Here is a 142,411-nt window from a genome sequence, read left to right as displayed (position 1 = left end):
TCTATCTAGACCTAAACTTGTATATTTAATTTATGAAGGTCATGAGGGTGAGACTCTTAAGAGAGGTGAAGGCAGGGTTAGGGGCTCTGGAAGGTTCAAATAACATTCCTCAAGATTTGGAGTTTAGACCAGAGCTACTTATTTATTATTATCATTCTAACCTCTACTAGTGATTGCTACTAATTAGATACCTAGTAGCTAATTGAGGCAATATATTCCTTTTCCTTTTCCTAGAGATTTATCCTGCAATAAAATACAGTCTATTGAAAGACGTACATTTGAACCGCTACCTTTTTTGCAGTTTATGTAAGTAACAAATGTAACTTCATTATATTTGGAAGTTTTATACCACAAGTTTTTATAAAATTAGTTACTCATTTTGAAATACGATTACAATTACTACTAAAATTATGTAGCAAATCCTTTTTGTCCCTAGCAAAGATTAGTGTGAGAAGTATTACACAGATCAGAGTGAATCGTTGTAGAGCAGTGGTTCTCAAGCAGGGTGATTTTGCATGCAGGTGACATTTGGCAATGTCTGGAGGTGGTTTTGCCTGTCAGGCCTCTATATGCTGCTGCCACCTAGTGGACAGAGGCCAGAGATGCTGCGAAACATCCAACAGTGTACAGGAGAGCCCCCCACAACAAAGAATTATCCAGCCCAAGACGTCAATAGTGCTGCTTTTCTAGAGAAATAAAGATCACATCACGCAGTATTTACTGAGCATTTACTGTTTTGTATCTAGTGCACCACATATATAATCATGAAAGGATAAAGCATGATATCTTCCACAGTGAGATTTCTTTAAGTGTATGGAGGGAGTAGTGATGTTATGTTTCCTCACATAGAAATTAGAATTATTACCAAAGGATAAATTCTGAAAGAATGTATATTTTTCTTCTTCTGCTGCTTGTCTTTTCTTTGTAGAAATCTAGGTTGCAATCTACTCACAGAACTGAGCTTTGGAACGTTTCAGGCCTGGCATGGAATGCAGTTTTTACATAAGTTGTAAGTAAAGTAGAAGATGAATACATATAAAAATTTCTGTGTGAGAACATCATACACTTATTGGTTAGCTGGGTGTAAGCCCAGTAGGAATTCTGGAAAGTATGTCTTCAGATCCATTTGGTTTTTTTCGAATGAGGAAACGAAGGTACAAAGAGGGCAAGAGACTTGTCTAACTCATATGTATGAAATGCTCTGCTTTCCATAGTACTGATCTTTCGCACAGGCAATCAAAAGCACCAAGCGAAAACACTCAAATTAGCATTGTCACGGAATCCCAGTGCTGCTGCTCCAATATGCGAATGGTCCGTGAAATGCCACGTTTGAATTTACACTGATTTCCTGGTCATGTGCAGAGTTCCACACTGCTTGAAGTGTATGCAACACAGAGCTGCAAAGAACTAAGTTTAGCACAGAATTCTTCAGGGAGCAAAAGGTGTGGCTGCTTCCTCAACCATTATTAGCTTCTTTTAAATGGTGAAGCAGAAAGAATTCCTGAACACCCACCACAGGGCTCTCCCCAGCCTCCCAGAACATTATTTTTCAAAAAGCATGTACCTCTGAAGTGAATCATCTGTAGCCAATAGGAAGCTTTGAGGTATGGAATAAGTTGTTGTTTGTGTTCAGCTGTAGTGTGAAAAGTATACAGAAAATACATTGCTGTAGCCTGATTCTATATGCAGTACTTTCTTTCCTGACTAGTCTTCAATAAGAAATGTGGGTTTTAGACCCCTTCAGCTGAAAAATTCTGTGATTTCTCTGTGACACAAGCAAATCATAGTGGGTACGTTCAATGGCCAGAAGAGGTAAAGAGCCTCCTCTCCACCTGGCTTTGGAAAAGACTCTTACCTGTCTTGTGGTTCAGAAACCCACTGTCACACAGTTCATTTTAGGTTAATGGAGGTGCTGAGGGTGTCTCTGGAGCTGGAGTAACAGTTCCTGCAGATGCCAATCTGTGGCGGCCTCCTTCTTCCCCTCATTAGTTTGCTGATGCCTACCTTGGGGAGAGAGCACCCAGCGCACCAGAGAGCAGGCTCCTGAGGTCCCTCCACCAGGAGGTTTCAGTAGCGTCAGTACAATGTCTTACACTCACCGCCTTTTCTGAACATTTTATGAGACCAGGCATCTCTTATAAGAATCGGAGTTTCACTATGGTTATGTAGGCAACACAGGAAAATAAACAGTGGGAAATAAATAAGTAAATAAATAAATAAAGGCATCACAGTTGATAAAAATGAATGAATTCATTCAAAAACATTCACCAAGTGCCATGCCCACTGTGTATCAGCACTGTACTAAGTGCTGGGCACACAAACAAGACTAGGACAGGGACTTTGTCCCCAGGAAACTGGAAGGAGGAAGATGGACGTTGATGGGAAAACATATGAGAGCCATTCTAGCACCTGTGCAGCAGGGTAACAAGACCGACAACAAAGTAGAAAATGGGTGGTGGGTTAGAAGAGATTCCTAATGGAAGAGGCAGCAATGTCTTCCTTTGGAATGTCTGTGTTCATCTTAAAAGACAGAAAAAGGTAACGCAAGAAGCAGAGCTATCTGGTGTTGGAAAGAAATTAACACTATACTCCTAAAACTCACTCACTGTTACTTTCAAAAGATTGTCACAATATAGTAAGTGTGTATTGGGGGTAGACCTCTTTCTTTGTTTTGGGTCAGGTCTTTCTAATAGACAAACTAATTTGCTTCAGGAAACATTTGCCATGCTGAGATATGAACGTTATCGCATCTCTTCCAAAGGCAAGCTGCCAAGGGAAGATGCCACCCTCGCGTTGTCATTTTATTACCTATAATGACACATTACTGGGATGTTTATAAGTTGAAGCAGTGTTTTCCTCTGCTTAAATAAGATTGGAAAAGGGCCCCAGCTGAGATGGATTTATCATGAATTGAATGAAGCTTCCACTTCAGGGCTCCTCACTGTCCTGGGAGGGGGTCCTAGCGATTTTCATATTCATCACTTTGCATGTCTTTCTTTATTAGATAGGATTTCCCAAAGTAGATGAGGTGTAGGCCTCACAAAACCTTGATTCCTCGCCAGGTTTCCAGTGATTATAACGCAGTAGGTTTCTTGAATGAAGCCTCTAGGTTATTGACAAACACCGGGGGAACTAGTTAGCAGTGTGGCAGTCCTGTTTGAATCTGAAATCTACCTCACAGATGAGCCAAGAGCTTATTAATTAATAAGGTACCACTCTTTGAATGGTGGTAATAATCACATCTCTTTCAGATGAAATCAGGAATGAAATGTATTTTGGAGAACCAGCAGTGGTTGGTAATCCTAAATGTTAAGTATACTTTCTTTTCTGAGATTAAAGTGCTTCTCCTTCATTCACCTACACAGGTCCAGACTGATGGCTTATTTTTAAACATTTTTTTAGTCACATCATTGGTTCTAACAACACAAACTCCATGAGTTTTAGAAACTGAAGGACTCTACAGTGTCAAAAGGCAATATAGGGATCGTTGCCCGCATCCTCCACCAAAAAAAAATTAATTAATTAAAAAAAAAGAAAAAAAGAAAAAAAAAAAGGCAATATAACTCATCCAGACAGAGCACATTCACATGCTGGCTTGTCTGTGGTACATCGATATTGTACCAAGGACATGAGCACTGAGAGAGATTAAGAGGAAACTCCAAGCCTTATCCCTATTATTTACCCCTCGGTTGAGAATATCAATGAGATAGGTGTGGCCACACTGTGAAGGCAAATTGAGCTGGGGTCCCAGAGCCGCCCTCATGCTCCCCCAGTCAGCCAGCATTGGTTTCCTTTAGAAGCTGTGTGCACACAAAAGTTTACACTGTTCAGGGTGTTGTTATCACTGTTTAGTATGTACTGGCATCCTGGCAGCTTCTCAGATTCAAAAAGGCATACACATTAAAAATGAAAATAACTTGGGTCTGGCCTTTGGGGTGATTTAAGGTGGCTGTTTTATTTGTAAGAGTTCCAAATGTTGAGACTGTCACACCCAGCAACTACTATACTTTTCTTCTCCCAACTACATCTTGTTCTTCCCACCTGTATAACAAGGTATCTTCTTTTTCTCAGAAGCATGGTAATTCTCCCGTGCCCTGTAACGTTTCTTTAATACCTACACTTCTTAGGTGCTTATTATGTTCCAGGCAGTATACTAAGTACTCGTACTTATTACACAGGTAAGATAGTGTGCCTAAGGCTTTTAGCATAGTGCTTGGTACGTGGTAAGTGCTGAATACATATGACCTCACAATTCTATTTTCCCAGCAGCGCTTATTATCCCCATTTTGGGGATGAGGAAACTGAAACTCAGAGATGTTGGATAACTTGCTAGATTCACACTGTTGATAAGTGGCAGAACCACTTCTGAGCTTTGCAAGCAATTGTCTACGCGGCTCTTCATTTCCTTGTAATAGGAGCTAAATAATGACCACTTGGCTTTTTCTGCATTGTATCTTGCAGTTGGCTTCTAACTTGAATAGGCCCTTTAGAGCAGAGAGCTTTTTCCCTGTGAGAATTTAACGGCTCTGGAGCTCCTGGCTGTGTGACCTCTGGGCATCCCCAGAATTTCTGCCAGTGGCCAGTGGAGATATGACATCATTACTTCTGTTTGGTTTTTTTCATAAATTTATTTATTTATTTATGTATTGGCTGTGTTGTGTCTTTGTTGCTGCGCGAGGGCTTTCTCTAGTTGTGGTGGGCAGGGGCTATTCTTTGTTGTGGTGCACGGGCTCTAGGTGCACGGGCTTCATTAGTTGTGGGACATGGGCTTAGTAGTTCTGGCTTGCGAGCTCTAGGTGCAGGCTCAGTAGTTCTCGTGGATGGGCTTAGTTGCTCTGCATCATGTGGGATATTCCGGGACCAGAGATCAAACTGGTTTCCCCTGCACTGGCAGGCAGATTCTCAACCCCTGCACCACCTGGGGAGTCCCAACATCATTACTTCTGAGCACCTACTCTGTGCCCAGCCTATGCTAGGTGCTTTGCATACACTCTTTTCATTTCATCCTCAAATTGCCTTATGAGGTAAATGGTACTAAGTAAGACTCAGAGATGTTCATTGCTCAAGTCACTGTACCAGACAGTGACAGCCAGAATTCAAACCCAGGTCTGCCTGATTCCACAGCCCTTGCATCTTCCTCTGTTCCTCACTGCCAGGGACTCTACGTCAAGGCTATTCTCAGAACTTGACTTAAGATACAGATTCACCATTTCAGATTCTTTCGGAATTTCCTCCTGAGAAAGGGTTTACATGATGCAGTTGGACATCCTGTATTGCAGAGCCTCTCATGGGGAGTCGTGTTCTCATGGACCTATGTAGATGAATAACAGAAGAGGGTTACTCCATCCCAAAATACTTCACACATATTGGAACAGGGTCTAGGTCACTCTGCTTATTTCTTTGACTACCTGCCCCCTGCCTTGGGATTCTAGCATAGAGATTTTAGAGTTGTCTTATTTTAAATTTATTTTCACGGCCTGCTTTGGACATTTTTTTCAGTTAAAGCTCTTAGGATTTCCGTACATTCAGGACAGTGATGACATGCTTCAGTCCTCAGTTCTTCTGTGTCTCCTCAGTTAATAAAAAGGAAATGTAGTCCATCTGTCTGGACCTGTATAGAAGAATGTGGAGAAAAAAAAATAGCAGGGAAGAAGTGTTCCCTTATTTTGTGAGCTTCCTTTAATCTGTCCCATTGTTCTACAGCAAAAGGCTCATGCAGAAACATCTGAATTTTCTTCTTCAAATAAGATATATTTTTAAGAACCATTGAGAAGAACATTTTTTAAACTTTGACTCTGAGATGGTCTTTTGAGGCTGATAAACACTGTTGCCACGTTTTACTTCTGTAAAGATAAGCTCATGAATATCAAAAAGGCAATGGACTAGGAGTCAGCATACCTGTTATCTGTAAAATGAGGAAGTTGAACCAAAATGGAAATAAGCTCTAGTGCAGTGTCCACTGTGAATCTAAAGCCATCTGTGCTGTGGTTTGTGGGAAATCAGTTGCTGTAGGGTCCCCAAATTGAGCTGTTGACTCCGTTCTCACTCATTCTCCCCGTTGCCCAGGCACAAACTTAGTGAATAAAAGATGGCACTAAAGACAGGAGGAAATAGGATAATTTGGCCCCATAGTTTGATTTCATTAGGGATAAACACAAGGATATTACTCTGTTAGAGAAGGGCTGCTTGGTTGAGAAGAAACACTGAGCTTATGGGACCATGGCCGTGGACCTCTAAAGAAAAGTGAAGGGTTAGAGGACTGCGATAATTTTGGAGGAAGGAGAACACACTGCTAAATTGTTTTGACTCATATTGCTTTATAGTCATTCTTGATGACTGGGGAAAAGTGGGCAAAGGAAGATGCAGAGGTGAAGGAATTTACTTGCACAGGAGCGCACCAGTGATCTGGCAGGATTTAATGCCAATTTTTTTTCTCATAGCCTCAAAGTTTGAGGAACTGTGCTTAACCAGACATGTGACACTCACATTCTTTCTAACGTTATCATACTGGCTGTTAACTGAGTGTTACAAATCAAACAAGTTTAATTGTACTAAGAAAATCTAGAAGAATGGGCTACAGTAGGAAGCATAGGGGACTTGCCAAGGCAAGAACAAGCTGCATGGCTCCCAGCCTCACCACTGACCGCCTCTGACCTTGGTCATGGAGCAGTCTGAACCTTCACTCCTGCTTTCTCCATCTGCCAACATGTTTGGTCTGCAGCCAACTGGTGTCCTGTATTTTACAAGATACTTTCTTTTTCTTGAGATACAATCCACATAATGTGAAATGGGACATTTTAAAGTCAATGATTCAATAGACAGACAGTTTCATCAGTTCCACAAAGAGATACTGCACCCATGAGCTATCACTCTCCATTTCTCCCTCCTCCCAGGCCCTGGCAACTACGAATTTGCTTTCTGTTTCTACAGATTTGCCAATCCTGCACACTTCATACAAACAAAATATGTGGCTTTTTTGTGTATCTGGCTTCTTTGACGTAGCGTTATTTCCAAGGTTCATCCATGTTGTAGCATATAGCAGTACTTCACTCCTTTTTAAGGCTGAATAATATTCCATTGTGTAGATATGCCACGGTTATTCTTCCATCCATCAGTTCATAGACATTTGTGTTGTTTCCACTTTTTGGCTGTTATGAAGAATGCTGCTTTGAACATTCACAAGTGTTTGTTTGGACATAGTTTTTAAAATCTTTCTTGGGTGTATAGCTAGGAGTGGAATTACTGGGTCACAGGATAAGTGTTAGCTGAACTTTCTCAAGGACCTGCCAGACTGTTTCTTGCAGTGGCTGCACTATTCCCACCAGCAAGGTATGAGGTTTCCAGTTTCTCCATATACTCGCCAGCATTTGTTATTGTCTGTTTGATTATAGCCATGTTAGTATTAAGTATCAATAGTATCTCATTGTGGCTTTGATTTGTACTTCCGTAATGATTTAAGACATTGAGCATCTTTTCATATGCTTATTGGCCATCTGTATATCTTCTCTGGAGCAATTTAAAAATTACTTATCTTTTTATTGAGTTGTAAGAGTTCTTTATATTTTCTGGTTGTTCTGAATACTAGACCTTTATCAGATATATGAGTGGCAAATATTTTCTCCCATTCTATGTGTTTTTTCACTTTCTTGATAGTGTCCTTGGAAGCAGAAGCATTTTTAATTTTTATAAAGTCCATTTCATCTATGTTTCCTTTGGTTGTTTGTGCTTTGGTATCATATCTAAGAAACTGCTGCCTAATGCAAGGTCATAAAGATTTATTCTTGTGTTTTCTTCTAAGAGTTTTACAGCTTTAGCTCTTACATTTGGATATTTGATCCATTTGGAGTTAATTTTCATATATGGTGGGACGTGGAGGAGTCCAGCTTGCTTATTTTGTGTGTGGATGTACACTTGTCCCAGCATCATTTGAAAAGACTGTTGTTTCCACATTGAGTTGTTTTGGCCCCCTTGTTGAAAATCAATAGACTATAAATGTGAGGGTTGACTTCTGTACCGTCAATTCTGTTCCATCGATTTACATGTCTATTCTTATGCCAGTACCACACTCTGACTGCAGTAGCTTTGAACTGAGTTTTGAAAGCAGGATGTGTGAGTCCTCCCACTTTGTTCTTTACCAACATTGTTTGGGTTATGCGGTTTCCTTGAACGGCCATATGAATTTTAGAATTCGCTTGGCAATTTCTGGAAAGAAGTCAGCTGGGATTTTGATAGGAATTGCACTGAAACCATACGCCAATGGGAAGTAGTGAAATTTTAATAATATTCTCTTCCGATCCGTGAACACAGTGTGTCTTTACATTGATTTAGATCTTCTTCAATTCTTTCAACAGCTTTGTACTTTTCAGTGTGACTCTTGCACTTATTTGGTTAAATGTTTTCCTGAGTACTTTATTTTTTTGATGCTGTTACACATGGAATTGTTTTCTTAATTTCATTTTTGGATTCCTCATTGCTGGTGTATAAAAATACAGCTCGTTTTTGCATATTGATCTTCTATCCTGCAACCTTGCTGAACTCCTTTATTAATGCTAGCAGTTATTTCCGTAGATTCCCAGGAATCTGTCTTGTGGTCGTCCAGCTTCCCAGCAATATGTGGGGACATTTCAAAGTCTCTGGGGACATCTCATTCCTCAGCTCTTCTTTTTAAGCGTTTTGGTTAGGCTGTTTTTTGCCCCAAAGTGTCATCCATTGCCTCATGCAACTGCCATGTTAAAGTATTTACTTGAAAATGTGTTCCAAAACTGCCACCTGAGGAGAGGCTTTTCGTTCTAGGCAGCTCTCAGTCAGGTCAAAGGCAAGGCTTTCAAGTGAGGTCTTCCAGGGAACCACCAGACATGTAAAACAATGGCAGTTCTTTGGGAATGAGGCTTTGAAGGGCCTCCCAGTCCATTCTGCCCCCTCTGGTACCAGGGATGTGGGCTATTTTTCAAGGTTACCGCTGGCATGGAGAGCAAAGGTCAAGGACAAATTAAAGCAACACAGATCTCATTGTTCTTATAGAAATTCATTCATTTTCCTTGAATAAGTTGTCCCCCTTGCCGTTTGCTGCAAGCCCATTGGTTAAATTGCCCGAGTTCAGAAAAAGTTGATTCTGACCTATTTTTGCCAGTTTTGTTGTTGTCGTTGCTTTTAGGGAGGGATGAATTTTCAGATGTCCTTACTCCATCATTTTTACTGATTTGCCTGCAACATTTTAAAAAATCTCTAAAGTCTCAGTGAGCATAGGCTAATTAATATTTATCATGGGAGATGATTCAGGAAAAGAAATAAAAAGAGAAAATAGAATTCTCATAGATGCTCTCCCACATGGGCAGATGAAGTTTGAAAATGTATTTCTGTATTTATTGCTCTCAAAATTAAGGTTAAAATAACAGATATTTTATCCCCCTGCCTTTTTTTTTTTTCGCCCCTTTTTTTAAATACAGGTTAAACACAGGCTTTAGAGTCAGAACTGAGTTCAAATTCCAGCTCTGCTTCTTAGCTTGATGACTTAGGACAAGTTATATAATTTCTCAGTCCCTCAGTTTCCTTAACTGTTAAATGGGGTAATATATCTATCACATAAGGTTACTGTGAAGATTAAATGTGAAATGCTGATCACACATGCCTGGCAACCCAAAAGATATTAGTTGTGATAATTATCTTTATAATAGTCTACCAAAATATGCTAATATTTCTTGAGTAGAATTAGCCTAAAGGCAGATTTTGTTTTCTTTCTTCCTGTTTCTTTTGGTTCTTTTTTTTTCCCCCTATGTGTCTTAGAAAATCGATTGCAGCATTTTGGAATAAAAATTTGTTCCCCAAAATGAATTTGTTCATTTATTGATGTATAAACAAAATGTTATTTATTTATTCAACAACCATTTATTAAATACCTAGTAAAGAATAGGCACTATGTCAGGCACAGGGATAACAATGAAAATGAAGTGTGGTCCCTGCTCTCAAGATGCTGATAACCTAGGAGACTGACAAGTAAGCAGGTGATTACATACACAGGAACAAAGGCTCTGATACAAGGATACACATGGGACTCCATGATGGCAGTATGGCTTTCACCAGTTCCTTTTGGATTTATGTCTTCTTTGGCTTCAGAATGAAGGAATTGGTCCTCTTTTTGTCTTTAACTGGGTAGTTTAAACCATGAAATTTAAAAAAATTTCTAGATATGAAAAAAAAAACCACCTTGAATTATAAAAGACACTAGAAATAGTATTTCTTACAGAGCAAGGGCTTCCTAGCAGCATAGTCACTTCTAGGATTTTTGACCTGAAAAGTTCCTTGGCATATTTGTTCTTTGCTATCCACTTTTTTCCTATTGTGTTTTTCTGTTTCTCTTCTCCACTTTATCATCTAGAGACCTGGGTAGTTCCCAAAGCAAGGATGCTTTACGGATTCTAAGGGTGATTCATAGGTAAAGACAGAAAATGATTTTTTTTTTTACCTTCAAGTTCCATACCAAAAAAAAAAAAAAAAAGAATGCAAACTTTCATGGAAGTAATTGAAAATGCCAATAATTTTAATTCCATCCCATTTTCCAGAATTCTCAATCGTAATCCTTTGACAACAGTTGAAGATTCTTACCTTTTTAAATTGCCAGCGTTAAAATATTTGTAAGTATTGCAGTTTCATGGCTCATGAGGTAATTTCTGTTCTTTTTTACTTTCGTCAGATTGAGTATTTTGGCTAAAAAGCCATAATTTAAATTTTAACTGGGTTATTGAAAGAAGAGTTATTGGCAAAGAAAAGGATTAAGAAAGAATATATATGCGTCAGACAGCCAGCAGAGGAAGCGAACAGTGTTGAAGAGCACATATAGATATGGAACATGTAGATGCATGCAGGACTATTGTTTATCCCAGAAAGCAAAAAAAAAGAGTGATCAAAAGAGGTAGATGCAATTGAAAACAAAAAATTAGGATAATAAAACAAAATTGTACTATTCAGCACCAAGGTCATTAATATGATGATGCAAACTTAAATTTCTTCCCTAAGAGCTGTTTGGAATTATCAGCTATGGCAAATAAGAAGCCAGAATTGAAGGAATCACATGTTAAGTATCTTTTTGAGTTTAGAATTTTTGTCTTTCGGTTTATATCATTGCATGTTTGGGCTTCTCCTTCAGAGACATGGGAAGAACACACGTGTCACTTACAACAGTTGAAAGCATCCTGATGATGAACCTTGAATTGGAGAAACTGTAAGTTGGTTTTCTTACATTTATTTTCATTCAATTGTTTTTATAGGCTTTTTTTCATTATTTTCTTAAGTCAGATTTCTTTACGTACGAGGGTGAGTCAAAAATTATCTGTACTCTGGCTGTAGAATTTATAGAAGTTTTAACATAACTGGAGGAGTGTGGATAAATTTTGACTCACCCTCGTATAATTTTCATTGAATGAAATTCACTGTTTCTAAATATACAGTTTGATGTGTTTTGACAAACGTATAGTTCTGTAGCCACCACCACATCTGAGATATAGAAAACTTGTGCACTCCCAAAGACCCCTCATGTCCCTTTGCAGTCAAGCCAACCTCCTCCCACTACCAGCCCCTGGCAACCACCCGTCTGATTTCTGTCCATGTAGCTTTGTCTTTTCCAGAATATCTTATTAATGAAATCATTTGGTATGTGGCCTTTTCTTTTTGGCTCCTTTCACGTAGCCAGTCTCTTTGGAGAGTCATCTATGTTGTTGCAGCTGTCAGTAGTTCATTCCTTTCTACTGCTGAGTAGTAGTCTAGTTGTGTGGATATACAGGTTGTTTACACATTCATCATTTCATGAACATTTGAGTTTTTCTCGTTTTTTTGGCTGTTATGAACAAAGCCTCTAAAAACACTCATGTGTGTGAACATGTTTTCATTTCTTTGGTGTAAAATCCCTAAGGGTGGGTTGCTTCATCACATGCTAAGTGCATATTTAACTTCTTTAGAAACGGCTACACTGTTTTCTCAAGTGGCTGTGCCATTTTGCTTTCCCACCAGCCCTCTGTGAGAGTTGCAGCTGCTCCATGTCTTCATCTGATCCTTGTATTTGTTTTTTTTTTTTTTTATTTTATTTATTTATTTTTATTTTTTAATTTTTTTTGGGGGGATACACCAGGTTCAATCAACTGTTTTTATACACATATCCCCATATTCCCTCCCTTCCTTGACACCCCCCCTCGAGTCCCCCCCACCCTCCCTGCCCCAGTCCTCTAAGGCATCTTCCATCCTCGAGTTGGACTCCCTTTGTTATACAACAACTTCCCACTGACTATTTTACAGTTGGTAGTATATATATATATATATATATATCTTGTATTTGTTTTTAAACAAAGTTTAGCCTTTCTCGGAGGTGTGTAGTTGCATCTCATTGTGGTTTTCACTTGCTTTTCTCTAATAGCTGATGATGTTGAATGTCTATTCATGTGCAAATATCTTTTTAAGTGAAGTGTCTATTCAACTCCATTTTTAATTGGCTATTTATATTGTTTTAAGTGTGCTTTATATATAAAGCAATGGAAAAAGTCCTTTAAGATACGTGTTTAATAAATTTCTTCTCCCAGATTGTAACTTACCTTCATTGTATTAATGTGTCTCAGAAGACCAGAAGTTTTACAATTTTGATGAATTCTAAGTTAGCAATTTTTCTTTTTTTTTTTAATATTTATTTATTTATTTGGTTTTACTGGGTCTTAGTGGTGGCAGGTGGACTCCTTAGTCGCAGCTCGGGGGATCCTAGTTGTGGGTCACGGGCTTCTTAGTTGGGGCCTGTGAACTCTTAGTTGCTACATGTATGTGGGATCTAGTTCCATGATCAGGGATCAAATCCGGGCCCCCTGCATTGGGAGGTTAGAGTCTTAACCACTGCACCACCAGGGAAGTCCCTTAGCAATTTTTCTTATACGGTTTGTGCTTTTTTGTGTCTTATCTAAGAAACCTTTGTCTGAGACCCATTGTCTAATCCAGAATCACAAAGATTTTCTCCTGTTTTCTTCCAGAAGTTGTATAGTTACATTTAGGCCTATGATTCATTTGGAGTTAATTTTCATATATGGTGTGTGGGAAGGGTCAAATTTCATTTTTTTACATTTTAAAAAACTATTTTTGTAGGGCCCTGTCGTGACAATTTATTACACAACTGACAGCACCTTAAATTGTGCCATGCCCCCTCCAATATGGCAAGCTAATAGAAACCTCCTGTTATGACAAGACTAGTTGAGGGGATTGCATGAGATTAGTATGGGGAAAGGGCCCTACGTTTAGCAGTCTGTTCCAACCATCTTTGTCAGGTCAGTGGACAAGTGACTGTCGTCACCACACTGTCAAATCTGTTGGTCACTGCTCTAGCCTCATCTTCCTCAGCGTCCCACAGCACCTGCCACAATCTCGATCCCTCTCTTGTCAGCTCGATGCCTTCCTCTCTGGGTGTTCAAAATTATTTCCCTATATAGCTACACTACTGTTAATACACAGTAGTGAAGAAATTAAATTCCTACACAATAATATGACCTCATAAAGAGTTGCTATGCAGATTTCCCCAATTGTCTCTATTATATAATATTTTAACAGCTCTTTGAGGTGTAATTGACATACAGTAATCTGTGTTGACACACACACAGACACACACACACACACACACACAGACACACACACACACACACCATGAAGGCATCACCAAAGTCAAAATGTTCATCACCTCAAAATGTTGCTTGATATCTCTTTGGAATTCTTCTTTCCCATCATTCCTTGCCCTTCCCAACCCCCATGCAACCATTGATCTGCTTTCTGTTTGCATTTTCTAGAATTCTATATAAATGGAATCATACAGTGTATACTCTTTCTAACTGGCTTCTAACTCAGCATGATTATTTTAAGGTTCATCCCTATTGTTGCATATGTCAATATTCATTTCTTTTTCTTGCTGAATAGTATTCCATTATAGGGATATACCACTGTTTATCTATTCACCATGGATGGACATTTGAGTTGTTTCAGTTTTTGTCTGTTACAGATAAAGTTGCTATGAATGTTTGTGTACAAGTCTTTGTATGGATGTACACTTCCATTTCTCTAGGGTAAATACCTGCCAGTAGAATGGCTGGATCATTGGTAGGAGTATGCTTAAGTCTTTTTGTTTGTTTGTTTTGTTCTTTAATTTATGTTTTGTTTTTTTTTTGGCTGTGTTGGGTCTTTGTTCCTGTGCATGGGCTTTCCCTAGTTGCGGTGAATGGGGGTTACTCGTCTTTGCAGTGCGAGGACTTCTCAGTGCGGTGGCTTCTCTTGTTGTGCAGCCCAGGCTGTAGGTGCGTGGGCTTCAGTAGTTGTGGCATGCAGGCTCAGTCGTTGTAGTGCATGGGCTTAGTTGCTGTGCGGCATGTGGGATCTTCCTGGCCCAGGGATGTATCCTGTGTCCCCTGCACAGGATTCTTAACCATTGTGGCACTGGGAAGCCCTATGCTTAAGCTTTTAAAGAAACTTTTAAAGGAACCTATTTTCCACAGTGGTTTGATCATTTTACACCTCTACCAGCAGTATATGAGAGTGTATGCATTTTCTTTACATTTTGGCCAGTTCTTGCTATGCTCAGTATTTTTGATTTTAGGCAGTTTAATAGGTGTGTAGTGGTATCTCACTGTTGCATCCCTGATGATTCATCATGTCAGACATTTTCCCATATGCTTATTTTCCATCTGTATATCTTTAAATCTTTTGTCTATATTTTTTCTGGAGTTTTGAGGGGTCTTTATATATTCTTGAAACTAGTTCTTTATCCAGTATGTCAGTTGGTATTTTCTCCCATTCTGGGACTCATCTTTTCTTTGTCTCAGGAGAGTCTTTTGCAGGGCAGAAATTCTCTATTTTGATGATGTCTAATTTATCCATTTTTTTCATTTATTGATTATGCATTTGGCCTTATATCTAAGAAATCTTGCCTAACTCAAAGTCATAAAATTTTTCTCCTGTTTTCTTCTAGAAATTTTATAGTTTTAGGCTTTACATTTAGATCTTGAGTTCATTTCTGTACATGGTGTGGATTGAAGTTCATTTTTTTCCCCCTTGTGGATATTCAGTTGTTCCACCATCATGTGTTGAAAAGACTGTCGTTTCTATACTTAAATGCCTTTGAACCTGAAAGTTAGTTGTCCACATTGCTCTACTTCGGATCTTTCTATGTGTCCCTTTCATCTTTTTGTCTATCTTTACACTAATATCACAGTGTCTTCAAAGTGTAGCTTCATAAGCCTTGAAATCAGGTAGTATTAGTTCTTCAAGTTTGTTCTGTTTCAAAGTTGTTTTCATTATTCTAAATTTTATTTCCATATGAATTTTAGAATTAGCTTTTCAATTTCTGTAGAAAAGCCTACTGGAATTTTGGTCTATAAATCAATTTGGGGAGAACTGACGTTTTAACAATATTGAATCTTCAGATCCATAAATACATCATATCTCCATTTAATTAGGCCTTCCTTAATTGCCCCCAGCACTATTTTCCAGTTTCCAGTGTGCAAGTCTTTTACATCTTTTGTCAGATTTATCCTAAATATTATGTATGTTTGGTGCTATTATAAGTGGTATTTTAAAACTTTAATCTCTGATTGTTTGTTGAGACAAATTAATCTTTTTGTATGTTGATCTTGTACCCTGCAGACTTGATAAAGTTCCAGTAGCATTTTTGTAGATTCTGTCAGGTTTTCTACATAATCATGTTATCTGCAAATAAAGATAGTTTTACTTCTTCCTTTCCATTCTGAATATCTCTTTTCTTTTTGTTGCCCTGTTGCAGTGGCTAGAACCTTCAGTGCAATATCAAATCGAAGTAATGAGAGCAGTCATCCTTGCCTTTGTCCTGGTCTTGGAGAGAAAGCACTTTGCCTTTCACCATTAAATATGATGTTAGGTTTTCTGTAGAAGTCATTTATCAAGTTGAGGTAGTCTCCTTCCATTGCCAGTCTACTGAGGGCTGTTTTTTGCTTTAATCAGGAATGGATGTTAGATTTTGTCATATTTTCCCTATACCTGTTGCAACGATTATGTGATTTTTCTTGTTTAGTGTATTAACTTGGGTAAATTGATTTTCAAATATTAAACCAACCTTACATTCTTGAGATAAACCCCACTTGGTCATGATATATTATCTTTGTGTATATTATGGGATTTGATATGCTAAAATTTTGTTAAGAATGTTCACCTCTGTGTTCATGAGAGATATTGGTGTATACTTTTGTGTTCTTATAATGTCATTGTCTAATTTTGATATGGTGAAAGTTGGCCTTATAAATGAGTTGGGAAGTATTCTCTTCTCTTCAACTTTCTGGTAGAGGTTGTGTAGAATTGGCATTATTTTATTCCTTAAATGTCTGGTAGAATTCATCAGTTAAGCCACATGGACTTGAAGCTTTCTTTGTCCGAAGGTTTTAAACTGCACATCCAATTTCATTAACAGTGCTGTTTAAGTCACATCTTTATTTTTGAGGAAACTTCAGCAGTGCATGTCTTTCAAAGAATTTGTCCATTTCATCTTGAATTTATTGGTATAAGGAATCCTGTGATATTCTCTTATTATCCTCTTAATATCTGTAGTATTTTTTTCTTTGCCATTTTACTCATTTCTACTTTGATGTTTATTGTGTTCTTTCTTCTCTTACTCTGTGATTAATTCGCTCTCCTTTTTCTAGTTGAAGGTGGAAGGTGAGGAAGCTGAGGTTGGCATTAGCAACATCCCACATGTTGACATATTATGTTTTCAGTTTCAATCAGTTCAAAATAGTTTCTGATTTCCATCTTGATTTCTTCTTTGACCATAAAGTTACTTAGAAGTGTGTTGTTTAGTTTCCAAATATTTGGAGATTTTTTGGATTTGTTAATTTCTAATTTTATTCCTTTGTGGTCAGGGACATATACTGAATGACTAAAATCCTTTTAAATTCATTGAGACTTGTTTTATAGCCAATAAATTCTGGGAATAGACAAGAATATGATCTATTTTGGTAAATGTTATGTGTTCACTTAATACAAAATATGTATACTGCTGATTTGGGTGGAGTGTTCTATAAATGTCAATTAGGTCAAGTGGGTTGATAGTGTTGTTCAAGTCTTCTCATCCTTACTGATATTTTACCTACTTGTTCTATCAGTTGTGAGAGAGGAACATTGAACTCCCTAACTATAATTGTAGATTTTTTTTGTTTCTCCATGCCACTCTCACTTTTCCTTCATAAATTTTGAAGCTGCATTATCAGGTGGACAATTTTTTAGATTATGTCTTCTTCATTAATTGACCTTTCTATCATCATGAAATAACACTCGCTATCCTTGGTAATATTCTTTGCTTTGACATTGATTTCTCTTAAACTAATATATCCCACTCCAGCTTTCTTTTGATTAGTATTAGCATAGAATAGTTTTTTCTATCCTGTTAACCTGTTATTTTCCTATTGAAGATATATATTTGGCTTTTGCTTTTTTATCTAGTGTGACAGCTCTTCTAATTAGGGTGATTAGATCATTTACATTTACTGCAATTTTTGATATGATTACATTTAAATCTACTGTCTTGCCATTTGTTTTCTATTTGTCTCATCTATGCCTTATTCCTTTTTCCCTTTTCTTCCTGCTTTTGGATTGAGTACATTTTATTATTTTATTTTATTTCCTTTGCTAATTGGTTATAACTCAGATTTTGTTATTTTAGTGGCTGCTTTATGGTTTATAGTGTCCATCTTTAACTTATCACAGTCTATCCTCAAATGATATACAGTTTCTGAGTAATATAGGAGCCTTACAATAGTGTACTTCCATTTCTCCCCTCCGGGACTTTGTGCTATTTTTTTCATATCTTTTGCTTTTACTTATGTCATAAACAGCACACTATATTATGGTTTTTTGTTTAAATGATGAATTATCTTTTAAAGAGATTTAAATAATAAGAAAAAACTTATAGGGACTTCCCTGGTGATGCAATGGTTAAGAATTTGGCTGCCAATGCAGGGCACACAGGTTCCATCCCTGGTCCAGGAGGATCCCTGTGGAGCATAGATGCTGTGGAGGAACTATGCCCATGTGCCACAACTACTGAGTCTGTGCTCTAGAGCCCGTGGGCCGCAACTACTGAGGCCCACGCCCTAGAGCCTGTGCTCTGCAACAAGAGAAGGCACCACACTGAGAAGGCCTCGCACTGCCAACAAAGATCCAATACAGCCAAAAAATAATAAAGTTCTCTTTAAGAAAAAGAAAAGACAATGGGTTCAAGTCTCAAAAGAAAAAAAAAGATAAAAGAAAAGACATATATTTACCTATGTCATTACCAATTCCAGGGTTCTTTTTTAAAATTTTTTATTTAGTTAGTTTATTTTTTATTTTTATTTGCTGCAGTGGGTCTTCATTGCTGCACATGGACTTTCTCTAGTTGTGGCCAGTGGAGAATGCTCTTCATTGCAGTGGGCAGGTTTCTAACTGCAGTGGTTTCTCTTGTTGTGCAGCACAGGCTCCAGGTGCACAGGCTTCAGTAGTTGTGGTATGCAGGCTCATTAATTGTGCCCTGCAGGCTTTAGAGAGCAGGCTTAGTAGTTATGGCACATGGGCTTAGTTGCTCCACAGCATGTGGCATCTTCCTGGACCATGGATCAAACTCGTGTCCTCTGCATTGGCAGGTGGATTCTTAAGGACTGTGCCACCAGGGAAATCCCAATTCCAGTGCTTTTATTCTTTTGTACATCCATATTTCAATGTTATTATTTTTCCTTCTGCTTAAAAGTACTTCTTTGAGCATTTCTTAGAGTGGAAGTCTACCAGTGATTAATTCTTTCAGCTTTTGTATGTCTGAGATAGTCTTTATTTCGCTTTTGTTTTGAAAGATCTGGGTATAGCATTCCAGCTTGATAGAATTCAATTCACTGCTTTAAAGATGTTATCCCACTGAGTTCTCGTTTACATTGTTTCCAACAAGAAGTCTGCTGTCATTGTTATCTTTGTTCCTCTGTATGTAGTGTATAGTTTTTTCCTCTGTCTGCTTTTAAATTTGTTTGTTTCTTGCTGGTTTTCAGTAATTTGAGTATTATTTGTACCTTGGTGTAGTTTTGTCCATGTTTCTTATGCTTAAAGTCCATTGATCTTCTTGACTTTGTGGGTTTATACTGTTTACCAATATGGGAAATTTTTGCCTATTATTTCTTCAAATTTTTGTATTTCTCCTCTCCTTCATGGACTCTAAGTACACATATATTAGACCACTTGAAATCGTTGCACAACTCACTGATGCTCTATTCATTTTTGTTGGTGTTCTGTTTCATTACTCTCTGTGCATCATTTTGGATACTTCCTATTGCTATGCCTTAATGTTCACTAACCCTGTCTTCTGCACTGTCTAATCTGTCATTAACCTCATCCAGTGTCTTTTGCATTTAGACATTGTTTTCAATCTCTAGAAGCTCAATTTCGGTCTGCTTTACATCTTCCATGTCTCTTTAGTCTGGGTTTTTTAACATATGAAGTACAGTTATAGTAACTGTTTTTCATAGATAATAACTTTTTAAATGTTCTGTTTTGTGAAATGTAACATCTGTAGAGATTATGGGTTCGTTTTGATTGATTGCCTTTTCTCCTCAATAGGGGTCATATTTTCCTGCTTCTTTGCGTGCTTGGTAATTTTTCATATGATCCCAGATATTGTGAATTTTAGTTGATTGTGTGCTATATATTTTTATATCCCTATAAAATGCTTGGGCTTTGTTTCGGGTGAAATTAGGTTATTCAAAACAATTTTATTCTTTGAGGTCTAGCTTTTAAGATCTGTTGGGCAGGACTCCAAGTAGCCTTTAGTGTAGCGCTCATTATTTGCAGCTACTGAGGCAAGTGCTTTCTGAGTATCATGAGGTTTTCCAGTCTGACTTGTAGGAACAGGTACTATTCCCAACCTGGTGTGAGATCCAGTTATTCTTATTATTAATCCTTTCATATGGTTCTTCTCCTGGCATCAAGGAATTCCTCACATGGATGCACTGACCAATACTTTGTTGAGTACTCAAGAGATCCCTCTGCATATCTCGAGAGTTCTTTGTCCACTTCTTTTGTCTCCAGTACTTTGCTTTGTGAACTCTAGTCACCTTGGTTCTCCCAGACTCTCAGCTCCATTTCCTCGGTCAGGGAGTCCGTCAGTCTTTGCCTGGGCTTCTTTCCCCTGTACCATGACCTGGAAACTCTCCTAAAGAAGGAAGCTAAGCTGGACTTCCCCGATGGCACAGTGGTTAAGAATCCGCCTGCCAGTGCAGGGGACACAGGTTTGAGCCCTGATCAGGGAAGATCCTACTTGCCGCGGAGCAACTGAACCTGTGCTCCACAACTACTGAAGCCCGTGCACCTAGAACCCATGTTCCACAACAAGAAAAGCCACCATAATGAGAAGCCCCGCACTTCAACAACGAGTAGCCCGTCCTTGCCACAACTAGAGAATAGCCCGCACAGCGACAAAGACCTAAACGCAGCCCCAAATAAAAAGTAAATAAAAATAAATAAAAGTATAAGAAGTAAGCCAGGGCAGTCTTAGGGATCGCTTTATTTCCCATCTCTTGGAGATCATGGAACTTTATTGCCTGAGGTCCAGGTTCTTGAAAACTTGTTTCCTATATTTTGTGCCATATTTTCACACTTTCAGGCGGGAGGTTAAACTGGTGCTTGTTACTTCATCTTGGCCAGAAGCCAATAACATTCTTTAAGTCTGTTTTGTTTTGATACAGGGTCCAATCAAAGATTAGGCATTGCAGGTCATGTCTCTGATTCCATTAATCTAGATATTTCCCTGCTATTTCTTCTTTTTGGTCTTTTATGACATTGGCATTTTTGAAGAGCCTAAGCCACTTGTCTTATAAATTGCCCCACAGTCTGGATTTGTGTTTCCTCAATAGATCCAAAGGAAACATTGTGGGAAAGAATACTACATAGGCGATGTGTCCTTCCTACTTCAACACTTCAGGTGGCCCACTGCTAAGTTTGATCACTTGGTTCAGGTGGTATCTTCCATATCTCTCCATTGTAAAGTTATTTTTCCTCTTGGTAATTGATAAATAATATGTGGGGTGATACTTTGGGATCAGTGAAGATCCTACTTTCAAACAACTTCACCCAGCTGGGCATCAGTGATAATCCTTCTCTGAATCAATTATTACACTGGTAGTTGCAAAATGACACTTTCTTAATTCTGTCATTCCTTCTGCATTTATTAGCTGACATTCTTCTATAAAGAAGAGCTCCCCTTCTTTTCCTTTTGAGTGTTATTATGGACTCGTGCTCTTCTTTAAATTAATTGCATTATACCTTATTGTAATGATAATGTTATTCTTTAGAATGTTCCAGTTGTCCAGATTTGGCCAGTGTGATCTCTGTTATTGTTTCACCACACAATGATTTTTTGTTCCTAGAATACTTTCTGATATATTTACTACTCACAAATAGGAATTGAGAAAGGGACTCCAGAAGGTGGGGACTCATTCAGACTCTTCTTAGAAGTCTGCCTTCTTCCTGTGTACTCTCAACCCAAAGTGAGGCTTTCAGGATGGAAGGAGATACTTCTGAATTAAACTACGGATCAATGTCACCCAATTCTAATCCCTGTTCCCTTTTTTCTAGGCATACCATACCTACTGCCATCCTAATCCTTCTGTTGGGCACCTCTCTCCTCCTCTATATTTCTTTGCACTAGTCAAGAGCAGCAATTGGACAACCGGTCCCTCTCCAATTCTCCAGTCCAGATGCCCCAAGAACTCCTTTTGGCACTGGTCTGTGGTGGCCTTGGCCTGCCTCTCCTACCTACTCAAGTAACTGCTTTACCACAAATTTAATTATCTGTGTTTCCATGTATAGGATCTTACCCAGCCGCATGGCCTGCTGCCTCTGCCAATTTAAAAATACAGTTGAAGTTGTCTGTAAGACAGTCAAGCTGCGTTGCGATGGTGAATGCCTGACAAATGCCGCACCTTGTGGTGAGCCTCAATTGCCTGATGATAATTTTTCTATGTTTAATTTAATTTAATTTTTAAAATTTTATTTTTACTAAATGAGGATACATTTTAAAATTAATGATGTAATTACATTATTTTTCTTCAGTAATTCAGAGTTCCAGCTCCCTAAGATTCTAAGAACTACTCCCTTGCTAAAAATCGTATTCTTGGTTACATTATTAAGCTAATAATAGCTCAGTTACGGTGTTAGTTTAAGAATGTAAGTGATTTGTGTACATACAGGAACAAGAAAAAGGAATGGAAGGGGGAAGGGAATTAACATTAATGGCCACATATCCTAAACTGTGCTCTCTGCAAATGAGAACTCATTCATATATAGTGCATCACAGTTTGTAAACTGATTTTATATACATTAGGTCTCGAGTACCCTTTGTCTTATAAGCCAGGTGTAAATATATTTTTGTTTATTTGGTTTGTTTTTGCAATTTCATGAAAGAGTATAAGTGATGCTGTTTTATGTCCTATTTGGGGCCTGAGAGTTTCTGGTTCCATAAGCAGAAGCAGCTACCTAGCCCTCCTAATGGATGGGAGAGCTGTCCAGCTCTGAACTTATGCTTACACTGTCCAGCTCTCGACTAGCTCTGAATCTCAAGCTTTTCTATCCACAAAACACTCAGGTGCTTTCAGCTATTTTTCTATGTATTAGATTTATTGGCACTAACTTGATGACTTCCAAAATGTGCTTTCATGCCCAGATACCTTGAATACAGCTCTCTTTCAATGATCTAGAGCACATCATAAGTAACAACACTTTGCTACTTAGTAAAGACTATATTGCAGATTTTTCAAGACAGGTGTTTTGGGGGCGGCCACACTACACAGCTTGCAGGATGTTAGTTCCCCTACCAGGGATTGAACCCGGGCCACAGCAGTGAAAGTGCCAGGTCCTAACCATTAGACAGCCATGGAATTCCCCCAAACAACTTTTTTTTTTACCAATTATATTACTCCTTTCTCGCCCAAAGTGGGCAGAAAAGGCATTTTTAATCTCCTTTTACAGGTGAGGAACAACGAGAGCAGAGGTGTTAAGTGCTATGACCCGTGTTCCCAGATCTCCTGTCCCCAGTGTGGGGCTCTCTGCAAGCCCATGTTCCTCCTTTCTCATGACTCTCCACTGCTTCTTTGACCCTCACCATCACCACCAAATATATTTTTAATCCTTTTGGATGAGAAGCCCAGCTACACAATGGTACACATTACCTTCACACAGTCAGAAGCTTTGCATGGTTCCCAAGTAAAGCTGGCAATATTAGAAGTGAAATGAAATGAAAGCAAAGTAGGCATCTGACTGAAGTTGCTTTTTCCCTTCTGCATTTTAGGATCTCAAGTTTTACTGCATTGATTTGTTGACCATTCCACATTGGCATAGACTCTGGGAAATCTCTTAAGTTATACCTCAGGTCCCTGCCCACATTTTAGCAAAGAGCCAGGGTAGACATAGTGTGTTTTTCTATATAGAGCCTTCTGTTATGGGGGCTGGGACATACAGAAGCAGGGACTGAGCAAAGGCTTCAGTGGGTGGGTGGAAAAGGGCTTGTCATGATGAAGACCTGTTAGCAGCAGCTGTTGTCACAGTCATCTGTGAAAGCAGCAGGAACACAAGCACACTGAAGAGGTGGAGAGAGGAACCTCACACTCCTCTGCATCTGAGGCAGGACAGGATGGGGTATGTGAACGTGGAGAGTCACAGCAGATCTGCAGAGCACCCAGCTGAGTAGGGGAATATTTGTCTTCCAGTCTTGGCTTTTCTTGAGTCCTGGGCAGTTGGCCTCTGTCCACCAGTGGAGTAATCCTAAATACAGTTACTATATTTCATGCTTTGGAATTTTCCCAGTAGATAGCCACTTCTTCAAAAGATACTTTTTTCACCTTTTGTGGTTGCCAATCATAGTCTTAAGTTTGGGTTTCCTTTTCTCCTAAGTGGCCCTCAGATGTTGACTGATTCCTAATCTATTGGATGGGATACATGTCTGTGAACTGACAAAAAGCTGTCCCAACCGTCTTCAGTTATCAAAACCAGTCTCTTCTTTTTTGACAGATGAAGAAGCATCTCTAGGGAATGCAGAAGGATCGTTCATGAAGGTGTTACAAGCCCGGAAGAAGAACAACAGCACCGAGCTGACTATTGAGCCAGAGAGGGCATCCTCAGACCAAAGTGCTGTCAGCTTGTCAACCTTCATGAATGAGCAGCTGGACTCAAATGCTGAAAGTGATGTTATCGGTGCACTAAACTACATACTGCCTTATTTCTCAGAGGGAAATCTACGAGATGTGGAATCAACATTATTACCAGTCATTCAGCTTCTTTTTCCAAATGTACAAGATGCAGATACGCTGCTGGGCCATTTGAAAAACAATATAAGGAACCCTTCCATCAACCCTATACCCAACAATTCACCTGATAAAAATAAATTGAGGAAACTCTATTTTCTGGAAAATTTGTTAGATGCAGAAATTCAAGAACAAAGTGATGAGATTAAAAAGAAAGAAAAAACTGCCATGCTCATACATTCCAAACTTTTAGGTCCCAAATTGAAGCACCAAATCTTTCAAAAGAAATTGGAAACTGCCGAACCACAGGAAAACAGCCTAGCAAAGACTGAGAGTGTAGGGGAAAGGCTGCTGAGAGGGAACAGCATCCTCAAGGACCCAAGGGGCATAAAGAAAAGGCACTTCAAAGCAGTGGGAGATGAGAGCGTCAGGAGGAAACAGAATGCCCAGCCATTTGTGGAGAACACTGCCAGAGAAAGAAGTCTCACGAGCCCATCCCCAGTAGAGCTGGAACAGCTTCACATGGTGCAGAGGCCCCAGGAGTTAGTGGGAAACTCCTTCACCACAGAGCCTGCATTCATAAAGGAAGATAAGGCAGCAGCCTCTTCTTTCCTGAAACAGTATTCAAGGGGCAGGCTTTCTGGCTCCATCCCTCCAAACTCCCCATCTCAGGTTAAAAAGAAATCAAAAGACTTACCCTCCACTATTGCTGTTTTAGAAGATGCATATGCTAGAGTTATAAATCTGAAGACTTCTCAACTAATCTCACATTCCGGGAAAAAATACATCTTCCATAAAATTCAGTCTGGTCTGGTCCAGAGAAGACCCAAAGCCGAATTGCGTGGAAAGTTCACAGAGAAAGGTTCTCCCAGTAGAATGATGCTTGTGAGGCGTCCTTTCTCCGCAGTGAGAAGCCTCATAAATTCCCCTCCAAGAGAGGCTTTTTCATCTTCAGGAGAACTGACTTCTCAAGAAAATCCTTTTCCAGAATTATTTTCTCTTGCAGACCCTTCTACAGAGAAGCCTACTCCAGAAAGCAATACTGCACAAAATGTCTTTGAAGAAATTACAAACTCTATTCTGCCAGGAGGAACCGGCCCTGGAATCACTGCCCATAAGAGTGTCCCCACGGCACATTCTGCTGTTGCTGCAGACAACTTTATCCCAACTGTTCAACACACCAACGAAGCACAGTGGGAGGACCACAGCGTGGGCACTGAATTATCCTCTAAGCCCCCAGGCTCCACGTTCCCAGCACTCACATCCCCGGGTGATCAATTTGAAGCTCAGCTAAACCAGCAGCTATCATCCCTCATCCCCAACAATAATGTGAGAGGGCTCATTTCTCATGTTACCCGGACTTTGAAAATGGACTGCTCGGAGACCCACGTGCAGCTGGCCTGTGCCAAGCTCATCTCCAGCACAGGCCTCCTGATGAAGCTCCTCAGTGAGCAGCAACAAGTAAAGGCATCGAAGGCAGAATGGGATACGGACCCGTGGAAAACCGAGAACTATATCAGTGAGAGCGCAGGAGCCCAGGGTGAACAGAAGGAGCAGGAGCCCAGTGAGGTGAGGATGAGCCCTGAAACACGGGAGCTGCACGTGTACTCAGTGTAGGACGTGCCATTAAAGTGCCCAAGCAGGAATCCCAGGGGCTCCTAGTCTGTATCTTGTTTCAGCCATGAACCTGGCTAAGACAGTGATCTCCCCCTTGGCTCATGTAGAGAATGTGCCACTACTCCTAGGGTAGACGAGAAGAGGACATAACACACAGATAAATAAATGGTAGAAGAAAATGCTAATGAGAAGATGAATACCATTAAATTTGGCTTGTTCTTCTAGAAGCGTCTGGCCTGAAAGGATTGAGTTTTATAGTAATTTAAGGATAGTTCGCTTTCATCTTTTCAATCTTCTTGTTTTAAAAAAATGTTATTTATTATTTTAGCTCACAAAAGAAGTCCCAGGATACAACTATAACAAGAAACTCATCCTGGCAATATGTGTAACTGGAGCAGTGATGACTTTCATTATCATTTTCTGTCTCATTCAGGTAAGGACAATAATTAATTCAGATTCAGATTCCTGCATATCCTTTGCGCAGACTCACCAATTTTTTCATTTATTTATTTATATTTATTTATTTATTATTTATTTATTGCCTGTGTTAGGTATTCGTTGCTGCACACAGGCTTTCTCTAGTTGTGGCGAGTGTGGACTACTCTTCATTGTGGTACGCAGGCTGCTCGTTGCTGTCGTTTCTCTTGTTACATAGCACAGGCTCTAGGCATGTGGGCTTCAGCAGTTGTGGCACATGGGCTCAATCATTGTGGAGCATGGGCTTAGTTGCTCCATAGCACATGGTATCTTCCTGGGGTAGGCATCAAACCCGTGTCTCCTGCATTGGCAGGTGGATTCTTAACCATTGCGCCACCTAGGAAGTCCCCAATTTTTAATATTTTGTCCATGTTCTTTATATCCTCTCTGTTTCCCTCTATATCTCTATGTAGGTATGTAGAAGCAGTAAATCGTTTTCCTAAACCATTTCAGAAAGTTACAAAAAAAAAATTTCATATTCAGAACCCACAAACTGAAAATCAAAGCCGCCTTTCCACCTGATTCTCACTTGATCGTTCTCTTCAGTCGCTAGGACTGAGATACAGTTTGTTGTTTTACTTAAAAGTATATTCCCAGGATTTATTTTTTCTTGCAGGGGGTGGGGCATCTGCGTTGCATCTTCACTGCGGTGCGCAGGCTTCTCGTTGCACAGGCTTCTCTTGTTGCAGAGCACGGGCTCTAGGCGCACCGGCTCATTAGTTGTGGCACACGTGCATAGTTGCTCCGCAGCATGTGGGATCTTCCTGGAGCAGGGAACGAGGGATTGAACCCGTGTCCCCTGCAGTATCAGGCGGGTTCTTCTTCACTGGGCCACCAGGGAAGCTCCCCCAGGATCTTTAAAGGAACTCCTCTCCCGGGAGATCTTTCTGGAATTGGATCCTAATACCAAGCCATTAGACTATTTTGACAAGTTGAGTTGATAAGAAGGCCAGAGTTGACATGATAGTAAAATTCCTTCAACTCAAAAAGCTATGTTGATTTGATGTCCTCCCCAGTCACTCTCATTCTACCATTGCTTTCTTTCCTTGTTGGCTAAAGTGATGAGAGGTATATAATCTCCACCCTCAGGGAGCTATCGGTCCCCCTGGCAGGGCTGAAAGCACATGGTTAAAAGATAAAAGTGTGGTCTTGTCAACTCTTTAGATTTACTTAGCAGCTTTCTTCTCTGGTGTGTTAGGCTTGTGTAGCTGGGTTCCATTACAACATTGCAAGGAACATCCAGCAGCAGGCTCCCCAAAGTATGTCCTATTTACGGTAGCCTGTCCCTGGAGCCAGCCTGCTTACCTTCTGTTCACTTACATAATGAGTTATTACTTTTCCCAACAGGCACTTGCTAACCGCATCAAAAGAGTGATTTTCAACAGCTGCCAATCTTGATTCTGCCCTACCAATCCAACCTACTTTATTTGCCTTTTCTACTGTCGTGGCTGCCCTCCATTCCAGCCTAAGCAGCTCACTATATGCTAGTTACACCATACCCATTCCTACGTTTGTCTGTGCCTCTGCCCATCGAAAATCCTTTATTTTGCTTTGCCTGTGGAAGTCCTATGAACCTCTCAAAAGCCAACTCAAGTTCATCTTTCTTTGTACAGCCTTCCCTGAATACTCCAGCTCTCCTGACCCTAGTCCTGTGAGGTTTGTCACCATTTCTTAGGGGCCATAGCAAAGCAGTCCCCTCCCCTCAGAACTCACAAAAGTGGTAAACAGGTTTTTAAGAGGTGGTTCCCCAAGAGAGAAACACCAGGGTCAGCACAGCATGGACAGAGCAGAGATGTGTGAGGACCAATGGCTCCCTGGCCTATCAGACTTGAATAAAACCTGACATGACGTATGAACTGCTAAAGAGAAACGTGTCTGTCTGCAGGAGGGCTGGTCAGCAGTGAAAGCATAGAAAAGGTGAGGCGAGCCCAACACGGGTGGTGCCCATCCTCACATTGCCCGAGAGTAGAGATGGCACCTTAGGCAGCGTAACTGGAGGGTCCGGCCCAGTCGCCAGGCTGTGCCAGTTGAGGAGATGGACGGATCCAGCTACCCCAGGCCTTTCCAGTATACGCAGGATTCAGCTGATTCCTTTCATTCTAATCCTGTTCTCACCAAGTAGCCTTCCGATTGTGTGATTGTGCTTTCGTATGCCACGGAGGCCTTGTCTGTCTCTAGAGAAGGTAATTCTCTGATTGTGTAGACACACATGCCCTGTCTGTAGAACATGTACTTCTCATTATGAAGTGAGAATTCGGCATTCTGATTTTTGATCAGTCCTGTGATATTGATAAGGGGAGACTGCCACACTAGGAAGAGGTGGGTTCTCTCTTGGTGAGAAGAGCATGATTCCTGAGCCCAGGAGGCTGGGGACTAGCATGGGGTCAGCTTGCTAGTCATTGGCCATGGCCCAGACTACCCTCTACATCTCCAGGTGGCATATGGACTTTTGCTTTTTTAGAATTTGTATAAAGTCCCCTTTTTATTCTTTTTAGCTTCTGTGTAGTTTAACCTTGCATTTGTTTTGGGTTTTTTTTGGCTTGTGGAATCTCAGTTCCCCAACTAAGGATTGAACCTGCACTCTCAGCAGTGAAAGCAAGGAGTCCTAACCATGATTTCCTCTCCCCACATACACAATAAACTTTTTGAGGACAGGGGCCATGCAGTGTTTTTCCTATGGAAGTTCCATGGAAGAGATTTGAGGCGTTATGTCAGTTCCACAGTGAGGAACAATGCAACCAAATATTTATTTGAAGTAGCACAGAGAGTCCAGCAATAGACCCATGTGTTGTGAAGACTTCTGAAATGTCATGTTTCAATACTCAAATGAGTGGAAGAAAACGAACAAATGGTAATAGAGTAGCTGCCTACCTCGTTGGGGGGTGGGGGGGTGGGAAATAATAGCAGATCCCTATTTCTCACCTAAAATTAACCTATTTCCATAAATGTGAGAGAAGACCACATAACAGTATTAGAAGAGTGCCACAGGGTTCATGGCAGCACTATTTACAATAGCCCAGGACATGGAAGCAACATAAATGCCCTTCAACAAGATGAATGGATAAAGAAGATGTGGCACATATATGCAATAGAATACGACTCAGCCATAAAAAGGAATGAGATTGAGTTATTTGTAGTGAGGTGGATGGACCTAGACTCTGTCATACAGAGTGAAGTAAGCCAGAAAGAAAAATAAATACCGTATGCTAACTCATATATATGGAATCTTAAAAAATGGTACTGGTGAACCCAGTGGCAGGGCAGGAATAAAGATGCAGATGTAGGAAAAACAAAAGTATTAAAAGAGGGACTTCCCTGGTGCCGCAGTGGATAGGAATCCACCTGCCAATGCAGGGGACATGGGTTGGATCCCTGGGCCAGGAAGATTCCGCATGCCGCAGAGCAGGTAACCCCGTGTGCCACAACTACTGAGCCTGCGCTCTAGAGCCTGTGAGCCACAACTACTGAGCCCACACAATGCAACAACTGAAGCCTGAAAGGTCTAAGGCCCGCATTCCGCAACTACTGAGCCCATGTGCTGCAGCTACTGAAGCTGACATGCCTAGAGCCTGTGCTCCACAAAAAGAGAGAAGCCTCCACAATGAGAAGCCAGCGCAAAGTAGCAAAGAGTAGCCCCTGCTCGCTGCAACTAGAGAAAGTCTGCTCACATCAGTGAAGACCCAAAGTAGCAAAAAAAAAAAGTATTAGAAGAAAATAAACACAATATTTTTATAATATTATGGTGGGGAAAAGCCTTCAGAGCCTGATGGCAGGAGCAGAACCTTTGATAGATTGACCACCTTGTCTGTGACACCAACTTAGCACTGATTCATGTCAAGAGTAAGATGGAGAATTTTGCATATACTGTCTGATTTAATCCCCACAGTCCTGTGAGGATGGTGTTACTTTCCCTCTTTCATAGATGAAGGAGATCAATGTAAGGCCCCAGTGGCCAAACCAAGAGCAGAAGCCAGTTTCACCTGACTGCAAAGCCTGTGCTCCCTACTCTGCTCTTCTGTCTCCTTAGAGACAAAAGCACTGGAAGGATTTGAAACATTGAAATTCAGTGAAAGCCAATATTTATTTACTATAAAGAGATTTTTTGGGTTTTGTTGCTTTGTTCATGAGGGGATTTGGGGCCACACTGAACAGATTGTGGGATCTTAGTTCCCTGATCAGGGACTGAACCCGGGCCACAGCAGTGAAAACGCTGAGTTCTAGCCACTGGACCGCCAGGGAACTCCTACGAGTTTCAAAAATCAACAGGAAGAGGACACACAGTCCAGGGGAGACGGGGGCAAGGGCTGTGAAGAAGAGGAGGAGCTGTGTTGAGTCTGCCACCATAGCTGCCCGTCCTCTCCTCATGGCTCACGTGGCGCAGGTTTTGTCAGCCAGGCCGGTGACACCTCATGACATAAACATAATCTCTATTATATTCTTCAAGATCTTTTGTAATCTGTCTAGCATTCATTGTATTTGATTTTTAGTGTGGTTGAGAGAGGGGATCTCTCTTCCTCTACAGGAAGATCCAGTTGTTTTCAAATCTTTCACTGAATGGTTCATTCCTTCTTCCCTGGTCTAAACTACTGTCTTTATCTGGACTCTATTCTGTTGATGCAGTTATCTTTTCCTGGACCAGTACCAATATCGCACTGCTTAACTCCAGTTGCTTTGTAACATATTTTGTATCCGGTGGGGAAAGGTCCTGCTCTTTGGTCTTCTCTCTCATCCGTATCATAACTGGGCTTGCATATATACTCTACCAAATGTCAGCTGGCCAGGTTTTGTTTTAAAATTATCCTGGATATAAATGGATTGCATTGAATTTGTAGGTTAATTGGAGGAGAACTGACCTCTTTATAACATTCTAGGAAGATGGTGTCTCATGCCATGTATGTATTTCTTCTTAATGTCCTTCAGAAAGGTTTGAATGTTTCATCACATAGGCCTTACACATTAAAACAGAAAAGTTTTAATGTTGTCATCACATAGTGCTTAACATAGGTTAAGTTTCTTCCTCGGCACTTTATGCATTTTTATTCATATAGTAAATGGGATCGTCCTTCTACTTTTTAGTTACTTATCTGTGTTATATGGGAAAGCTGTTGAGGCTTATATGTTGATCTCTTGATTTTGTATGCAGCCATCTTACTGAACTCTCATATTACTCCCCATAAAACTTCACTTGATTCTTTTGGTCTTTTCAGATCCATCATTTCATATGCAAATCTGTTTGTCTCTTCCTTTCCAATACTTCAATTTTCTTATGCTACTGATTAGGGCCTCCTCCACAGTGATGAGTAAGAGCAGGAATGATAGGCATCCTACTCTTGTTCTTGACTTTAAAACAAAGCTTGGGTTTCTGGTACATACTTTTCTTTTCTTTTCCTGCTTCTAAGAGTTTTTCTTAGGAATTATCTGTTGAACATTATCTAAAACAGTCCATAAAATGTATTGGCATCTGCATGCAAGACCCGGAGTAAAGTACTGTGGGAGAGTCAAAGGATTACTAAACAGGATAGAATTCCTGTGCTTACAGAAGTTATCTCACTGGGTCGACAGGACTTAAAATAAAAAGGAGTGAATGAGGCTGTGGAAATAGTGGTAATGGACAATCATGGTCATGTTTTCTTTCACAACAGATTCATGCTCACAGGGCAGCAGCAGCAGCAGCAGCACAGGGAGAGGAAGAAACAGGGCAACTGCCCAAGGGCCACAAAAGGTGAGTGGGGCTGAACATCCTGCCTGTCCTCCACGCTAAGCCACATGCAAAGGTCCCCCGAGACCCTGGGGGCCAGACACTGAGAACGTCTGTGAGGCCAGCACGCAGGGGATGCTTTTCAAGCTCCCAGGTCTGTGGTGATTCTGCTCGTTGTGATTCTGGACTCAGGCGCCCATTTAGTCCTGAGAAGCCCAGAGGTAACACAGGTGAGAGAGGTGGGAAATGTAACACTGACTGTGTGTGTTTTCCTCCAAGGGGCTTTTTTCCCTTTCTTCTGCGAAAGAGAAGCTCAAGGGAAGGCGAGAGTCAGGTAACTTTGAGGAGGGTAACGTACTGTGGCCGGAGAAAGCAGGGGGATGCAGAGTTAATATTTCCCTTTCTGTGTTCTAGGAGGGCTTTCACTGGAGAAGGCGGCCACTTTGGCTTAGGGATACGTATAGACCGCTCAATGCCACACGCAAGAAAAACATGGCACAGAAGCTACACGACCAGGAGTCTTCTGATGAGGATGAGATTTTCCAGAAGGATGCGGGGTAGATGAGAGGGGACAAGTTAAAATTCTCGTCTAAAATGGGGAAATAATGAAAAGTGTAATTGTTCCTTTTGAGAGTAAAAGCCTTGGCATTATTCTTCTTATCTCAGGGAAGGCAGCAGAACCCCAGCAGAGGACGTTTAGGCTGCAGATTCGGCTGCTGGGGAGACGGGTGTGGAAAGTGAGGCCGCACACGAGACCGCGGCAGTGTGAGCCCCGTCCTGCCTCAGGCCACCTGCACATTTCATTTTCCAGGATTGGCTTCTCAGCATCACTTGTCAAATGCTTCTTTTTCTCATTTAAAAAAAAATACATTTATTTATTTATTGGCTGTGTTGGGTCTTCATTGCTGCACGCGGGCTTTCTCTAGTTGTATTGAGCAGGGGCTAGTCTTCATTTCAGTGCACGGGCTTCTCATCGCGGTGGCTTCTCTTGTTGTGGAGCATGAGCTCTAGGCAGGTCGGCTTCAGTAGTTGTGACACATGGGCTCAGTAGTTGTGGCTCATGGACTCTAGAGCACAGGCTCAGTAGTTGTCGCGCACAGGTTTAGCTGCTTCACGGCATGTAGGAAGCTCCATGACCAGGGCTCAAACATGTGTCCCCTGCATTGGCAGGTGGATTCTTAACCACTGCTCCACCAGGGAAGTCCCTTCACTGAATTTTAGATTCTTTTCCTGTATAGGTCATTACAGAGTATTGAGTACAGTTCCCTGTGCCTACACTAGGTCCTTATTAGTTACCTATTTTTTTGTTTCTTCATCTTTACAATGGAAATTCCCTTGTAGGGCTATTTGAGAATCAAATGAGATGCCCATGAGTGAGTTGCACACATAAGCTTTTCCAGTAGGCCCCAGAAACGGCTTCTGAACATCGAGCACATCAGGTAGAATTTTCACGTGTCAAATGGAAGGATTAGATATAACGTGCTGGGAAGGAGCAGCCCCTCCCCAGAGATGGCTGGGCCCGTGGCGTGACTGAGGCTCAGTCACCTGTCTCAGCCCATTGACCAAGGGCCCCGGGCACTGCTTTGAAATTCATCCCTGTTTTTGTGCTAAGGCAATGCCTCCCACAGGCTTCTCCTGACCAGTGATTGAGTGCAATGGAAATACTGCACTCAGGGGGGCCTGTTCCTAGGGGATAGGGGTTGGCTGACTTTGACCACAGGATTCCTGGAAGGCCTTGCTAGACCTTCTTTAGATTGCATGGCAGTATAGGATGCTTCCACCCAACCTTTTCTTCCTCTCTCCTTCACTTGGTGTCGGATTTGCATTGCAGCCTGACAGCCTCTCGGGTTTCCTCCCTATTTCTCTTACACAGGCATTTCTCCTAACAGTGTCTATGCATGTTTCATCCTGCTTCAGCTTCTGCTTTCTTGGAGGGCCTGGACTAACACATTCAGAGTGACAATGACAAGAAATGGGTATTATATCCCTCTTGCCAATTAGCAAACTGTATATGGCTTATCCTAATAATTCTATCAACATGTATAACCTATCATCTTTCCTTTGGAAAATTCCCAGGGCCTTTTCCAAAGATTAACTTCACCTTTTACTGTAGATTGTGGCTGCCTCAAAGTAAGAGAAATGAAATATATTAGTGGAAAACACATATCAGAAAATATTCCGGGATATAAGAACATTAAATAGGAGGTCAAATGATAGAATTATCATACAATTAAGGCATGAAGAAAAATACAATTACTATAAAAAGTAGGCTCCTAGGCTTATACTAACTTCTCACTCACCTGTAACAGCTTTCACTCCATCCATCACCTTATTCAGATCAACTTTTCCATTAGCGCTGAGGAAAAGCGCCAGTTCAGACGTGTAATCAATGTCAAGAGCTCAAACATACAAAGGATGTATACTGATGGGAAATTCCAGGGAAATTCCATTGATGTCATAATTTTACCCAGACTTATATTAAACCTCTGGATTTCAAGGATTTAGCTGATCTCTATATTTTAAAAAAGATGTCTTGTATATTAGAGTTTGCACAGGGGAAAAGTACTTTTTCCAGTGTTTTTCGATCATTGGTGTTGGTCAGCTGTCTGGTAACACTTACTTCAGGTACTGCTGTCAGCTATTTGTGCCCTAGCTCGAACAGGAGCCACTGGTTCAGACTAGGTTGTTAAATGAATGCATCCTGGAGCGTGTAGTGCCTGAGAGAGTTAAAATATCAGAATTCAACTAAGGGAAAGGGAGATAGAAAGAGTCTTCTACACCGAAGAGAGGCTGAGAAATGTGAAGAAAAAAATCTAGGTACAATGTATGCAGAACTAGAGGCAGTTTAGCACCAAAGAAGAATGAAGTACAGATTAGGGAGAGGAGTTCAAGAGAGGCAGGCTGAGCTCAGATCATTGAGGAATTTGCAAGCTACTGTAGGAAGCTTAGATTTATCTAAATACTAGGTTATGTGACGTCTTTGACAGGTTATAAGTTCAGGAATGATATGGACCAATTTGTATTTTATTTCATTTTTCTTTAACTTGAATTTATAACTACTTTACTATGAATTGCATTTATATTAGAATAGATAAGTGATGGCATCAAAATGGTGACCAAGATAGGTCAGCCCCAACTTCCGTTCCCCTCACAAGTCCCACTTGCAAGTATACACAGACAAGACACCTTTGTGAAAATCCCAGAATACGGTGGTGAGGCTGAAGCACCTCGCTGGACCACAGACACCAAGAAGGACTGCATTAGAAGGGTAAGAGTATCAGCTGCATTCTGACCACACTGCTCCTCTTCCAGACCGGCACAGTACTGCACCGAGAGGGCCTCCAGGCTTGTGGTTTCTCCAGGGGGAAAAAGAGTGCCCGAGGTAGAAATCTAGCTCCCCGATAGTTGTGGGTTGCTTCCTGGGAGGCCCACTGGGTCTTGTCTCATGGGTATTGTGGGGAGAATCCGTGGTGCTTGACCACTGGAGATCAGCTCAAGATGGGGAAGGGGAGCAGGGCTTACAGCAACCAGAACTCAGATTTTGGCAGACTGTGTTTCCCCTAGCAGCGGTGCCTGAGGAGATATCCCAGCCAGAGGCTTTGCGCATCTGCGGAGCAGGCTGCTTGGACCGTCTGGCCGGGGAACTCAGTGTAAAATCCTGGCAAGCTGGGCTGGCCTTGGAGCCTGTTCTGCCATTCTGCCCAGGCGGGGGAGCTAATTAGAAGCCTACCTACTGCTGAATATAGCCCCCGGCTTGGCCCAACCAAGATGCCTAATCAGAGCACACAGGAAGCTGTGTACCCATCCTAAACTCCCACGTAAAGCAGCTCTTGAGCAGAGAACCCAGCCAGCGCCTCTACCCATTTTCAGAGCCCGGTTAGTAGCCCCATGTAGCCAGGGAGCTCAGGGCAAATTCTGCCTTTTATTGTTCCCCAGCCAATAAGCCATGCGGACCTTGGAGTCTCTTCTGCAACCCCACCCAGGCAGGGAAGCAAATTAATGGCCCCTGCCTACTGCTGAGTACATCCCTCAGTCCTGCCCAATCAAAAAGCCGACTGAGAGCTCCTGGGAAACTGTGTAGACCACCTTGCAGCCCCACTTGTAGAAGCACCCAAGCAGAGAGCCCAACAGTGGCTCTGCCATCTGCAGAGCTGAGCTGGTGGCACTGTCTGCCCAGGGAGACTGGTGGACAGCCTTGCCTGATTTGAGTACCCCAATGAGTTGTACCAGTGATGGAGTCTGTCCTACAGCCCCACCCAGGCTGGGAAGCAAATTCAAAGCCCTGACTAGGGATGTATATAGCTTCTGGACACATCTGACCAAGAAGCATAACAAGAACACCTGGGAAATTGCACAGCCCATCTAATAGACTGGTTTAAAATGATGCCTGAGTGTAGCCAAAAAAAAAATTGACAACCTAAGAGAAATGGATAAGTTCCTAGAAGCATACAACCTACCAAGACAGAATCATAAAAAAATAGAAAAATCTGAACAGACGAAAACAAGTAAGGATATTGAGTCAGTAATTAAAATCCTCGCAAGAAAAGCCCTGGACCAGTGGTTTCCCTGGTGAACCTTACCAAACACTTAAAAAAGAATTAACACCAATCCTTCTCAAAATCTTCTAAAAAAATGGAGAATTGAACACTTCAAAGCTCATTTTATGTGGTTAACATTACCCCGATACCAAAGCTAGATAAGGACACCGCAAGAAGAGAAAACGATAAGCCAATATACTTGATGAACACAGATGCAAAAAATTTCAACCAAATTCTAGCAAACCAAATTCAACATTAAAAGAATCATACACCATGATCAAGGGGGATTCAGCCCTCATATGCAATGACGGTTCAACATACGCAAATCAATAAATGTGGTACACCACAGTAACAGAATGAAAGATACAAATCATACAATCATCTCAATGGATGCAGAAAAAGTATTTCACAAAACTCAGCACCCATTCATGATAAAAACTATCAATAAACTGGGTAGAGAAGGAATGTACCTCAATATAATAAAGGTTATACATATGACAAGCGCACAGTTAATATCATACTCAATGGTGAAAGACTGAAACCTTTTCCTCTAAGAGCAGGAATAAGACAAGGGTGCCCACTCTTATCAGTTCTATTCAATATAGTACTGAAAGTCTTAGAGCAATTAGGCAAGAAAAAGAAAAGGCATCAGAATCAGAAAGGAAGATGTAAAATTGTCTCTATTTGCATATTTTATATATAGAAAATCCTGAAGACTCCACTAAAAAAAAAGTTAGATTTTATTAACAAATTCAGTAAAGATGCAGGAATACAAAATCAACATACAAAAAGCAGCAGTGTCTCCAGACACAGAGAACAAACATATGGCTACCAAGGGGGAAGGGGGTGTGTGTGTAGGATAAATTGGGAGATTGGGAATGACATATGCATACTATTGATATTATGTCTAAAATATATAACTAGTGAGAACATACTGTATAGCACAGGGAACTCTACTTAATGCTCTTTGGTGACCTAAATGGGAAGAAAATCCAAACAAGAGGAGATATATGTATATGTATAGCTGATTCACTTCGCTGTACAGCAGAAACTAACATAACATTGTAAGGCAACTATACTCCAATAAAAATTAATAGAAAAAAAAGCAGTAGTGTTTTTATACACTAACAATGAATTACTGGAAAAAGAAATAAAACAATCCCATTGATAACAGTATCACAAACAGTAAAATACTTAGGAATAAATTTGCAAGAGACAGAAATAAATGAAGAGATTGCCTGCCTTCACTGACTGGAAGAATTAAGGATGTTAAAATTTCCATACTACCCAAAGCCATCTAGAGATTCAATGTAATCTCTACCAAAGTTCCAATGGCATTTTACCAAATAGAAAACACAATTCTAAAATTCATTAGGAACCACGAAAGATCCTTAATAGCCAAAGCATCCTTAGAAAGAAGAACAAAGCTGGAGGCATCACACGTCCTGATTTCAAACTATATTACAAAGCTATAGTAATCAAACAGTATGGTACTGGCATAGAAACACACACACTTAGGCCAATCAAAGAGCCCAGATATAAATCCATGCATATATGGACAACTAATATTTGACAAGGGAACCAAGAGTACTCAAGGGAGAGAAAACAATCCCTTTATTAAATGGTGCTGGGAAAACTGGATATTCACGAGGAAAAGAACAAAACTAGACGTCGTCTTATACCACTCATAAAAATTAGCTCAAAATGGAATACAGACATAAATGTAAGACCTGAAACCATAAAACTCCCAAGGAAAACATAGAGAAAAAGCTCTCTGACATTGGTCTTGGCAATAATTTTTCAGATATGACACAAAGCATGAGAAACAACATAAAAAATAAGCAAGTGGGACTATATCAAACTAAAGAGCTTCTGTACCACAAAAGAAGCAATCAACAAAATGAAAAGGCAACCTACAAAATGGAAGAAAATATTTACAAACCATATATACGATAAAAGCTTAATAACCAAAATATATAAGAAACACATAAGCCTCAAGAGCAAAGAAACCAAATAATACAAATTAAAAATGGGTGAAGGGACCAAACAGACATTTTTTCCAAAGAAGATATTCAGAAGGCTAACAGGTACATGAAAAGGTGCTCAAGATCACTGATCATCAGGGAAATGCATATCAAAACCATAATGAAGTGTCACCTCACACCTGTTAGAGTGGCTATCATCAAAAGGAGATAATAAATAGTGATGAGGATGTGAAGAAAAGGGAACATTTGTACATCATTGGTGAAAGTGTAAATTGGTGCAGCCACTATGGAAAAGAATATGGATGTTCCTCCAAAAAATGAAAAATAGAGCTATATGATCCAGCAATTACACTTCTGGGTATATATCTGAAGGAAACAAAATCACTATCTTAAAGAGATATCTGTATCCCCATGTTCTCTGTAGCATAATTTACAATAGCAAGGTATGGAAACAATCGAAGCATCCATTGAGAAATGAATGGATAAAGAAAAAGTAATGGACTATTATTCAGCCATAAAAAAGAAAAAAATTTTCCATTTGCAACAACTTGGATGGACTTTGAGGGCATCATGTTAACTGAAGTAGGTCAGACATAGAAAGGTAAATACTTATGATCTCACTTGTATGTGGAGTCTAAAAAAACATTTCATGGGAACAGAGAATAGATTGGTGGTTACCTGAGGTAGGGGTTGGGGAAATGGGTGAAGGTGGTCAAAAGGTACAAACTTCAAGTTATATGATAAACAATTTCTGGGGACACAATGTACAGCATGATGATTATACTTAACAGTACTGTGTCGTATACTTGAAAGTTCATAAGTAAGTAGATCTTAAGAGTTGCTATTGTAACAAAGAAAAATTTGTAACCGTGTGAAGTGATGTATGTTAACTAAGCTTGTTGTGGCAATCATTTTGTAATATATATGTACATAAAATCATTTCACAAACTTATAGAATATTATATGTCAACTATATCTCAATAGAACTGGAAATAAGAAATACAGATAAAAATCAATACACAGATACAAAACACACAGAACATCTACATTCCATCCTTCCCCAATCTCTTACCCTTGGGTTCTACTTCTCAACAGTAATTTCTTTTTGCTCTTTTGTTTTTAGTTTTGGCTTGCTCCATAATTCTAAATGATATGCTTGTTCCTAGATTTCTTGAATAATCAATGTGATAGAATGTCTATTAGTTGTTATAAAAGATAAACATTGTTTTTCATTTCCAATACTATGTAATCCCCTTTTCATATTTTGGGGGACTATTTTAATTTAAAATTTTATACATTGCTTTTCGGGTTTCCTAGGTGGCGCAGTGGTTGAGAATCTGCCTGCCAATGCAGGGGACATGGGTTCGATCCCTGCTCCAGGAATATCCCACATGCTGTGGAGCAACTAAGCCCATGCGCCACAACTACTGAGCCTGTGCTTTAGAGCCCAGGAGCCACAACTACTGAGCCCATGTGCTGCAACTACTGAAGCCCATGTGCCTAGAGCCCGTGCTCTGCAACAAGAGAAGCCATGGCAATGAGGAGCTCACGCACCACAATGAAGAGTAGCCCCCACTCACCGCAACTAAAAAGAAAGCCCGTGCACAGCCAAAAAGACCCAACACGGCCAATAAAATAAATAAATAAATAAATTTATTTTAAAAATTTTTATACATTGCTTTTATAGCTCTACAATATACTTATTCCTTTAATTCTTTGGTCCATTACATTTATTTTTTAGGATTTACTATTTCTTTTTCTTTTTCTTGGTATTCTGAAATTCTGCAATAGTATAGCTTTGTCTAAGTCTTTATTCATTTCTGCTGGTCACAAAATAGGTTATTCTATCTGGACACTCCTGTTCTTCATTTTTTCAGAAACATTGTTCCATTTATTTTTGTTTGATAATTTGCTCTGCCTTTTCCATAGCTGGAAATTTTAGTATGTGGAAATTTTCTCCATCTAATACTAGACTACCTTCACTTAATACTTTATTTTTATTGCTTCATTCCTTTAAAAATAAATTCTACTTTCTAAGAGAAAGACAAATATCATATGATATCACTTATATGTGGAATCTAAACTATGACACAAATGAATTTATCTACGAAAAAGAAACAGACTTACAGACATAGAAAACAGACTTGTGGTTGTCAAGGGGGAGTAGGGGAGGGGAGGGATGGACTGGGAATTTGGGATTAGCAGATGCATACTATTACGTATAGAATAGATAAGCAACAAGGTCCTACTGTAAAGCACAGGGAACTATATTTAGTATCCTGTGATAAGCCATAACAGAAAAGAATATGAAAAGAATGCATATGTATGTATAACTGAATCACTTTGCTATACAGCAGAAATGAACACATTGTAAATCAACTATATTTCAATATTTTTCAAAAAATTCTACTTTCTTGAAGATTTGCTCAACTTGCTCTCTCATGCCTTACACTGAATATTTTTTATTAATATTCTTGATTTCCAAGCTATTTTTTTAAATCGACCTTTCTACCTTAACTGATGGGTATCCAAAGGTATAAATTTAAGATCTCTTTGTTGAGTCTTTTAAAATTAATTAATTAATTAATTGGCTGCATTGGGTCTTCGTTGCTGTGCATAGGCTTTCTCCAGTTGTGGCGAGGGGGGCTACTCTTCCTTCTGGTGTGTGGGCTTCTCATTGTGGTGGCTTCTCTTGTGGAGCACGGGCTCCAGGCACACGGGCTTCAGTACTTGTGGCATTCGGGTGTAGTAGCTGTGGCTCACGGGCTCTAGTGCACAGGCTCAGTTGTGACGCACAGGGTTAGTTGCTCCATGGCATGTGGGAATCTTCCTGGCCCAGGGATCGAAATCATGTCCCCTGCATTGGCAGGCAGATTCTTAACCATTGTGCCCCCAGGGAAGTCCTCTCTGTTGAGTTTTGATACCAATAATATGACAGTTTTCTCTAAAATACTGGAAAATTCACTCTTTTCCTCCTCACTTGAAGTGTTTAAATAGCACTGGGCTTGTATTTATCAATAGATTTCCAAATACTGACATCCCCAGCCTTAACAATAACCTAAATGTTTTTTGTTTTTTTTTTAAATTTTTTTGGGGATACACCAAGTTCAATCATCTGTTTTTATACACATATCCCCGTATTCCCTCCCTTCCTTGACTCCTAAATGTTTTTTGAAAGAGATGAAAGTTGACCCATAAGGAGGATAACTTTTGAAGCAGTATTGGCTTTGGAAGACCCTTACCACAAGGAAGGGGTTAGGGTGAATAAGACTCAATGTGGGGCAAGCTGTGGGTCAGGGAAACATGACCTGTTTCTGTAATTTTTTCCCCATCATTTCATGACTATCTTTGATTCAGAAATTTGGATGAAGAGGCACTCAAAGGGAAGACAGAAACTATGGAAAATAAGGAAAGGTGAGGAGACTTTGTTTTCCTTGCAGAATGTAATAGTTGGGAATGCAATAGTTCAATCAGCTGGGTCTCCCCTGAGTCACTCTGTAGTGCTTCAATTTAAGTCTGGTACATCAACTTTTGATAGTATCTCATGGTAAATTAAACAAAGAGAGTTTGTGTCTCCTTGATATAAGACACAGAGCAATAATCTTCATGGAACTTACCAGCTTCCACAACTCTGTAAACTTTCTTCCCTATACTGAACCCCTGATCCTGTATTACTCTGCTTTCTTGGTCAAATCCTAATCAAAAGGCACCTTTCTTGGTGCCTTTTTCCACACCACATATTAAACTTTTACTTCAGCAAATACATCTATTTTTTCCTTTTCCTGCTTCTGGGTAACCCGTCTTGTTTAATAAAGTCTTCCTCAACCCAATATTTTAAAATATTTCCCTAATTTTTCCAATATTTTTATTTATTTATATTGTACATTTAGACTTTCAATTCATACAAAGTGGTTTTGTTTCTGCTTATATTATTTTTTAAGATATCTAGTATGATTTAAAAATCATTCTTTAATATATACCAAGTTATCCATATACTGGATCTATTTTAAAACTATTTTATCGAGTCTACTTGTTTATCACTTGCCAATGAAATTTTTGGTTATAGTAGTTTTATAGTAACTGCTAATATATGGTAAGGCAAATCTCATTGTAGTTTTCTTTTTCATGGTTTCTTGGATATAGTTGGGCACTTATTCTTCCATTTATTCTTTAAAATCATTTTACAAGTTTTTTTAACAAAACCCTATTGGATCATATGGTAGTTCTATTTTTTAGTTTTCTGAGGAAACTCCATATTGTTTTCCATAGTGGCTATACCAATTTACATTCCCACCAGCAGTGCACTAGGGCTCTCTTGTCTCCATACCCTCGCCAATACTTATTTGTTGTCTTTTTGATGATAGCCATTCTGATAGGTGTGAGGTGATATCTCACTGTGGTCTTGATTTGCATTTCACTGACGCTTAGCAAGGCTGAGCAGCTTTTCATGTGCCTTTTGGCCATCCGCATGTCTTCTTTGGAAAAATTTCTATTCAGGTCTTTTACCCATTTTTAATTGAGTTTTTTTATATTGAGTTGTATGCACTCTTTACATATTTTGGATATTAACCCCTTATCGGACATATCATTTGCAAATACCTTCTCTCATTCAGTAGACTGCCTTTTCATTTTGTTAATGTTTTCCGTTGCTGTGTAAAAGCTTTTAACTTTGATTAGGTCCCATTTGATTATTTTTGCTTTTGTTTCCCTTGCCTGAGGAAACTGATCCAAAAAATATTGCTAAGACTTAGGTCAAAGAGTGTACTACCTATGTTTTCTTCCAGGACTTTTATGGTTTTTCAGTCTCACATTTAGGTCTTAATTCATTTTGAGTTTATTTTTGTATATGGTATGAGAAAATGTTCTAATTTAATCCTTTAACATGTACCTATCCAGTTTTCCCAACACCATTTATTGGAGAGGCTGTCTTTCCCCCATTGTATATTTTTGCCCCCTTTGTTGGAGATTAATTAACCATATGTGTGTGGGTTTATTTCTGGCTCCCTATTCTGTTCTATTGATTTATATGTCTGTTTTTGTGGCAGTACCATACTGTTTTGATTACTCTAGCTTTGTAGAATAGTCTGAAGTCAGGGAGTGTGGTAGCTCCAGCTCTGTTCTTTTTCCTTAAGATTGCTTTGGCTATTTGGGGTCTTTTGTGGTTCCATACGAATTTTAGGATTATTTGCTCTAGTTCTGTGAAAAATGTCATGGGTATTTTGATAAAGATTGCATTAAATTTGTAGATTACTTTGAGTAGTATGGACATTTTAACAACATGAGCTATTATGAGATCCAGCAATTCCACTCCTAGGTATATATCTAAAGAAAACAAAAACACTAATTAGAAAAGGTATATGCACCTCAATGTTCATAGCAGCATTATTTACAATAGCCAAATATGGAAGCAATCTAAGTGTCCATCAACAGATGAACGGATAAAGAAGATGTGGTGTGCAGTGATAAGTCATTTTGATATCATGCACCTTAATATTATGCTATAAGAAGAACACGTCATCTTTGTGGTATTATTTCCTCAAACTGATATTCCCTGGTCTAATTATGAGAAAACATCAACTTCAAAATGAGGGATTTTTCTACAAAATATATGACCAGTACTCTTCAGAAGTGTCAAAGTCATAAAAAACAAAGATTAAGAAATTGTAGATTGAAGGAGATGAAGACACGATGACTAAATGCAATGTGGGATCCTGGGCAGATGAAAGACATCAATGGAAAAGCTGGGGATCCCTGAATAAAAGTCAGTAGTTTTAAAAAACAGAACATATGGTGTGTATGTGTATATACATATATACACACACATATCACAAATACAAAGGAATATTGCTCAGCCATTAAAAACAAGAATGAAATTTTTCTACTTGCAGCAATACGGATGGACTGGGACAGTACTATGCTTAGTGAAGTAAGTCACAGAGAGAAAGACAAATACTGTATGTTTTTACTTACATGAAGAATCTAAAAAATTAAACAAATAAATACAACAAAAGAGAAACAGATGCACAGATACAGAGAACAAACCAGTTGTTACCAGTGGGGAGGGGTGGAGGGAGGGACAAGAGAGGGGAAGGGGATTAAGAGATACATACTACTAGGTATAAAATCAATAAGATACAAGGATGTAATGCACAGCACAGGGATTATAGCCAGTATTTTATAATTGCCGGGGTCCAGCCCAGGCAGGATCCAGGGAGTCCCTTGGGAGGGGTAGAGTCGGCGAGAAAAAAAGAGACAGAGACAGGAGAGAGAGAGAGTGAGAGTGAGAGAGTGAGAGTAACTTTTATTTTTGCTCGGGTCTTATATATCTTACATCTTGCTTTGTGGATTTTTCCATTAGGGGCCCCATATCCCTCCCCCAAATGTCCCAATGACTCTGCCGGGGGCCTGTCCTTAGTCAGGTGACGAGTCTTCTATGTAATCATTAGTTCTTATCAGTTCTTCACGTTCTTGCCCATAAACAATCGAACAGTTTTTTCCCCATGCTTAACATTACCATTCTTGTTTTAACCCTCCAGTGGTTACAAGGGGGAGGGGAACACAGGATAACAATCTCTAAGGGCAGGCCTCTCAGGCGCCCAGGCTTGAAGTGACAAACATTGTTAGCAGGTTAAGCTTAATTAGTGAGCTACATTCTCTATGCTACATGACAGCAGACATACAGGACATGGACATAACATAGATACCCGTAATATTCCGTTCTTATAAGGGAAGAGTGCATGGGATATTTTATAGGCAACTTTAGTTTGACTGACCCTCACTTCAGAGGTTTGGGATAATTGTGATTGGGTGAGGCAGCATTCCTGATCACAATGCATGGCCCATTACGGCCGAATTGCCAGCATGGCCCAAGGGTGGGGACAATAAGTTTAAACATTCCTCCATTACCCGGGCTCCCTAAGGGTCTACATGTGATTTGTTTGTGGCCCATAGAATTTCCACAACACCAAGAAAGCGGGGGGTAGCCACCATTCTTGAAGGTGGCGTTGGTGCCCCTCACCCAGAGAGCTCATCATTCCTAGAAAGAAAAGTACACAAAGGAAACTCATAGTGAAACTAAATCTCGGAGAACTCCGGTACTTCCAAGATGCCTGCTTTGCAGCTCTCCCGAACCGAAGGTGCCTTCATCGGAATTCCCGCCTTGCAGGCTATTCCCGAAGTGCTCGGCCTTGCCTGAGCCTTTAGGCAATCACCGGACGGCTCCCGGCATCTCCCCCTTTTTTATTTTTTAAGATGACTGTCTGTAACTCCAGAGACACGTCCTTGATACTCCGAGTCAGAATCCTGACAATGCAGGGAAGGAGAAGAATTAAGACAAACATTAGAATTCCAAACACTACGAATCCCATAATAGATGACAGAAGTCCCTTATGCCAGACAAAGTCAGAAAGGTTAGAAAAGAAATTATGAGCTCCCTGAGCTGTGGAGAAGTCCAACTTAGAATCGCTAATATCGTGAATTTCTTGGTGCAATTGACTAAGATCCAGGCTCAGATCAGAATGATTCCATACCCCCTCTATATGATTTTTAATTTTTTCCCATGTATGAATCGAATTATTAACTTTCAAGGGCGTTACGCAAATCCATCTATATTCTATATGGCATCTTAAAGCCAGGAGAACCTTAAGGGCTGTCAACTCAGTGCCTAAATGTAGAACTGCTTCTTCCAATGCATCTACCTTGGCTTCTAATTTTCTATCAATGATTTTCTGGGTTGCTAAGGCTAGGGATACATTTTTTGATAATTGATTAACATGTTCAGCTGTATGTACTTGTTGAGTGAGTCGAATAATTTTGTTAAGCATGGAAATTGGGGTTCGGAGCCCCAGGACCCATCTTTTGCCCAAGCTGATGTCACCAAGTAGGGATTTAGTGCTTTTCTAGATATGGGGAGATGCAAGGGTTGGGCTCATAAAATCAGCTCCTGAAAACATCGAACTATCTAAAGACCTGTTCCACCCATCCTCCAGAGCACAGAGTGCCTCATTTCTGGTCTCCACCCTGAATTTCCTTCAGGGGATGTGGAAGGTCAGTAGCTGCAGCAGCACAAGGTGATTTAGTCCTTGTACAGGCAGATGGCAAGTTCCAATTTGTAGTTGACAGGGGCCCCTCATGGCCATAAATTCGACCACGCTTTGGGAGGCATTTCATGACCATTTTGTCCCACGGTGCTAGGAAGGCTCATTCCTAGGTCTGATGAAGAGCTTGCCGATAGGCCACTCAATGTGCCAGTACTGGGCTTGGTCTTTGTAACAAAAGCCAAAGCTCTCTGGACCACCTGTATTCCTAATCTGTTATGGTCCAGGAAAAATTCCCTCTTGTTGCATCTTCCCATATCCAGAGTTGCATTATTACAATCATTGATCACATACAGAACTATATATTTGATCAACTGCTTCAAGTAGCCTAGTCATCATCATTTTTGTTGGCGGTCAGTCACACATTTGGTAATACGAGAAGCAATAATATTGAAAAGCAGGCAAAATACAAATAATATAGCTAGTAGCATCAATAGAGTTACAAGTAAATACTTAAGCCACAAGTTTCCCACGCCAAACCAGTTTTGAAGAGGTCAAGGCTTCACAGTGGGTCGCAGAAATCTGAACAGGTATTATTAATTGGCCAGGCAAGGGGATCCCCGAACCGGACTATAATGAAAAACATTTGAAAGGTCCAAGAAGTCAAGAAAATATTATAAGTGTTCATACGAGTCAGGTCCAGCATCTTGGGCTAGCTGTCTACTTCTGATGTCGGCTTCTTCTCGTCCTAGTGTGAGTGTAGTTTCTCCTTTGATAAGTGTCCTTCCATCTGGGTTGCAGGTTGTCTTTTAAATTACGTTCTTTTAGTATCCATAATCATCCAAAGAGAGATTACTGAGATAAGCTTCAGAAACAAACTTAGAGTGTCCTTTAAAAACTTTGTTGGATTTTACATTACTATAGCGCAACAGCAAGGAACTTTCCAGGGAGTGAATCTCAGTAAATACAGACCTCCATCAGCAAAACTGGCATTTAATATTTATTGAAACATAATCTTCTTCTCTCTAAAATTACCCTCATTTTTACCTAATATAATCAGATTAAGGCTAACTTGTTTGCAAAATAAGTCTGGTCTCAAAAGAAATTTGGCCTGATCATTTAATTTATGGAACTAGAATTGATCATATAGGCTTTTGGCTTTGTTGAAACTTTTATAAGGAGCCTCATGCTGGACTTTTAAAAGACCTTTAAGGGCTAAGAAAGCCATGCCAGGGGCTTCGGCTTATCACAGATTTTTGCCTAACAAATGTAGGTAAATTCCTCCCTTTTCAAGGTTCCCAAAATACCTTGAGTTTTCTATACCTGTTAGTGAGGTAGCCTTTCTAATTTATCTGATAAAGCTGCTGGGAACCTAAGAGTTTTCAATATCTGGAGGGAACAGAGAGAGAAAAGATAAATGTTTCAATCCTACTTACAAATGTACAATCTATCAAATTATTGTAAATCATAATTAGTTTGAAGGGAAGGTTTTCCTTACACCTGGAAAACAGGTTTAAATCAGTAATTTTTAGATAGAAACCATAAAATTTATAACCATATTTACCAGTTTATTCAGTCCTATGTAACATCCTTTTGTTAACAGCTTATGAAGCCATCACGTTCCTCATTAGGATTCTTCGATTTTTTTTTTTTTTTTTTTTAAATCCTGTTCAGCATTATGGTCTGAAAGTCAGAAACTTGTATTTATCCAAAATTCCTTTTTATAAATCTTCTTGAAGAGGAAGCATTTTGCAAAGGCATCAGAATAAAACCAGAAGCGTCTTAAGACATAAGGCTTAAGAAGGCAGGTTTAAAATCTGATTGCAAGGTCGATCAGTTTGGTTATTGTTGTGTCATACAACATTTTAGGATAATAACTAGAATATGACTGATAACATTTTACCAGGACATATCAGAATTTTAGGAACTCCATACAATTTCTAGAGTATTCTACATTAATAACAGTTACCATGCACCAAAATCTAACATTTTTTCATTTGACAATACTTCCTATGTAACTTAATGTACCAAATGAACCTAGTTTATATCTCTCTTTGGGATGTTTCAGGGGCCCTTTGAAGCATCCCAAAGTTAGCTAGAGGTCAAAAGGACTTCATCAGAATTTATTTTAGGAAGTTTTGTCCAAAATACCCAAAAAAAGGGTTTAGAACACTCTGTCAGATAGGATCACAGGTAACTGTGAAACAATAGTTAGTCACTTAGCCAAAGTAACAAGAACAGATCACTTAAAAGGTAAGGAAACATAAAATCTTTTATCAAAGGGCAGTTCAACATTTTAAGAAAACTTGTCCTCTTAACAGAGAGAAAAACCAAATTCAAGTTTTGCACCAGCTTACTTTCCAAATTAATTTACTCAACTAAATCTATCTAAACTTAGTCAGTCCTGATCATGCACAAAACCCTTTTCTCGGAGTCCACTTTCCACAAACCATCTTATCACTTTCTGTATCACTATTTTATTTCCCATTCAGTCACCTGTAAATCAGACCTACTTTCTTTTCCCTCAATAAAAGGTAATTCCATTCCTCAGCCTTCTTTACTGAAAACACACATCCTACTTTCTTCAAGCCACCATGAACTGTTTCCCTTGTGCCAGCATTCTGCAGATTGGTGAATACAAACACCAGTGATATTTTCTAAAAACATTTGCTTTCTTTACAGAACGTGACACCAAGCATATTTATCAATAGTCCTAAATATCTTTTTGTCTCTCTGTAAAAGGAAGTTGATGTTCAGTAATTTATGTTTCAGTATCTTATTTTATTTGGGAATGATCCAGCTGGTCAATAAGCTTTTATCACTCAATTTAGGGCAACTCCAGAATTTCAAGTTACCAGGATCTGGAGAGACTATTTTAGGTAGATATTCCTAAAGCATAACTCTTCTTGACAGAGTTTATGTAAAAGCTCTTAACTCATTTACATTTTCTTTCCTCAGAAGTTTCTTTACATCAGGTTACTTTCCACACTGACAAATTTGTAACAGACACAACAAGACCTTATTTAGCTTCTATTACATCTAGGCACAATAAAAATTTATATAAAAAATACTTAATTTGATGACTCTAAAACATGTCTATATTAATCAAACCAATTAGCTTAAGCCATCTTCAATACCAGATATCAGTTTAATACTAAATTTTTCAGATATCATGAACCTGAAATTCATTCTGGCCAGACTATTTTCTATTTCTGAGTATTTATAAGCGCTTAATAATTTTTTTTAAAGCCAATTTAGAGCTCTTTTATTAATTCTTTTGGCAATACCATACACCTACAACAAACATATAGATACACACGAACACACACACAAACACAGAGGCCTCATAATTCTCATTCTAAAATTTCAGTACTGAGTCAGGTACAACATGAAAGCCATCAGTCACAAAGGTTTGGATTTAAATTGGCTTCTAGCAGATGGAACAAATCGAGGTCACCTATCTAGATGGCTAAACCCTTTTACTATTTGCAGAAAAGACACTTAGCATTTCTATTTATCTTTGACAAGTCAAGTTTTAAATTATTTTAATTTTAATTTTTTTAAATTAGCATTTAAAAGGATAGCAGAGATAAGTGTTCCTTAGATGACCAGATAAGACATTTACCTCTCAAAGGTACAAGCAAGTTCCTCCTAAGGTGTCTTTGTCTCCCCTTTGTTGACAAGTGTAATTTATTTCTTTGACCAGGAAGGAGAGGGGCGCACACGTAAAGGGCCTTGTCTTAGGGCCTAATAACCTAGGTAGCGCTGATGTCGCCACTCCTGGAAAGGCCAGTATTCCCAGACAGCACGATTACGTGCCTCCCTGAAGATGGCCCTGATCATTAAATGTCTCAGGGAGACGGGGCTGAAAGGAGGCGGCCCCTTGTAATGGGGTTCGCAGAGGAATAACTTCAGGCGGGGCTCCAGGGGGGTCTGGGGTGGTTGACCCTCTCGAGGGCACTGAGCAGGCGGAGGAGCAGTACGCGTACTCCTCGCCTAAGGGAAGAGCCTGAAATCCTTGGAGAATCAGGGGATTATGAAGGAAAGCTGACAGAGGAAGGCAGCCTTGTAATGAGAATCCAAAAGTATACAAGAACATGTCAGAGTGTACCGCTCCACACGGACCGGCCCAGGGGACCTAGATAGAGAGGTGCAGATCTGTCTGGCAAAAGGGGCAAGTCTTTTTGGGGAAAACCTAATTTCTCAATAAGTCGGCTCAAAGAGTCAGCTGACGGAAGGGGAGAGTGAGCCGTAAAATTTTAAGAAAACTTTGGCGAAGGGCCCTAGGGCAAAAGGGCCGTTTGGACATGCACAATTGCTAAATCAAATCAGTAACCAATTCCCCCGTGTGTCGATGATGCAAAGACAAACAAGGATGGGTGCCCCCTCCGAGGAGAAGGCCACTCAGGTGCCCACCTGGCCGTGTCCCCGTGGGGAGCTTAGGTGCCTCTTAGCTTTGGCGGGTGGTGTAGAGTCCCACTTGAATCTGACTCGTAGAGAGGGACTGGGACCCCCAGAGACAGATACCGCCCTGAGCCATATGAGGTCACCACGGAACCCCAGGTTAGGGCCCACTCGGACTCCGTAGCCACGAAGGCCGTGGAGCCACACAATCGCCCTGGAACGAGGACGAACCAGGGTGCTCACTCACACACACATTCACACCAGAGTTTATCACAGTGTTTCGAGGAGGATCTAGTCCTGCGATCACAGAGGGAGGTTGCTCAGAAGAATGTTGCTTACTTAAATCATCAATAATTGTCTTAGGTATTCTCTGACTTATTTTCTGCAGTAAGTCTCGTATTTGTTGTAAATTAAAACCTAATTTTTCCAAATTAGTTCTTTGAGGGGACTGAGGAGGTGAGGGTTCTCTGTCTCCCAATTTCAAAGCAATCTTTGAGTTCACTCGTTCCACCTCAGGAATCGGGTCTAAGGAGTCTCTAATTAGGCTCCACAAAGAGAAAGTTTCTGCAGGGACCTTTTCCGGTCCATGATATTTATAATAAGTTATCAATTGTTCCCCTACCTTAGCCCACGTTTCAGAATTAACAGTCCCGTCCTCTGGGAACCAGGGACATTGTTCTTGTGCAAAGGAAAAGAAAGAAAGTAAGGTAGCTTTAGATACTTTAACACCTCGTTTAGAGAGCATATGCTTAATAATATCTACAAAAAGCTGTCTTTCTTTTGACTCATGTGCTCCCATAATAACTAATTACCTTTCCACCCTTCACTTACCCTGTATTCCTTCACAGGGGGGCCTGCAGCACCCTAGGTGGAGTCCTATCTACCCCGAAATGAATATATGCTTACCCTTCAGGTCCCTGTTCCGGGCGCCACTTGCCGGGGTCCAGCCCAGGCAGGATCCAGGGAGTCCCTTGGGAGGGGTAGAGTCGGCGAGAAAAAAAGAGACAGAGACAGGAGAGAGAGAGAGTGAGAGTGAGAGAGTGAGAGTAACTTTTATTTTTGCTCGGGTCTTATATATCTTACATCTTGCTTTGTGGATTTTTCCATTAGGGGCCCCATATCCCTCCCCCAAATGTCCCAATGACTCTGCCGGGGGCCTGTCCTTAGTCAGGTGACGAGTCTTCTATGTAATCATTAGTTCTTATCAGTTCTTCACGTTCTTGCCCATAAACAATCGAACAGTTTTTTCCCCATGCTTAACATTACCATTCTTGTTTTAACCCTCCAGTGGTTACAAGGGGGAGGGGAACACAGGATAACAATCTCTAAGGGCAGGCCTCTCAGGCGCCCAGGCTTGAAGTGACAAACATTGTTAGCAGGTTAAGCTTAATTAGTGAGCTACATTCTCTATGCTACGTGACAGCAGACATACAGGACATGGACATAACATAGATACCCGTAATATTCCGTTCTTATAAGGGAAGAGTGCATGGGATATTTTATAGGCAACTTTAGTTTGACTGACCCTCACTTCAGAGGTTTGGGATAATTGTGATTGGGTGAGGCAGCATTCCTGATCACAATGCATGGCCCATTACGGCCGAATTGCCAGCATGGCCCAAGGGTGGGGACAATAAGTTTAAACATTCCTCCATTACCCGGGCTCCCTAAGGGTCTACATGTGATTTGTTTGTGGCCCATAGAATTTCCACAACACCAAGAAAGCGGGGGGTAGCCACCATTCTTGAAGGTGGCGTTGGCGCCCCTCACCCAGAGAGCTCATCATTCCTAGAAAGAAAAGTACACAAAGGAAACTCATAGTGAAACTAAATCTCGGAGAACTCCGGTACTTCCAAGATGCCTGCTTTGCAGCTCTCCCGAACCGAAGGTGCCTTCATCGGAATTCCCGCCTTGCAGGCTATTCCCGAAGTGCTCGGCCTTGCCTGAGCCTTTAGGCAATCACCGGACGGCTCCCGGCATATAATAAATTTAAATAGAGTATAATCTATAAAAATGTTGAATCACTAGGTTGTACACCTGAAACGAATATACTGTTGTGAATCAACTATTCTTTGATTTAAAAATCCCATTGGGATTCTGAAAATTTTATAGTTTATACAAAATATATACGTATATATATATATAAAAATACACATACACACAAACGATATATGTGTATATACTCATATTATTTTAGGATAATTGATATCTTTATTTCAGTAAATCTAGAGAAATTTTTCCATCTGAGAGGAAAGAGTTAAAGCAAGTGGTCTATAATCCATTAACTCCCTTCACTGAGGAGTTGCCCTCAGTGAAAAGAAAAGAAGGAAGGTGACCCAGTTTAATATCCTTGTCAATTGGTCCTCCAGGTAAATAGACTAATGATATATGCTACGAGGAAGAGTCTTTATGTTTGAAATGCCCTTAGCAGTATGTCTGTGGCTAGGGATTATTGGTAGCAAATAGAACCCATGATCTATGAGGCATGGCTCCCTGGATAATGTCACAAAGGCTATACAACTTTCTGGAATGTTTCATAATTTAAATGCTCCTGCTGTGTGAGGTGACTGATAGAGACTTCATCTATTCTGGACCAGAGTGGCATGTTCAACATGGGAAGGAAGAAACTATGGCGCTCTTGACATCTCAGACCTCTATTTATTTGCTAATGGCTTTTATCCTTGACATTATTTAGCGAAGCTTGATGCTGGATAAGATCTCCGATTCATGTCAGTCTGATTTAACAATCTGATCCTGTATGTTAGTTTACCATTCAACAATACTAATGTTTTATTTTACGTTCCTTAATAAGATTTTACAGTTTTCTTTATACAGATCCTATTTCTTGTAAAATGTATTCCCAGATAATTCATGGGTTTTGTTGATGTTACAAATCAAATACTTTTCCTATTTTATTTCTATTTGGTCATTGCTAGCTTAGGGAAAGCCACTGAGATTTGCATATTTATCTTGTATTAAGCCACCTGAACCAAAATGGCTTATCGAAGGCTCAATAATTCTCACAGATTTCTTTTAGTTTGTGTGCTTGTGTTTCCTAGATACACAATCATATCATCTGAAACTAAAGTTTCCCTTTCCCAATATTATTTCATCCCATTTCCTCACTAAAGTAGCTACACCCCTTAAGACAATGTTGAATGACAGCAGCAATAGTTGGCATCTGTAGCTTTTTTTCTAATTTTACCGTACCTTCATATTTTAAACTTTTATCTTATCACTAACGAAATCCAGTTTTAGAAATTCTCAGCTGTAAGACTTGGACAAAACTTCCTTTGGGGACTGACAAGGGTATCTACTATGCAAACCATCAACAGATTTTCTTTTAGCTCTTCAAATTCTTTTTCAGTGAGTTTGATGTCCATTTTTTCTAGAATTGATTTCAGGTTGCTGCTGTCAACTTTTCCTCCTTAAGAAAGACAGAAAAGGAACAGGAAAGCAACTAAATGATCTAAAACATGAAACACACATTTATGTCTTCAAATGTCTTTCATGAGTATGTATAAATATTATAACAAAAGAGACAACAACAAAAAATTTGCATCTTTGTATTGTTATTGCCCTTCCTGATAAGAAGACTATAATTCCCATTTGGCTTTTCCAAGAGCACAGAGAAAGTCAACAGGTACAGTGGAAGTGGAACACAGTCCCTTAAAACCTATATTGGTGATGACAAGTCTACATAGAGACGTTCTAAGGAAGGTTATTGGTAACTGGACCTGGAGACACCTCATCTGTTACTCCCAGTAGTGCTAATTCACAGTAAAAAGTATTTTTTTTTTGCATAGTTTCCAAAATTGGCTGTGTTTGTTGCTGAACAACTTTTCTAAATGTGGTGAAGTGAAGCTAACCCTCTACTTCAATTTTTCTCTGCCAATTCCATACCAATTATTTACTTGGGAGCAATACTAGAAAAATTCCAAGTATGATATTTCTTATGAAGATAAAAGTATACACCCTGTTTCTGTGTAAGCTGAAAATATACTGAAAGAAGCAAAAATAAGAAATAAAAATATAAAGAGGGAGACAAGACTCAAAATCTTATGCAAAGACTGATGATTTCAGACAAAAATATTAATACATTACAATTCTTACTTACTTTTGAAAGACTTCACACCCTTTAGTATCCTATTTTTATGCACCTTTCCATCACCTGTTTAAAAAAAGGGGGTTGGATTATGATACAGGGAAATTTTAATAAGGAATTCATAAGAATAGAATTTATTTCCTATAATCAAAAAGAATCATAATTTGTGCTAGAATATTTTTTTCTGTTTTACCTTGAAGTAGCAAAGAGAGAGAGAGAGAGAGACAGGTTGAGATAGAGAGAGAGAGAGAGAGAAAGTATGAATAAATGATAAAGCAAATGGGCAAACTGTAAACAAATTGTGAATCTGGGTAAAGGGTAGGAGGGAGGTCTCTGTATTATTCTTAAAACATTTCTATAAATTTGAAATTATGTTAAAATGAAGTTAAAATACTAGGAGCCAAAAAATCCAACCATCTAAAAATATTAAAATTCTTCTGGAAGCAACATTTGGGTCAAAGAGAACAAACAAAGATGAAATTTGTAAGCTAATTAATAATGATGGTAATGAGAACTATATATCTGAACCCATGAAATAAGGCTGAAGCAACAAAGAATGAAAACAGAGTCAACCACTCAACTGAAGAACAATAAAGAACAAAAAAGTCCTAAAGACAGAAAAAGGAACTGACAAAAAAATAAAGCAGAAATTAATACATTAAACAAACAGTAAACAACGAATAAGTCTAAGAACTGAATTGTTTGTGGGGTAGGAAATAAACAATAACACAGTTCAACTGCTAGGAAGTATAACTGAGAAAAAGATAAAGTATAAATACAGCAAATCAGGAATGAGAATAGGGAAATAACTACCTATACCTGGGAAATTTTTTAAAAATTATATGAGAATATTTTGCCATATTCTGTGTTTGAATTGGTTGATATTAGAGGAAAATATAAAATACCAAAATTGGCTAGAAAAAATTAGAAAACAGAAGCAATTCAATTATAATGTTACGTAATTTGATACACAAGGATTGGTGATTCATGATACTTTGATCTTCACTGGAGAGTACATCTTTACTATAGTCAAATTATTGCTTGGGTGGGTGGGATCAAGATGGCAGAGTAGGAGGACCACGAGCTCACCTCCTCTCACGAACACATCAAAACGACAACTACAGATATAAAACTCTCACTGAAATCAACCCAAAGATTAGCAGGATGACTCTTCTACAACCAAGGCTGGAAAGAAAGATACACACAGAGTCGGGGGGGGGGAGGAGAAGTGATCTTGTCAGGATTTGCACCCCTAACATGGGACCCAGAAGAGGAGGGGGATATCACAGGCTCCGGGAGCAAGGGGTTCAAGCCACATATTAGGCACCCCAGTGCCTGGGTCTGACACGGGGAAGATGAGTCCCCTTAGCTGGTTTGAAAACCAGTGGGACTTAACAAACAGCTGTAAGAAACTGAGACTCTACTATTGAAAAATATGCACACAGACTTGCTTACTCCCAGTCCCTGTGCAGAGGCAGCAGATTGCAAACTGCCTGATGCCCTGGCTGGCTTGCCAAGACTACACCCAGCATGCCCTCAGCCTGCACTGGGCTCCTACTCCAACACCTCTTGCTCCAGTGCTGCTCCCCACTACAGCAGAGACTGTCATTGCCAGCAAGAGTTCACAAACTTACAGGGAACATAGCTAGTCCTGACCCTGGCCTTGCCTCTGATCAGGGCAGAGGCAGCCATTGCCAGCGTGAGTGTCCATGCATACATATGAAAGGGATTGAAATCAGCTTATTAGTGTGGCTCCAACCCCTCCAGTCCCGACTCAGCCTCTAACCAACACATGCACACCGGGGAAAAAATGAAACCAGCACAGAAGTGCAGGCCCAAACCCTCAGGCCCCAGCAATGTCCCCACTGCAGAGACTGCAATCACACCTGCGAGAAACCCATGTACCTCAGGGCTCCTGCTCCAGCCCCTCAGACTCAGCTCCCACATCCTATAGGATAGTAAATGCCACGGAGCACAGGAGAAGCCCTGCCTCGCATCTGGCTCTGGCTCTAGTCTCTATAACTCCAACCCTACCTCTTACAAGGTGGTGGCTGCCAGCACACCCCAGAGAAGATGCAGTCCTTGCTCACTTCAGATTCAGCTCTTCCACCAAAGCCACTAGGCACATGTAGACTGCATAGGGACACTCTCCACACATGGATGCTCTTTTAAGACTGCGATAGGTAACTGTTTTACCTAATTTCATAGAGACCCAGAGAGTTAAATCAAATGAGAAGACACAAGAATATGTTTCAAATGAAGAACAAGGGGAAAAACCCTGAAAAACACTAATGAACCAGAATAAATAATTTATACGATAAAAAATTCAAAGTAATAAGAATGCTAACTGAACTTGGGAAAAGAAGAGATGAACATAGTGAAAATTTTAACAAAGAACTAGAAAATATGAAAAGAACAAGTCAGAGCTGAAGAATATAATAACTGAAATGAAAAGTACACTAGTGGGAATTAACAACTGATTAGGTGATACAGAAGAACACACAAGTTATCTGGAAGATAGAATAATGCAACTCACCCAATCAGAACAGCAAAAAGAAAAACAAATTTAAAAAAATGAGCATAGTTTAAGGGACATCTGAAACAATATCAAGTGTATTACCATTCAAGCTACTGGGGTCCCAGAAGAAGAGAGAGAAGGGGGAGAAAATGTATTTGATTAAATTATGGCTGAAAACTAGGAAATTCTACCCAGCATGGCTATCATTCAGAATTGAAGGGGAGACAAAGAGTTTCTCAGACAAGCAAGAACCAAAAGAGTTCATCAGTACTAAACTGACCTTACAGGAAATGTTAAAAGGTCTTCCATAAGTGAAAAGGAAAAGGTTATAACAAGAAATGAGAAACTATATGAAGGGAAAAATCCAGTGGTAAATGCAAATACATCATAAAGGCTGTAGATGAACCACTTAAATAAGCTAGTATGAAGGTTAAAAGACAAAAATTGTAAAATCAACTATAATTACAATAAGCAGATAAGGGAAAGGCAAGAAGATGTAAAATATGACATCAAAAATACATGTGGCAGGGGAAGTAAAAAAATGTAGATTTTTTAGAATGTGTTTGAACTTAAATGACTATCAGTTTAAAACAAGTAGATATAGGTCAACATATATGAACTTCATGGTAACCACAAATCCAAAACCTATGATAGATATACAAAAGCTAGAGAAAAGGGAACACAATCACAATGCTAATGGAAATCATAAAATCAGAGAGGAAAAGATTAAAAGAAGAAGAAAAGAAGAGAGAGGAACTTTAAAAACAACCAGAAAACAAGTAACAAAATAACAATAAGTACATACCTATAAATAATCACTTAAATATCAATGGACTAAATGTTCCAATCAAAAGGCATAGGTTGGCTGATTGGATTAAAAAAAATCCCATCTATATGCTGCCTAAAAGAGACTCACTTCAGAGCTAAAGATGCAAAAAGACTGAAAGGGGGGATGGTGGGAAAAAAGTATTCTATGCAAATGGAAACAGAAAGAAAGAAGAGTAGAACACTCATATCAGACAATGTAGACTTTGAACCAAAATCTATAACAAAAGACCAAGAAAGGGGTTATATAATGATAAAGGGATCAATACAAAAAGAGGATATAACATTCATAAACATATGTGAACCTAGCATAGGAGCACCTAAATATATAAAGGAAATATTAACAGACATAAAGAGAGAAATTGACAATAATACAATAAAAGCAGGGGACTTTAACAATCCACTTGCACTGATGAACAGATTACCCAGACAGAAAAGCAATGAGAAAACAGTAGCCTTAAATGACACATTAGACCAGTTAGATTTAATAGATGTGTGCAGGACATTCATCCAAAAGCAGCAGAATATACATTTTTTTCAAGTGTACATGGAACGTTCTCTAGGACAGGCCACAAAACATGTTAGAACAAATTTAAGAGGATAGAAATTATAGCAAGCACCTTTCTGCTACAATGGTATAAAACCAGAATCAATTACAGAAGAAAAATGGAAAGAAATATAGACACATGGAGACTAAACAACATGTTACTAAAAATACCAATGGGTCAACAAAGAAATCAAAGGGAAAATCATATATTTACAATAGCCAGGACATAGAAGCAACCTAAATGCCCATCAACAGATGAATAGATAAAGAAAATGTGGCATATATATACAATGGAATATTACTCAGCCATAAAAGGTAATGAAATTGAGTTATTTGGAGTGAGGTGGATGGACCTAGAGTCTGTTATACAGAGCAAAGTAAGCCAGAAAGAGAAAAACAAATACTGTATGCTAATGCATATGTATGGAATCTAAAAAATAGTACTTATGAACCCAGTGGCAGGGCAAGAATAAAGATGCAGATGCAGAGAACGGACTTGAGGACATGGAGAGGGTGGGGCGAAGGGGAAGCTGGGACATGAAGTGAGAGAGTAGCACTGACATATATACACTACCATATGTAAAGTAGATAGCTAGTGGGAAGCTGCTGCATTACACAGGGAGATCAACTCGATAATGGGTGATGACTTAGAGGGGTGAGATAGGGACGGTGCGAAGGAGTGGCAGGAGGGAGGGGATATGGGGATATATGTATAAATACAGCTGATTCACTTTGTTGGACAGCAGAAACTGGCACAACAGTATAAAGCAATTATACTCCAAGATAGAGCTTAAAAAAAAAAGAGACAAAATCGTAAAATACCTGAGACAAGTGAAAACAGAAACACAACTTTCCAAAATCTATGGGACACAGTACAAAGCAGTTCTAAGAGGGAAGTTTAGAGTGATACAGGCTTACCTCAAGAAAAAAGAAACATCTCAAATAAACGATCTAACCCATCATCTAAAGGAATTAGAAAAAGAAGAACAAACCTTAAAGTCAGCAGAAGAAAGGAAATAATAAAAATCAGAGCAGAAATAAATAAAACAGAGACAAAGAAGCAATAGAAAACAGGAGCTGGGGTTTTTGGAAAAGATAAGCAAAATTGATAAGCATGTATCCAGGCTCATTAAGAAAGAGAGAGGACCCAAACTAACAAAATAAGAAACGAAAGAGGAGAAATTACAATTGATGTCACATGGATACAATCATAAAAGAACACTACAAACAGTTATATGCCAGAAAATTGGACAACCTAGAAGAAATAGAAAAATTCCTAGAAACATACACTCTTCCAATACTGATTCAGAAAGAAATAATCTGAACAGACTGATCACTAGTAGTGAAATTGCATCAATAATCAAAAAACTCACAAGAAACAAAAGTCCAGGACCAGATGGCTTCACAAGGAAATTCTACCAAACATATAATGAAGAGTTAATCCCTTTCCTTCCCAAACTATCCCCCAAAATTGAAGAGGAGCAAACACTGTCAAACTCATTTCACAAGGCCACAGTTACCGATACCAAAACCAGACAAAGACACTGCAAAAAAAAAAAAAAAAAAAAAAAAAAAAAAAAAAAGAAAGAAAAAGAAAAAGAAAGAAAGAAAGAAAATTGTAGGTCAATATCTCTGGTGAATATAGATGTAAAAATCCTCAACAAAATATTAGCAACCCAAATTCAACAATATATAAAACCGATCATACAACACAATGAAGTGGGATTTATCCTAGGGATGCAAGGATGGTTCAATATCTGCAAATCAATCAATATGATACACCATATTAACAAAATGAAGGATAAAAACCACATGGTACTCTCAACAGATGCAGCAGGTGGATGGCTCTAGAGTCTGTCATACAGAGTGAAGTAACTTAGAGAAAAACAAATACTGTATGCTAATTCATATATATGGAATCTAAAAAAAAAATGGTACTGATGAACCAAGTGACAGGGCAAGAATAAAGATGCAGATGTAGAGAATGGACTTGAGGACATGGGGTAGGGGGTGAAGGGGAAGCTGGGACTAAGTGAGAGAGTAGCATTGACATAATATACTACCAAATGTAAATTAGATAGTTAGTGGGAAGCTGCTGCATAACACAGGGACATCAACTCGATGACTGGTGATGACTTAGAGGAGTGGGATAGGGAGGGTGGGAAGGAGACATGGGAGGGAGGGGATATGGGGATATATATATAAATACAGCTGATTCACTTTGTTGTACAGCAGAAACTGGCACAACAGGGAAAGCAGCTATACTCCAATAAAGAGCTTAAAAAAAATAGATGCAGAAAAAGCATTTGACAAAATTCAATACCCATTCATCAGGAAGTTGGTATATAGGGAACATATCTCAACTATAATAAGGGCCAAGTACAGCCCACAGCTAACATCATACTCAATGGTGAAAAGCTGAAAGCTTTTCCTCTAAATTCAGGAACAAAATAAGAATGCCCACTCTCACCACTTCTATTTGACATACTGTTGGAAGCCCTAGCTACAGCAATCAGAGAAGAAAAAGAAATAGAAACCATCCAAATTAGGAATGAAGAAGTAAAACTGTTACTATTTGCAGATGACATAATACTTTATATAGAAAACCCTAAAGTCTCTATCAAAAAACTATTAAAACTAATAAATGAATTGAATAAAGTTGCAAGATAAAGATTAAGATACAGAAATCTGTTGCTTTCCTATATAATCATAATGAACTATCAAAAAGAGAAAGCAAGAAAACAATCCAATTTATAATCACATAAAGATAACAAAGTGCTTTGATATAAACTTAACCAGAGAGGTGAAAGACCCTGACTCTGAAATCTATAAAACATTGAAGAAGGAAACTGAAGATGATACAAAGAAATGGAAATATATCCCTTGTTTATGGATTGGAAGAATTAATATTGCTAAAATGAATGCAGTACCCAAAGCAATCTACAGAGTTAATTAAATCCCTATCAAAATACCCATGCTATTTTTCACAGAACTAGAGCAAATAACCCTAAAATTCATATGGAACCACAAAAGACCCCAAAAAACCAAAGCAACCTTGAGGAAAAAGAACAAAGCTGGAGCTATCACACTCCCTGACTTCAGACTATACTACAAAGCTAGAGTAATCAAAATAGTATGGTACCGCCACAGAAACAGACATATAGATCAATGGAATGGAATAGAGAGCTAGAAATAAGCCCACACACATATGGTTAATTCATCTCCAACAAAGGAGGCAAAAATATACAATGGGGGAAAGACAGCCTCTTCAATAAGTGGTATTGAGAAAACTGGACAGATACATGTAAAAGAATTAAAGTAGAACATTTTCTCACACCATTTACAAAAATAAACTCAAAATGGATTAAAGGGCTAAATGTAAGACTGGAAACCATAAAACTCCTGGAAGAAAACACCAGCAGAGTGTAAGTCTTAGCAATATTTTTTGGATCAGTCTCCTCAAGCAAGGGGAACAAAAGCAAAAATAAACACATTCGACCTAATGAAACTTAAAAACTTTTGCACAGTGAAGGAAACCATCGACAAAATGAAAAGACAACCTATTGAATGGGAGAAGATATCTGCAAATGATATGTCTGGTAAGGGGTTAATATCCAAAACATAAAGAGTTCATACAACTCAATATCAAAAATCAAAAAGCGGACAAATGACCTGACTAGGTGTTTTGTTTTCTTTTTTAGAGGAAAGACATGTTTTAGTTATGTATTTATTGGCTGCATTGGGTCTTCGTTGCTGTACAAGGACTTTCTCTAGCTGCCGCTAGCAGCGGCTACTCTTTGCTGCGGTGCATGGGTTTCTCATTGCAGTGGCTTCTCCTGATGCGGAGTACGGGCTCTAGGCATGTGGGCTTCAGTAGTTGTGGCACATGGGCTCAATAGCTGTGGCTCATGGGCTCTAGAGCACAGGCTCAGTAGTTGTGGCACACGGGCTTAGTTGCTCCGTGACACGTGGGATCTTCCTGCAGCAGGGCTTGAACCTGTGTCGCCTCCCTTGGCAGATGGATTCTTAACCACTGCACCATCTAGGAAGTCCCTGACTGGGTATGTTTATCCAAAGAAGATATATTATAGGCCAACAGCCACACTGAAATACTCAACATCACTAATCATCAGGGAAATGCAAATTAAGATCACAATGAATTATCACTTCACACCTGTCAGAATGGCTATTATTAAAAAACAACAAATAAAAAATGTTGGTGAGGATGTGGAGAAAAGGGAACCCTGGTACACTGTTGATGGGAATGTAAATTGGTATATCCACTATGGAAAATAGTACAGAGATTCCTTAAAAAATTAAAAAGAAAACTACCATATGATCCAGCAATCCACTCCTGCATACATATCTGAAGAAAATAAAAACATTAATTCAAAAAGATAGATGCACCAGAATGTTCATATTTCTATTACTTATAATAGGCAAGATATGGAATCAACCTGTGTCCTTCAATAGGTGAATGGATAAAGATGTGGTATACACAGTGGAATATTACTCAGCCATAAAAAAGAATAAAATTTTGCCATTTGCAACAACATAAATGAACCTGGAGAGTATTATGCTTCATGAAGTAAGTCAGACAGAAAGACAAATACTGTGTTTTTACTTATTATGGAATCTAAAAAACAAGACAAGTGAAAGACCAAAATCATTGCTTACCTTACCACGGCAGCTTTTCACTGGAGATTTCAGTGATTCTCAAACTTATATCTATATGACACTGACAGAATCTTTTTATTTTAGCTTTTTGATATGATTTTAGAAAGTGGCAAAAATAGTACAAAGAATTCTCACATAGTCTTCACCTGGATTTTCCAAATGTTAACATTTTACCATACTTGTTTTATCGTCCTCTCTGTAGGTGCATGTTATTATTTTTTTTTTTCTGAATGTTTGTGAGTGACTTGCAGGCACGATGCCCTTAACCACTAAATACGTTAGTGTGCATTATCTTAAATATATATGCATATACATACATACATATATACACACACACACATATATGTATACACACATACATACATCATTCTCTTACATAGCCACAGTACAATTACCCAAATTAGAAGATTATCATTGATATAGCACATCTAACTAATCTACACAATTTACTCAAATGTTACTAGTTGTTCCATTAATGTCATCTTTAGCAATTAAGCATCAATTTGTCATGTCTCTTTATTCTTTAATCTGGGAAAATTCCTCATTCTTTTTCCATCATGATTTTCACATTTTTGATGCATACAAGCCATGTATTTTTTAGAATATCCTTCAATTTGGGCGGCACACTTTTAAAAATAACCCAGAGTTTAAATTTTCCAACAATCCTTAGGCATTAAATTCTAAAACTTTAGACTTTCCCTCCCAGGCTTACAAGCTCTAGTTGTTAGGAAGGTTGCAGCAGCATTTTTTAGGCTTACCACTAACTGGCAGTGTTTTCACCAGCTCTGTATATTCTGTGTCTGGAAGTTCAGTTCCCTTATTACTCAGCACATTTGCCAGGTTGTTGATATCGATCTTTTCACCTTTAGAAAGTTAGAAATAGTTATATATATTAGTGATGATTCCAAATTTTAGGTTGACTAGCAAAAGCATAATGCAGTCTGCATCTACTACACAGTCTTGGGGGAAATTAGAACTTTGTTTCTTCAATACTAATAGACAAAAGTTCTTTTTAAATTCTGAGAAAAAAAATTCATTTCTATACTGTTCAATTAATCCACCTAGATAGCTAATATAATCTCATAAGAAAGTGTTACATGATTTTGTTAATAATGTAATCGTTGACAATGTTACCTCAATTATTCAAAAATTCACAGTGCCATTTATTGTGCCTGCCTCGAGTTTCATGCAGGGAAACATTTTATTAGGAAGGAAAGCTCTACAGAATGTAGGATTTCTAACTTACATTTAGTCCTGTAGGTATATTTTGTATTGTTTTATTTTTCCTTTTTTTACCAAATTTAAATTTGTGTAACCCAAGATAAAACTTTCCATTAGATCTAGCAGTAGGATATTGGGAAAACATGATAGAAAAATAAAAATTATTGTCGAGCCCTGGGGCCCTCAGTTTATTAGTAAATTTATCACTAACCTGTGAAAGCTTTCACATCATCCATTACATTTTTCCTATCAACTTTCCCATCAACTGCAAGAAAACATACAGATGACACCTACACATATAACATCAAAGAGAAAACGAGCAAAAAAAATGGTACTTATCACTTTCTCTAGAATTTTATCCTATTTCTCCCCTTCATCAGTGTGAAACAAGAAAAAGGTTTTACATTTCACATATATAGCTATATTAACAATGTGACATTGACTTTTTTGTTTTAAGATATTAAAACTTTCAGTCACAGAAGAATGATATGTAAAGGAAGCTCCATTTATTTTAGCTGCTTTTTAGCATTTAGATATTGGAAAACTCTCCATTATTTAGTTAGGCTCCTGGGCAAAATTAAAAAGGTGGTGTATACCATATTTCACTGTTTTAAGTTCAGTAATTTTCCATTCATATAAAGTTGACCCTTACTCACTACTTATCCGTTATTACAATTAAACTGAAAATAATTCATTGACTCTTTAAATTATATGTGCAAGTTAGAAATAATTCAAGACTTGTAGTTAATTGCAGGCTTTGTATATAATAGATATACAATGATTTATTTCATCAGTTTTGGGGGGCGGAATCTTTATTTTTATTTTATTATTTATTTATTTTTTTGGCTACCCATGTGGCTTGTGGGATCTTAGTTTCTGGGCTGGGGATCGAACTTGGGCCCTCGGCAGTGAGAGTGCAAAGCCCTAACCACTGGATCACCAGGGAATTCCCCTATTTCATCAGTTTGTAAAGGGACGTTAAAATAGAAGTATTACAGAGACAGAATAAGCTCACTAAATCAGAATCTCAATTGTATTAAGTATCGAGAAAGAGGAAAGCAGTGACACATTTTTGTGCTTTTATTTTCAGAACGTTTACCTGTTATTTGGCTAATTGCCGAAGACAAAACTTGAATTACATACTACCTTATTGAGAAAATATACCTAATAAGCACAATACAAAATCCACTATAATTTCAGCTAAATTTTAGCACTTTGAGCTAAAAGAAGGTCTTACAAGCAAAGCTGGTTGTCCCACATCTAGAGGCAAGTTTCACTATTTAGCGTAAATTCAAGCAACAAAGAAAATAAGGAAACAAAACACACATGTTGCATTAGTGAATCAAAAAATGTTGGAAAATGAAAGGGTAACTTAACACAATGTCTTCTATAAAAGAGCTTATCTTTGAAAAATGGAAAGTAAGAAGTGACAAAAATGCCACTAAATGGCATCTGATTAAGATGGGAAAAAGTGGATTTGCCCAGTAGTGAGACATTTCTTGGCCTTACTGGAATCTTCTAAAGTTAACATATCCTAATTCTCGTCCTTCTGGGAGGGAATCGCTCTGTGAACAGTTACACTTCAACCTTATTTAACATTTCTTAAAAATCAGAGCTTGTTTCCAGCTTTTCAAAAGGGAATTTAAGTCTAGTATCGGCTCTTGGATAACAAGTTCCGGCAACATCATACAGGAATCCTTAGAGCCTTCTAAAGGAGGGAGGACATGTCCACTGTGCTGGCCCGAATTATAGGTAACTTTGCTCAGTGATGAGGGTCTCTGAGAGGACAAAAAAGGTGGCACGATACCTCTTTCTCTCTATCTTAAATAGCTGGGGGAACATGATCTCTGCAAATCTGATACAACTTGGGGTGAAATTGTAATCATTCTGCTCATTAGGCTTTCTTTGTTTCTCCCTCATGGTTTTCAAATTTACTCTTTTTAAATTCTTTTTCATCCCACTGTCACAAGTCCTGCCCTCTGCAACCTCTCCCCACTTTTTTTCTTTTTCCCTTATCTCCCCCCGGTCCTTCAGTAATCTTGTTGACATTTTCAGCAATGTGTAGACTTCATAGTGCAAAAGCCATTAACGTAAGTTAATGGAAATGTCCAGAGAAAGAGTTTGTGCTCTAGGTTCTCAAAGTTTTTCTCAACAGCTTGATGTCCAGTAAGTACTTTGAAGAGGTCTATAACTATAAGCTCCCACGCGTGCAGAGGTGCCTGGTAGTAACAGTGATGACTGGAACAATATGGCAAAGATGACAACAACGAGCAACTTCAGTGGACGCGTTATGTACCTGACACTGGTCTAGATTAATCCTCACAAAATCTCCATCAAGTACGTGCTAATAATGTACTCCTTTCATCTATGAAGAAACTGAGGCAGAGAAACATTAAGATGACACAACTTTTAAGCAGAAGAGTTTGAATTCAAACCCAGTCAGTCTCGCTCCAGAGTCTGTACCTTTAACCACTACACTATTTGAACTTTGAATGGTCACCATCCGCTGCTCACCATCAACTGGCAGGCTCTGTGTCAGATCTTCAAGTTCCTTTTCGGTGAGGTTCATCCCCATGCTTCCCAGAACTGTGTCCAGTTTACTGACATCAATTTCCCCTCCTTAAAAAGAGACAGGGATAAGAGCAAAAGATAGTAACTCTAAAATGTGACATAAATAGGCAATCCAATTCTCCTGTTCAGTTAATGGGTGGTGTTGTTGATTACATTTTTAGACTGGTTGACTTCACTGTTGATTAAATTTCCTGAATAAAAGAAGGCCTTTCTTTTATTTTTTTTATACTACAGATTTAGATTTTGATTATTTCAAGCCCTGCCAAAGTCTGGGAAGTTCCAAAGGAATGTGGATTGTTCTCTAAAAACACAACATAACAAAAGTAAATGATACCCACTTACATAAGGTACATAAATAGGCAAATTCATAGAGACAGGAAGTAGAGTAGTAGTCACCAGGGGCTGGGGGAGGGGAAATGGGGAGTTACTTTTTAATGGGTTTCTTGTTAGAGTTTCTGTTTGGGATGATGAAAAGGTTCTGGAAATGGACGGTGGTATAGTTGCGCAAGACTGTGTGCTTAATGTTACTGAATTGTTCACTAAAAAATGGCTAAAATAGTAAATTTTATCTTATGTGTATTTTACCACAATAAAGAAATGGTAAATTACAGAGCACTCTATAGAAGCATCTTTTTTTAATGAAAAATTTAAAAAATGGAAGCATAGTTAATTTACAATGCTGTTTTAGCTTCAAGTGTACAGCAAAGTGATTCAGTTACACACATATATATATTCTTTTCCAGATTCTTTTCCATTATAGCTTATTATAAGATACTGAGTATAGTTCCCTGTGCTATGCAATAAGTCCTTGTTGTTCTATTTTATATATATTAGTGTGTATATGTTAGTCCCAAACTTCTAATTTATCTATCTCACAATTAAAAAATGGTCCATTACAGAGCACTCTTTAGATGAATCTTAAGGATAGAGTCAACATATATGACACGAAGGCAGGGTTCATATTTAAATATCAAGGAAATAAGTTAAATGTGAATCACAAAAACCTCGAATTCATCTGCTTTTTTCATTATGACTCTCTCCTACCTCTAAGAGTCTTTATACCTTCCAGCAATCTGTTCTGATAGATTTTTCCATCAGCTGTAAGAAAACACATAATTCAGGTACTAAGATGATTTAAAAATCATTTCAGAAATAAGGCTTTAGAAATTTTTCCATATCTATCAACTTATAAAAACATTATGAAATAAAAAACTTTAAAAATGTGATCATTTTACTTTCTCTTGGGCAAGTAAAGCCGGTATTAGTATTATTATTATTCAACCTTGCTGAAATATGCAGTATTTTAATTTTCTCATTCGCATTTCTAGTAAACTACCACACTTCCTTTTTCTTAAATTTCCTCGCTTAACATTAAGTATTCCAGTAGAATTAAGAGTAATGGCAGGCATTTCTCAGTGCCGCATGTTTCTTGATTTCCAAATGAAGAACTAAATTATGCAATAAAGATTTCTTAATTTTTGACAAGCGTTCTCCTCGAGTCTCAAACAGAACAGACATTCTTACTTAAGCACCCAAATCTAAGTTTCCTTGTAAGTTTTATTGCAGAGTTTCCTAAAAGCAGCACTACTGACATTTCGGGCTGGGTAGTTCTTTGCTGCAGGGAGCTGTCCTGTGCACTACATGTCTTCTATCCACTAGATGCCAGTGGCACCTTCCCCTCCCCCACCAAGTTGTGACAACCAAAAATGTCTCCAGACTTTGCCAAATGTTTCCTCCGGAGCGAAACTCTCCCTATTTGAGAACCACTACTACATTGATATTTGAAAGGCTTACCATCAACCGGTAACTTTTTTAACAGCTCCAAGAGTTCCTCATCTGTAAATTCTATCCCCATGTTTTCCAGAATATCTTCTGTGTCACAGATATCAATGTCCTCCCCTACAAATAATAAGAATTATAAAATGTAAGAATTTTAAAAATTATTTAAAGATTTAACATGTAAAAATAAATAATCTTTTCCTATATAGCAATGATCTCAAGAGCAAATCTTCAACACAAACACATGTGAAAGGTATTATCTCCTCATCTTGTGGACAGCGTGATATAGTACACAATAAAATGTAGGGATATAAAGTGCCACTATAAATTAAAATGTTTTAGATAGTTGATCTTTAGTTATTGAATGGAATTTGTGTTAGTCTGTATACAATTACCTATATAAGTTGAAGCGTTCCTTCATCTACAGTGTTAACCTATATTTGGTCATTTAAACTCATATATAATAACTATAAACTCATATGAAATATGTTGTCGACAAATGCTTCATAGAATAAAATACTTGCTATCAAGATGTGCACTGAAGCACTGTTACTAAAATAAAGATTATCCACAGTTGAACCAACTCTGGGGAATTCATTATATACCATTCATGAACAAAAAGGAAAAATGCCTCAATCAATGACAATAGGTATAATGAAAAATACCATTAAATATAATTCAGTATAATTACTTATGTTCTTAGGTCTAGAGTATTTGTCACTCACCTATAATAGCTTTTACTCCATCCATTAGCTTATTGAGAACAATCTTTCCATCAGCTATTAGAAAAGGCACAATTAATACAAATGATACAGAGTCACAAAAAAGGTATAAAGTACTTGTTTATAACTCTTAGTCAAAAATCTACTCTTTCTATTGCATTTTATAAAGCCATATTTAATTTATAATTACTAGATTTCAAGAATTCATCCAATGAAATTAAGAACCACCTGTTTCCTGGATCATAGGGTTTCTCGAGCTCATATGAAGCTATACTGCTTCATAAGGAGGTCAAGATTTGATTTATGCCAGCCACAAAGTTCCATCAGTGGTCACCTCAAATGGAAAAGAGTTCATGCTTTTCATCTTCCATTTCTTTTCTCCAATATTTTCAATCACCATGATGATGCAAATACTTGCTATCTATACATTTGAGACAACTATTAAAGCTTTGTACCATTTCCCACCACAGGAAATATTCTTCCTCACTACTTTTTTGTCTACTAATTCATTCATTCATTAAGTACGTAAAGCATTGTTAATATGAATCAGTCTGCGTAGTAGGCTTTGGGGTATGTGGCAGACATTGCTTGTTGTCTAACAATCAGCTAGAAATACCTACTATTATTCTTTCTGCTAACAGAATTCTAATTTAGTAACCTTCCTCCATGTGGCCACACACCTCAGGCAAGATTGGGCCCTTCATAAGCCTCAGGAAGTGGATTGTGCCAAACTAGACTCAACACTAGTAGAAAGAAGGGAATAAGAAATTAGCGTGGAGGTCAATGAAATTGAGAACAGAAAAATCAAGAGAATCAAGAAAATGAATGTTGGCTCTTTGAAAAGATCAAGAAAGTTGACAAGTCTTTAGCTAGGTTGATTCAGAAAAAAAAAGAAAAAAGATGCAAAATACTAAAATAAATAATGAAAGTGGGGATATGTTACAGACCTCAGAGAAATCAAAAGGATTATGTGAGAATACTATGAATAATTGCATGCCAACAAATTAGATAACCTAGATTAAAAGGATATATTCTTAGAAACGTAAATTACCAAAACTGACTCCAGAAGAAATAGAAATAGACCTTTAAAGACCTGTAAGAAGTAAAGCAATTGAATCAGTAATCAAAAACCTCTCCACAAAGAAAAGCCTGGGACCAGTTGGTTTTACTGGTGAATCTGATGAACATTTAAAGAAGAATTAATACCAATTTTCCTCAAACTCTTTCAGAAAAATAGAAGAAGAGAAAATAATTCCTAATTCATTCTATGAGGCCCGTATTACCCTAATACCAAAGGAGGGATTAATGTAAAATAATTGTTTAAAATACATGACACCTAACATACGACAAAGGAGGCAAGACCATACAATGGAGAAAAGATAGCCTCTTCAATAAGTGGTGCTGGGAAAACTGGACAGCTACATGTAAAAGAATGAAACTAGAATACTACCTAACACCATACACAAAAATAAACTCAAAATGGATTAAAGACCTAACTGTAAGACCGGACACTATAAAACTCCCAGAGGAAAAATATAGGCAGAACACTCTATGACATAAATCACAGTAAGATCCTTCTTGACCCACCTCCTAGAATAATGGAAATAAAAACAAAAATACACAAATGGGACCTAATGAAACTTAAAAGCTTTCGCACAGCAAAGGAAACCATAAACAAGACAAAAAGACAACCTTCAGAATGGGAGAAAGTATTTGTAAATGAAGCAACAGACAAAGGATTAATCTCCAAAATACACAAGCAGCTCATGCAGCTCAATATCAAAAAAACAAACAACCCAATCCAAAAATGGGTGGAAGACCTAAATAGACATTTCTCCAAGGAGGACATACAGATGGCTAACAAACACATGAAAAGATGCTCAACATCACTAATCATTACAGAAATGCAAGTCAAAACCACAATGAGGTATCACCTCACACTGGTCAGAATGGCCATCATCAAAAAATCTAGAAACAATAAGTGCTGGAGAGGGTGTGGAGAAAAGGGAACCCTCCTGCACTGTGGGTGGGAATGTAAGTTGGTCCAGCCACTATGGAAAACAGTTTGGAGGTTCCTTAAAAAACTAAAAATGGAACTACCATATGATCTAGAAATCCCACTCCTGGGCATATACCTAGAGAAAACCATAATCCCAAAAGACACATGTACCATAATGTTCATTGCAGCACTATTTACAATAGCCAGCACATGGAAACAACCTGAATGCCCATCAACAGATGAATGGATAAAGATGTGGCACATATATACAATGGAATATTCCTCAGCCATAAAAAGGAATGAAATTGAGCTATATGTAATGAGGTGGATAGACCTAGAGACTGTCATACAGAGTGAAGTAAGCCAGAAAGAGAAAAACAAATACTGTATGCTAACTCATATATATGGAATCTAAAAAAAAAACGGTACTGATGAACCCAGTGACAGGGCAAGAATAAAGATGCAGATGCAGAGAATGGAATGGAGGACACAGGGTTCAGGGGGGTGGCCAAGGGGAAGCTGGGACAAAGTGAGAGAGTAGCATAGACATATATACACTACCAACTGTAAAATACATAGCTGGTGGGAAGTTGCTGCATAACAGAGGGAGATCAACTCGATGATGGGTGATACCTTAGAGGGCCAGGACAGGGAGGGTGGGCAGAAGTCACGGGACGGAGGGGATATGGGGATATATGTATAAATATAGCTGATTCAGTTTGGTGTACCTCAAAAACTGGTACAAGAGTGTAAAGCAATTATATTCCAATAAAGAGCTAAAAAACAAACAAACAAACAAAAAAACCAAAAAAACCCCAAAAAGAAACATGTACTACAATGTTCATTGCAGCACTGTTTACAATAGCCAGGACATGGAAGCAATCTGAATGCCCATCAACAGATGAGTGGATAAAGAAGATGTGGCACATATATACAATGGAATATTCCTCAGCCATAAAAAGGAATGAAATTGAGTTATTTTTAGTGATGTGGATGGACCCAGAGACTGTCATACAGAGCAAAGTAAGCCAGAAAGAGAAAAACAAATACTGTATGCTAACTCATATACATGGAATCTAAAGAAATGGTGCTGATGAATCCAGTGACAGGGCAAGAATAAAGATGCAGATCTAGAGAATGGACTTGAGGACACAAGGTGGGGGGGCGGGGCAAAAGGGAAGCTGGGATGAAGTGAGAGAGTAGCATTGACATATACACTACCAAATGTAAAATAGATAGCTAGTGGGAAGTTGCTGCATAACATAGGGAGATCAACATGATGATGGGTGATGACTTAGAGGGCTGGGATAGGGAAGGTGGGAGGGAGTCGCAGGAGGGAGGGGATAGGGAGATATATGTATAAACACAGCTGAGTCACTTTGGTGTACCTCAAAAACAGGCATAACAGTGTAAAGCAATTACATTCCAATAAAGAACTTTAAAAAAAAGTCAATTTTGAAAAAGATATAAAAATTGAAAATATAACAGAGAAAAAATTTAACTCACTTGATTAGTCCATTTTCTAGATTCTCAAATGTATGTTTTAATTATAGTACTTATTTTATTGAGTTTTTGTGAGAATTACATGAAGATATACATAGGTATGCATGTGTATAAATATATACACATATATATCTTTGGGCATAGTGCCCAGCACATACAAAAGCATTATAAAATTATTGACTATTATTATTTAAGGAGAGAAAAGTAGTAAATGAAGGTTTATTATGCCATTAATAGTCTAAAACGCTCCCTTTGTATGCCACTTTTTGTCCTGATAGTAAAAGAAATAATTTAAGCAGAAACTTCATGTTAGTAGGAAACCCTAAAACCTATGAACCTATATCTATAATATCAATGAACTGATACATATGAGCAATGAAAAAGTAATATAACATCTCCAGTAAACTGGAATGCTGGCCAAATAACAATATGAAATATTCATAATGGTTACTCATTAATTGTTTCTAGCATAGAATGAGAAGAATCTTTGGTCCTCTTTTTCTCCTGGATCTAGAAAATCAAATCAGACCAATATAAGTTTCTATATGAGAGTCAGCTACAGGTCAGTGTAGTGTGGATCATGTGCACTGGTTTCATTTGGCTTCCACAGTCACTGAAAGTAAATAGGTCACAGATAGAAAGATGTTGGGGACAAGGAATGATAAAATGTCTATTTGATCTGGATTTGGATTTTCTCATTCAGCTGATCATTGTACCGAATCTTGTCTTTACCAATAGCACCAAAACTCTTTCCTAATAGACACCTAGTGAGGAAGTCATTTGCTGAGGAGTGAGCTCAAGGGCTCTAAGCCCTAGGCCATTCAATTAAGATCAGAATTGGAATCCAGTGCCTTATAAGGAATTGTTTTTTCTCTCACACCAAGTCTCTAAATCATTCTGTTGGCCAGAACCTCAATAAACAATAAAAATGTTTTGTGACATAAAAACTTGTAGATTGCAAAATGACCATTTTAATTTGATCAGTTTCCTCCTTTTAATCATCTCAACCCATTTTAATTTTATTAGTTTTTCTTTGAGCTATAGGAAGAATTATACTAGAAAAAATGTTCTGTAGGTGGTTTTAGTTACAAACCAAGTGCTCTTCCCATTGAATTTTATTCCCTTCTCCTTTTAGACCCATGAAAAAGAGCATTTCTGCTGCTGACTCCTTCAGTCAAGATTATCGCCTTGGATGAAGTTAGTCCCACATTTAAATCACTTTTCTCATTATTTTATTAGAGTAGTGTAGTGGATACTATTCCTCTTCAGTCCAAGGTAGTCATTCTCCCAGTAGCCAAAAGTATTGACTGCCATTGGTTCACTGCTTATTCTCTCTCTGGCAATTGCCTTCTTCTGAAAGGAGCTGTCTCACCTGAAGTTATGTTTCCTATCAGAGAATGTCCTGCATCCAAAGACTGGTTGATGTGAAGTACAAAGGCCCAACCTCTGTAGGATCAGCTGAGGCTCTATAGCAACTGCACTGCAGTTCAACGTCTTCCTCTACCCAATCCTGCTTCCTTCATTGCCTTACAGGTAACGTCTTGAGAGTATTCCCCAAGAAACCTCTTGCATACAGATCTCCACCACAGGGTCTGTTTCAAACAAATGGCAAGCTAGAAGGAAATATGCTAACGAAATTCACATGTATGTACTTCATCAATTCTGAAAAATGAATAGGGAAGTTAAGGAAAGTCTCACTGTTTCCATCTTTCAAGTGAGATTTAAAGTTCCCAAACATTAGCCTGGAATCATGGAGACTTGCCCAGAAATATAGGAATCCATAAAGTTTCCAGAGTAGGAGAGAACAACATACTTCCTAGAATCACCACAATAGTCTTCCCACTGTGGTAGCAGCCATCTGTGGTGAAGGGAGAGTCACATTCACTGTTCCCTCTTCCCTTTTTAAAAAAAAAAATTTATTGGAGTATAGTTGATTCATGATGTTGTGTTAATTCCCTATTCCCTTTAATATTCTATTTCAATGGTGCTGAGAGGAGGAGGAGATGACTCTATTCACTTAAGAAAATTCCTGATGGCATCTTACAAATTTTCCACTATTTGCATTTCTCCCTTCTCGTCCTCATTCTTTTTATTATTTTAATCCTCCTCATTTTCCTCTAACTTTAACCTTTTCACTTCTTCCTCTTTTCTGCTATATTCTTCTTCTCTGCCCTGCCAGTGGTCCTAGAGATTTCCTTGAGCTTACCTCCACAGTGGGAAAATGCGGTCAAGAAGTTGATGAGAATGACTGGAGAAAGGACTGAGTCTTACTTTAGGTCTATTTCCCCTCCTTTTAATGTTTTTCAAAATGGCTTTTTGATTCCAAACAATCACAGTCGGTGGTTTTTATACAAAAATGCACAAATTCCTGTCCTCCTGAGGAGCTCGGTGATGTTTAAATGCTTACCATTCACTGGCAGATTTTGTGTCAGATCTTTAAGCTCCTTTTCTGTGAGGCTTATGCCCATGTTTCCCAGAACCGTATCCAGTTTATGGACATCAACGGTCCCTCCTTGGGAAACAGACACGTATATAAGCAAAATTTAAGGGATCCAGAGAGTGGCAAAACTACTAATTCCTGTGCATTATGGCTATCCTTTTCAGCATAAGGGACTGAGGCCCAAGGCCCAATACATCTGATAAACATGACAACGAGAACCAGTAGTCGACAGTAATTGAAACCCCTTCATGTAAATCTGGTTTTTTAAGGACCAATCTACACAGTAAAACATTTTGAAGGGGAAAATTAAGTAATGTTAAGAGTATAGTCAATTCAATAGTGGAGATGACAAATCTTATTTTTTAACCAATAAGTAAAGTTTATTTTTGCTAATTGAGAGTTTAGATTATTTCCACTAATGAACAAATTACCTGCATAAATGAATCGTTCATTATTCTTAAAAAACCGAAAAATTACAGACAGGGACTTCCCTGGTGGCACAGTGGTTAAGAATCCACTTGCCAATGCAGGGGACAAGGGTTTGATACCTGGTCCGGGAAGATCCCACGTGCCACGGAGCAACTAAGTCCGTGCTCCACAACTACTGAGCCTGCGCTCTAGAGCCTGCGAGCCACAACTACTGAGCCCGTGTGCTGCAACTACTGAAGCCCGTGCACCTAGAGCCTGTGCTCCACAGCAAGAGAAGCCACTGCAATGAGAAGTCCATGCACCACAACAAAGAGAAGCCCCCACTCACAATTAGAGAAAGCCTGGGCACAGCAAGGAAGACCTGACACGGCCAACACATACATACATACATACACACATAAATACATAAATAAAACATTACAGACATAGGCTTCATTTATTTTTTTCCCCTAAGTTCAAAAAAATTCCCAAAGAGTAGGGGACTTCTTCCCAAGACACAAAAAATAAAAGTAAAAGAGCAAATTACAAATAGTCCTTGGAAGGGGTATGACTATAAAATCAATACATGTGACCAATGACAATATTAGCAATTACACAATTAGGGAAGTGTAGAAACAAAACACTTGAGCGATCTTATGTCCACTTGTATTTCACCATGATTCTTACCTCTGAGAGACGTCATACCATCCATCAGCCTATTTTGATAGATCTTTCCACCTGCTATAAGAAATTGCACATTTCAGGCTACAAATTACACAGAAGTGCATGAAGATAAAATAACAAAGCTAGAATTTTTAAAAGATATGGTTGATTATTTGCACCAGAAATGTCCAATTTTCTCTAAAATAACAAAATCAAGAAATAGAGAAGGTTCCAAAGGCAGACATTCCACCTATTCCTGAGCAATAGAGGCAGGTACTAGCGACTAAACCCCACGCTGAAACATATTCATTTCCATTTCTCCTTTTTGATTTACCTACTGCCTTCATTCTAGGACCTACTTTCTGTTTCTCATATTCACAGATTAATTTTTGGCCTCTTAGTGGACTCAAAAGTGACAGTATGAATGTTCTTTTCCTGATGGCAGGATTCATGCCTGCTGTATTCATTCCTAAACTTAGATGGAACTTCTTCTTAAGTTAGAACAAGGTCATGCTAAATATTCCTAGATACATATTCTTTCTGCCATGATCAAATAGAGACAATTTTTAAATATATAGGACTGAGTTCCTTCAAAGGCTATAGTAGTATTTGAAATTCTCACCATCTATTGGCAGATTTTTCAGCAGCTTTAACCATTCCTTTTCTGTGAGCTCTGTCCCCATGTTTTCCAGAACATATTCCACATCACTGACATTAATCTCCCCTCCTTCAAAAATACAAAATGCAATCAGATGAAAATTTAAGGATGACCCAATTTCAAAACATGAAAAAAATAATCTCAGCCTGTTGCACCTGAACTTCACTGCTTGATGAAGAGCAAATGCAGAGCCTGACATGTCTAAACATACAATCAATAGCATTCATGTAAATAGATTCCTTAACTGCAGTAAAATGATTCACGTCATATTAATGGAAATAATGGTTACAAAAAGTGTGGACTCTCAACACAAGAAAATGAGGGTTACATAATTTTCTAGTGAACTGGGATTTTATTAGGACTAATCCAAATATTCTATCATCAGATCAAATAATGTTTCTGATCATCTTTAAATAACAGTTACACATCTTTATCAGAGCTTTACTTTACCATTCACTGCATTAATCTATAATTTAGAGGTTTCCCCCCCAACATAGGAAAGGTGATATAATAATGTCAAGTCCAAAGACAAAGAATTCACTACCAAGATGCAGAACTGAAATTTTATTACTAAAATGGAGACAATCAAAAGTCTAACTCTAAGACATTAGATAAATTAGATTTAAAAATTATCAGATGAAAAGTAAAATGAAGATTAAAAATCTTCAAAATATAACTTTGAGTACAATTTATCCTCTGAGATTTATACTGACTTCTCACCTGTAAGAGCTTTCACTCCATCCATCAACTTATCAACGTTCCCATGAACTAAAAGAAAAGGTAAAAATAAGAATAATAAAACAACTCAGACTCAGAATGAAACTCCTCTATTGTGAAAGTCCACCCTTTCCCATTGTGCCCCATGTCAACTTTCAACTTATAAATCCTGGTTTTCAGAGATTCTATATTAGATGATGTGCCCTATTCCCTAGATCAGAGGTTGACAAACTATGGTACAGTAACCAAACCCACCCACCACTCATTTTTATATAGCTCATCAGCTAAGAACTGTTTTTGCATTTTTAAATGGTTGAAAACGCTCAAAGAAGAATATTATTTGTGACAGAAAAGAATTATATGAAACTCAAATTTCAGCATTTACAAATAAAGTTTTATTGGGAAAAAAGCACACTCTTTTTTGCTGTTTTGGCTGCTTTTGCACGACAACAGCACTTGAGTAGTTATGACAGAGATCATATGGCCTGCAAAGCCTAAAATATTTATTATCTGGCCTTTATAGGAACATTGCCAAACTCTGCCCTAGATGATGGAGTACGCCAGAGGCACTATACTCTCTTGAGTTGTTGAGGTTCACTCTGCTTTACAAACATGAGAGGAACCATTTATTGTTATCAGATATATACTTTAAATCAGCTACTGGGCCTATGTTTGATGAGGTAAAGGCAAACACACTTGAATGGCAAGTTAGTTACAATGAGTAATAGTTTCTTTTAGTCAAAGCAAATTGGGTACAAAACATTTAAGCAGAACAAGCACACAAAAAATCATCAGACTATTGTGATCATTTTCCCAGTTCCCCGTTGCGACTGATTACAATTCACTCTGTAAGAATCGTTTCTACACCCTCTATACATTCAATAATGATTAACTAAACCTGCTCAGCAAGCTTTAGACTACAGATTTCAAAATGCCCCTCATCAATGATAGAAAAACATTTGAGTTGTATGTAAAGGTCCAAGAAGTCAAGAAAATATTATAAATGTTCATACGAGTCAGGTCCAGCATCTTGGGCTAGCTGTCTACTTCTGATGTCGGCTTCTTCTCGTCCTAGTGTGAGTGCAGTTTCTCCTCTGATAAGTGTCCTTCCGTCTAAGCTGCAGCTAGTCCTTTAAATTATGTCCTTTTAGTATCCATAATCACCCAAAGATAGATAACTGAGATAAGCTTCAGAAACAAACTTAGAGTGTCCTTTTAAAAAAAACCTTGTTGGATTTTACATTACTGTGGTGCAACAGCAAGGAACTATCCAGGGAGTGAATCTTAGTAAATACAGACCTCCATCAGCAAAACTGGCACTTAATATTTACTGAAACATAATCTGCTTCTCTCCAAAATTACTCTCATTTTTACCTAATGTAACCAGATTAAGGCTAATTTGTTTGCAAAATAAGTCTGGTCGCAAAAGAAACTTGGCCTGATCATTTATGTAACTATAATTGATCATATAGGCTTTTGGCTTTGGTGAAACTTTTATAAGGAGCCTCAGACTGGACTTTTAAAAGACCTTTCAGGGCTAGGAAAGCCATGCCAAGGGCTTGGGCTTATCACAGATTTTTGCCTAACAAATGTAGGCGAACTCCTCCCTTTTCAAGGCTCCCAAAATATCTTAAGTTTTCTTATACTTAGTTAGTGAGGTAGCCTTTCTAATTTATCTGATAAAGCTGCTGGGAACCTAAGAGTTTCCAAAGTCTGGAGGGATCAGATAGAGAGAAAAGATAAATGTTTCAATCGTGCTTACAAATGTACAATTTACCAAATTTTTGCAAATCATAATTAGTTTGAAGGGAAGGTTTTCCTTACACCTGGAAAACAGGTTTGAACCAGTAATTTTTTTTTTGATAGAAACCATAAAATTTATAACCATATTCACCAGTTTACTCAGTCCTATGTAACATCCTTTTGCTTAACAGCTTATGAAGCCATCAGGTTTCTCATTAGGATTCCTCAATTTCAGCATTATGGTCTGAAAGTCAGAAACTTGTATTTATCCAAAAGTCCTTTTTATAAATCTTTTTTACAAAGGAAGCATTTTGCAAAGGCATCAGAATAAAACCAGAATCATCTTAAGACATAAGGCTTAAGAAGGCGTGTTTAAAATCTGATTGCACGGTCAATCAATTTGGTTATTGTTGTGCCATGCAACATTTTAAGATAATAACTAGAATTATGACTGATAACATTTTACCAGGACATATCAGAATTTTAGGAACTCCATATAATTTCTAGACTATCTATATTAATAACAATTACTATGCACTAAAATCTAACATTTATTATTCATTTGCCAATACTTCCTATATAACTTAATGTACCAAATGAACCTAGTTTATATCTCTCTTTGGGATGTTTCAGGGGCTCTTTGAAGCATCCCAAAGTTAGCTAGAGGTCAAAAGGATTTCATCAGAATTTGTTTTAGGAAGTTTTGTCCAAAATGCCCCAAAAAAGGGTTTAGAACACTGTCAGGTAGGCTCACAGGTAACTGTGAAACAATAGTTAGTCACTCAGCCAGAGTAACAAGAACAGATCACTTAAAAGGTAAGGAAACTTAAAATCTTTTATCAAAGGGCAGTTCAACATTTTAAGAAAACTTGTCCTCTTAACAGAGAGAAAAGCCAAATTCAAGCTCTGCACCAGCTTACTTTCCAAAGTAATTTACTCAACTAAATTTATCTAAACTTAGTCAATCCTGATCATGCACAAAACTCTTTTCTTGGGGTCCACGTTCCACAAACCTTCTTACCACTTTCTGCATCATTACTTTATTTCCCATTCAGTCACCTGTAAGTCAGACCTACTTTCCTTCCCTTAATAAAGTGTAATTCCATTCCTCAGGCCTTCTTTACTGAAAACACACATCCTGCTTTCCTTAAGCCACCATGAACTGTCCCTTGTGACGGCATTCTGTAGACTGGTGAACATAAATACCAGTGATATTTTCTGAAAACACTGGCTTTCTTTACAGAACGTGGCACCAGGCATATTTATCAATAGTCCTAAATATCTTTTTGTCTCGCTGTAAAAGGAAGCTGATGTTCAGTAATATATGTTTCAGTATCTTATTTTATTTGGGAATGATCCAGCTGGTCAATAAGCTTTCATCACTTAATTTAGGGCCACTCCAGAATTTCAAGTTACCAGGATCTGGAGAGACTATTTTAGGTAGATATTCCTAAAGCATAAGTCTTCTTGACAGAGTTTATCTAAAAGCTCTTATCTCATTTACATTTCCTTTCCTCAGAAGTTTCTTTACATCAGGTTACTTTCCATGCTGACAAATTTGTAACAGACACAACAAGACCTTATTTAGCTTATATTACATGTAGCCACAATAACAATTTATATAAAAATTATACTTAATGTTGATGACTCTAAAACATGTCTATAGTAATCAAACCAACAAGCTTAAGCCATCTTCAATACCAGCTTTCAGTTTAGTACTGAATGTCCCAGATGTCAGGAACCTGAAATTCATTCTGGCCAGATTATTTTCTATTTCTGAATACTTATAAGCGCTTAATAATTTTTTTAAAGCCAATTAGAGCTCTTTTATGAATTCTTTTGGCAACACCATACGCCTACAACAAACACATAGATACATATGAACACACAAACACAGAGGCCTCATAATTCTCATTCTAAAATTTCAGTACTGAGTCAGGTACAACACGAACGCCATCAGTCACAAGGGGTTGGATTTAAATTGGCTCCTAGCAGATGGAACAAATCGAGGTCACCTATCTAGATGGCTAAACCCTTTTACTATTTGCAGAAAAGACACTTAGCATTTCTATTTATCTTTGACAAGTCAAGTTTTACATTATTTAAAATGTTTTTCATCTCCATTCAAAAAGATAGCAGAGAGAAGTGTTCCTTAGATGACCAGATAAGACATTTACCTCTCAAAGGTACAAGCAAGTTCCTCCTAAGATGACGTTGTCTCCCCTTTGTTGACAAGTGTAATTTATTTCTTTGACCAGGAGGGAGAGGGGCGCGCACGGAAAGGGCCTTGTCTTAGGGCCTAATAACCTAGGTAGCGCTGATGTCGCCACGCCTGGAAAGCCCAGTATTCCCAGACAGCATGATTACGTGCCTCCCTGAAGATGGCCCTGATCATTAAGTGTTCTCAGAGAGAAGGGACTGCAAGGAGGCGGTCCCTTGTAATGGGGTTCGCGGAGGAATAACTTCAGGCGGGGCTCCGGAGGGGGTCTGGGGTGACGGACCCTCTCGAGGGCACCGAGCAGGCGGAGGAGCAGTACGCGTACTCCTCGCCTAAGGGAAGAGCCTGGAATCCTTGGGGAATCGGGATTACGAAGGAAAGCTGACAGAGGAAGGCGGCCTCGTGATGAGAATCCAAAAGTATACAAGACCACGTCAGAGTGTGCCGCTCCACACGGACCGGCCCAGGGGACCTAGAGAGAGAGGTGCAGATCTGTCTGGCAAAAGGGGCAAGTCTTTTGGGGAAGACCTAATTTCTCAATCAGTCGGCTCAAAGAGTCAGCTGACGGAAGGGGAGAGTGAGCCTTAAAATTTTAAGAAAACTTTGGCGGAGGGCCCTAGGGCAAAAGGGCCATTTGTACGGACACAATTGCTAAATCAAATCAGTACCCAATTCCCCCCCTCCCCCCGTGTCGATGACGCAAAGACACACAAGGGTGGGTGTCCCCTCCGAAGAGGAGGCCACTCAGGTGCCCACGGGGCCGTGTCCCCGTGGGGAGCGTAAGTGCCTCTTAGCTTTGGCGGGTGCTATAGAGTCCCACTTGAATCTGACTCGTAGAGAGGGACCGGGTCCCCCAGAGACAGATACCGCCCTGAGCCATATGAGGTCACCACGGAACCCCAGGTTAGGGCCCACTCGGACTCCGTAGCCACGAAGGCCGTGGAGCCACACAATCACCCTGGAACGAGGACTCAACTAGCGTGTTGTTTAAACCAACCAACCAATCAGTCTGTACCAATTACAGCTACATAAGGAAAAGACTCCCCGGAAACGGGGCCCCAGAATTTTGGAGCGTTAGCTCGTCTGGGTCCAGCGGCTCAATAAACCTGCGTTCTCCAACCCTCTGAGCGTGATGCTTGGTCTCTCGTGGGATCGGTTTTCCGCAACACGTGGACAGCTGCCAGAACAAAGGATTCTGGCACCAGGAAGCCTGCAGGAACCAACAACACCCCCTTCCCGTTTCAGAATGAAAGAAGCCTGAATTCTAATCAGGCAAGATGGTGTTTTGACAGACATGAGTCTGCCATCTTCTCGGTCTGCCGGCTTTCCGAATAAAGTTGTATTCCTTGCCTCAACACGTCATCTCCGAGCCATTGGCCTGTCGTGCAGCGAGCAGAGAGCAGAGCGAGCTTGGACTCGCTTGGACTCGGTGACAGCCCAACCCCCGAGGACACACCCTTACCCTCACCGCATGTAAGGAAGAAGTTGACCCCCCCCGCCCCCCGCCCCACCACCACCAGCAAGGGAGCAAGCAAGGGAGCCTGTCCTGTGTTCTCACTCTCCCCTGCTGCAGCGGGGGCCCCAGTAAGGATTCACCTGAATTTCTTGTCTGGCCTCTAGTCAATTTCTATCCCCAGGGGAAGGCCAAGAACCCTGCTTGGTAACAGTTCAACCCTAGATCTAATCCCTACCAAGTGCTTTAACCCCCTGCACTCCAAGCATCACAGTCTGCAATGAACTTCTTCCTTCCCTCCGCCTCCCTCCCTCCCTCCCTCCCATACCCTTTGGTACCTGCCACCTGATGAAATAAAATTCATATTTTAGGGCAAGACAAGAAACATTTACACAAACATTTTTTCCCTCTGCCCATTTGGGCCTCCTCCCTCCCTTCTAGTACCACCTCCCCTGAAAGGGATTCAGGGCTGAGATCAGGATGAGGCACTCTGTGTTCCGGGAAACTGGCAGAACCAGCCCTCAGAGAGTCAGATATTTTCAGGAGAACATTTTATGCACCCAGTTTCTTGCATGCTTCCCACACTGAGGAAAGCACTGAGACCATTAACTAAGATATCCGTTCCTTCTGAGTAGCCGTCACCTTTTACCCAGACGTGTGCTTGACTGCATCCCACAAACCACGCGTGGGGCAATACACACACACACACACGTATACACACATGCACACACGTACACACATACACAACCTCCTCAGAACAGTCCTCAGAGCTCTGAAAAAGACCGTCTCCCCGGTTATAGTCCTCAGGTGGGCTCGGAGAAAACGTCCCATTTCTGTCTTCGATTGACGATTGATTCATTGTTTTGTCGGCACACCTTTGACCGCCACGCCTCAGCCCTCTTATGTCCTCGCATTCGCGTTGACCCAGACAATTTCCCTGCACGTATATCCCCCCAGCTGCCTCGCCCCGTGCCCGCGCTGTCACACTCACGTGGCCAGCCTCCACCTCCCTAACCACTCTGGGCTGCCCCTGTGCCGCTGCGCTGCAGGTAGCTGGCGAAAAACACAGCCAGGCTGATGGGGCTCCCCTTATGTCTCAGTATCCAGGGAAAACAGACATGCACATTTGCTCTCCGGAACCCAGTAGGCCCGCACACAAGAAGGAGCTGCTTTGTTTTGTTTTTCCTTATATTTAAGCCTTCTTGGGAATACTTTATAGAAGTGACAATAAAGGACGGTGGGAAACGACTCTGTTAAAAATTGACCTTACTACTTCAACGTAGCCAACTCACCTGCGTGTGTGTACGTATACACAATACACAACAGTAAGATGATGACAGGTGGTGGGTGGGTGTCCGCTGTAAAAATCTTTCAACGCAGCTGTATGCTCGGAAACATTTTAAGAAGCACAAGAAACGCGGGAAAGAAAACCCTGGTAGAACCGTTTACGTCTTTCCGGTTCTGGGCGTTTCCAGGGAAACCAAGCGGAAGGAGCGGAATGCTACGCGCTGGTTTGGGTTCCACCGGGAGAGGGCGCACACGGGGAGCAGGGAACTCGCGCGTGTGTGGGCGGGGCATGCAAATTGCTCATATGTTTGTCCAGGGGCGTCATGGGAGAAGAGAAAGCCGAAAAGCCCCCAGTAAGGTAAACAATCTGAGAAAGTATGTATGTCTTACAAGTTGTGGCAATAGGACACTGTGAAGTCCAGGGGAAAGGGCGGGCCTTCAGTTTGAGGATGACTTTCCTCACCGTGAGCTGAAAGACGTGGGAGGGGAAGGTTGTGGTGGCGAAGCGGCCCCAGCGGGTATCGCTTCTCGGCCTTTTGGCTAAGATCAAGTGTAGTATCTGTTCTTATCAGTTTAATATCTGATACGTCCTCTATCCGAGGACAATATATTAAATGGATTTTTGGAGCAGGGAGTTGGAATAGGAGCTTGCTCCGTCCACTCCGCGCATCGACCTAGTATTGCAGTACTTCCAGGAACGGTGCACCCCCTCGGGGGCATACCTATGATGGTACAAATGAGAGTTTCCGTACCGGTAGTGCTAGCCTCTGGGTTCATTTGCTAGGTTTCTTGCAGTCGGTGCGGGCAAGTTTCTGCGCTGGGCTTGCGCGCGGTTGTAGGTGGAAGCGAGGAAAACAGTGCATAGGTGTTGAAGAGGAGGAGATGTGGGGGGAGAGGGCCCCGGAAGGAAGCTGCCGATTTCTGGGCCCTGCAGTGGGGAAAAAGGAAACTTAATATTCCTGCTCCTTGTGAGAAGGCAAGAGCTAGCTAGCTTTTCGCTCTCATTGTATTCTATGTGGCAGAGGACGTGCCTTTGCAGGAAGGGCTCAGAGGTTTGGGGCCAATGTGACAACGTGCTAAGCGTTTGCCGGGGAAGCTTGGGCTCGCCCCGGGTCCTGCTCGCTGCTGCTGCTGCCAAGTGGAGTCCGCCGGGTGCACAGCTTTCAAAGTTCCTAGCGCGAGCTGGCGTTGAGGCTTCACCACGTTTAAGAGTGCAGTCGGGATGGGTCGCCACTGTGCCTGAGAGGCCGCCAGCCACAAAGCTGGTGCCCACGGAGCTCTGGTCCTTTGGCCTGAGCCCAGCCCAGCTGTTTCTTCACCAGCTCGCACTTCAGCCTCGCACAGAGCCGGCAAGGGCACATACCCGAAGGACAAGTGAGAGCCCAGCCCAGCCCAGCCACGGTGAGCGCCAAGCCGCCTTGAGCCGCAGCCGCTCCCACACAGGTGCCCAGCTCGCAGTATGACAGCTGCTGAGTCTCCGTACGAATGCCAGGGGGACTGGTCACAGTCCGGTGCACAGGCAGGCCTAGTGCATCAGAGGCCAGAGGAAGGTGGTCGTAGGCGGTGAGATAGATGGCAGTGGGCCGCGCGCCTCCTAGGCACCGAGGCCGACTCTGGCCTGTATTTTTTGAGATCAGTCAGGTGGAGAGACACTCACGAACCGGCCGATGCGCTGTTTTGCCTCGTGCCTCAGGGGTCAGCCGAACTTTTTTTTTTTTTCTTTTCCTTTCTTCCTGGGAGGAGTTTTGGGGGGGAGTGAAATGAGCGCGAGTGAATCAGTAAAGCTGCCGCGGATCTGAGCTCACCCCTTTTCCCCGGGCAGAGTGCTGTGCTATTTCCATTTGCGCCGCAATCACTAGGGAAAAAGGGAATCAGAAATCCTTGCTGAGAATTCACTCTCGGAAACGAGGAGTAGGAAAACGCACGAAGCCGGGAGATGTGGGGTGGGGGTAAGTAAGCCAAACAGAAAACGGAGAACAGCAAGCTACAGAATGAAGAAAAGCAAAGAAAAAGCTTTTAAACACGGTGACACAAAAAAAGCAACACCCACCACCCTGCGCTACTTAATGCTGTGAACGCAAGCACTAACCATTCTTCCCCAGAGAGCAGCTACAATACGGCCTTTTCTGAAGAAAGCAATCGGATGGAGAATGCAGGCACTTGCGCAACGCAGAGCGTATAAGCCAGCAGCAGGGAGTAAACCATAGCTCTCGAAAAACCCACACGAAAAGAGAAAGAAAGACTCTCAGGGCGGTGTTCTGCTTTTTCAACCGCGAATCATCTCCCAGAGGGAGTGCACCGTTCGTGGAAGTACTGCAATACCAGGTTGATGCGTGGAGGGGATGGAGCAAGATCCTATTCCAACTCCCGGCTCCAAAAATCCATTTAATATATTGTCGTCGGATAGAGAACGTATCAAATATTAAACCGATAAGAACAGATACTACACTTGATCTTAGCCAAAAGGGCGAGGAGCAATACTCCTAAGCCTCGCAGCGCTGTCACCGTCCTGCCTTCATCTCCATTACACACACGGTGAGCGCCCTAACTCGCGTTCCTTGTCTGATTCGTTTTGCGCTGTCCACAGTGCTATCACCGGACTCCTGTGCAGACTTTCTGTTCTCTACCTTTCTACGGAGGAATTCTATGTACTTGATTGTCCCGGCACCCCCGCGCCCAACGGCCATTTCTAATCTGCATGCTCCGCCTTCTGCCGCCCGAGGAGGCGCGGCTACCGCGGGCGGACGCTACCCTCGGGACCGCCTCCTCGCGCCGGGAGCAGGTCGGCTTGGCCTCCTGGCCCGGGCGCGTCCCGCCGGAGACGCGAGACAGGGGCGGCTGCCGGAGACCGCGAAGGAAGCGCTGACCCGGTAGCAGCTGTCACGGCTCGAGCCCCAGAAACCCAGCGCTTGGTTTCGTCCACCGCTCTTCCCCCCGCACGCGCCGCACACTCAACAACCGTTCAGTGAGTACGAGTGCCTGCTCCTCCACGCGTAGCCGGTGCCCGACACACGCCACGACCACGGCGGCCCTTCAGCCACCACCACAGCCCCTCGCCCCTCCCTGCTCGGGGCCGCTCTGCTCGCGTCGGCGTTCTCCCGCCCGCCGTCTGTCCCACCGTTCGGGTCCCCTGGGGCTGGGGGGCTCGTCCGGAGACGCGACGGCCTCGGCGACAGTCGTTGGAATGGAACACTGCCCGTCGCAGATCAGTACCTTGGCATCTGCGTCTGCTCCGCGTGACTCACTCCCGCGGAATCGGCTCCCGTCGACGGGCACGGACTGCGGGGCCTGCGAATCGCGCCCGGCCCCGGGCCGCAGCGCTCTGCGGAGGCCGGTCGAGTGCCCTTGTGCCCTCACGGTGGTGCAGGGCCGTCGCGGTCCCGGCCACCCTCACTGCAACGGAGCCCTTGACGCTCGGGAGATGCCGGACAGTGCCTGGAAGAGCAGGGCAGGCATTCTCCGGCAGCGCCTCCCTCCCCCAGCCTCGCCAACAAGCCCCGCGTGGCATCAAACCTGGGAATGCTTTTGGGGGGGGGGGGGAGGCGGAGGGGATGGAGTGGGGCGAGGCGTCGATCTCATAGGTGAAAATGGTAGCTCAGCGTTGTTTGGATTTGCAGTTTTCTACTCATGGGTGAATAAGCTTGAGCGTCCTCTCCTGTTTCAGACACGCCTTTATTTTCTCTCTGTGAACTAACTCCGGGGCGGGGGGTGGGGGGGGCGGTCTTCGGCCCTTTTCCTGCTGGGTTCTCGGTTGGGCTTTATCCTGAGTGTAAATTGTATCTGCAGTTTACACATTAACGAGGCTGGCCCTTTGTCTGCAATGGAAGCGGTGAACATTTTCTCCTGTTGGATATCTGCCTTTGGCTTTTGGTGATGATTCCAGTGCTTGAAGGTTCCACGGAGAGTTCTCTTCACATCATATTTTGCAATTTAAAAAATCTTAAAGATGTTTAAATTTTTTAATTTATTTATTTGGTTACATTTCACTTAGTTACTTAGTTGCGGCAGGCGGGCTCCTTAGCTGTGTGTGGCATGCGAACTCTTAGTTGCGGCATGGCACGCATGTGGCGTCTAGTTCCCTGACCAGGGATGGAACCCGGACCCCCTGCATTGGGAGCGGGGAGTCTTAAGCACTGCGCCACCAGGGAAGTCCCCGTCCTTTAGACTTTGAGTTGAAAGGACTTTATAAAATAATTTCCTAAATCTTCCTCTAGGTCTTGTTCTTCTTCTCCCTCAATATCTAAATCGCTGAGCCATGCGGTGCTTACTCTGGAGTACGGTGTACATGAGCAAATTTTTCCTCCACACATTTGAGATGCCACCTGTCATCCTAAACTGCATCACATGCCTATTTGGGGGTCATAGGCCTGGACTTTTGTTTACAATGTAGCGGAACTCACGCAGACTAACTAACCACCTTTTGGGTTGACCCACCCCTTCCATGCAGACGGCCGGAGGGTGGTGCACCAATCAGACAGAGCCCAACACTGAGAGGTGACCTTGATCCAATTGCCCCGCCCCCTAGGCGATCCCGGCCGAGTCGCCTACCTATAGGAACAAGCCTTCTCATGAAAACAGATGCTGGTTCTGGAAGTGACGGACACCATGGAGTGGACCGACCCTCCGCCCGACCAGAAGGCCAAGTGAGAAAGCTCCTGCCTTTACCCTGGGGAAATGGGTTTGCCCGGGAGGACACAGCTGCGAGCGTCGGCACTGGGGTGCGACCCCACCGGACCCTGGGCCTCCTGCCTTCCCCACCGGTTCTAACGTAGCCAACGGTCATGCAACACCCGGGACTCGACCCACCAGGGCCTGTGCTTGGTCCTGGGAGTAGACGTGGGCCAGACACCGCTCCTGTCCCCAGAGAGTGTCCGGCCCAGGGGACACATGGCCAGGAGCCCAGGTTCGATGAGGAGGGGACCGTGAGAGAGGGACACATGGGTGCGGCTGCCACCCGGCGTGACCCCCTTGAGGCGCCAGGCCTCTCCCATTTGGCTCTGAGTCCCGACCCGGAGCAGGAGATACATACCCAATACATGAGAAGGTGGGACAGAACAGGAAGCCAGCTGAATCAGGAAGGCCTTCCTGACACGCAAGAGGGCTTATAGGACAGGTCCCTGACGTCCTCACTGGATTCATAAGCAGAGGTGGAGGCAGCAGATAGGTTTAATTCAGAAGCACAACTTGGAAGCCTCGGGAGAGGGAGGGAGGAGCAGCCACTAGCCAGTGCACATTCCAGAAGACCCAGAAGTATGTTTGTGTGTGTGTGTAAGAGTGTGTCTCTGTGTGTGTGTGTGTGTGTGTGTGTGTGTGTGTGTACACAAAGGCAGTGACACTGGCTCCCTGGGCCCAGACACACCACTGAGGGGCAGGAAGTGCCAGTCCCGTCAGGAACACATCCTGTTCTGGGAACAAAGCGGGTCCTCCCTTCGCCCAAGCCTGTGTCCCAAGGAGCGGAGTCTTGGAGCCCAGCTCTGAGACATGCGTTCACCAAGGCGCTGCCGAGGTCGGCTTGGGGCAGGGACGGGTTTGTTTAGCTGCGCAGACTCCCCAGGCCCGGCGAGCCTGTTCAGAGGGTAAAAGGCAATCCGTTCGAGTCCTTTCCTCTGCTTTGTGAGCTTAGTCACCTGAGATCCTGGGCTGCACAACTCACCTGTCCACCCAGCCTGCCCGAGTCCCCGCTGGGGAGCCACGTTGGTGGGCGTGTGTGTGCGTGGGAGCTGAGAGCGCGGTGATGATTAAGGGGGTGGGGTTGTTTTGTTTTGTTTTATTCAATCATAAAACAGCAGTTTTCCACTTAGCCTTGGGCACTCCAGCTGACAACCCTGTCACACAGGTTTCTTTGTTTAAAAACGTCCAGGGTGTTGTCGGAATTCAGCAAAGCCCAGGTGAACTCTGTGCCCACCGAGGGACTGAGCCCAGAAACGGAGGTTCCCGTGCTGCAGGCCTCGCTCACCCTCCACGGCCTGGACACCAGCACACCCCCGCCCTTTGAGGTACCTGCGGAGCCCCACCCTGCCCAAGCATCCCCTGGGACCCGAGATGGGGCCCACACGGGGGAGCCTCTTTCCCAGGCGCCTGGCCCTGGGGGCTGGCTGAAGCTGGGCATGGCCCAGGCTGTCCTTTTGGGGAGCACTTCAGGCCAGCAGCCTCCTAGTCCTGTGAGAGAGGCAGCCAGAGCAGTTGGCCAAGGAAGTGGCCAGCGGAAGCCCCTGGAGGATGACAGACCTCGGCTGAGCCTTGTGGTTCCCTCACCCACCAGTCCGGTGAGTGGTCCAAGCTGGGTTGTTTTGGCGGGGGATGGTGGTGGTGGGGGCGGAGTGTTGGTGAATGTCTCAGAGCCAGTGCAGGGTTTCCCCAGCTAGTGACCCTGAGTGGTCCCTGCCTTCTCCCACTGAGCCCCGCGCCCTGCAGCGTTTGGTATTAATAGCATCGTGGTGAGGGAGCTAATGTTCCTTGGGGTGTGAGTGGTGGATGTGAGCCAGGCTCTACGCCCTCACTTCCCACGGGTGTCTCCTTTTATTTGCACATCGACCCCTGTTATTTGCACATCGACCCTGTGGTGAAGATAATTCTCACCCAACCTCAGAGTCTCTGCTCTTAACCACTGCCACTTACCAGCTTACGCCCGTGGGCGAGGCACTTCACCTCACTGAGCTTTGGTTTCCTCCTCAGTACTTGTTATTATTAAATAAACGTTGTCCTAAAACACCAGGCTTTGAAAATACTCATTCTGCAACACGAACAAGATTTCGAACCGCACCGTCCACTTGGGCAGCCACTAGCCACACGTGGCTCTTGAGCACTTAAAACGTGGCTCGTCCAAATTGAGATAAGCTGTGTAAAATAAACACTGGATTTTGAAGACTTAGTAGGAAAAACAGAATGTAAAATGTCTCATTCATAATTTGTTTATTTATTTATTTTTTCTATTTATTTATTTATTTATTTTTTTGGGGGGGGTACACCAGGTTCAATCATCTGTTTTTACACACATATCCCCGTATTCCCTCCCTTCCTTGACTCCCCCCCCTTCGAGTCCCCCCCACCCTCCCCGCCCCAGTCCTCTAAGGCATCTTCCATCCTCGAGTTGGACTCCCTTTGTTATACAACAACTTCCCACTGACTCATAATTTGTTTATTGATCACATTAAAATGAAAACATTTTAAATATGTATTTTATTTATTTTTTACAAAAAATATTTATTTATTTGGTTGCGCCAGGTCTTAGTTGCGGCAGGTGGGCTCCTTAGTTGCGACTCCAGGGCTCCTTATTTGTGGCATGCAAACTCTTAGCTGTGTATGCACGTGGGATCTAGTTCCCTGACCAGGGATCGAGTCCAGGCCCCCTGCATTGGGAGCACAGAGACTTATCCACTGCACCACCAAAGAAGTCCCTAAATAGGTATTTTAAATAAAAATATACTATTAAAATTAATATCACCTGTTTTTTAAACTTTTTTTAATGTGGCTACTAGAACATTTAAGGTGACCTGTGAGGCCCGCATTGTATTTCTGTGGGACAGTGCTGTTCTAGAATAAGCCAGTCCAGTGTGTTGATGACCCAAGAAAGCCAGCCCTGGGACTGTCCTGGAGAGAGACCCCGAGGGTAGAGGCTGGAACTGTGGGCCCAGGGAAGCAGTAGTCAAGCTGTGAACGCAAGCTCTTGTGCCATTTCACAGTTGTTGGTGGATCTCGAAAAGCAGAAGTAGGAGTTGGAGTGCACGTGCACACAGGGCACGCACAACCCAGAGTTCATCCCAGCTACTGTCTGGGGCTTGTGTTGGGGATGTAGTCTTGCTCTTTCAGCTCCATCCACATGTGTCTATCCTTCCAGATCCTGTAACTCAGGATGGGCCAGACTAGAAGAGGCACACCCACCCACTCTCTTAACAGCTTTATTGTGGATTCACATAGCATACTATCCACCTAATTAAAGTGTATAATTCGGTTTTTTTAGTATGTGTTCATAGAGTTGTACAACCATCACCACAGTCTGATTTGAAAACATTTTCATCTCCCATGAGAGAAACTCCCCACCCATTAGCAACCACTCCTGTCCCTTTCCCCTCCTGCCTCACCCCCCTCAACCCCTAGCAACCACTAATCTACTTTGTCTATAGATTTGCCTGCTCTGGACATTGTACATAAATAGAATCGTATAATATGTGACATTTGTGATAGGCTTCTTTCAATTAGCAAAATGTTTTTAAGGTTCATCCATGTTGTGGCCCCTATCAGTACTTCATTCATTCTTTTTTTTTTTTTTTGCTGAGTATATGGATGTATCACAATTTATTTATCCATTCATGAGTGAATGAACATTGGCATTTTTCCTGCTTTTTGACTGTTACGAATAATGCTACTGTGAACATTCATGTGTAATTTTTTGCTTGGACATATGTTTTAACTTCTTCAGATGCATACCTTGAAGTAGAATTTTGGGATCATATGGTAACTCTGTATTTAACCTTTTGAGGAACTGCCAAACTGTTTTCCAAAAGCAGCTGCCTTGTTTTATATTTCAGCCAGCAGCGTATTCCTCTGCATCCTTGCCAACAGTTCTTACTGTCTGTTTTGTTTTTGTTTTTATTGTAGCCATCCTAGTGGGGGACAAGAGGTATCTCATTATGGTTTTGATTTGCTTTTCCCTGGTGACTAATAACGTTGAGCATCTTTTCGTGTGCTTATTGCCATTTGTGTATTTTCTTTGGAGAAATGTCTATTCAAAACATTTCCCCATTCTTAAATTGGGTTATTTAATAAGTTGAGTTATAGGGGCATGCGCAGATGTATGGCAGGAGGGAGCCTGTAGGTGGAGGGAGGAGGCGGAGCCATGGGAGCGTTGCCGTGGAAACCGGAGGAGGCTGGGGGCTCCCGGCCCTCAGGAAATGGGGCCCCTGGACCTCAGCGGCCAGGGGGCGAGGAGGAGGGGCCCGGACCAGAGTTCTACGCCAGTGAGGGCCTGCGGGGTGCGTCTCCTTGACAACGGGTCGCGTTTCACCCCTTCCCCCAACCGGGCAGCAGCCGTGATGTGGGAGGTTGATGCGGGATCCGGACGTGAGCTGGCCTCCGGCCTCAGGGGAGCGTGCTCCCGGGGCCGACCCAGGCGCCCTCCTCTGCCGTGTGAGCCTGGCACGCGGATTCTGGCCTCAGTTTACCCCACTTTGAGTCAGGGACGGAGCTGCCTGTATGTCCTTGACGTGCCCCTGTCAGACGGGACCTCAGTCTCCCCACCTCAGCAAAGGAAGAGGATGAGTTAGAGCTCCGTGCACAGACGGTTCCAGGCCCGAGGACGGCCCAGGAGCCGCGTGGACCCAGGGCTAGTCACTGCCCGCTCTACACCTCGTTTCCTCGGTGCAGTAAGGGTGAGAAGGCCACTCCCCCCATCCCCACCTCCACCTTCCTGACCGGTGGGCAGACAGGGTGTGACAGTGGCTGGCACGTAGCCAGCATTCATTAGATGGACAATCACTTTTCCCTGGTTTCACAAGCGGTCAGTGGCTGAGTCAGAACCTCCTGTCAGAGACTGGATGAAAACCAACCTCGTCATTGTGACCTAACCTGCCCTGGCCCACCTCTCTGCCCACCTCTCCCCTCTTGCCCAATGTGTTCCAGCCACAGCAGAATCTTCTTCTGCTCCAGGAACACACTGATCTTTGTTCCCACTCACTTCCGATGGCCCACTTGACTTCTCCACTTGGATTTTTTAACGGTATCTTCAACCTGACGGTGGGCCCTCCCCCAGCAAAGAAACTTGCTTTCCCCCCAGTTTTCTACCGTTACACAAAATGAATCCATGGCACTTCCCTGGTGGTGCAGTTGTTAAGACTCCACGCTTCCACTGCAGGGGACCCGGGTTTGATCCTTGGTCAGGGAACTGAGATCCCACAAACTGCACTGCACAGCCGAAAAAACAAAAAGGAATAAAGGACTACATGGCATTTGGTAAAAAAAAAAAAAAAAAAAGTTGAGTTATAGTTCTGTATATATTCTGGACACTAGACCCTTATTAGAGAAATGATTTGCCGATTTTTCTCCCATTCTGTGGGTTGTCTTTTCACTTTCTTGATGGCATCATTTGAAACATAAAAGTTTTAAAATTTGAGGTAGTCTGTTTTTTCTGTTGTTGCTTGTACCTTTGGTGTCAAATCTAAGTACTCATTCCTAACCTAAGGTCTTGAAGATTTACTCCCATGTGTTCTAAAAAGTTTATAGTTTCATCCCTTACATTTAAATCTATGATCCAACTTCCCTTTTTTGCATGTGGTTATACAGTCAGACGAGCACCATTTGTTGGAAAGACTATTATTTCCCCACTGAATTGTCCCACTTTCTCCTTTAACATTTTTTTTGAGGAATGATGTGTTTAAAGTACCCAGGTCCTCGGTGTATACCTCAGTGAGTAATTGTATATCACATACACTCCGTAACCACCATCCAGATCAAGATATAGAACATCTCCAGCCACCAGAAGGCTCCCTCGTGCCTTCTCCCACTCACTGCCTCCCTCCAGAGGAAACCACTAATCTGACTTCCAGTCCTTAAAGTTTTTCCTGTTGTTGAACTTCATATAGATGGAATCATAGAGTGTGTACTCTTTTACTTCTTTCACTGACCATTATGTCTGTGAGATAGCCTGAGGCTCTAGTTTGTTGTTTTCCATTGTTCTGTAGTATTCCAGTGTAAGATGATATCACAGCGTAATTATCCATTCTCCTGTAAACAGACATTTGGGTTGTTTTCCGGTTTGGGCTGTTATGTAGAAAGCAGCTATGAGCATTCTTGTACTTGCCTTTCGGTGAACCTGTGTACTCCTCTCTGGGTGTACATCTAAGAATGGAATTGCTAGGTCACTGAGTCGGCGCACGTTTAGCTCTAGTAGATACTGCCAAAGGGCTTGTGCTGACTTATACTCACAGTAGCAGTATATGAGCATTTCCATCGCTCTTCTGGGATGAAGAATACCATTGTCAATGGTATTGTCAATCTTTTACATTTTGGCCACTCTAGTAGGTGTGTAGTGCTATCTCACTGTGGTTTTCATTTGCATTTCTCTGATGACTAATGATATTGATACCTTTGCATTTGCTTTTTGGAAGCATCCTTTAAAGTCACTGTCTCATTCGTAAATTGAGTGGTATGTGTTTTCCTTGTTGATTTGCTAGGGGCTCTTTGTATACTGTACATGTGTCTTTTATTGGAGAAAAATATATGCATATAGCAAATATATTCTTACAGGCCATGCTGGCCTTTTAAATCTCTTAATGGTATCTTTTGTTGAACAGAAGTTCTTAATTTTAAAAAAATAGTTATTTATTTATTTACTTAGGCTGCGCCAGGTCTTAGTTGCAGCATGCGGGATCTTCATTGTGGCACACAGGATTTTTAGTTGCAGCATGCGGGCATCTTAGTTGTGGCATGTGGGCTTGGGTGTCCACTGATGAATGGGTATACAAAAGGCGGTACATCCGCGGTACATCCACACATTGGCATATCATTTGGTAATAAAAAGGAACAAAGTACTGATACTTACCACAACCTCGAAAACATTATGCTAAGGGAAAGTAGCCCGTTTCAAAAGACCACATAAGCCTTCATTTATACGTGTCCAAAATAGGCAAATCTGTAGAAACAGAAAGTAGATTATTGGTTGCCTAGACCTGGGGCGGCTGAGGGGAAACAGGGAGTGACTGCTGATGGGTACGAGGTTTCCTTATGGAACAATGAAAATGTTCTAAAGCATGTGGTGGTGGTCATACAGGTCTGTAAATATGTGGAAACGATTGAATTACACACTTTAAATGAGTTGGTTTTATGGTATGTGAATCATGTCTCAATAAAGATGTTTTTAAAAACAACCTGCCCTTACTTCTTTCCCAATAGATAAACACAAACTGGATCTCAGAAGATGACTTCTACCAGCCTCCCCGGGAACAGCCCGTGGAGAGTCCTTCCGATGCCTCTGTAGGTTCTCTCAGAGGGACTCCAGAGTCAAGGCCTGGTCTCCTCACGCAAGGACCAAGAAGAAGCTGTTCCTTGGAGGCCTTGGACAAAGCTTGCGTGCCTTCCCCAGGAAGCAGGAGAGGCGAGGCCACCCCGGCACCAGAGCATAATGACTTCAGGGTGGTGCATCGCAGGCAGATGGGTAGGTGACTGCGGGCTTCCGGGTGCCACAGTACCTGTGGGCAGTGCCTTTCAGAAAGCAGTTCAGAAGTCCTCTTTATCATTACCAGTTGGGTGGTGTCTTCTCCCAAGAAAAACCTCATCCCCTAAATGTAATAAGGAGCACCCTTGCTGAGTAATTCAGGAAAGCATTTTAGGAAAATGCCGAGACCAGCTCGGCGACTCGAGGTGAGTGACGGGTGCCGCAAGCTTGAAGAAGACACAGACACAGACTGAAGAGAAAAGTGGGACCGGGGGGCTCAAGACCTCTCGGATCAAGAGCCCCGCTGACTCATCCCAGGCTGCTTTTATTGAGTTCGTGGGCTAACATTCTCAGGTTACACTCATAAACAGTCAAAGGCCTCACATGATTGAGGCAATTATCTTTGTTTACTTCCTGGGTCCGAGTTGAGCAGGTGTGGATTTGAGCTGGTGGTGGAGAGCAAAACAGCCCTGGGGGCAGGAGACCTCTCTCAGATATTAGGGGTCTGTGCCCCACCCGTGTTGGCCCCTCTGCGACTGTGCCTGTCTTAGGTTGTTCCTCCTCTGAGGAATCTTACCCGTCTCTGGCTAACCAGTCATCCTCCAGGGCCAAACAGGGTGATATAAGGAAGGCTCTATGCACCACCCCTGTTGGCCCCTCTGCGGCTGTGCCTGTCTTAGGTTGTTCCTCCTCTGAGGAATCTTACCCGTCTTTGGCTAACCAGCCATCCCTCAGGACCAAACAGGGTGATAATAGTCTCCACGCCCTGCACTCTCAGCTCCTCCACTGCTCAAGAATCCCATCGCTCGGCCCACATCAAAAAGGTTCCAGAATGTCTTCCCACATTTCCCCCTTTTTGTTTTCGTAGGAGAAGATAAGCCTGTAGGAGAAGATAAGCCTATTCGAGTTATTTCTTTTTCAGTCAATCCTTGGAGCGTTCTTCCTGTGCACCTGAGAACTTAAACATAGGATAGTTAAAAGACAACAAAAAGTATCAAAATGCTTAGGAGACTGCTATTCATGCCTTTTATCCAATCCAATGGATGCAATGCTTTTAATCCATCAGCTATACTTTGTAAAGTAGCAAATTTGGTGTAGAGACTGCAAAAATCATATTGCATGCCAGTTATTTTAGTTTGTAATTGTTGTATGTCCAGTGTGAGACCATCCGCTCCATATCCCAGCAGATGTGTCACTGGCATCATGGCCATTCCAGATTTGTAATGTTCTTAAACTTAAGGGAAGCTTCCATATTTCTGTTTGAGCTCTGCCATTCTCTAATTGAGGCCAAGGAAGTATTAATCCAATCCTAAGCCATAAGATGGGATAGGGCGAGTGCATGGCAATATTGGTATATGCCATCACAACCTTTTATAGGGATTGCAGGAGGAGTTGTTTTGGTGTAAACCATTAGAGACTGCATACCCCTTAGGGGACCAGTTTCATACTGTTCCATAGGAACCATTAAGTAGTATCACACCCTCCGTCCCACGGCAAACATCCCAAAGAATCTGATCTTGTCTGTCAGCCCATATCCGTTTTATTTCACACAAAGGTCTATCAGGGATGGCATAATTAGTAAACTTAGTCTCCAAAGCTCAAACCTGAAAACAAACGTACAAAGTTCATCTCCGGAGATTCTATATCCCATTCAAGATGGCGTTTCTTTGGAACGCTCATGATATGGCTTAATTCTCCGAGATGGAATCCACACAGGTTCCAGGCCTTGTCCTGGTGACACACAAGCAAACCCTCTTCCCCATGTGATTAACCTTCCTGATGACCAGATATTAGTCAATGGGTCCTGCCACCATATCAGCGGCTGTGCATCATTAAAATGAGTCACATTCCTAGACGAGGCTTGAAAATGCCTCTCAGCTGCTGTATCTGTAGCCTGTGCAGATACATTCAAAAAATTAATAGTAAATAAGGCTTTATTTAAAATTGTTTGTTGCCCTTGGGTGATTCCCCCTTTTTGTTTTTGGAGCATGTTTTTAAGTAGTTGGTTTGCTCTTTCAACTATTGCTTGTCCCTGGGGGTTGTAAGGAAGTCCTGTAGAATGTGATATAGACCACATATCAAGAAATTGTTGAAATGCTTTACTAATATAAGCAGGGCCATTATCTGTTTTAATGGCTTGTGGCAACCCCATGACTGCGAAGCATGCATATAAATGCTTTTGCACATGCTTTGCAGTTTCACCAGACTGGGCAGTAGCCCATATAAATTGAGAAAATGTATCAATGGTTACATGCACATAGGAGAGCTTACCAAAGGATGAGATGTGAGTAACATCCATTTGCCATAAAGAATTAGGGCGCAAGCCCCGTGGGTTTACACCAGGTTCAGATTGCTGAGGATTATTAATAATTTGGCATGATGGACACGTTCTTAATATATCTTTGGCTTGATTCCATGTAATATCAAACTTCATTTTTAAGCCTTTAGCATTTACATGAGTTAATTGGTGGAAATGTTGAGCTTCATCCAATACGGGTGCAACAAGTCTAAAAATTATAGAAGCATCTGGTATAGGATCAGATTTTGTTATTCGAGGTAGAATCCATCGAGTTCTCTTAAGAAACTGCAAAATGGGATTTTTCGGATAGTGATTGTCAATTTTTCCAATATAATCAGCAAAGGCAATTTGCCAACTTACACAATTTTGGAAACAAGCCTGAATTTCTTTAGTAGTTAAATTAATAATTATATGTGAAGGGTCAGTTCCAATTAAATGCTTACTTCGAGTTCTTCCCTTCAGAACCAACTGAGTTAATAATTCTAAATAAGGTGACAAGGATTTTACCATAGTATTTGCTAAAAACAACCATTCCACAATTCCTTCATTTTGCATTAATATCCCTGTAGGTGAATGAGAAGGTAATATAATTAATTGCAATGGCTGATTAACAGTTACTCTCTGTAATTGAGAAGAATGAATTTTATTTTCTACAAGTTTTAGTTCCTCTAAAGCAGCTGATGTTAAAGTTCTTGGACTATTTAATTTTGAATCTCCTTTTAACAAAGCAAATAGGTTAGACAATGCATAGGTGGGGATCCCTATGCATGGGCGAAGCCAATTAATATCTCCTAGGAGTTTTTGCAAATCATTAAGAGTTTGGATTTGATCTGACCTCAGTTCCACCTTTTGTGGTCTAATAGTTGTTCTATCAACTATTGTGCCCAAATATTGATATGGGCTATGCATTTGTACCTTTTCTGGAGCTATTTTAAGTCCTGCTCTATCAAGGCAAAGCTGCATGCTAATATACGCAGAAGTAAGTAAATCTTGATTAGGAGCAGCACACAAGATATCATCCATGTAATGGATAAGATAACAATTAGGAAATTCTAGTCGTACTGGTTCAAGGGCTTTAGCAACAAAATTCTGGCAAATAGTAGGACTATTCAACATGCCTTGAGGTAACACCTTCCATTGAAACCTTTTTCGAGGTTCTTTATTATTTAGTGCAGGCACAGAAAAGGCAAATTTTTCTTTATCCTTGGGATGTAATGGAATGGTGAAAAAGCAGTCTTTCAGAGCAATAACTATTAAAGGCCAATTAGCAGGGATCATATTAGGTGATGGGAGGCCTGGTTGTAAGGCCCCCATTGGTTGTATAACTGCATTGACTGCTCTGAGATCTGTTAATAAACGCCATTTACCAGTTTTTTTCTTTATTGGAAATACTGGAGAGTTCCACGGGCTAAAAGATTCGTCAATATGTCCTTTTTCTAACTGTTCAGTCACTAATTCTGTTAGAGCTTCTAACTTTTCTATGGTTAAAGGCCACTGCTCAACCCATACAGGTGTATCAGTTTTCCAGGTCAATGGGATTGGTGCTGGGGGAAGCAGTAAGCTTTTACGAACAGTGGCCACTAGTGAAAAGACTGATATCCAAGACCGTCTCTATTTGCATTACCTTCAGCTGGAATGGGAAATAGTTTCCCTTCATGATATTTACCAAGACCTAACCCTGGCTGATATCCTTGATTTATCAGCATTTCTTGACTTTGCATACTATAAGTATCTAACGTTGGGATGTGGATTTCAGCCTTCCATTGTTGCAATAAATCCCTTCCCCATAAATTAATGGGAAGGTCTGCTATATAGGGTTGTAAGTGGGCTGGCTGCCCACCTGGGCCAATACAAGGCAATATTTTAGCACTTTGCTGCAAGCCATGAGCTCTACCTAAACCTACCACTGTAATGTCTGCAGGACAAGTAGGCCAGCAAGAAGGCCAATGATTATTGCTTATAATTGAAACATCAGCACCTGTGTCTATTAATCCTCTAAAAGCTTTCCCACTTATAGTTACTGAGCACGTCGGGCGTGTTGCTAAAATTTTTTCAGAGAGTAAAACTCCAGCCTCTCCTGTGCTTCCAAAGCCTTTCGTTCTCCTTACTTTTGTACTATTGCCAATCTTATAATATGGCAGAATAAGCAACTGTGCTATTCTATCACCTGGATGGGCTTTCCATGGAACCGAAGTTGATATCACTTTAATTTCTCCAGTATAATCATTATCAATCACTCCAGTATGAATTCTAATTCCTTTTGATGTTAAACCAGACCTTCCTAGTATTAAACCAACAGTTTCTTTTGGCAAAGTTCCAGTAATTCCTGTCCTTGTTTACCACAGTTAAAGCATTTCCCTGGAAATTTGTTATTTATTTTCAGTCCAGCCATAGCTTGTGCCATCATTGTTGCTTTAAAGTTCTCAGTTCCCACTCCCTGACACACTCTAATATAATCATTTAATGTTCCCTTTCCTTTCATAGGTCCAATGGCCTTCTTACAATCTGTATTCGCATTTTCAAAGGCCAATAATTGCAAAATAGTATCAGCAGCCTCAGCATTAGTGATCTGCCGCTTGATAGTCTCCTGTAATCTGGCAATAAATTCAGTATAGGGCTCTTTTGCCCCCTGCATGATCTTTTGAAAAGAGACAGGAGCTTGCCCTTTAGCTTCTATTTTCTCCCAGGCTCTTAAACAACAACGTCTCACGTGTTCTATGGCCTGATCTTCCATCAGAATCTGGTCTTGAACTCTGCCCCAATTTCCACTACCTATCAATTGATCCAAGGAGATAGGAATCTGCCTTGCTCGATTGTGGTTTGCCATAGTTTCAGCATGATCACACCACCAGGTTTTGAATTGTAAAAATTCTCCCGGGGCTAGTACTGCACGAGCCAACGTTGCCCAATCAGCTGGAATCAAACGAGAGCCTTCGGCTACTCCCTGTATGATACCTATGGTGAATGGAGAATTTACTCCATAATTTTGTACTGCTTGTTTCAATTCTTTCAATATTTTGAAGGGTATCGGCTCATGTACTGCCTCATAAATTCCATTAGGATTATTAGGATCCACTCCAGGTGCCACCCTTTCATGAATAGTCACTGGAAATGCCATTTGCATAGCCTCCAGATCTCCCTCTTGTCTAGCCTGCAAAATGCCCTTCTGTAAGGGTGATAAAACTGAGTGTCCTATAGACACAGGAAAGGCATAAGCTCCCCCAGGCGGCATTAAAGAGGGTGGAGGAGGGGGCAGTATTGGAAGTTTGCCCTCCTCCACAAGTGAGGGAGCCGAGGGTCTTAATCCCTCAGCCATTTGTATTCCCTTTTGTTTTTCAGTTTCGTTTGGCACCGCACATGCCCATCGGTCCTCTGACGGATCAGCTTCTTCATCAAAGCTATCACTTGAGCCCTCAGGAGCCCATAGAGGCGCTAATAGAGGCTCTAATACTGACTTAATTAGAGACCACATTTGACCAAACAGAACCTGGTACGGGAGTCCCTTTAGAATGCAGTTTTTTAAGTTTGCTCCCAACCTTATCCCCAAGTACATAAACCCAGTGTTAGCCTAAAGAAGGAAACCACATACAATATTCTCTCAATTATTTACAGAATTTCTAACAATCGACCTTCACTTGCTTTTTACAAGACCTTCACTTGCTTTTTACTCCACCTGCCCTTAGGAGCTGCCGTAACAGGCATACATCTGGTCGATATTAATCTGAACTTTTATTTCCCATATTTTACCCCGAACACAAACTACCCAAGAGATTTACTTACTGGCAGGATTTTCTCAGAGGCCTCTTACTCTCCTCTTGGGGGCTTCACGGCACTTCCCAATTCTTTACTTTTATCAATTTCACTTTCCGTGAACCTTCGTCACTCAAGCCTTTCGAGCCCCACGTTGGGCGCCACTTGCCGAGACCAGCTCGGCGACTCGAGGTGAGTGACGGGTGCCGCAAGCTTGAAGAAGACACAGACACAGACTGAAGAGAAAAGTGGGACCGGGGGGCTCAAGACCTCTCGGATCAAGAGCCCCGCTGACTCATCCCAGGCTGCTTTTATTGAGTTCGTGGGCTAACATTCTCAGGTTACACTCATAAACAGTCAAAGGCCTCACATGATTGAGGCAATTATCTTTGTTTACTTCCTGGGTCCGAGTTGAGCAGGTGTGGATTTGAGCTGGTGGTGGAGAGCAAAACAGCCCTGGGGGCAGGAGACCTCTCTCAGATATTAGGGGTCTGTGCCCCACCCGTGTTGGCCCCTCTGCGACTGTGCCTGTCTTAGGTTGTTCCTCCTCTGAGGAATCTTACCCGTCTCTGGCTAACCAGTCATCCTCCAGGGCCAAACAGGGTGATATAAGGAAGGCTCTATGCACCACCCCTGTTGGCCCCTCTGCGGCTGTGCCTGTCTTAGGTTGTTCCTCCTCTGAGGAATCTTACCCGTCTCTGGCTAACCAGCCATCCCTCAGGACCAAACAGGGTGATAATAGTCTCCACGCCCTGCACTCTCAGCTCCTCCACTGCTCAAGAATCCCATCGCTCGGCCCACATCAAAAAGGTTCCAGAATGTCTTCCCACAGGAAAAGTAGTATATTTTCTCGTAAAAAAAAATTTTTTTTCTAATTATTTATTTAGGCTGGGCTGGGTCTTAGTTGCAGCACGTGAACTCTTAGTTGCGGCATGTGAACTCTTAGTTGCAGCAGGCAAGCAGGATCTAGTTCCCCAACGAGGGATGGGACCTGGGCGCCCTGCATTGGGAGCGTGGCGTCGTACCCACTGGACCACCAGGGAAGTCCCTCTCATAAAAATCTTAATAAAGTACTGGTCAAAACTCCCTACAGAGTACACAAATGCTGTTTCATATATTGAAATGGAAACTCTCTTCCCTGAAACTCTCCTATAAATCTTGTGGTTATACATAAGATTATATATAAGATACATAAGATAACCTTATAAGTATACAGACATCTTGATTCTGTCCGTCTGTAGCCCAGGGCACACCCCCTGCCTCTTGAAGACCCAGGTGTTTCAACTGCTCCCTCCCAAGGACTCTCTCTTAGATGGTTTATTTAACAGCTCTGGTGGGGTTTATCAGATCTGCTATTTGTTCAGTGTCCTTTGTGTGCAGTTTACAATGAGGCCAGGTTGATCTCCGCACCCTGTGAAATTCCAGACAGCATTAAATAACCATAACCTAATTTTTCTGTAACCCTCAGAAACAAACAAACAAAGTGCGCCGTAGAATCAGTCTCTTTCTCTCCTCATTTTCCATTTGCAATGACCCAGCAGAGAACTCTGGCCAGGTTGCTGGGGCCCTGGCTCGGGGAGTCTGGGCAGAGCCCTGGTCTCCATGCTGCCTCCTTTTAGGTTTTTCTTTCAGCCCATGTGCTGACTGCAGCCATGGCAGAGAAGGTGTGTTTTATGCCCCTACATCATCATGCCCCGAAGAGTAGGAAGACCCTACACAGTGATTTGAAATCTCTAAGCTTAGTCCAGGCTGGGAGAGAGAAGTGTGTGTCCTTTGGACCGCAGGGAGCAGGAAGCATTGGGCTGTGTGTGGTACATAGGCACTCACTCACTCACTCCACAGATGCTTATTGAGATCTGTGATGAGCCAGGCACTGTTTTCGGTGCTGGGGACACTGCAGGAAACAAGGCGAAGTCCTTATCTTCATGGGAAGTATATTCTAGTGTAAGAGGCAGGAAATACGCATATAAACAAGTAAACGTGCAGTGTGGACAAGTGATAATAATTTCTGTGGGGAGTAGTAAATCAGGGAGGTGGGCAGGGTACTATTTCATAAAGGATGGCCAAGGAAGCCCTCACAAATATGGTGATATTTGAGGAGAAGTGGAGGGAGGGAGGAAGGCACGAGGTGATCTTTGTGTTTCAAGCAGGGAGAATACGTGTAAAGGCCCTGCGACAGGAACACACTTGACATGTGCAGGGAACGACAGAGACCTGAGTAGCTGGAACAGAGGAGATGGGGAGGGGGTGGTTAGAGATGAGGTCAGAGTGACGGAGGGTCTCATGGGCCACAGAAAGGACATTGGCTTTTGCTCTGAGGGAGATGGCAGCCTTGCAGGGTTTGGGGCGGAGAGATGTAATCTTTTAAAAGGGGGAGTCATCGCGGCTCATTTGCTGAAGGGCTAAAGAGACCAGTTAGGAGACCGCGGCCGTAAGCCAGGCCGGGGATGGTGGTGGATAGTGGTGGAGGCGGTGAGAAGTGGAGGAAGATTCTGGACATGCCAAGAGGATTTGCTAATGGCTTAGATGTGGGGTGTGAAAGAAAGTCAAGGATAACTGTGAGATTTTTAGTCCAAGCAGCTGGAAGGATGAAGTTTGCCATTTAATGAGAGGAGGAACATCCGGAGAGAAGCAGGTTTGGAGTGGGAGAATCAGGAATTCATTTTTGGACATGTCGACTCTGAGAAGCCTATTAGACATACATGGAGCAGATGGAGATGGGAATCGAAAGTTGAAGGGCGAGGCCCAGGCTGGAGATAAAAACTAGGGAGTCGTTGGCATAAAGCTCCGAGACCAGGGAAATTCAGCTAGGCAGCTGGTGTCTGTAGAGAAGAGAATCCAGGGCTGAGCCCGGGGCCTCCAGCACTGAGAGGCCAGCGAGAGGAGGGGGAGCCTGGGAGACAGGAGGGGGGCCAGTGACAGCAGAGAAGAACCAAGGAAAGGGGGCTCAGCTGTGTCCAGGGATGCTGATGGGCCAGGGCAGATGGGGACCAATGATTGGCCTTTGGACTTGGCAGCAAGGAGGTCCTGGTAGCCTTCCCAAGGGCAGCTTCTGTGGAATGAGGGGACAGAAGGCTGCTTGGAGCAGGTTCAAGAAGGAATGGGAGCAGGGGGAGTAAAGACAGTTCCCACACCTCCTCAGGGGGGTTTCTGTAAAGGGAACAGAGACACGGGGTGGTAATTAGAGATGCGAGTGGAGTCAAGAGATATTTTTAAAGCTGGGAGAAATAACAGCGTGTTGGTGGGCTGGTGGGAATGAGCCAGTAGAGAAGGGAGAAAAGGGCGACACAGGCAAGGGAGGATTCCAGGAGGACGTCCTTGTCCTTGAGTGGGCGGGGGGTGGGGGCACCCCCTGCACGCATGCACACATGGGAGGGTCGGCCTCAGACAGAAGCACAGCCAGCTCTTCCCCGGCCACGGGGGGCAGTCAGAGTGTGGGTGCAGATGCTGGAAGTGGGGGGTCCGTGAGGGGCATGTAGAGGTGATCGTTTGAGTGCTTTTATTCTCTCAGTGAAATTCAGGAACAAGGTTAACAGCTGGGGTGAGGACGGGATGGAGGCTCTCAAAAAACGCTCCCATCCAGCCAGTGGCGGGCCCGTGTTCTCCGGGTGGTCTCGTCCACACCCGGGACAGGACTCTGGCCCCGGAGGTTATCCAGGCTGTTGAAGGGTCAGGCCCGTCATCTAGAGCACCTCTTTCTGCCTCCAGGGCTGTCCAACCCATTCCGGGGGCTCCTGAAGCTGGGCACGGTGGAGCGGCAGGGGGCCATGGGCATCTGGAAAGAGCTCTTCTGCGAGCTCTCCCCGCTGGAGCTGCGCCTCTGCCTGAGCGGCGAGGAGGGCACCTGCGTGGAGAACTGCTCGCTGCTGCGCTGCGAGTCTGTGGGGCCGGCCCACAGCGACGGCCGCTTCGAGCTGGTCTTCTCGGGCAAGAAGCTGACCCTGCGTGCCTCGTGCCGGGATGAAGCCGAGGACTGGCTGGACCGGGTGCGGGAGGCGCTGCAGAAGTGCCGGCCCCAGCAGGAAGAGGAGTGGGTGACCATCCAGTACCCGGACCAACCCGAGGACCCCCCAGAGGCCCCCCAGGGTGGCCACCCCTCCCATTCGGACCTGCTCTCAGAGCCTGAAACCCCCCAGGGCCTGCAGTTGGACTGGTCCTCTTCCCAAGTTCCCGAGCCCGATGCTATTAAAGAATCCCTTCTGTACCTGTACACGGACCGCACCTGGATGCCCTATATCTTCTCCCTGTCCTTGGAGTCTCTGAGGTGCTTCTGCATGAGAAACAACGAGACGATGTTAAGTGACAGCCATGGAGTCGAGACCATCTGAGACATCCTGCCGGACACAAGCCTCGGGGGCCCATCCTTCTTCAGAATCATCACAGCCAACGCCGTCCTGAAGCTGCAGGCCGGGAATGCCGAGGAGGCTGCCCTGTGGAGGGACCTGGTGCACAGGGTCCTGGCGTCCTACCTGGAGACGGCCGAGGAGGCAGTGACGCTCGGCGGGAGTCGATGAAAACTGTCAGGAGGTGCTGAGGTTCACTACGTGGGAGAATGGCTACCTGCTGCAGTATCTGGTGGCCATCCCCACGGAGAAAGGCCTCGACTCCCAGGGCTGCTTCTGTGCAGGTGGCAACTCGCTGTCCCACCGCCCCCAGCCTCCCTGCCAGCCTCGCTCTGCCTGCAGTGGGGTTCCTGCTCTAGGCTCTGCACCCCTTCCTGGTCCCCACCAGTGCCCCATCCTGCCCCAGGGGAAGTTGCAGCAACTGAGGCTGTTTGATGATCAGATTATATCCTTTTGGAGCAGGGGCATGGTACCCTTCCAAATATTTTGGCATGCTTTTGTGAGTGTACAAGATCTGTTTTTATTTTTACTTTTTAAATTATTTTTTTATAAATTTATTTTATTTTTATTTATCAGCTGCATTGGGTCTTGGTTACTGCGCATGGGCTTTCTCTACTTGCGGCGAGCAGGGGCTGCTCTTCATTGTGGTGCACGGGCTCCTCACTGTGGTGGCTTCTCTTGTTGTGGAGCACGGGCTCTAGGCGCACGGGCTTCAGTAGTTGCAGCACGTGGGCTCAGTAGGTGTGGCTTGCAGGCTCTAGAGCGTAGGCTTGGTAGTTGTGGTGCTCAGGCTTAGTTGCTCCACCGCATGCGGGATCTTCCCAGACCAGGGCTTGAACCCGTGTCCCCTGCATTGGCCGGCGGATTCTTAACCACTGTGCCACCAGGGAAGCCCCCACAATTTGTTTTTAATTACAAAAATGGGCTCGTACTACTCAGAGCTGTCCACCAAAACTCTGTGGTAATGAGAATGTTCTAGATCTGTGCTGTCCAGGACGATCGCTGCAAGCCACATGTGCCTACCAAGTACTTAAAATGTGACTTCCTAGCGTGAGAGGAACTGGATCTTTAGTTTCCTTTAATGTAAATATATTGAAATGTAAATGAGCACTTGTGGCGCATTGCCGCTGTGTTAGTTGGCACAGCTATACCTCTTGTTCCGCAACTTGGGCTTTTCCTCCTTAGGGGGGTATATTATACATATTCTTCTAGGTCAGCGCATGTGCTCTGTGGTTAGCATCGTCCAATCCTGTGCTGGGCCCTGGGCCAGATGCTTTCTTTGGACTGTCTGCTTTAATCCTCATGACAGCCCTGTGGGGGTTTGTCTCTATTTATAGCTGAGGAAACTGAGTCCCAGGGCTGGTAAGTACCTGTCCCAGGTTCACACAGCGCGTGATGGCAGAGCCGGAAGAGGACTTGATGGTTCCAGAACCTGTTCTCTTAGCCGGGCCCCCACAGGGCCTCTCCACTCCCTTGCTTTCAAGGCTGCATGACATTCCGCTGCTCACATTCCCTTCCTAGCTCTCCTCGCCAACCCAGACACCTGTTTCCATCACCCTGGGCCCTCCGGGAGGAGGAGGCGGCCTTGCTGCAGAGCGTGCCGCAGGGAGACGGGTGGCTGCACGCGGTCTAGGAGCTGTCCTGTCGGGGAGGAGCCTGTGGGACTAGAGGGGAAAGCCTGCTTCAGGCATCTGGAAGGAAGTGGTCTGCGGTCGATGCCCCCTGAGGATGGAGAAGCTAAGCAGAGCAGAGCTTCCTGCAGAAGATATTTTCAAGCCCCTGCTCACCCCTCGTCCCCCACCTGCCAGCCGCTAACGCTGACATTTTGCCCATCAACCCCATGGGTGCCAGGCTCAGGGAGGAGGCCAGGCCCCCGGGGCTGGCAGGAGGGCTCCCCCGCTGGGGATATGGATGCTGGCAGGCGGCTCTGTTTGCCACCCGCCAGCCTGCCAGCCACACTGAAACTGGAAAGCTCAGGCCTCCTTTCTGCCTGTGGGCACAGCTTGTTGACCAGGCAGACACCAATCTCTGACATCTGGCTTGTATTTCATAGTCTACGGGGCACTTTCAAAACCTCATTTAAACTTCGTGATAACAAGTAGTAGCTGAATTGGAACCTTGCAAAAATTTGGTGATGGTCAGGATGAGACAGCTGGTACAAAGAGCCAGCCCTTCTAGTCCCCAGGAGACAGAGGGGACCCTTCCCTGGTACTGTAGGAGGCAGGGCCCATGCTGGGGATTTGAGGCAGGGCTTGGTGTTGCCCTGGGCACACCCCACGCCCGTGCCCCCACCCTCTCCCCGCCCTGCTGTGGAGGGGCCCCCAGCAGAGGGTCTGAAGCTGGCCCTGAACCGCTGTCTCGAGGCGTCAGGCAGGTCTGGCTTCAGGCTGGCACCAGGCCATGTCCAGACGGCCCTGCCTCTGGCTGGCTTCCCCACCCACTCCCCGCGGCCAGCCCCATGTGCCCAGCCTTTGCCCTGCTTGCCGAGACCCTGACTCTGTGGCTTCCGTTTCTGGGCCCCCGTGGAGGGGTGGACCCAGAGGAGGCTGGCATTGGTGTGCAAGCAGTGGGAACATTGAGCAGAGGCAGCAAGGGAAAAGAGAATGTGGGCTCTACACCAACCCAACCCAGATCTGGCTCCAGCTGTGCCACTCAATCGGTGCGCGACTGGGCAGGTTTCCAAACCTCACTGTGTATCCGTTTCTTCAGCTGTGAAATGCTGATGATAATTCTTACGGTGTTTTGCCATAAAGATTAGTCAGTAGGGTTGATTCCGAGTGGTGGGAATATGAATGGTGGTTGTTTTTATCTTTGTACTCCTTTTTTTTTTTAAAGATGTATTTCATTATTTCTTTATTTATTTCTGGCTGCGTTGGGTCTTTGTTGCTGGGCACGGGCTTTCTCTAGCTGCAGAGAGTAGGGGCTCCTCTTCATTGCAGCGCGTGGGCTTCTCATTGTGGTGGCTTCTCTTGTTGTGGAGCACAGGCTCCAGGCGTGCGGGCTTCAGTAGTTGCAGCACGCAGGCTCAGTAGTTGGGACACATGGGCTCAGTAGTTGTGGTGCACGGGCTCAGTAGTTGTGGCACATGGGCTTAGTTGCTCCACTGCCTGTGGGATCTTCCCGGACCAGGGGTCGAACCCGAGTCCCCTGCATTGGCTGGAGGATTCTTAACCACTGCGCCACCAGGGAATTCCTTCGTACTCTTCCTTTTTAAACTTTCTATTGATTCTTTCCGTCGATAGTGGGCCCTTTCTGCCTTGGCAGTTTCTGTGTTGCTCAGAAGCTGACTCTGGCCCCACCGCTGCTCACCCCCCCACTGTTCTTCTCCCCAGGCTGCTCCCGGCAGATTGGCTTCTCATTTGTACGACCCAAGCTCTGTGCCTTCTCTGGCCGCTGTTACTGTGACATCTGCCATCAAGACGATGCCTCACTGATCCCAGCCAGGGTCATCCACAACTGAGACCTCTCCAAGCGCCCGGTAAGTCTCGAGCCCAGCCTTCTGTGGCCTCCCGGGGCCTCTGAGTGACAGAGGAGGGCTTGCTCCTCTTTGTGGCTTCTGTTCATATGTGTGGGGGAGTTTGGCTCTAGGGAAGCCCGGGTCACTAGTTCAGGGCCCATGATGTGGGGGAGCTGACCAAGAAAGTAATTGGGTGCTGGTCTCCAGCCCCTAGGCAGAGTTCTTTCAGTGCCTGCCTTGGTCCTCAGGTGGCAATCTAAGGATGGTTCACTGCAGCCCCCCATGGATACAGATAAAACTATTTAAAGCACCAGCAACTAGATATGTAGATAAAAATGATGGGATAGATTATATAGATGGATGGGTGGATGGGTTAGGTGGGTAGGTGCATGCATGGGTGGATGGGTAGATAGGTGGATAGATGTGGATGGAAGGATGAGTGGGTGGATGAGCAGGTGGATGGGTGGGTGGGTAGGTGGATGAGTGTCGACGGATGGATGGGTGGATGGTGGGGTGGGTGGATGGATGGATGGATGGATGGGTTAGTTGGGTAGATGCATACATGGGTGGACGGGTGGGTTGGTGGATGGATGGATGGATGGATGAGTGGATGGATGGATGGGTGGATGGATGTCTGGATGGATGGGCGGATGGATGGATGGATGGACTGGCCAGCTGGCTGCACTTCCGCTGGGCGCAGTCAGCCTTTTCTGTGCATTTTTGCTTTTTTACATAGGCATCTACTTTTTTTTCTTTTCACTGTTCAAAATCATCTTTATTCAGTTGTTTAGCCTTTCTTCCCCACCCCCAAGAATACAAACTCCTGCATCTACTTTTTGTAAAGTTTGGGATCATACTGGACTCATACTGCTTTATACCATGCTTTGTTCAGTTCGTATTACATCTTGGGCACTTTTTTAAGTTCGCCAAATGCTTCTGCCTCAGGTGTATTCTGCAGTCTTTCAGATTTTCCTCTTCTTCAACTTGAGCTTACCCCCTTACATAGCTGTGTTACCATGAGCAAACTGTTGAACTTCAGTTTCCTCATCTGTAAAGGAAATTAACAACAGTGTCTTTCCCCGGGCTGTGTGAGGACTAAAGGAGACAGTACCCACCAGTCACTTAGATGGTGCCTTTTCTCTATCCTGAGGCCTCCCCTTCTGCCCCTAATTCACTTGGTCAGAGTCTGCCTCAAGGGGCACAAACTTGGCTTTCTCCCAAAGGCACAGATTTCTGCTACAGCAAGACAGAGCACCAGGAAGACGCTGTTTGCTTCTCCTGAGACCCAGGCCTCCGGCAGTGCTGTCTCTCCACGTGGAGGTGTCCGCACGTGTCCCCATCAGAGTCCAGGGAACGAGATTCTCAGAGCCTGCACCACCCCGCCCTCCCCCCCACCGCCCCCGGGGATGGGAACCCCCAGAGACATTAGCTTCACTTTGGCTTTTTTATTGGTTCCCTCATCCCCAGCCCTGCCCTCAGTGTTAGCTATTTAACTAACTACACGGAGAAAATGAAACCTCAAGATGACCACAAATGCAAAGAGCCCTCCGGCCATAAAACACCCTCACTGTTTACAACTTCCGGGTGCGTCTGTTGAGCCGTCTCCTTATTCACTGCTGTAATTTTGTGCCGCTTCCTTTTTCCAACTAGAAGATTATACCATTCCCCTCAGCATGCCTGAAGTCAGGAAATATCCAGCTCTCTCAAAGATGCCAGACCTGGGGAAGCCAGCAAAATTCAAACGAGGAAGTGGCTGGCTGGCAGGTTAGGGGCCCTTTGTCCACTGTTACCACTCTGGCTGACCCACTCCTGCGAGGCCTGGCTGGCACTTGGCAGAAGGTCAGCCCAGGCCTGGGGCTTCTCTCTTTGTCTGTCTCCTGCATGGGGAGGAACAGTCCCTGGGGAGCTCGAAGGCCAAGCCCATGCCTCTCTGCCGCACTTGGCAGTTCTCAGCGCCCGCCTTCCTGTGTGTCAGTTCATCTGAGCCTCACCCAAAGCCTGGGGCTGAGTCGTGGGAAGGGCTGGGGAACAGCAGTTTGACTGAGTCACGAGCCACCGGGCCTTTGTCAGTGGGCTGCGCGTTGGCTGGGGGCTGGTTCCTCAGGGCTCTGGGAAATGGGGAAAGATGGAGTTGTCAGCTGCTGGGGCAAGTGAGAGGTTCTGGTGGAGCAGCCCCCGGCCTAACAGTCTTCCGAGGGCCCTGTTGCATCCCCTTGGGCCAGGGGACAGACACCGGGGCCACATAGGCACCCACAGATTCTGATGGCAGCTCCCATTTACTGAGGATACACTTACATGGATTTCCTTTTAATCTAAACTCAAAATAACCCCATGAGTTAGGTGCTTTTATTTCCCCCATTTTACAGATGAGGAAACTGAGTCACAGAGAGGTTAAGTAAGTTTCATCAGGTCATACAGCTGGGAAGGGGTGGAGGTGGGAGCCAAAGCCCGACTCCTAAGCACTGCAGGGCGGTTGACAGCGGAGAACATCTCAGCTCCTCCATCCTTATCACGGCAAGGAGGAAACTGCAGGGGAGAGGGGCTTCTCTTTAGCAAGTGAGGCAGCCAGGTGCGCAGAGACAACACCTCAGTTTAGACCTGGCCTCTGCTTTCTTCTGGTGGCTCGGATAAGCCACTTTAGCTTCTCTGAGTCTCAGTTTCCTCATCTGTAAAATGGGAATGATGACACCTTCCTTTCTGAGTTGTTGTGAGGATGAAGAAAGGATGTGGTCGAAGTCCTTAGCCCAGTGTCTGGTAAACAGTAGGTGCTCAGTAGTTGGCTTTGGCATCGGGGTCAGGGCTGAGGGTAGAACCTTCAAAGTCCTATCATGTGGGAGAGGCCCAGATTGATCACTGAGCTCCACGTGGAGACTTGGGGGGCCCTGCTGATGCTGCTGGCAGGGGTGGAGGGAGCTCAGGAAACCTCTAGTTAAACTGTGTCTGATCCGTGGCTTCCTGTGGTTGGAGCCTGACTCAGACCCGTCACCTGGTTCCTGAGCCTGGGGTAGTGCCTGTTTCCTTTCGGCAGGAACACGGGGGCGGGGGGGACAGGAAATAGTGGGGAGGATCTGTGAGGCCCAGGGGGAGAGGCGTGTTGACTGGAGCAGCCCCTCCTCCATCCCAGTACGGTCGGTCGGTCGGGAGGGAGGGGCAGGAGCTGGTGCCAAGGGGGGAGAGTGGGTTTGGACGTCAGATGAACTGGGTCCAAACCATGGCTTGTATGAGCTGTGGACCTTGGCCAAGTCACTTCCTCTCTCCGAACCTCCGTTTCCTCATCTGTAAAATGAAGACGGTACCGCTTCCCTCGGCAGGTGGATGGAGGGGTGAGCGAGTGAGTCGGTACCACAGTGCCAGGCCGTCGGGTGCTCACCAAACGGCCCTCCTGTCTCACCCTCGCTGCCCACTGGTGTCCGCAGGTCTGCAGGCAGGCCCTGACGTTCCTGACGCAGATCCGGGCCCAGCCCCTCATCAACCTGCAGCTGGTGAACGCGTCCCTGTGTGAGCACGTGGAGCGGATGCACCTCATCGGGAGGAGCCGGGAGCAGCGGAAGCTCCTGGGAGATGACCTGGGGCTGTGCCGAAGCGGAGCCCTGAAGGAGCTGAGCAAGAGGTGAGCACCCTGGGCGTGGACACACGCACACACACAGAGACACACACACACAGAGACACACACGGGGTCCATGCGCCAGCAGGTGCTCAGGAGAAATGCCAGGGCTGGGTGGAGAAGGCCTTCCCTTTGCGTTTAGGAGTGGCTTTTATTTGTGCACGTATCTGTCCATTCATGCGTTTGACAAATATTTATTGAGAACGTGCTCAGAGCCCATCACTGGGCCAGGGGCGTGGGCCGCAGCGCTGAGCGAGGTGGACCTGGGTCCCGCCCTCTGGAAGGCACGCAGGTGAGTAAGGCCGCCGCTGCCACGAGGGGCGAGGGCCGGAGGAGAGAGAAGGACGCCCTGGGAGTACAGCGGGGCGGGGGGTCTAACGCAGATTGGAGGAGGGCAGAGGGGGGAAGGCTCCCTGGAGGAACTGACATCCCGGGTGAGGCCTGAAGAATGCGTGGGAACGTGAGGAGACACAGGAAAGAGTGTTCCAGACAGAAGGAGTGATGTGCACGGGCCGTGAACGAAGGCCCCACGCGTGCAAAGAACAGGGAGAGCTTTGGGGGGAGCGAGGACGAAGGTAGGGATGTGGTGAGAGGAGGCCGGAGAGGTAAGAAGGGCTGTGGCACCCTGGCTCCTCCGGTCCCCGCCAGCCCTCCACCCCATGGCAGCTTTGCTGTGCTGCTGGGGCCGCATCTGTCCCCACATCCTCGCGAGAGGACCAGGTTGGGGATGGGACCCCCAGGATGCCTTTCAAGAAGCTCCTTGGTACCCAGGGCCTGGGGGGGCTTCAGTGGTCCGTCGGGGGTGAGGGGTGACGCCTTCTGTGGGGCTGTGCTGTCCTGGGGCCGCAGGAGGGCAGACGTCCGGTGGACGAGCGGGTGGCTGCTGCCCAGTTGGGCTTGGGTGCTGGGTTTCTGGGGAGTGGGAGTAGCTCACCAGCCCGTCCACGTTCCCCCTGCAGCCGCTCCTCCCAGCAGGGCTGGCGCAGGGCCAGGCCTGTGGCCGTCCCAGGTCAGAAGCAGCATAGGGTGGGGGAGAGAGCTCAGAGCAGCCTCCAGCCAGCCCCAGCCCCGCTGTGTGACTCAGGGGAGTTGCTTCACTTCTCTGAGCCTCAGCTTTCTTGCCTATAAAATGGGCCAATGATCCCTGCGTTCATGGGGCCTACCAGAGTTGTGGTGAGGGCCACATGAGGCCCTCCGTGTCTGGGGAGGGACAGAGGCAGGCGGAGACATGGCCCTGGGTCAGGGAGGCGTGAGAGTGAGGGCGGCACGTGAGGGAGGGAGGCAGAGCCCAGAGGGCCAGGGAGGCTCCCGGAGGAGGTGGCATCCGCTGAGGGGTTGTGAAGTTTTTTTTTTTTTTTTGGCACACGGGCTTAGTTGCTCCGCGGCATGTGGGATCTTCCTGGAGCTGGGATCGAACCCATGACCTCTGCATTGTCAGGCGGATTCTTAACCACTGCGCCACCTAGGAAGCCCTAAGTTCTTTTCTTTTTTCGTTTAAAAAAAGCAAGTGCTTTTCTTCTTTACAAAGACGGTATTCAAGTCGTGTAAGAGAGAATCAAGCAAAAAGTTGGGGTCACCCTTCTCTAGTCTGGCCACCATCAGCACTGTTAGAGCTTCCAGACCCCACCGTGTCCTCCCACACAGGAAAACGGAGTGGCCCCAGCACACACGGCATCACATATGTAGTGAGCTGGGGTTTAGCAAAAGAACCAGAGAAGAAAGGGGAAGGGTGGGCCTCCTTTCCTGGCTAAGGGAACCCACAGTGGGGAGGGGGTGCAGGAGCGTGGCTCACCAGGACCATCGCGGGGCTCCGTGCAGCCAGGTTGCGGGTGCAGGGGCCAGACCTCCAAGGTCCCCTATGCAGCAGAGGCATTGGATTTTTTTTTTGGCCACACCGCATGGCATTAGTTCCCTGAACAGGGATAGAACCTGTGCCCCCTGCAGTGGAAGCGCAGAGTCCTAACCACTGGACCACTAGGGAAGTTCCAGAGACGTTTTGGATTTTATTCTGCTGGCAGCGGGAGCCGTTGAGGGCTTTTGAGCACAGGACCGTCACATTAAACAGGATAGAGTTCCTGTCTTACAGAAGTTATCATCTCACTAGGTCGATAGGATTTAAAATATAAAGGAGTGAACGAGGCTTTGGAAAGAGTTGCAATGGACAACCATGGTCATGTTTTCTCTCAAAACACATTTCTTCTCATAGAGCAGCAGCAGCGTCACAGGGAGAGGAAGACACAGGGCAATTGCCCAAGGGCCAAGAAAGGTGAGTGGGGCTGAACATCCTGCCTGTCCTCCACGCTAAGCCACATGCAAAGGCCCCCTGAGACCCTGGGGGCCAGACACCGAGAACGTCTGTGAGGCCAGCACGCAGGGGATGCTTTTCAAGCTCCCAGGTCTGTGGTGATTTTGCTCATTGTGATTCTGGACTGAAGCACCCACTTAGTCCTGAAAAGCCCAGAGGTAACACAGGTGAGAGAGGTGGGAAATGTAACACTGACTGTGTGTGTTTTCCTCCAAGGGGCTTCTTTCCCTTTCTGCTGCGGAAGAGACGCTCAGGGGAAGGCGAGAGTCAGGTAACTTTGAGGAGGGTAACGTACTGTGGCCGGAGAAAGCAGGGGGATGCAGAGTGAATATTTCCCTTTCTGTGTTCTAGGAGGGCTTTTTCTGGAGAAGGCAGCCACTTTGGCTTACGGATAATCATAGACCTCTCATCACCACACGCAAGAAAAACATGGCACAGAAGCTACATGACCAGGAGTCTTCTGATGAGGATGAGATTTTCCACAAGGATGCGGGGTAGATGAGAGGGGACAAGTTAAAAATCTCATCTAAAGTGGGGAAGTAAGGAAAAGTGTAATTGTTCCTTTCGAGAGTGAAAGCCTTGACGTTATTCTTCTTATCTCGGGGAAGTCAGCAAAGCCCCGGCAGAGGACGTTCAGGCTGCAGATTCGGCTGCTGGGGAGACGCGTGTGGAAAGTGAGGCCACACACGAGATGGGGACAGTGTGAGCCGCGTTCTGCCTCTGGCCACCTGCACATTTTAGTCAATAATTATTGAGAACGTGCTCAGAGCCCATCACTGGGCCAGGGGCGTGGGCCGCAGTGCTGAGCGAGGTGGACCTGGGTCCCGCCCTCTGGAAGGCACGCAGGTGAGTAAGGCCGCCGCTACCACGAGGGGCGAGGGCCGGAGGAGAGAGAAGGACGCCCTGGGAGTACAGCGGGGCGGGGGGTCTAACCCAGATTGGAGGAGGGCAGAGGGGGGAAGGCTCCCTGGAGGAACTGACATCCTGGGTGAGGCCTGAAGAATGCGTGGGAACGTGAGGAGACACAGGAAAGAGTGTTCCAGACAGAAGGAGTGATGTGCACGGGCCGTGAACGAAGGCCCCACGCGTGCAAAGAACAGGGAGAACTTTGGGGGGAGCGAGGACGAAAGTAGGGATGTGGTGAGAGGAGGCCGGAGAGGTAAGAAGGGCTGTGGCACCCTGGCTCCTCCGGTCCCCGCCAGCCCTCCACCCCATGGCAGCTTTGCTGTGCTGCTCGGGCAGCATCTGTCTCTTGATAGCCTCTTGTAATCTGGCAATAAATTCAGTATAGGGCTCTCTCGCCCCCTGCATGATCTTTTGAAAAGAGACAGGAGCTTGCCCTTTAGCTTCTATTTTCTCCCAGGCTCTTAGGCAACAACGTCTCACCCATTCTATGGCCTGATCTTCCATCAGAATCTGATCTTGAACTCTGCCCCAATTCCCACTACCTATGCGTTGATCCAAGGAGATAGGAATCTGCCTTGCTTGGTTCTGGTTTGCCATAGTTTCAGCATGATCACACTACCAGGTTTTTTTTTTTTTTTTTTTTTTTCACCACCAGGTTTTGAATTGTAAAAATTCTCCTGGGGCTAACACTGCACGAGCCAACGTTGCCCAATCAGCTGGAATCAAACAAGAGCCTTCAGCTACTCCGTGTATGATACCTATGGTGAATGGGGAATTTACTCCATAATTCTGTACTGCGTGCTTTAATTCTTTCAACAATTTGAAAGGGATTGGCTCCTGTACTGCCTCATAAATTCCATTGGGATTGTTAGGATCCACTCCAGGTGCCACCCTTTCATGAATCCTTACTGGAAATGCCATTTGCATAGCTTCCAGATCTCCCTCTTGTCTAGCCTGCAAAGTGCCCTTCTGTAAGGGTGATAAAACTGAGTGTCCTTTAGACACAGGAAAGGCATGAGCTCCCCCAGGCGGCGTTAAGGAGGGTGGAGGAGGGGGCAGTAGAGGAAGTTCACTGATTCAGGGGTAACCGATAATAATAGAGTGGTGAATTAATAATCCGACATAGGTACTGAGAGTTTCGAGGAAATGGCAACATTTCAGAGTCACTAACTGTAAGGTATGTTGCCCTCCTGCCACCCTAACTGGTGCTCATTTTGCAGGTCAGCTACTCTTCTTGTCAGCGGTGTGGCCAAGGGGAGGCAGAATGTCTTTCAGGCTGGAGCTTTGAGGAGGAAGTGTTCAAATTGCCAGAACTGGACTCGCACTTTTGAATTTCCCAGAAGGCCAGGCCCTGTGGCTTCCTTGAGAAGCTCCACATCCTTCCCAACCCCTCCCCCCACCCCTGGGCTGCCCAAATCCTGCCTCATGGTGCAGGGCTGGTGAGGGGGGTTGGGGAGATGGCCCAGTGGGAAGGAATTGTTGCCTTTGCTAGAGGAAGGATGGTTTGCACCCTGGTGACTCTGGGAAAAAGGCTTCCTCTGGTTGCTCAGATTGGATCTCTGCTGGAACCTAAGGAAGGTGGTGGAACTAAAGGTGTCATAAATAAAGGGTGGGTCGTGAGGCAGGAGAGGGGCGCCTGTGTGTCTCGGGACTCTCATAATGCTTTGGTTTCTGCTCAGAGTGCAGCGCCCGTGCCCCACTGGCCTGGGTCGCTGTGCCCGGGAGCCTCCGCATAGCATGTCCCCACTGCGCCTCTGGTTCCCATGGCGTGTCTTCGTGTGGCACCCATTGTGGCTTCTGGCCCAGGCAGCTCAGCCTCTGGAGTGGGCCCTGGACCCTGTCCAGTGGACCTCCGACCCCCCGGGGCTGACTGAACCTTGTTCTTCACATTCCTCACACCTCCCACCCAAATCGCCCTATGCGATTACACCCCGCACAGAGTCGGGGGGCTTTAATGACTTGTCCTCCTCTCCAGAGCAGATGTTGGTGCTGCCTCGTCAGGAATTGACTGAGACTTTGGTTCCACACCCAGACGCGGATTCAGCTGCAGGGCTGCCCGCAGGGCCAGATTAGTTTGCTGTTCCACATCAGGATGTGAATGACAAGCTAACCCAGCAGCAAAAGCTCCCAGCAGCGGTTCCAGTGCTGGACTGGGAACAGAATCAGGGCTTGGTTCTGCCTTTTTGGCACAAAAGTAAGACGAAAACCATACGTCTAGATCAGGCTGAAGGTCACCAGTGATTTGAAATACTTGTTCAAGAGCTCAACACCAACGAAGTTTATTGTTTCACCCCCAAACCTGAAGAAGGATCTCGTTCAGCATCAACAGCTTGCTAAAGTTATTGTTGGAACTATAGTTGTGTTAGAAAATAAAACTCAGGGTCTAGAACAACAGTTGCAGGGTGATTGTGTAGACTCCGGTATGGATACCGTTTATCCTGAGGAGACCCTGCCTATGGATTTTCTGGGGAACTCAGAGCAACCTCCGGAGCCCCCTGAGGAGGCTGAAATTTCTGCATCCCAGCAAGAGGCCCAGCTTCATCATCCAGAGACCCCTGAGGAGGTTGAATCTTTTTCACCCCAGGCAGAGGTCCAGGATGAAACTGCAGAGCCCACTGAAGAGGTAGAACCACCTCCACTCCAGCAGGAGCCTCCATCTCAGTCTCTAGAGCTCCCTCAGGAGTTTGAACCTTCCCTACTCCATCAAGAGGCCCCAACTGAAGCTCCAGGGTACCCTACCGAGTATGTACTTGAAAGTCCAGTGAGTGATGAGGTAGCATCCCTACCTGGCATTCAGCATCACGCTCATTCAAACGTTCCCAGTGTCACACTTAAACCTCTGGATTTGGAACTGACCATCACTCCAGAGCCCACTACGGAAGCTAAGTTTCCTACAGCTCAGCAGGAGGCACTGGCTCTACAACCTGAGCCTCCTGAGGAATCTTCTGCAATCCAGCAGGAAAGCCCAGGTCAGCCTCTAGAGCCTCTTGCAGAAGCTGAGCCTTTTCCAAGTGAACAGGGGCAACCAACGCAGCCTTCTGAGCTTAGTGAGGAAGCTGAACCCTTTCCAACCCAGCATGAGACCCGAGTTCAGCCTGCAGAGTCTGTTGGAGAAGCTGAAACTTCTCCAACTCAGGAGGAAGCCTCAGCTCCGTTTCCAGCAGAGACAGAACCTTTTGCAACGCTGCAGGAGCAACAAGCTCAGCCTCCAGAACCGTCTTCAGGGGAGGTGGCACCTTCTCCAACTCAATAGGTACAGCCAGCTCAGCCTTCAGAGCCTTATGAAATGACCGTTTCACCTCCAAGTCACCATCAGGCTCAGCATTCAAACGTATCCACTATCACCATCAAACCTGCAGATGTGGAGCTTAGCATAACAGCAGAACCCACTCCAGAGGTGGGACCTTCTCCAACTCAGCACAAGCCTTCAGCTCAGCCCTCAGTGCCCCTTAGTAGTGCAGAATTGTCTACAGCCCAGCACGAGGCCCCCACGCTGCCTCCACAGCCACCTGACGAGGTTGAACCTTTGCCAGCCCAATCTATAGACGCTGTTACACCTAATAAACTTTCAGCACAAGAGGAGACCACAGCTCAGACTCCAGAGCTCTCTAATGAGATGGTAGTTCTCTCTCCAGAGCATCACGTAACAACGGTTTCTCCTCTAGGTCAGGATCAAGCTCAGCTTCTGCAGCGGCCCACTGTCACTGTTAAACCTGTGGATCTTGCACTTGCCATAACTCCAGCATTCACTAATGAGGTTGAAAGTTCTCCATCCCAACAAGAAGCCTCAGCCCAGTTCACAGTGTCCCCTGAGCAGGTGAAACCTTTGTCAGTGCAGCAAGAGGTTTCAGATCCGCATCCAACTGCCTCTGAAAGTGTTGAACCTTCTCCAGTCCAGCAGGAGCCCCCAACTCAGCCTCCAGAGGCCCCTACAGATGTTGCAGCTCCACCTTCACTACCTAATGAAGTGACAGGCTCACCTCTAAGTCCAGGTGAAGCTCAACATCCAGTGTTGCCTGATAGCACAGTTAAACCCTTGGATTCTCTTAACTGTAGAGCCCACTGAAGAGGTGGAACATCCCGCAGTGCAGCAGGAGGCCCCAGCTCAGTCTCCGGTTCCCCAGGGGGGCTCATATATATCTCCTGAGCCCCCTAAGGAGGTGGTACCTTCTGCCACACAACAGGAGCTTCAGGCTCAGGCATCAGAGCCCCCTACAGAAGTGGAACCATTGCCAGTCCAGCCTACCACAGAGGCTGAACGTTCCACAGTCCTGCAGCAGAGTGCAGTTCCAGCAGCATCCCCCGAAGTGACAATTGCAAGTGCAGAGCAGGTTCAGCTTCCACATCCAACCTTGACTGAGGTCACAGTTCAACCTTTGGACCTGGAAATTACGTTAACTCCGGAATCCAGTATGGAGGCTGAACTTTCTCCAACCACGCGGCAGCCCCAAGCTCAGCCTCCAGAGGCAGTTGTAGCTCAGTCTCCATCGCGTCCCGAGGTACCGGTTCCAGCACCAGATCAGGCTCATGCTGAGCCTCCAACATCACCCAGGGTCACAGCGAAACCTTTGGACCTGGAGCTTACCGTAAGTCCAGAGCCTGCTATGAAGTCTGCATATTCTACAGCCCTGCCGCACTTAACGTTACTGCAGGATCCTATGTGGAGACTGAACTTTCTCCAACCATGCAGGAGACCGCAACACAACCTCCAGAGCTACCAGTTCAACCTCCATTCCAGCAGGAGGTGACAGTTCCAACTCCAAGTAAGGATCAAGGGCAGCAGCCAACATCACCCAGCGTCACAGCTCATCATATGGACCCAGAGCAGACGACAGCTCCAGAACCTACTACGGAGGCTGGACCTTCTACAGCCCTGCAGCCAACTGAGGTGGCACTTGCACAGCCATTTCTGACTCAAGTCACAGTTCCACCTGTGGACCTGGGAGGTACCATTTCTCAGCAACCAAGTCCATCTGAGACAGTTCTTTTATTTTCACCTCAGGATTCAGTATCCACAGGTCTTCCTGGTGTAAACTATACCCCAAAAAAGAAGCAAGCAGAACAGAATGCCACCATGAACATCAACATGTGTGAGCTCTGTACCTGCAAAGATGAGACGCTGTCCTGTGTGGGTCTCAGCCCCAAGCAGAAGCTCCACAGAGTGCCTGAGCCACAGCCCAACACCTACAAGGGCATCTTCACCACCGTGTAAGAATCCCTTTCCTCATTTGTTCTCTGCATCCTGCCTGACATGGCAGCCTTTCTTCGAGGTCTTCCTGGGCCTTCCTCATCTTCCCAACCCATGTTGACTGACTTTCCGTTTCTACCTTTTGTTTGTCAATGTTGCTTATCTTCATTCTCCTTCTTGCTATTGTTCCCTCTTCTCCAGGTTTCTACTTATCATTGCCCTTATTCTTTTTCCTTCTCCATTTTTTACTCCAGTATTTAACTCCTTAACATCGACTCTTCTCCCATCTTTGCTGCATCCTCTTTACAGCAACATGTGCCTCTCCCCACCTCGTTGGTGGTAATACCACAGAGTGGTTAAGAGTGAGATTCCGGAGCCAGGCCGCCTGGGTTTGAACCCAGGTCTGTCGTTGATTAGCTTTGTGACTCCATGTCCTCATCTGTAAAGTGGGGACTGTGGCGGTCATCATCTCATAGCATTGTCGTGAGATTTAGATGCGTTAATACAGGTAAAGCTCTTATATCAGTGCGTAGCATGTATTTTAGTGTTAGCTATTACTATTATTGACTCTCTCCATTATATCTCGAAGTCATATTCGTTTCCTAGCTTTCTATTTATAGCACCCTTTCTGTGCCCACCCCAGGGCCAAGTACTGTGGGAGCCACAGAAGTCCAGCATTGTCTCCAGAACATGACAATGCCAAGTGGGAAGAAAGGGGATGTGCCTTAAAAGGGAGGTAATATATACTAAAGTATTAAAAGAGATACAGATAGGGGCTGTAATTCACCAGAACCTGTAATCACTGAGGTGTGGGGGTCACAGAAATCTGCATGGATAGGCTAAAACTTTAGCTGGGACGTGAAGATTGGGTATGATTTTTTAGAGAAAAAACAGGGAGTACAGTGTAGGCAAAGGTGTGAGTGCAGGGATGATCAGGGTTTAGTAGATCCGTCTGTCTGTAAAGAATGGGGTTAGGCAGCAGTGAAAGATATGATTATGAAAAACCTTGGCTCTCCGCAATGGGGATTTGAAAGTTATGCTCTAAGATATGGGGGGGCCACTGAAAGTTTTCAAGCCAGAGAGACAAATGATTAGAATGAGAGGAGGATTTTAGATTCCGTATGTAGAGTGATCTAGAGGGGAAAGCTTGATTCAGGGAGACCAAGTAACATGTTCTAGCAAAATCTAGGAGTAAAGTGAGAAGGGGCTGAATTAGAATGGTTGAGATGGGAGTAGAAAAAAAATTCTGAGAGCACTACAGAGGAAGAACTGACAAGATGTAGTAACTGACTAGAGTTGGAGGATTGGGTATACAGGAGAGAGGAAAATCACGTGTGTTGAAGGGCAGAAGGATGGTGGTGTAACAGTGAAAATACAGCAGTGGAGAAAGGAGAGTCAGTGTGAGGGAGAGGAGTTCAGTTTTAGGCATCTATTACTGGTGAGCAGAAAGCACCCAGAAGGCTCTGTTTGAGTGGAAATGTCCCTTAGGCCGATGGGCAGAGAGGTATCTGTTTTGACTTCTTTCTGAGCCCCCTGAAGAATGTGCATATAAACTGAATAGTTTCACTGTTGCTGAGGGAAGAGGACAAAGCTAAAGGTAAAGATTCAAAGCCATCCACTGAATGAGTGGTTGAAACTGAACCTCCGACATTTTAACAGCTTCTCTTGAACATGTCTAATTCTCAGGTACATTCTCATTTAAAAAAAAAAGTCACAGAAGTATATAGGATGAGATGTGCAAATTGTACCCCATCTTCCCACCACCAATAAGGTAACTCCTGTTACTATTTTGATGGTGTCCTTCCTTCCAACCTCTTTCCTTTGCGTTTGTTCCCCTGATGAGGTGATACTTTTACTCCTTGCTCAGTGCTTTGTGCTTTTCCCTATGCAGTATGTCTAAGAGATGTTTTCATATTAGTCCTTCCAAGTTCTAACTGCCCTTATCCTTCCAACATGTGGAGTGAGTTTGAGGGCACTAAGCAAATCTTTGCTATTGCCTGGCGTAGGATTTCTTTATATTTATTTGCTGATATTGAGCAATGTTTGCCATTTTTCTCATTGATTGGTAGGAGTCATTTTAGACACATAAGTGATTTTGGGGAAAAAAAGACTTACATTCAAAGCAACTGGCATTATGTATCCAAGAATCTGGACAGATAGGAAGTTCAGGTTCTGAGGAGAGGCCGCGTTGTTTGTGCCAGTGGCCTCACGTTATGTCTTTATTAACTGTGCACACTGGGCAGCTGAGAAGCTGTGGGAATGAGAAAACTGGTCTCTTCTGCACTTGAATATTCCCCACAAGGTGACCATGATTCTTTTACTTATTTTCCTCATTCTTTTCGTGCCGATTCAAGGATGTGAACTGTGTTTCTTCACAGAAATTTCCAAGGAAACTCTATGTCTTACATTGATGAAAATGTATGGAAGGCATACCGTTGGACTGAGACACTGTGAGTATATTCTGTCCAGATATGAATACAAAGAGCTAACTGCATTGTAAGATCCTTCTTGGTCCAGAATTTTGAGGTCAATAGCTGTGAGAAAAGGTATTTCCCCCTCCATATCCCAAAGCAACCTACTGACTGGAATTCTGTGTTTATTTTAAAAATTAAATGTGGCAGGCCCTCTTTAAAATCAGTAAGAGCCAATTTAAACTTCGTTTCCATTATACAAGTAATACATGATTTTATACTCAATATGGAAAAGTGAAATAACAGATATAGTGAAAACCTTCCTTGTGCCCTAATCCCCCACCCATGCTACTTTGAGTTTAGTATATATCCTTGCAGACTCTTCCATATATTTGAGTAAATGCATATTTAAGGTAACAACAGGTTTGCCACATGATTTTATCATTTTTTACATAAATGATAATCTCCTGCAACTTGATTTTTCCACTTCATGCTATGTCTTAGGAGGGTGAGTCTACAATTATCCATTCTCTGGCTATAGAATTTCTGCAGCCAAAGTGCAAATAATTTTTGGCTCACCTTGGTAGATTTCTTTCCTTCCCGGTAAATAGATGGTTACCCCATTCATTTAAACTCCTGCATGGTATTCCGTAGTGTGAATGTATCACAGTTTAATAATGCCCCTCTTGAAGGATGTTTTGATTATGTCCAGTTTTCTTGTTACTGCATCACTGCAGTGACCGTCCTTGTACATGCTTCTTTGTGAACCTGGTCAAATATTTCTGTAGAATTGTTATCTGGAAGTCGGGTTGCTGGGGGGACGACTACGTAGTTATAAAATTTTCATTACCCTCAAAAAAGTTGTGCCACCTTAAACTCCAGTCAGCATGCTGTGATGACATTCATTTCCCCACACCCTTCCATCACTGATATTTTCCCCTTTCTTTCTGTTTTTTTTTCTGCTGATCGGATGGGTGAATATAAAGGGTCCCATCTGAATTTGAATTTTTCTGATTGCTTGTGAGTTTAAATATCTTTCTATGATTTACTGAACATTTGTATTTCATCTCTGAATTGTCTGTCCTTTGCCCTTTCTTCTGTTACTATTTTCTTTGTCGATTTGTAGAAAAAAATCAGTTTAGATACATAAGTGATTTTGGAAACACACATTCAAAGTAATTTTTCATGACAGTTTGTGGTCCTATCATTAGTTCAGCTTGAATAGACAAGTCATACATGACTTCTGAATTAGTAATAAAAGACATAACAGTCAATCTAAAAATAGGGATTATGACAACCCTTAAGGAGTTGCCCCCTTAGTCTGATATCTTACTGGTAAGGAAAAAAATGCTAGAAGCAGGCAATTTTTTCAATTTACAGATTTCCTAAATACTGTACGTAGTTTATATTTCCCATGATGGAATCTAACTTGGAGGTTTTATTTCCCAAACTTGTAAGAAAAATGAAAGTCATTTGGCACAAGAAGTAGATAACTTAATTTCCTCTGGGGAGAGGAGGAGGGGTGATAGACTGAGGAACAGAGGTAAGAGCAAAAGTTTGGATTGTGTGCTATATGTTTTTGGAATTTTGAGCCATGGGAATATATATTACATATTTTTTTAAATAAATTGAAATTTAAAATTAATTTTTAAAAAGCATGTGTTTGGGAGGTGATACACTATAACATGAGTCTGGTAAGATGTGAAGATTTCTAAGTCAGTTTGAGGTTTATACCTTGTAAGTAAAGGTTCCTAACTTGGGGTCAGTGGTTCCCCAGGGCAGAATTTCTTAACCTTCCCTCCTGCTCCCCCGTGTCTATTTCTTTGGCGATCTGAAGAAGCTTATGTTCTTGGGATCCTGTTTTGAAATGTATAATAAATTAAAATATATAGAAAAACAAAGCAAATTAATTATATTGCAATAGTTTTCAGGATATTTTTAAAATTAGTGATGTAGTAATAAATATGCTTCTCTTAACACATTAAATAACAAGATATAGTGGTAGGTCTAATAAATATTATGGCTCCAAGGTAGCGATGAGAGTAAATGATGTTTCAAGATATCTGCAACATATGCATGATATAAAATAATCTGTGATTTCTTTTGGGGACCAAATTAAATATACTGCTGATCTAGTGTGGTTTGTTGCCTACATTCAAAATGGAAGGAAATGCTGATTTTAGATAGAGATTTGTGAAAACTGAGATGTAATTCTATTTCTCATCCACGTTTGGCCCTCTGGATTCAGTCCACTCTGTTCACAGACTTCTGCCCTAAAAGGATGATCCATGGATGGAAATTGCATGCACTTTTTCCTGTACTTATTCTCATAATTGATGCTAAGTGGATGACTTGTTTTAAATAAAAGTATCTGATAGTTAAATAAAAGTACCTGTCACTTTCTGAATTCATTCAATAATTTTTGGAGTATCTAGTACATGCCAGCAACTGTTTTACATGCTAACGATACAGGCCCAAGAATAAATCAGCCCAAGTATCCCAGTTCTCAGGGGGTTTACAAACATATGAACATAAGTACATAAGTATAATAAATAGGTAGTTATAATTTCAAGTATTGATAAGTGCTTTGGGGAGAAAGAAAGCAGGGGAAGGAGAGGAAATCAATTCCAGAATGGCTTGCTGTTTGTCTTATATATATAGTTAAGTCAAACAAACCAACCAGCAGACCAACCCTGAGGCCTCTCAGTTTCCTAGAAGTTACTGAGGTGGAGAGAAGGATAATTGTCAATAACATAGAATCAAGAATGAATGTGAAATTCAGAAGATTGCCTTAGACCAGAACCCTGGTCAGAAATTAAACATGGTTGTTTCTTTACTGTTACTTATGCCTGGTTTTGATATTTTCATGGTCTGAGAAAATTTTAGATCTGGCTTTAACTCTGATTCCCCATAGTTTTAAAATTTTTGCTTCAGTCATAATGAATATTTGGAGTTCTACAGATCACTGTATTTGATTTCAGTTATTCAATTATTGCATATTTGAAGCTCCTTTTTTTGGTAATTTTTTTGGTGACCGACTCATTCTAAGTCTCAACTTCTAGGTTGAAGTTATTATTGTTACTTAAAAATGTTTTACTGTCCTGTCATGCAAACAACGTCACCGAAAGAAACCTCATTAATTGAAAATGTATAGTCTTTGTTTACTCCCTGTCCCACATGATATTCAGACTCTAACCAGTGTGATGTGGGCCTCAGCCAGTCAGAGAGCACAGTGCCATGAAGAGCTGAGGATCAGCCCCATCTCTTCGCCGTCCTTATTGACTCCTTGTCAGCGTTCAGAGTTATAATTAGCATATATGTTTCACTTCTGTCTTGAGTTTTTTCATATATCGTCCTTTCCTGTGACCTTTGTGTGTCATTCATGGTATACACATACAATTTTGTTACATGACATGGGGAGGGAGAGTTTTTTCCAACTTTTGAAGTTATGAAGAGGGTTAGTATAAACGTGGTTGGACATAGTGATTTGGTTTTTCCTTTTTGGATCATTTCCATGGAGATATGAAGCCACTGCTTGGCAGAGGTGAGAAGACAATCCATCTTAGCACCAGCTGTTGACCATCCCCCCTAACATGGATTCTGACCATCACTGCTGCTCCTTCTAACGTGAATTTCAAATGGAGGTCAGGGTCTTTGAAGCATTGTCAGGGCTCCAAGTGTTCTTTCTGGGAATTAAAGTCTTCTGTGTTTTTGTTTTACTGATCTTTTAAAAATGTGTGTGACTGACTCGAGGATGGAAGATGCCTTAGAGGACTGGGGTGGGGAGGGTGTGGGGGACTCGAAGGGGGGGGAGTCAAGGAAGGGAGGGAATACGGGGATATGTGTAAAAAAACAGATGATTGAACTTGGTGTACCCCCAAAAACATAATAAAAAAAAAAGAGAGAGAAAAAAAAATGTGTGTGACTGTATTCTGTATAATAGGAACCACCTTAGTAACTGAGAGTTGCAGAGTTTCCAGGTAGTAATATTTTAATTTTCATAACCTATGAGTAAAGAATTAATTTATGAGATGGGATTAAGCTGTGAGATGGAATTAATATAAATACGTGACCAAGAGACACTGTGAGTGAAAAGCAGAACATTTTAATGCAGAACTCAATGGAAATAGTTTCACAAGGCAATAGAGCATGTGCTCAGATTCCCAAGGCTCCTGAAGGATGTACCACTGTTAAATACTGTATGCTAACTCATATGTATGGAATCTAAAAGAACGGTACTGATGAACTCAGTGACAGGGCAAGAATAAAGATGCAGTTGTAGAGAACGGACTTGAGGACACAGGGTGGGGGGCGAAGGGGATGCTGGGATGAAGCGAGAGAATAGTGTTGACATATATACTCTACCAAATGTAAAAGACACAGCTAGTGGGAAACTGCTGCATAAAACAGGGAGAGCAACTTGATGATGGGCAGGATAGGGAGAGTGGGAGGGAGTCGCGGGAGGGAAGGGATATGGGAATACCGGTATAAATACAGCTGATCCACTTTCTTATACCGCAGAAACTGGCACAACAATGTAAAGCAATTATATTCCAATAAAGAGCTTTAAAAAAAATATCACCTGCAAGGAAGGCGATTCTTTGACATCTTATATAGTTTCTTCTGTGCTGGCTCTCCACCAGTCCCTCACTCCACTCTTGGAATACTGGTTATGTGCCTTCCTGTTTATTAGGTATAAGAAACACATGCAGAACAGCACCCCCTCCTCCCCGAAGCATGTTACTAGTCTTTATTGTGAGACCAGCAGAAGCAATGGCATCACATTCCTCGGGCAGATCCAGGTGTCAGGCTTGACTGTGAGTCATCCCTGAGCCCTTCATTCTGCACTCTGGACAGGTCATTGGCTGGATCTCTCAGTTTTCTAATTTACTCTTTAACTGTCATTTCTGCTGCTCATATACTGAGTTTATTTATTACTGCTAGCACTTGTAATTCGTATATTCTTGAGTTGATTCTTTTTCATGGATATACTATGTGCTTCCCTCTGTCTGAGGATAATAATTATGCTATGCTAAGGTCCTCTTGTGCTGTGTTAACTCTCATTCACTGGCATTGGCTATAAGCTCTTATGTTTGTTTTTGTTTTCTGTCCTTAATGGAATTGGCTTTCTCACATTGTTTGGTCATTCCTGAGTGCAGTTCATCCTTGCAGTTGAGATTCTACTGCTTTTGTTTCCCAGCTTTAGGGGAGAAGTGAAATGAGCTGCTGGGGCTTGTTACTCCCAATGGGTTCCCCTGAGAATAAGGCAGAGGTGGTAGGTGCCTTCTGGTGGCTAGTCAGGGAGTGCATACCTTTCTTCCAGGGTCCTGGGACCTTGCCTCCTTCGTGACACCAATTGCTCCTATCTGGAGGAAGACACCTTTGCTGCCTGGATCAAGGTGGAAAGATGTGGGGTTGACGTATGCTGTAGGCTGCTGTTGCAACCGATCAGGCTGTAGGTAGCTCTAGGATGTTTCTGGTAGGGGAGCATTTGTGGAGCTGTTTCCACGCATTGAGCTAAGGTTATAATTTTTAAGTTAAATCTTTTCTAGCATTCCTGGGGATTTTGGTGGAAGTTGAAGGGGTGGAGACTTGACATGTTTCAATCTGCCAACTTGAAGTAGCACAACTTAGGAAAACAATTTTGTATTCCTATTACATCCTAGAGAAATTCAGGCAAACATGTATCTGGATACAAATACAAGCATGTTCAAAGCAGTATTGTTTTTAATAACTAAAAACTAGAAAAGTCTCAGTATGCACCAAGAGTTGAATGAAATAAAGTGTGGTATAGTCATAGACTTAGAAGTCATACACTTCATCATAATGCAAACCACACAGGTAATCTTAAATTTTCTGGTAGCCACTTAAAAATAAAAGAAAAAGAAACAGATAAATATCTTTTACTTAACCCTTATATCCAAAATATCATTTTAACACGTAATCATTATATACATTATTAATAAGATATTCTACATTTTTTTCTATGACTTGTTTGCAGGCCGCAACCAAGAAGTTCGCATGCCGCAACAGAAAGTTCCCACATACCGCAACTAAGACCTGGCACAGGCAAAATACATACATACGTACATACATGCATACATACATATTTTTAAAAACTTTAGGGAAAAAAACTTAGAGTTAACAAAAAGTTAATAAGAGTCTCTACATTTTTTTTCCATGCTGACTCTACGAAATCACAATTTAGTTGCAAAATTGTATCACAAATACTTGATGTGTATTTAGATTTCATAAAATTTGCAGTTGAAAAAGTAGTATCACATACACAAATTGTTGTAAATATACTTAGTTTCCAGTAATTACATTATCAGTTTTTTTAATTTAAATTTTGGAATAATTGAAATGAATTAAATTAAAAATTCAGTCTTTAGTCACATTAGCCGCTTTCACGCACCCAGAAGCCTCATATAGCTGGACATGCAACACTACATGCTACAGGCAAAAATAACATTATTTTACAAAATAATGTTGAATGAAAGAAGCAATGTAGGAAATAATGCATATAGTAGCATTCCACTTACATGAAGAAGAAGCAAGAGTAAAGTGTGTTGTTTATGGCTGATACAGAAAAGACAAAACTACATTTAAAAAGCAAGGAAATTCTTATGAAAGTCAGGATAGTGGTTCCCTCTAGAAAGTCAGAGAGGGTTGTGATTGGAAAGGGGCACACGGGCGGCTTCTGGGAAGCTGGCAGGATTCTTTCTTGACATGAATGGTGTTACCTGGGGATTTGTTTTATAATTATTAACCTGAACAATTACATTATGTATCTTTATAGACATTTTAGCTTTCGAAAACTTTTTAATGGGGGAAGAATCAGATGGCTTCATTTGCAGCATTGACAGAGTTGTGTATGGGACTTCCCGATAAGGTTTGGGGAAAGATGGGAGGGAAGGACAGCTCTGCAACACTGGGTTAAAACCCAGAGCTGGGTTCTAACAGAGACTTGGTGATCTAGAGAGTAGGCATTAACTATATGATTTGGTGGAAGAATGGATGGGGTGTGTGTGTGTGTTTGTGTGTGTGTGTGTGAGAGAGAGAGAGAGAGAGGTAGAGAGAGGTGGACACAAAGGAGGACGTGAGAAGAAAGGTTTAAATGAAAATAGAGCAGAAATCACCATCCCTAAATTAAGTAAGAATTAGGATGTTTAGGTGGCACCATTACCCAGCTTTCTTCCACATATAGGAGTTAGTCCTATGTAGTAAATAGTTGTACTTCTTTTGCATTTTGATCCAGAAATTACCTTTTCATTTTTCAGGATTCTCAGTGACAATCATTTGACTGAATTACATAAGGACTCATCTGAAGGCTTGCTATCCCTCCAGTATTTGTAAGTTAATTAGTTTATTGTATTTATTTATGAGTTCTTATCTATAAGTAGATTATCTATAAAGTAATTAAGGGGGTTCAAGTTAGATAATCTCTTCAAGTTTTTTCAAGAGCAGTAAAATTCTACAATTCCGTAAGTCTGTGTAGGACCCCAGCCCATCTCTAGCATTAAATACCTCCTATTCCTGAGATGGAGCTATATGTAATGAGGTGGGTAGACCTAGAGTCTGTCATACAGAGTGAAGTAAGTCAGAAAGAGAAAGACAAATACTGTATGCTAACTCATATATACAGAACAAGGACGCAGATACAGAGAATGGACTGGAGAACTCGAGGTTTGGGGGGGTGGGGGGGGTGAAGGGGAAGCTGAGACAGAGAGAGTAGCATAGACATTTATATACTACCAACTGTAAAATAGATAGCCAGTGGGCAGTTGCTGTATAACAAAGGGAGTTCAATTCCATGATGGATGATGCCTTAGAGGACTGGGACGGGGAGGGTGGGGGGGAGCTGAGGGAGGGAGGGAATACGGGAATATGTGTATAAATACAGATGATTGAACTTGGTGTACCTCAAAAAAATAATAAATAAATACCTCCTATTCCTTTTTAATTTTTACATTATGTAGACAAGATATTGATAGAAAAACCCCCTTTAGTTGTAGGGGAAAAGTGGTGATGAGGCTTGAACAGTTATAGACTCCCGTATGAACCTTATTATATGTGTTCCTATGCTCCTCGTTTATATTTCGTTTATGACCTACGATCAAATCTGACCCATGGTCCATTTCTATACAGGCTATACGTAATAAAATGATATTTTAAAGGCAGTAAATGACAAAAAAAGAGAAAGAAAAATACGCGACAGAGATTGTGTGTGGCCTGCAAAAGCTAAAATATTTACTATCTGGCCTTTACAGAAAAGGTTTGAAAAAGTTGCTTAGTAAAATGAGAGGAGTTAAAATTAACCTCAGGACTTCCCTGGTGGCACAGTGGTTAAGAATCCGCCTGCCAATGCACGAGTCATGGGTTCGATCCCTGGTCCAGGAAGATCCGACATGTCACGGATCAACTCAGCCCACGTGCCACAACTACTGAGCCTGCGCTCTAGAGCCTTCAGCCCACAAGTACTGAAGCCCATGAGCCTGGAGCCCAGGCTCCGCAACAAGGGAAGCCTCTGCAATGAGAACCCCTTGCACCACAATGAAGAGTAACCCCCACTTGCCATAACTAGAGAAAGCCTGGGCGCAGCAACAAAGCCTCAATGCAGCCAATAAGTGAGTTAAAAAAAAAAAGTTAACCTCAGGTTGCAACCTACAGGACAAGAAAATACAGAACACTTACATTAATATGAATGCCATTAACTCATAATTTTGATAATTTAATCTAAGTTAAATTAATATTTAAATATTAACTATTTAAGCAGATGAATTATGTAAACAGTATTGTCCAGAACACATTAAGTTACCAAAAAAACAGACTGTTATTAAGGATTGCAGTGCAGAATCATTATATCAATATTAAAAATATGTAAGATGATGATTAACTGGTATATTTAGAAATGTTTACACTAAATAAGTATATCAGAAATGCACCTCACAAATATCTCTCCAGCCTCTATTTTTTTCTGTTTTTTTGTTTGTTCGCTTGTTTGTTTTGTTTTGTTCTTTGGGCTGCACCGCCCTGCTTGCAGGATCTTAGTTTCCCGACCATGGATTGAACCCAGGCCCTCGGAGTCCACTGGGCTGCCAAGGAATTCCATCTCCAGCTCCTTTATCAAAGAGGAAATGCTTGCATAGTATTTCTGTTTATTTAGGGGTAAGTAGATACTGTGTTCTTTGCTCCAAAAGCTCAATTTTTGTCCTTTGTTCATGGCATCCAAAGCTGTGTATGTCATTAATCCTTATTAAGCCAAGTAATGATTCTGTTTAGCAATCAGATTCTTCTTGCAAATATAAAAGGCTTAGGGAAGTGAGTATAAGGAGCCTGACATGCCACTAAAAATAGTTATTTCAATTATCAAACTTTCAAAGCCTTAAGGGGCAACCACTTTTGTTTAGATTTATTATTTATTTATTTATTTATTTATTGGCTACATTGGGTCTTCATTGCTACTCGCGGGCTTTCTCTAGCTGTGGCAAGCAGGGGCTTTTCATTTCAGTGTGCAGGCTTCTCATTGAGGTGGCTTCTCTTGTTGCAGAGCACTTGCTCTAGGTGCGCGGGCTTCGTTAGTTGTGGCACATGGGCTCAGTAATTGTGGTGCATGGACTCTAGGTCGCATGCACTATAACTACTGAGCCCGCATGCTGCAACTACTGAAGCCAGTGGATTAGGCCTGTCATTACTTCTACTATGAAATACTTTATAAGCTAATTATTTCATGTTAGCATAGGTATTCTCATTCTTTAAAAAAATAGTCAATCCATAAAAAAGCTTAAAAAGAATATGCTAATAAGCACTATGCCTAGTGTTGTGAACACAAAGATGGGTAAGACAGGATTCCTTTTAGCAACTCACGATCCCACAGGGAAAATAAACACATAAGCTCAAACCATAATGACATAGTGCTGTAGAGACACAGAAGAGGGAACCATGAAGTAATAAAACTGTTTCTTTTAGAACAGTCATTTTCCTCCTTCTGTTCCCTCCTCAGATATTTGTTGATTTTATAAATATTTGAGTTTGCTTTATGTCCAAGCGTTGGCTTTAACCATGATAGACAATGTGCATGATCTAGTCCATCCTTTAAGGAGTTTATGCTCAGAGGAAGTGGGATAAATGGGATGCAAAAATAGCTATATTTAAAAAAGGAAATGGATATGGGCAATGAGAGCTGTAGGTTGGTGTTGGAGCACAGAAGAGGGGAAGAAAAAGACTTCAAGTTGGATCAGGGAAGATGTTACTAGAGCAGTGGTGTTTAAACAAGACCTTGAAGGGCCATTGGGTATCATCAGACAGACATCTGGGGAAGATTACGCTTGCAAAAGGAAAGTGGGAGAAAGGCAAAACACAGGAAAAAATACTTTGAGAACCTGTAGAGTACAAGCAGGGAGAGCAGGAGATTAGAAGCAGATTATCTAGGCCTTTGGAGGCCAAGCTGAGGCTAAGATGCCAAGCCACCATGTTACCACAGCAGTGCTCTGAAACAGTCACTTGGAGGACTTGTTAAAACATAAGCTCCACCCCCATAGTTACTGATTCAGTCGGTCCAGAGTAGGGCTGAGTATTTGTGTCCTCGGTAAGTTCACAAGTGATGCTGGTGTTTGGAACCACCTTTGGAGAGTTAATTGGTAGAGTGCGTGGAGGGTGGCTTAGAAAGGGAGTGGGTAGAGGTGGAAGCAGCAGTCAGAAGACAGTTCTACCCATCCAGGTGAAATGAGAGACTAAGCTGGAATCAGTGGCAATAAGATAGCTATAGTCAAGAGTGAATATTTTCAAATAAGTCAATGTGATAGAAGGTATAATATTGAATTAATTAAAATTGCATATTAATGAGAGGAGTAACTTCCTTTCAAGTTGTATGAAAAGATATCTTTTCTTTCTTCTGGTATTGAATTGGCCTAGAAAAACAGAATTACATGGGCAGCGTGTAAATATAAGCATATTCCTTTTAATATTAGAAATTACAATGACACTTGGAGATAAAAACTTTGAGTTCATAACCTAGTCTATGATGAGACCACAAAAGGTGGAATCTAATCAATTCTTCTGCTCTCAGGAAAGATTACCTCCAAAGTCTATCTAGACCTAAACGTGTATATTTAATTTATGAAGGTCATGAGGGTGAGACTCTTAAGAGAGGTGAAGGCAGGGTTAGGGGCTCTGGAAGGTTCAAATAACATTCCTCAAGATTTGGAGTTTAGACCAGAGCTACTTATTTATTATTATCATTCTAACCTCTACTAGTGATTGCTACTAATTAGATACCTAGTAGCTAATTGAGGCAATATTTTCCTTTTCCTTTTCCTAGAGATTTATCCTGCAATAAAATACAGTCTATTGAAAGACGTACATTTGAACCGCTACCTTTTTTGCAGTTTATGTAAGTAACAAATGTAACTTCATTATACTTGGAATTTTTATACAACAAGTTTTTATAAAATTAGTTACTCATTTTGAAATACGATTACAATTACTGCTAAAATTATGTAGCAAATCCTTTTTGTCCCTAGCAAAGATTAGTGTGAGAAGTATTACACAGATCAGAGTGAATCGTTACAGAGCAGTGGTTCTCAAGCAGGGTGATTTTGCAGGCAGGTGACATTTGGCAATGTCTGGAGGTGGTTTTGCCTGTCAGGCCTCTATATGCTGCTGCCACCTAGTGGACAGAGGCCAGAGATGCTGCGAAACATCCAACAGTGTACAGGAGAGCCCCCCACAACAAAGAATTATCCAGCCCAAGACGTCAATAGTGCTGCTTTTCTAGAGAAATAAAGATGACGTCACACAAGTATTTATTGAGCACTTACTATTTTCTCTCTAATGTATGACATATATAGTCATGAAAGTATAAATCATGATATCTTCCACAGTGAGATTTCTTTAAGTATATGGAAGGAGTAGTGCTGTTATGTTTCATCATATATAAATTAGAATGATTGCCAAAGGATAAATGTTCTGAAAGAACATATATTTGTCTTCTTTTGCTTGTGTCTTTTTTTTTTTTTTTTTTCTAGAAATCTAGGTTGCAATTTACTCACAGACCTGAGCTTTGGAAAGTTTCAGGCCTGGCATGGAATGCAGTTTTTACATAAGTTGTAAGTGACATAGAAGATGAATACATGTAAAAAAAATTATATGTGAAAACATCATACAGTTATTGGTTAGCTGGGTGTAAGCCCAGTATGAATTCTGGAAAGTATGTCTTGAGATCCATTTTTTGTTTTTCAAATGAGGAAACTAAGATACAAAGAGGACAAGAGACTTTTCTAACTCATGTACCTCAAATGCTCTGCTTTCCATAGTACTGAACTTTGGCGCGGGCAATCGAAGGCACCAAGTGAAAACACTCAAATTAGCATTGTCATGGAATCCCAGTGCTGCTGCTCCAATATGCGAATGGTCCGTGAAATGCCACGTTTGAATTTACACTGATTTCCTGGTCAAGTGCAGAGTTCCACACTGCTTCAAGTGTATACAACACAGAGCTGCAAAGAACTAAGTTTAGCACAGAATTCTTCAGGGAGCAAGAGGTGTGGGTGCTTCCTCAACCATTATTCGCTTCTTTTAAATGATGAAGCAGAAAGAATTTGTCAACACCCACCACAGGGCTCTCCCCAGTCTCCCAGAACATTATTTTTCAAAAAGCATGTACCTCTGAAGTGAATTATCTGTGGCCAATAAGAACTTTTGAGGTATGGAAAAAGTTGTTTGTGTCCAGCTGTAGTGTGAAAAGTATAAAGAAAATACATTACTGTAGCCTGATTCTATATGCAGTACTTTCTTTCCTGACTAGTCTTCAATAAGAAATGTGGGTTTTAGACCCCTTCAGCTGAAAAATTCTGTGATTTCTCTGTGACACAAGCAAATCATAGTGGGTATGTTCAATGGCCTGAAGAGGATTTTAGAGATTCAAGGTAAAGAGCCTCCTCTCCACCTGGCTTTGGAAAAGACTCTCTTACCTGTGTTGACTTAAAAAAAATGCACAACGTGAGAGTTTCGAGTTTAATTTTATTTGGGGCAAAATGAGGACTGGGTTGCAAAAGAAGAGCTTGGAGACAGCATCCCAGATAGCTCTGAGAAACTGTTCCAGTGAGGTAGGGGGGAAGCTCAGTATATATGTGGTTTTGGTGAAAGAAAAACATGCAATCAAGCACATAGTGTTTACAGAAGTCACTGCTAGTCTCGTGCGGGTTACAGCTAGTCACAAGGAGCAGTCGTCACCATGAAGGATTTTAGTGTTTTTCTAGATATGAGGAGATACAAGAATTGGGCCCGTAAAGTTGGCTCCTGAAAATTTCTAACTATCTAAAGAGCGGTCCTGGCCGTTTTCACAGAGCACAGAGGGCCTCATTTCAGCTCTCCACTCTGAACACCTTTCAGGGAGCTGTTGGCAGTCAGAAGCTGCAGCAGCACATGATTGAATCTTTGTAGCGATAGATGGGAAATGCCAATGGCGAGTGCCAGTTGTAGTTGACAGCTCTCTTGTGGTTCAGAAATCCGATGTCACACCATTCACTTCAGGTTAATGAAGGTGCTGAGGGCGTGTCTGGAGCTCAGGTAAACAGTTCCCGCAGATGCCAATCTGTGGCGGCCTCCTTCTTCCCCTCATTAGCAACCAGCAGTGGTTGCTAATCCTCAATGTGAAGTATACTTTTTTTCCTGACTTTTAAGTGCTTCTCCTTCATTCACCTACACAGGTCCAGACTGATGGCTTATTTTTGTAAATTCTTTTCGTCGCTTCATCGGTTTTAACAATACAAGTTCCATGACTTTAGAAAACTAAAGGAATCTACAGTGTCCAAAGAGTACAGAGTACATTCACCTGCTGGCTTGTCTATGGTACATCGATATTTTGATATTTTGAGGTGATGAACATTTTGACTTTGGTGATGCCTTCATGGTATGTGTGTATGTGTGTGTGTGTGAACACAGATTACTGTATGTCAATTACACCTCAAAGAGCTGTTAAAATAAATATTATATAATAGAGACAATTGGGGAAATCTGCATAGCAACTCTTTATGAGGTCATATTATTGTGTAGGAATTTAATTTCTTCAGTACTGTGTATTAACAGTAGTGTAGCTATATAGGGAAATACTTTTGAATACCCAGAGAGGAAGGCATCGAGCTGACAAGAGAGGGATCGAGATTGTGGCAGGTGCTGTGGGAGGCTGAGGAAGATGAAGCTAGAGCAGTGACCAACAGATTTGACAGTGTGGTGACGACAGTCACTTGTCAGCTGACCTGACAAAGATGATTGGAACACACTGCTAAACGCAGGGCCCTTTCCCCATACTAATCTCAGGCAATCCCCTCAACTAGTCTTGCCATTACGGGAAGTTTCTATTAGCTTGCCATATTGCAGGGGGGATGGCACAATTTAAGGTGCTGTCGGTTATGTAATAAATTGTCACAATAGGGCCCTACAAAAATAGATTTTTAAAATGTAAAAAAATGAAATTTGACCCTTCCCACACACCACATATGAAAATTAACTCCAAATGAATCATAGGCCTAAATGTAACTATACAACTTCTGGAAGAAAACAGGAGAAAATCTTTGTGATTCTAGATTAGACAATGGGTCTCAGACACAGGTTTCTTAGATAAGACACAGAAAAGCACAAACCATATAAGAAAAATTGCTAAGGGACTTCCCTGGTGGTGCAGTGTGTGGCAGGAAACAATATACACTATTCTTCCCTTCCTGGTGGCTCTGAGGAAAAACGTACATGTTTTGCGCACAGCTTATGCCAAGGGAGTGCCTTGAGGTCCCCTGGGCATTCTCCTGTAATGCGCCATCATTCCAGGGCAGCATATACTCAGTTATTCTCATAGTGGCTTGTAGTTTGCTTTCCATCGTAGAAGTGCTGTTTCTCTTTCAAATGGAATCAGAGCAAAAGGTCAAAAGTAGCAGGGGTGTCCTGCCATACTTCAGACTTTTAACACATGCAGGCTTTGATCCACACAGCCTAGGGTCTGAGTGTGGGCCAGGGGCGGAGAGGTACCCCTACATGCTGGTCCAGGAGACCTTGGGGTGGCTTACAGGGTTGGGGGGAGGGCAGACCCATTCTTGAGAAAAAGCTCCACTGATCTCTGCTGGGGTTGTGTGCTCCGTCTGCCTCTCCAGGGAAGGTGTCCCTCCTGTCTCTGGAAGGTTGAAGTCCCAGTGTAAGCAGATTGGAGGGGTGGGGGGTGGGAAAGGGTCCCAGGAGGAAGAGAACCCTATCTAGTTTTTTGACATACAGAAGCCATTTTCTGATCTAAGCCTGGCCACAATACTTGCCCTTGAACAAGTCTCAGTAATTAATGACCTTAAAGCAACAAAGGAATGCAGGAAAAGCAATCAAGAAACAATAATTCAGCAATAAAAACAGGAGTCCCAGTTCCTCCTTAACTTTGGAGAGAGATAATACTCTGATACATGTCTTTGAGTTGTACTACAGGAGCTAAGGGCCCCCACCAGGCGGAGGGTTGTAACTGCATGCTCAGACCGCAGACTGGTGGAAAATTAAGGAATGATGATGTTGACCTTTTCTGACCCTCGTGACTTCCGTCAACTAAAGCCTGGACTCTGTCAACCTCTGCCCCTATTCTATGTTGGGTTCCCCTCTGCTGAAGCCCCTTCATGAAGGTGCATACACCACCCAAACCCCTTCACGAAATATGCATGTACCCTTAGTTGAAAACTGCCCCAACTTTGCTGTTTGGGGAGATGCCGTTTTGGGAAAGATCCTCGGTGTTCTCTGTAGTTGCTGCAAGTAATAAATCCTTCCTTTTGGTCTTTGACTTGGTTGCGTTACTGAATTGGTCGACTGGACCTGCTCTGGGGTCCTAGCCACCGGAGACCCCTGGTCTCCACCAGGAAGGTTTCTAAATGCAGAAGTGGAACTTAGTTCTCAGATCAAATTCTCAACCCAATTCAGGTGGAGACACCATATATATAAGAGGCTCGAGGTAAAAGGGAGTGAATTGGAAAGAGAGGGAGGAATATTCATGAGTTATCCAAGAACAGGGGTGTGGTTTGGACCCAGAACTGATGCAATACTCGTTTTCATTCCTTATATGGGGTTACCCAGTTGTCGTGGCAATTGTCAGCTGTCCTGGCGCTGGTGGGTGTGTCATTTAGCATGATAATTCATTACAAAGAGCATACAATGAGGCTCAAGGTCTACTGAAAGTCAAATCTTCTTGAACCTAGGTGGTTCTAATCAGTTCTTCTTTTTCTCTTTGCAGCTTCCTCCTGAAACTTAGATAAGAGCAATTTGTTTCCATTTGAGGGAGGGGCAGATGTATGATTCTGCAGCAACCTTGGTAATAGCTGTCTTTTGGCTCGACACCCAAGAAGAGGCGAACCCACTTTTCCGGTAACACCAATGACTCTTTCCACTTATAAAAGTGGCTGTTGGTGTTGTGGTCTGCCCCTTCTGTAATTCTCCAGGAGGGAGAACAGTTGTGGTCCCATCACGGGTTGGGAAAAGAATTTCCAGACATGAAGCATTTCAGAAGAGAGTGCGTTTATCGAGAACAGAGAGCAGGGTTTAGTGAGGGGCGCTGTAAAGACAGCGGGACGACTTCCTGGCAGACCAGGGAGAGCCACCCTTCTGATGGTCTCACAGCCAACTTTTATAAGCCCAAGACAAGGAATATGCCTGCGAAGAAAAGGGCATTAATCAATTTGTCAGTGCACCATAAGGCAAAAGGTGTCATTTGGTGATAGGCTAGGGTCCTACGTGGTGAAGACCTTCTCTAACATGGGGTTGGGTTATTGGCTAGCCCAAGTCGTGAATCACATATTGCTATGGGGGGGGGGGGGGGTCAAGATAACTCCGGCATTTTGTCTTGTGACTTTGGTATAGTGTTGGAGGAACCGGTAGAGGTAGGCAGGACA

The 142,411-nt window shown here is 42.6% G+C and overlaps 4 protein-coding genes, 1 long non-coding RNA gene and 2 other non-coding genes across 7 annotated transcripts in view; 4 read left to right on the top strand and 3 right to left on the bottom strand.

The window, feature by feature from the left end:
- Positions 1-33,036, top strand: part of LOC130839588 (leucine-rich repeat-containing protein 37B-like) — a 123,831-nt gene extending 90,795 nt beyond the window's left edge. The window contains exons 8-19 of the mRNA XM_057713828.1: positions 235-306; positions 929-1,009; positions 10,560-10,631; positions 11,144-11,218; positions 21,859-21,977; positions 24,055-24,193; positions 25,553-25,856; positions 26,233-26,337; positions 32,024-32,103; positions 32,359-32,413; positions 32,494-32,636; positions 32,746-33,036. Of these exons, the coding sequence (XP_057569811.1) occupies positions 235-306; positions 929-1,009; positions 10,560-10,631; positions 11,144-11,218; positions 21,859-21,977; positions 24,055-24,193; positions 25,553-25,856; positions 26,233-26,337; positions 32,024-32,103; positions 32,359-32,413; positions 32,494-32,636; positions 32,746-32,779 (1,279 nt within the window). The 3' untranslated portion in view covers positions 32,780-33,036. The remainder of the gene's footprint in view (positions 1-234; positions 307-928; positions 1,010-10,559; positions 10,632-11,143; positions 11,219-21,858; positions 21,978-24,054; positions 24,194-25,552; positions 25,857-26,232; positions 26,338-32,023; positions 32,104-32,358; positions 32,414-32,493; positions 32,637-32,745) is intronic.
- A 20,155-nt stretch (positions 33,037-53,191) lies between these two features.
- On the bottom strand, positions 53,192-64,542 carry LOC130839947 (uncharacterized). The gene is made up of 3 exons (XR_009049937.1): positions 64,473-64,542; positions 55,160-55,213; positions 53,192-54,469 (listed from the first exon to the last, which is right to left on the bottom strand). It is a non-coding gene; the product is annotated as an uncharacterized LOC130839947 (long non-coding RNA).
- A 599-nt stretch (positions 64,543-65,141) lies between these two features.
- LOC130839587 (calmodulin-4-like) lies at positions 65,142-85,234 on the bottom strand. Its single transcript, XM_057713827.1, has 7 exons — positions 85,102-85,234; positions 78,399-78,446; positions 77,643-77,747; positions 70,011-70,064; positions 69,301-69,405; positions 67,450-67,554; positions 65,142-65,200 (listed from the first exon to the last, which is right to left on the bottom strand). Exons 2-7 carry the CDS (start codon positions 78,421-78,423, stop codon positions 65,142-65,144), a joined length of 453 nt encoding a protein of 150 aa, XP_057569810.1. The 5' UTR covers positions 78,424-78,446; positions 85,102-85,234.
- A 382-nt stretch (positions 85,235-85,616) lies between these two features.
- On the top strand, positions 85,617-85,807 carry LOC130841133 (U2 spliceosomal RNA). The gene has a single exon (XR_009050171.1). It is a non-coding gene; the product is annotated as a U2 spliceosomal RNA (small nuclear RNA).
- A 1,577-nt stretch (positions 85,808-87,384) lies between these two features.
- LOC130841141 (U2 spliceosomal RNA) lies at positions 87,385-87,575 on the bottom strand. Its single transcript, XR_009050179.1, has one exon. It is a non-coding gene; the product is annotated as a U2 spliceosomal RNA (small nuclear RNA).
- A 2,126-nt stretch (positions 87,576-89,701) lies between these two features.
- On the top strand, positions 89,702-114,707 carry LOC130839586 (putative pleckstrin homology domain-containing family M member 1P). The gene is given in 9 exon segments (XM_057713826.1): positions 89,702-89,739; positions 90,450-90,602; positions 90,957-91,362; positions 96,983-97,244; positions 107,002-107,800; positions 107,802-107,920; positions 110,969-111,118; positions 111,408-111,416; positions 114,469-114,707. Coding segments are annotated over 9 exon segments (2,175 nt in total).
- A 4,938-nt stretch (positions 114,708-119,645) lies between these two features.
- Positions 119,646-137,618, top strand: LOC130839585 (leucine-rich repeat-containing protein 37A3-like). The gene is made up of 9 exons (XM_057713825.1): positions 119,646-119,762; positions 120,706-120,816; positions 121,162-121,900; positions 121,965-122,498; positions 122,561-123,116; positions 125,475-125,546; positions 132,788-132,859; positions 136,828-136,899; positions 137,534-137,618. Exons 1-9 carry the CDS (start codon positions 119,646-119,648, stop codon positions 137,616-137,618), a joined length of 2,358 nt encoding a protein of 785 aa, XP_057569808.1.
- Positions 137,619-142,411: the final 4,793 nt, after the last annotated feature.

Source organism: Hippopotamus amphibius, chromosome 17 (assembly GCF_030028045.1).
Source record: "Hippopotamus amphibius kiboko isolate mHipAmp2 chromosome 17, mHipAmp2.hap2, whole genome shotgun sequence".
NCBI lineage: Eukaryota > Metazoa > Chordata > Mammalia > Artiodactyla > Hippopotamidae > Hippopotamus > Hippopotamus amphibius.
The sequence above is the reverse complement of the archived record's forward strand: the minus strand, read 5'-3'. Positions and strand labels throughout refer to the sequence as shown.

Excerpts from the sequence above, each read along its gene's own strand:
- LOC130839587 (XM_057713827.1), bottom strand. The coding sequence starts at position 78,423 with ATGGATGGAGTGAAAGCTCTTACAG. Across the intron at positions 70,065-77,642 it reads GAAAAATCTGCCAATAGATG|CTGATGGAAAGATTGTTCTC; the intron begins GTGAGAATTTCA and ends CTTTTCTAATAG. Across the intron at positions 69,406-70,010 it reads TGGAGTAAAAGCTATTATAG|GGGAGGACATTGATATCTGT; the intron begins GTGAGTGACAAA and ends TATTATTTGTAG.
- LOC130839585 (XM_057713825.1), top strand. The coding sequence starts at position 119,646 with ATGTCCCCACTGCGCCTCTGGTTCCCATGGCGTGTCTTCGTGTGGCAC. Across the intron at positions 120,817-121,161 it reads TTCCTACAGCTCAGCAGGAG|GTACAGCCAGCTCAGCCTTC; the intron begins GCACTGGCTCTA and ends CCAACTCAATAG. Across the intron at positions 132,860-136,827 it reads TTGCTATCCCTCCAGTATTT|AGATTTATCCTGCAATAAAA; the intron begins GTAAGTTAATTA and ends TCCTTTTCCTAG.